Source organism: Mauremys mutica, chromosome 25 (genome assembly GCF_020497125.1).
Source record: "Mauremys mutica isolate MM-2020 ecotype Southern chromosome 25, ASM2049712v1, whole genome shotgun sequence".
NCBI lineage: Eukaryota > Metazoa > Chordata > Testudines > Geoemydidae > Mauremys > Mauremys mutica.
The window spans coordinates 7,543,167-7,648,790 of record NC_059096.1 but is presented as its reverse complement, the minus strand read 5'-3'; the positions used below and the strand labels follow the sequence as shown (position 1 = coordinate 7,648,790).

Genomic DNA, 105,624 nt, shown 5'->3' with positions numbered 1-105,624 from the left:
TGCTGCTAGTTAGGTGTAATAGACGTACAGGCCTTACATGGCTGGGGTGGGGGGAATCGCTGTATGCATAACACATTTAAAAGTGTATTAACTAACAAACTTATTTAATTAAAAACATTTGGTTAGTTATTTTGCTTGAAGGAAGGCTCTATAGAAATTCTTCAGTGCAAGAAACCCAGATCAAATTGTAATTCCACTGGCAATTTCAAGTGTCCAGAAATCTGTCTGTATTCCCATAATTAAAAAAAAAAAAAAATCTTTGCCTGATTGAGACAACTGCAGCATTTCATATCTCTTGCATTTACAAAACTCCTCTTCCAAAGGCTGGTGTGTAGGGTGTTGTCTGGATGCTTCAGAACTGGAAAATAGTGCAAAGTGCTAGTGTCAGAGGAAGGAAATCATGCTGCTAGGGGATGTAGAGAAGACCTTAACTGAGTACAGATTTCATATAGGAAGAGGGGGAATGATGTATGAAGATGGAAATAGAGAGCTGCCATTTAAAACAGCAAAGAAAGTATTAGTCTACGCCAGTCCCAGGTGTGAATGGAAGAATGGGGGACAGGGGAATGGATGTTGGAGTATTCGTTACAGGTGGAAGTCTAAGGCAGCGTGGAGAAGAAATCCTGGATGCAGCACAAATGAAAGAGCTCTGCTCTGGGAAGGGGAGCTGAGGTGAGCAGGCAGGGAAAGTGGAGAAAAAACTTTAGTTTCACAGGAGGGAGCTGTGAATAGGATTGGTAAATGGATATGCTGCTAGAAGGCAGGATGGAGAGAGGGTGATCGCTAGACTTTCACTGCAGGAAGTATAAGCATATGGTATTTGTGATGCCCACGGGACTGGGCTGTAAAAGATTATAAAAGGGAATTGCCAAGAATTAAGATGGGTAGATGATGAGGATGTTTGGTCAAGATGTGGCTGAATGAAGACAATTTTGTGGTTGCAGTGGTGGACAAACCAGGGAGATGTTCTGGAAGGGATCTGACTTGAGGACTCTTCAATCTATGGCCTTGGGAGCAAAGAAGAGGAGTTAGAGAAAGGAGAACTGTGAAACAAAACATTATTACCCTGGGTGCAAATGTCGTCCTTTGACTAATTTAGTGTTAATTTTGCTGGCGTGTTCAAGCCAGGAGCTGGCAGTCCACTTGGGAAGCTGAAGGCTGGAGGAATGAGTTTAAGGAGCTAGAATAACACTTGACGGTAGCCACAAGATGGCATGTGTATGGCTTGGGTGGAGACTTCTTGGATGCAGTGTACACAGTGGTTTGAAGGGAGGCTTTAAAATAGATGGCTTTGGGGCTTTGTTGTTGTGATCCCTGTGTTCAGCCGCATACAACCAGTAAACCTCAGCTGCCTCCTAGAATCCTTTCCCCTGGCTGCACAGCTCTGCAGAGAGGATGCCACAGGGACTGGCGCAGTGGCTCAGCGTGCTCCTGGGGCCGGAGACACGGCTGCAAACAGCGAAGTTCATTCCAGTGAAAGGCTAGCTAGAGATTGGCGTCTGCCTCACCTGTTGTAACGAGACCACTGGTTTATACTGACACCATTACTAATGTGAGCTTGTTCAGCCTGGGCACCGAGAGGTCACTCTGCATCTGTATAGCTCTGAACTGGGAGTGGGCCTCTTGGGATAAGAGGGCAACTGGTCTGTTTGTCTAATTAACTTAGTTACCATTTAGTACTGGGGGGTGGGGGTGGCGGGAGGAGTCTCGGGGGACGACAACTGAGGAATGTGACCAGGCAGCTTATTGGAACTCGATGACTTTCTTCCAGTCTTGCACGTATTCGTATCATTCATACATACGTGAATAGGGAAGGGAAGTGACTCATCCATTCATAGAATTATTGCACAAGGTGTAGAGCTGAATCTGCTTAATAGGCTCATAGTAGCAAGTTCAGATGCTCTTTGGAGATGGGGGGAGCTGGAACAGCAGAGTATATCTGACAGTCAAACTGCTTTGAATGCTTGAATTGGAAACCATGTAAACGAGGCTTTTGCAGATGCAGTTAATTTTTCTCTTCCGTGGCTAGCAGTGCGAAGTAATAAAGCACATCCTAGGAGCTCAGATGCTTGTTCTGTAAGGACCCTTCAGATTAGGAGCTCGATAGGTGGGATTCGCGAACACCAGTAAATGAGTTTGTTGCCCTTAGTTTCATTCTTCAGCGGGTGACTAAGGACGTTGTTCTGGTCAAGCCGAGGGCTGGAATTGTAGGTGTTTCCCCATGATCCCTCCTTATTTGTAGGTGGACTAAAGCGCTGTTGAAATCAGAGGGAAAGAATCCCTAAAGCATTGTTTGGATGTTGTCTGCAAGGCTTAGACGGGCTTTGCTTTACCGTGTTTGCGTTCAAGGCTGGGGGTGAAGACGGCTCCCGGCCAGCAGCGGCGACATTCCCTCAATCAGTCTGGCAGCGCGTGGGACTGGCCACTTGGTACTGACGCTGTGGGCTGCTGTGTAGGTTGCATTGTAGCAGTCCCGTGCCGAGGAGATTTGCTCCCTACGGTGTAATTGTTGCTACCTTTCTCGCAAAGGCTGGGTCCCCGCTAAGACCTGCCTGGTCTCTCCTGCATGTTCTCTTACATGCCAGGCCAGTCAGCTCCCAAATGGACAAAGCCTGTCTGAGCATCCAGCTCTCTCAGTGCTGAGGAGTCTTCTGCTCAACGCTTCGCAGGGTCTTGTCTAACACAAGAAGCCGGGAATAAACTGCTGCTTGTGTGTAATAAGAATGAACTCTTCTCTGGCTGCCCAGTCTCTCAGCTACAGAGGGGGGTGCATTACAGGTCCAGCCTTCACCTGGAGCGAGGCCATGCAAGCGACCATCCTGTTTAAATGAGGCGGTTGAGCGGCTTCTAGAACCATGATCACCAGGAGCGTTCTCTCCGCTGACAACGAGGTGAACCAACCATACTTTGCTCTAGAAACCCATTAAAGCAACGCTTCTCAGGCAAAAAATCCCAGCTCCCACTAGTCAGGGAAACTGCTTTCCAGCAGCAGTATAGAAACATGGTTGTTGCTTAGTGAAAGTTACAAAAACTATGTTGAAATGAGTCTCGTAATCAAGCTACCAAGTGAGACTAGTTCTGAGTGATCTTTAATTAAACCACCAATCAGCAGCCAGAAGGATTGCTAATGAGCAAGAGAAGGATTCCCCCCACCCTCCTTTGGTGTTACAGCTTCACAGTTCTTCAGTAAAAGACATTAGGGGCACATGAGAAGGAATTGGAACAGTGTCCCAATGAGTGTCATTCATCTAAGCACTGAAACAAGACACAACCGGCTACTTTTTGGCTAGCTATTTTCTCCCTCCGTGGGTGGGAGGGGGGATCGATCATCTGCTATTGTTGAGAATTGTAGCAAAGTTCCTCTGCTTTGTGGGGCTTAGGATTTTCATACTGGGAAGAGAGGGGCAGAGAATCTTGATAATGCATCTCATAGCTGTGTGAAATGTGCCATTCCTGGCTAATCAACGGTGACTTTCCTTGGGATAGTTGGGGTGAGCCTTGGGGAAGACTTTGCCCTGGACGGGCCGTTTTGCAAGTTGGCTTTGTATCTATAGAAGATGCTTTCTAGGGGTCAGCTGGCATGAGATGCTTTCTCCTTTATGGCAAAGAAGCATCTCCATTCTGCTGACAGTCTGTTAACTCTACCCCGTTCATCCCTGTTCTATGCGTTGGGAATGGATCCCTCTCATCGGGGTGTTGGCTTGCTTTATCCTTTTGCGGTGTGCTGGAGCACGGGGGTTCTCCACCTTTTTCTTTTGGAACCACCCCCCCCATTAAAAACTCCCATGGCCCACCTGTGCCACAATTAGTTTTCTGCATGTAAAAGCCAGCACTGGCATTAGGGGTAGCAAACAGGGCAGTGGCCTGGAGCCCCATGCCACAGGGGCCCCCCCGGAAAACTAAGTTGCTCAGGCTTCAGCTTCAGTCCTGGGTGGCAGGGCTCAGGACCCTGGGCATCATCCCCATGCGGTAGGGATTCAGCTTTCTGCCCTGGGCCCCAGCGAGTCTAACACTGGCCCTGCTTGGTGGGACCCCCCGAAACCTGCTTGCAGCCCCTCGGGGGCCCCGGACCCCTGGTTGAGAACCACTGCTGTAGCGTGCTTTAGAGATGTCATAAGTATCCTAGTTTACTGGTTTAACTGGACCTGATAAAGGGACTCATTCAAGCCCTAGGATGAGCAGGGGGGCCTGCGTTGTGCTCTGCAGATCTCCTCTGACTCTGAGAACTGAAGTTTGATGTAGAGGGAAGGAAACTTCCTCTTGTAACAGGGATTTTTTTTCCATAACGGATTAAAACTGCATTGCTGGTTGTTTCTTAAAATACACCTCATGACCACATTTTCCATAGAAACATTGAGCAGCTTTTAGGTCACACATCTAACGCTGCAGTGATCTCTGCTAGTCAGAGCTGTTGACTCTGAGTTTTGCAGGGCTTACAGTACGCTGATGCGCTGCCCAGCTGGGTAGTGTAGCAGTGGGTTACTGCTGACTGCAGTTGGCCATTGTAAAAGGCCTTGTAGCAAAGTAACCTCTGATTGGTTTGGGTCCCATGGGTTGGCTATGGGGCTGGAGGTCAGTCTGGCTTTTTTAAAAAAAAAAAAAAGGAATGACCCTGAGCGGAGGGAGGATAGTCCTGCTTTGTGAGCAGAGTGCAGGAAATACTTGATGGTTTCCATCTCTCCACGCACTTCACAAGCATTAAGGCCTTGTCTATATGGGGAAATTGACCAGCATAATTATTGTGGAAAAACTATTCGGCTATAACTATTTTGATGTAATTTAGCTCTTTAGATATTTATCCCTCTGATATATTTATAAGCTTAGTACCAATGTGGACACAAGAACAAATGGATATAAACTGGACACTAGGAAGTTTAGACTTGAAATTAGACGAAGGTTTCTAACCATCGGAGGAGTGAAGTTCTGGACCAGCCTTCCAAGGGGAGCAGTGGGGGCAAAAGACATATCTGGCTTCGAGACTAAGCTTGATAAGTTTATGGAGGGGATGGTATGATGGGGTAGCCTAATTTTGGCACTTAATTCATCTTTGATTATTAGTGGGTAAATATGCCCAATGGTCTGAGTTACTACAGAGAATTCTTTCCTGGGTGCTGGCGGGTGAGTCTTGCCCATATGCTCAGGATTTAACTGATCGCCATATTTGGGGTCGGGAAGGAATTTTCTTCCAGGGCAGATTGGCAGAGGCCCTGGAGGTTTTTCACCTTCCTCTGCAGCATGGGGCACGGGTCACTTGCTGGAGGATTCTCTGCAGTTTGAGGTCTTTAAACCACAATTTGAGGACTTCAATAACTCAGACATAGGTTAGGGGTTTGTTACAGGAGTGGGTGGGGGAGATTCTGTGGCCTGTGTTGTGCAGGAGATCAGGCTAGATGATCATAATGGTCCCTTCAGACCTTAAAGTCTGAGTCTATAAGCTCCTCTGGAGTAACCCCCCCCTACATGGGCACTGTATTCTGCAATAATTACTCTGCTTTGTGAGTAACTATTCCAGAATTAAATTGCTCTTACTCTAGAATAGTGGGGGGTTGTGTGTCCTGAAGTAGCTATGTTGGAATAGTATCAAAGGGGTAGCCGTGTTAGATCTGTAAAAAGCGACAGAGTCCTGTGGCACCTTATAGACTAACAGACGTATTGGAGCATAAGCTTTCGTGGGTGAATACCCACTTCATCGGATGTCAAGTGTATTCACCCATGAGAGCGTATGCGCCAATACGTCTTTTAGTCTATAAGATGCCACAGGACTCTGTCGCTATGTAGGAATAGTTATTCCAAGAACAAATGGATATAAACTGGACACTAGGAAGTTTAGACTTGAAATTAAACTCAGGTTTCTAACCATCGGAGGAGTTATTCCAACATAACTCTGCTGGTCTAGTTCCCTGTGTAGACAACCCCTCATAACCCTAATAACCCACCTGCTGTTGATACCTGAAATGACCAAGATTCTGAGAGTAGGAGACGGGCAGTTCTGCTGCTGTGTATTTGACAGCACATAATCTATTTCTCCTGGGTGTGTGCGCTTTGCACAGAAATGAGGGGCACAAAATAGGAGACTGTGACCGTAAAGCTCCAAAGTTGTCCGGGGACTCCAGGGCAGATGTGGTTACTAAAACCACCTTAAAAAGACTAGACTGGCTGTTTTTTTAACTTAGGTACATGAAGGTCTTTACGATCTTTGGATGAAGCGGGCAAAGGCCTGTGTGCATCCTCTACTTTTCGCTGCCATCAGACTAACTTAACTTGTGAGCTAAACCATGAAGTGTTTAACGTGTGTGAAACATGCATAGCATGAGCATTTAAAGTACCTAACTTCCAGTGTCGTACCCGATGCAAACGGGCATCATACCCTTTTCCCCAGTTGGCTTTCTCTGTGTGATGGAAACGGCTTCTTGCTTGTCTCGCCAGTCCAAATCCAGCCCTGATCAAACAAGCTGCTACTACCTGGCTGGCCTGTGAGCTGGCGGTCTGACCCATACCGAGTTAGTAGGAATCTGTGTCATGGGTTTGGGTGGGGCTTGTTGGCCATCTCCTCTGAGAGGCCAAGCATCGAATGGGCTGGAGACTTGCCCTTGGAGGTTCTCTGTGAGGTGCTGATGGCAGGCAGTGACTGGGAACCTGGAACTCGGGCTTGCAAAATGACCATGAAGATGTTTGTTCCCCCCCCCCCCCAATCACAGAAGCTTCTAGACTGTGAGCACCGTAAGGCAGGGACTCTTACATTAGCTCTGCATAGTGCCCGGCCCAGTGCGGGGGCCCCGATCCTGGCTGCAGCCTCTGGGCACTATGATGATAAAACTCATCTTGCTGTTACCAGGACAACTCCCAGTGAAAATAACTTGTATCTTACTCACCTGGCCCCAAAAAGCCCAGCTTGGCTCAGTGAGCGGGCGAGTGTGTATGATCTGTGTTAGTCACGCCTGGAAGGGACAGTCCTGGATCAGGCCCCCAATGTGCCACGCGGACATGCAACAAAGGATGGGTCTTGCCCCGTAGAGGTGACAATCGAAGGTGCCCAGGGGTCTTGGTTTTTCAGAGATGCCCATGTGACACCGTCTCACAAACCTGACAGGTCCTCAACTAAGCTAAGGTCAGGCAGCATAAAGCTTGTTTATAGCTCCCTGCCTGCCGCTGATTGGATTTACGGCGCCAGTGGCGGAGCGAATAGCGCAGAGCTGTGAAATAGAATGTGAGTGATGAGACTAGGAATACGTCTCCTTTGAATAGTCAGAACTGTTCGTAGTGGGACTGAATCAAGGGAGGAGTGCATGGTCCTTCGGATGCGCCAGCTACATGAGAGGAGACGGTCCCTGCCCCAGAGATCTTACAGTCTCAGTGAGCTTGATACTCGGACCACTCAGGAGCCCAGGGCATCTCTGAACGCTGGGCTAGAGCATTGTTGCTTGCACCAGCATGGTCCTGACGTCTTTCTGCTGAAGTCTGTTGCTCCATTTCATTTCCCGTGTTTACTTCGGTGAGGCATGGACCAGGTTTTATTTCTGTAACTGGCTGCCTTTATGCAGATAGTTTCACCGGCAGGATTTACCTCTGTCAAATGCAGGCTGGCCAGTCTTAATTTCTCTTTGCCTCTCCCGCTCTCCCACCCGGGACTCTGCTGTTTTGTGGTCAAAAATCAATAACTTTCTGGGTCTTTGTTTCCCTCCCTCCAGCTTGCCAACAAAGCACGGACGGAGAAGGAAGAGAAGATGAGCCAGGCGTATGCAATTAGTGCTGGTGTCTCTCTGGAGGGACAGCAGCTTTTCCAGACTATACATAAGACGTAAGTTGGCTGCTGGGGGGTGGCTGGGAGGTCTTTGCTGTTTCCTTCACCCTCGGGTACGTGCGTGTGCCTGTGTTCTCCAGCGGGCGGGGTAACTCTTCCTGGGACGGATTCCGAGAGCCTCCCTCTCGCTGGTGGTCTCCGTCTAGTCGCTCGCAACGGCCAATACGTGTAACAGGACTTCCAGGCTCCTCTGGGCTGGCCCCGCGTCCGCAGGTCTGCCCTCTCCCATTGCCGTGTGTACGGTCGGGCCTTCCATGGACTCTGGTCTGCTGCCGATGGACTGGCCAAGCTGCCACCTGCTCCTCTAGGCTGCACATCCGCTCACCATGTAGTGTAGGTGGAAATGGCCCCATGGGACTGAGAGTCTCAACCCTGCCTAGCCGCCTCAAATTACAGCTGGAGCTGTTAACAGCTTGGAGCTGTGCCATTTCAACCCTCGCCCTGGCCTGTGGCAGCCTGTGGCCTTGTGAGCGATTGGGCTACTGTGCAAGGGGTTTGATTCGCCGATGTGCCAGCCCGAAGCCCGGTCTAGCGTTACAGGTACACGGGACAGCTCCCGCGCTTGGGAACGCAATCAGATCTGCAGTTCCTCAGCGTGCGCTGAACGTGCTCCCTGCCTGGAGGGCTCGCCCCTCAACCCGGCAGACCGACTTGTAACTGAGAGGCGACGTTGTAACTCCGAGCCCGCAACAACGGCTCTGAGTGATGTGCGCCTCTTGCCGCTAGACGGATCTCTCATCAGGACGCCGTTTCCCGTAATCCTTCCCTGGAGGTGCCGGCTGTGCCTCCAGTGATGTACTGGCTGCTGGCCAACCGCGTCCCCAAGGGTGGGTCATTGGGGCGGGGCAGTGGCTGACTCCTGTCTGCAGTGATCTGGTTTGAGCTGCTACAGCCGGTGTTGGGAACTGATAGGGCCCTTGTGAAACCCATGTGAGAGGAGAGGTTGGGGGGCGGGGAGATTTAAGGCTCTGGAGCTGCTGGGCAGTAGTGGATGGGGGTGAGTGAACAGCAGTACGCTTCTACCCTGATAGAACGTGGGTTCGCATACAACGCGGTAAAGCTCTGACACGCTGCCCTCATCAGCATGTTAAGGGGGCCGGGGCAGATGGGTTGGATAAGGGGCAGTCAGTTCTCGGGGGCAGTCAGGGGCTTACCCTCACTCCGGATCTAGGAGGCAGGACCTGTGTGTGTGGGGGGGTTAATTTTGGGGGCCCTGCAGTTCCGGGGTGCCCAGGAGCAGCCTGCTCTGCTTCCCCGGCCCCAGCCGTGTGTCTCGGGGGAGGGAGCTTGGGGGAAGGGATTCCCCCCGCACTCACCAGCAGCGGCGGAAGTGGAGCAGCCTGGCCCCAGCCACGGCACTCCGCTTCCCACCGCAGGTGAGTACGGGGGGCGTCCTTTCCCCAACCTCCCCACGCTCACCGGCGGCGGGAAGCGGAGCGCCACGGCTGGGAGGTGGTGGAGTGGAGCAGCCTGGAGCCATGCTGTGTGCCTGTCAGGGGGCGGGGGGTGTGGATAGGGGTTGGAGCAGTGAGGGGACAGGGAGCAGGGGGGGTTGGGTTGGGTAGGGGGTGGGGTCCTGAGGGTGATTAGGGACAGAGGTCTCTGGAGGCCAACGCAGTCTCAGCTATAACGTGGTGAGATTGTTTTTGTCTCCCGGGGACCGCGTTCTATCGGGGTGGAGGTGTATCAGTAAAATCCTGCCCTGTTTCTGCCTCTCCCAGCATTAAAGACTGTAAATGGCAAGAGAAGAACATAGTGGTGATGGAAGACGTCGTTATCGCTCCTCCGTACCAAGTGGAAAACTGTAAAGGCAAGGAGGGAAGTGCCCTGAGTCACGTACGCAAAATAGTGAGTAGCGGGAGGGTGACTCCCCCGACGTAGGTACCCCTGGGACCCCGTTATGGTCATGTGGAAGGACCCTTCCCCCCTCCGCGCTGTCCGCTCCCAACGAGGAATGGGGCGTTCTGTGACTACTGTTCCCATCAGTGCCTGCTGTGGGGTTTTGAGTCAAGCAGGAAATAGTTTAAAAGGTGTCTCCTAATGGGCCGCTGAAGGGGCCTGGTGTCGCCTGTACCCACTTCCTGTGGAACCCCTCATGATGGAGCCAAGCTGCTTACATGGCTGGACTCTGCTGTCCGGTCCCCGTCCCGGTTTTACTGCCGGAGCAGTCAGGCTGGGGAAGGAGTTACGGGTTTGATATTAAATCTTTATCCACTGGGGAGTTGTGCTCTCCCTGGCACCCATCCCCAGGCCACATAGACCATTCTCTGGGACAAATGCAGCTATTGAGTTCTAGCTGAAACATTGGCGGTCTCCATCTACCAGGCTGAAGGAGGTGGAGCATGTGCCCCTAATCCCCATCCCAGCTGTTGCAGATCCCACAATGCTGGTCCCAACGATTGTTTCTGGTCACCACGGACCACTTTCACGCATGTACCCTGCACCCTCCCCGCCTGGTGGCACCCACTAGACCCGGTCACCCCTGTTTGCACGCCGTGTGAAACTGTACAATGAAAACCCAGCCATGTTGATCCATCTTTTTCCCTTTTTCTCTTCCCCCTTGGCCAGGTTGAGAAACATTTTAGAGATGTGGAAAGCCAAAAGGTAATGCAAGGTTCACAAGCACAGCAAACACAGAAGGAAGCCGCCCTGTCATCCTGAGTCCTGCCCCCTTCCGATCACCAAGGGCACTCTTCCAAGATCCAGCAGAAGCCGACATGATTTCTTCAAAGGAGAACGGGGCGGGGGAGGGCCAGGGTTATATTTTATTTCCCGGGGGCTCTTTAACAGGGAGCTCACCACTTCCAAACTTTAGACTTTAAAACAAAAAAAGAGAATAATTTAAAAGATCATCCATTACTTGACTAACAACCTTTCTTTTTGTCCGCCATGTTTTCTCCTAGGACAGTCAGACTTTGTTAGTTTTATTTTTGACTTCCTCTCTTCTTCCGCCACCCCACACAACACCCCCCCCTTTTATTTTTGTAAAGGGGAGGGGTCCACCATTCTCCCCTCCCTTCTTTGACGTAGGAGAATCTGCTCTTCCCCCAACACCCTGATAAAAATAAAAGTAACAATCTGACTGTGTTAACTGAATCGGGGCCTTTCTGCCACCGGCATGGTCCCGTTTTAATTTTGTTTTGCACAGGGCAAGGCTTGAATTAGTCTTATTTTTCTTATCTTTAAATATATATATGAATATATATATTAAAATGTTCTTTAAATATTTTCTGCTTCTAGCAGTTCTCTTCACCGGGATCATGGCAAAAAAAGAAACCCTCCCCGCCCCTAATTGGCCCTGGCAGGCTTGGTGACTTTGCGTGTGATGCTCCGGAGAGTTCACGCCCGTTAAGACTGGGGATTTGGGGGGCAGGAGAGCCCAGGAGGTGGTGGTGCTCCCGAAATCGTAAACCTCTTCTGACCGCTTTCTTACTGTCCTGTGCCGCTCTGGGAAGACGCAGGCGCTAGGAATAACACAGGGTGGTGCTACTAATTTACCCCTCTCTGCCTCCCCCGGTACGGTACCGCAAAGCCGTCTCTCATCCACAGTGGGCTGGGAGATCCGGCGACACGGTGGCTTTCTCTTGCATTGGCTCACGCCACTGAGTACCGTGCGTGTTAGATCGTGCGTAGGCTTCTGTCTTTTTTTTTTCAAGGTTTAAAATTATCCAAATGATCTTGGATAGCAGCCCGTTTGCGCTGGATCCCCTTTCCGCTCCAGACGTACGTGCGTCTGGGATCCTTACAAGCTGGGACACGGTTTGTATACGTCCGAGTGCCCGGGCAGAGAGCTCTGGGGTCTGTGCTCCATTTGCTAAGAGAGCACGCGAGCTTCTGTCACTGTCGAACCCAACCCTAAAAGTCTTTAGTCACTGGGCTGCCTTCCCTTGTCCTGTACCGTACCCAGCTGGCAGTCACGCGGTGATCCATTTGGCATCTCACGCTGCATGGGTGACTGCAGCCATCGGCTCTGCGGCAAGCCAGCTTATGGAGCCTCTGAAACTGGCTTCCTCCCAAGGTAGGCAGGGGTGCGGCTAAGCTACAGGAGTCTCTCTCTCATATATTTTTTTTGCCATGATCTTCCCCCTTCCCTTTTTTTTTAAATAAATGGATCAAAATTAAATAATTCAAGCCCTGCCTTTAAAAAAAAAAAATGGAAATTTTTTTAGTATTGTTTAGCAAAACAATAAAACCCAAAATTTTTTTAACCATCAAAAGTGTCTGCAGTGATGGGTTTGTTTGGCTGCAGCCTGGTGCCCGGCAGTGAGCCGGAGCAGGGGCTCGAGCAGACAGGACCCTCCTCTGGGGGTTGGCTGCCCTGGCCTTCGATTGCCTGCCTTGCTGTTCTTTCGGAAAGGCAAGCCCCCCGTGGCAGCCTGTGGGGAGGGGGGCCAGGCTTCCCGAGAATGGGGTGCAGGACTGGAACAATGTCCTCAAATGCGGGGGGGCGGCGTTGGTAGTGGCGCGGGGCTCTTGGGTGAAGCACAGAGCAGAGACTGCTTCCAGCCATGCCTTTGGAGCTGCGGTGCATGGTGCCCCCTCCGCTGTGGGGAGGGATGGGGGGTAACGGCTTGGCACTGCGTTGAATGGGCACATTTGTGCAGTCTCGGGCGGGTGACAGAGATGGGCTCTGTCTGCTCTGTGCCCAGCGGGTAGGAGGGTCACACCTCCTCGACCCATAGGGGCCACAGCGTTCTTAACCAACTAATTGTAGTGCTGATGAAAAAACCAGCCCTGGAGGAGAACGGCATCAGGCCGCAAACCACGTACAGCATGTGGGGCCCAATGCGAACCTCGGCCGGGCCCATCCAGCTTAACCAAAGCCCGTCAGCGCAGGGCTGCTGCTACTGGGAAGCAGGCCCCGTGGGTTCTGAACCGAGACCTCCCCTGAGCTCACTCCAGGCCCCTGGCCAGCCATGGCTCGGTGGGAGTTTTGCCAGAACCCATCAGGTTCAACCTAGAGGTGAAGGACTCCAGGATCCTGTTGCGGAACCAATTGATGGCGCTTGACCCCTTCTCCAGCAGGGAGAGGAGAGGGGAATTGTCCTGCGGAGACCTGGCAACGTGTCCCCCCTGGCTGGCTAACTGTGCTTTGAGCCCTCGGGCTCCCCTGCAGCCATGTGGATACTCCCCACTTCTCTGCCGGTCGCTCGAGAGCCGAGGCTGCCGGTGAGGGTGATGCTTGGAAAGCCGTGGTGCTGTTCGGCCCAGAACCTCGCTCAGCTCCATCCCCTGTGGGTCTAGGGATCCGCCCCCTCTTGGCCCAGCCGCTGCCTGGACTAGGCCGTGGTGGGTGGTTTTTCCATTGATCCGGCTCTCTCTGAACAAAGGGGCCTGGGCTTGTTCCTTCACATCGCCTGCATGGAAGGGGGCTGTTACTCTCGGAAGTACAATGTCTTCATGTGCTCGGGGGAGAGGAATACAGGGACTGCTGAGCTCACACCCAGTGCTCCAGCCCTTTCGCTGCTGGTTAATGTTCTCCATCTCCAGGTTACACACTGTCGATCTCTCGCACTCTCTCTCTCTCTGCTGCACAGGGCAAGGGCACAGTCCCGGCTTCCTGGCCCTGCCCCATAACAAGGCTGTCTCCCTTCTCTGGGCCCTCTCTGAGGGTCTCGGGCGTTGGCTGCCACATGAACGTGTGCTAGGGGCGCACGGTGGGGGAGGGTAATGCCTTGTATTGGACCAACTTCCGCGGGTGAGAGACGCTTTCGAGCAGCTCATCAGGTGCAGGAGATGTGGGACCCCCTCCCACGTGTTCTCGGGGGTTCCACCTCCAGCACTGGCTGCTTACGGAAGTCGCCGCTGGGCCTACGTGGCAGCGCTTACGTTACTGTGCCGTGGCGAGCAGGGCAGCACGCTCTCCCGTGGGCTTAAACGCAGCTTTGCTGTCTCGGTTTTCTGTCCAGCAGGGTCACGTGCCTGTTCTGGCTGCTGTGAGCGGTAACGACTTGGATGTGGGGAGTGGGACAAACTCCCCATAGGCCAAAGCACCTGACAAGCTTGTCTCTTGGCAAAGATCAGAGTTGCTTAAAAGGCTCTGCCCTGGTGGCTTGAAGCTGTGGGATGAGGGGGGAGATTTCCCTTGTGCTCTGCGAGGCTCATGGCTGCAGGGTTGGCACTGAAATCAAAACCATTCCTCAAGGGGGGATTTCGCTCATCCGAGCTGCTTAGAGAAATGTTGCTCTCCATAGCTGTGCACGGCTGGCCTCTGCTGGAATACAGGGGAATGATGCTTCCCAAGCCAGACGGAAAACTTCTGAAACTGCAAGAAGGGTGTCAGAGATAAATGGTCTGTAGGGGTGATGTGTAACGGCGGGATCCATTCAGGCCAGAGCATCAACCGGTGGAACTCACTGCCACAAGATATTGAATAGCTCAGTGGTTTGAGCATTGGCCTGCTAAACCCAGGGTTGTGAATTCAATCTGTGAGGGGGCCATTTAGGGATCGGGGGCAAAAATCTGTCTGGGGATTGGTCCTGCTTTGAGCAGGGAGTTGGACTAGATGACCTCCTGAGGTCCCTTCCAATCCCTTCTATGATTCTATATTGAAGCCAAGAGCTTGGTAGGATTCAGAAAAGGATTTAGATGGCTCAGGGCACCCACAGCTGCATTAATGTGGGCTGTAAACTGATGCTTCCAGGCCTCAGCCAATCGCTGATTGATGAGGGGTGGTTGGCAGAAACTTCTGGGGGATAGGCTAGCCCAGAATTTCCTGACCTGGGGGCTCTTGCCCCTTCCTCGGACTGGCTGGAGCCCCACGGTCTTGCGATTTCCTACAGCACGTGCACTGTGGCCAAGCTTCGGAAAGAGACTGTTAAAGTGCAAGAGAAGCGTCTCTTCCGCTCCAGGATCTCCAAGCGCTCTGCAAGCAGCAGTGACTTCAGAGCCCTGTCCTAAGCTTGTCAGCCTCCTTCAGTGCCAACTCGCATGGAGGCAGATGTCCCTGGGGGCGGCGGGGGGGGGGGTGCATGCTTACGGGGGCGGCTGGCACATCTCAAGGAGCACAGAGCAATGCCCCCTCCCCGGCATGCAGTGTGACCAGGGTTACGGTTCCTGCTGCCTCCGTGAATTGTTGGCTGCTTGGCAGGAAGATTCTAATCGTGCTGCACCAAGGATTTGCCTTAGCAAATGGTGCCATCTGCAAGGGCCTATACAAGAACGGCCAGACTGGGTCAGACCAAGGTCCATCTGACCCAGTATCCTGTCTCCCAGCAGTGGCCAGTGCCAGGTGCCCCAGAGGGAGTGAACAGAACAGGTAAGCAGCAAGTGATCCATCCCCTGTCGCCCCTTCCTATCTATTTAGGCCTAGACACTCCCTTTGCTTGGTGGTCCAGGCAGCGTCCTGGCTCTGTGTCCCATGTGGGCCAGCCCCTGCTCTGATCCCATACCTGGGGCTCCAGTACGTCTCCTCTTGCACGTACTAGGCCAGCTCTGGAGCATTGGCCTCTCCATGGGTGTCACTTTGGCTCGGGTGCTCTTCCCCAGCAGCCTGGCGGCCGCAGCCTCACCCAACAGGAGCGACTGGTGGGGAGAGTGCAGAAGATCTCGGGGTCCCAGCCAGGCGGGCCAGCGCTTCGCAAAAGCCACACGGGGCCTCGTTTGTGAAGGGCCTGGGAGCAGTAGGGTCGTGCCCAGCGAGTCCCCCCGGCTTGTCCTGCTCTTGCTGGACCTCCGCTCTTAGCGCTCTGGCGGGCCAGCTGCAGCGTTTTAGGGCAGACCCTCACCATCCTGGGGTTCGGTGGGTGTAACGACCTGGCTCACAGGGGTGGATTTTGCACACACCCCTCAGCGATGTAGCGGGGGCCACTTCACTTTTGGGTGGCAGACCTGCCCTAGTGCTCCTTAGCACAAAGCCTACGGCGCGGTGCGCGGTCTGAGAGCGCCACCTGCTGGGGTTGTGTTGGCATCGCTGCTTGGCAAAAGCTGTGGGGTGCGGGAAGGGGTTGGGGCGTCATTTGCTGCTAGACGGGCTGCTCCTGGTGGCGGAGTCGGCTGAGTGTGTCCCTGCCACAGGCCTTAAAGTGGGCAGGAGCGTGGGCTGTGGGGGGAGCTCCCAGCCACTGCAGTCCCAGCCTCTCCCAGCAGGGGGCGCTGTATGGAATGGGGCAGGAGCATTGGCTGTGGGTGGAGCTCCCAGCTACTCCAGTCCCCGCCTCTCCCAGTAGGGGGCGCTGTATGGAATGGGGCAGGAGGATTGGCTGTGGGGGGAGCTCCCAGCAGGAGGCGCTGTAGGGAGCGGGGCAGGAGCACTGGCTGTGGGGGGAGCTCCCAGCAGGAGGCGCTGTAGGGAGTGGGGCAGGAGCACTGGCTGTGGGGGGAGCTCCCAGCCTCTCCTGTCCCAGCCTCTCCCAGCAGGAGGCGCCGCAGGGGGGAGAGCAGTGCTAGCTTCTCTCCAGGAGGCGTCGGGGGTAGATTAGCTACAGCTGTACGAGCTGTCCGAAGGGACGGGGGGTGGCGGCTGTGTGGAGGGAGCTGGGATACCTGTGGCCATCCCTCCCCAAGGTCTGTGTGCAGCAGATGGAGCATGTCCCACCGTGTCAGGTATCCGGCCAGGCCGGGAGCGCTGGATTTGTACGTGTTTATTGGACACTAGCCTTGATTAGTTGCTGCGGGTGGGGACGGCTGTTGAATTATGGATGAGACGTGAGGGTGATGAATTTTGCATGGCTGGCTCGGGTGCAGAGGGAGTGAAACGGGAGACTCCATACTACCAGGCTCGTGAATTCGAAACCCTGGGGCTTTGCTGGGGATCCTGGCTGGAGACCTGAAATCTCACTGCAGCGGGAGACAGAGAAGTGGGTTGGGGTGGGGGGGAGAAAGGCCTATGCTAAGCTAGGGAAAGTCTCCCAGGACCATGCGAAGGAGCAGCCTGATTGTCCTTGCGTGTCTCGCCCATAACGTTTTTGTGCGGACCTGGAGCGCTCTGCTTGCCACTGAAAGGCGGCCAGCTCTGGGGTGGAGCAGATGTTTCACAGCCTGCAGCAACGTACTGCAGGCGTTTAGGACAAGGGGCAAAGAAGGATCCAACTGCCAGGACAAAGGGGGGAGATGGAGGGAGGTGGGGATGTAAAAATAAACCCTGGGCACCCGGCAGGCCCTGTCACTTGTTCTGAGCGGGGGTGCTGGGTCCCAGTGAGGCTGTCTCCAATCCTGCACCTGCCTTTGGGCTGACCCCCAGGCGCTCCACCGCTGTGGTGCCCCACAGGTCGGGTAGCTCAGTGGCGTTCTCCTCATTCGCCAGCTGGGCTGCGCCGCCGCTCCCCAGAGACGCAGAGGCCACCGTTGTCTAAAAGTGGCTGCTGTCTGGGGTGGGGGATGCCCCGAGGTGGCCCCTGAATGTGCTGGGCGCTGCCAGGTGAAGCCGGCAGGAGCCTGGGTGCCTGGCGTTTTGCATCCGACAATGGAAGCTCCTAAAACCTGGGGCGGCGTTTTGATAATGTCGCTGACTTGTCCCAGCTTGCACAGCAAGTGGGTGGCAGGGCCCCAGGCCCCCTGACTTCCCGTCCACTGCTCCACGGGTCCGTCCCAGAGCCAGGAACGGAATCCAGGCCCCCTGCGCTGTGCTGCTCTAACCACTAGCTCATGCTCCCTCTCGGGTAAGAAGGGCAGACCCTGGGGGCTCCTATAGGCATGGAGACAGGGCCCCTCTTGGGGGTAGAGGGGACTTTGGGGAGGGGCTGAGCCAGCCCCCAACTGAAGAGGCCAGAGTACAGTGGCAGGATGAAACCCCCGTCTTTCCAGCCTGCCCCCTCCCTCTGGGCATAGGCCAGCGGTGCCCCCTCCACACACCTGGCTGGCTCCTGCAGGGTATCACGACGCGCTAGGGGCAGGGTGGCACTGAGCCAGGCAGTGTCAGTAATCCCGAGCCCAGATTAGATTCCGCTCGCTCCTGGGAAGGCAATCCCCTCCCGCCAGCCCCGGCAGCTGCCAGCCAGCGCTCTGCCTGCCCCAGGGACCAGGACGCGGGGGGCTGGGCCCCAGGCTGCGGTCGAGTCCGGCCTGACTTCCGAGGTACGTCCGGGTCCCCGGCCGTCGGGGCGGCTGCGGGCGAGCGTCTCTGGTGTTCGCTCGCTGCCTTTTGAGTCGGCCAGCTGCTCACCCCTTCGCTCTGGCTGCCCTGGCCAGGCCGCAGAGATTGCACAGCCCACCCGGGAAGGGTCAGCGTCCCTTGGCTTCTCCAGACCTGATCAGGAATTTTGTGTGTGTGTGTGTCCGTCCGTCCCCTTCCCCGGGGCTGCCTGACAGACAGATCTTTGCTTCCTCCAGGGAGGGGCTGCCCCTCAGTGTGAACCCCCCAAGGCCACGCTGGGTTAGAGGTGTGGATCTCAATGCCCCACCTTCTTGGGCTGACGCTCAGCGGGTGAACGCCATGGAGCAGGGATCCATGTGATAGGATCAGCCAGGCCTGCCCCTCACCCCACAGACTGCAGGGGGCTGGGGGCTGGGGTCCTTTCTGCGCACATGTGAGCGATGCAGGGGGAGTGCACGCCCAACTGAGGGCAGGCTAGAATTTAGGTTGCTCTGGACCCTCGGGCAGGTGGGTTTTGAGTCGAGCTGGCAAATAAGGGATTTTTCAGTTGCTGGCAGTGCTGAAAAATTGGGGCGGAAACAGAAAACACCCATTTAATTTTTTTCCCAGCCAATCAAAAAGAGTCAGAAAAATGTTGTTTGGTTCGACCCCAGCGAGACGTTTCATGGGGGTGTTTGTAATCAAAGCCAGGGAAGGAAGCGCTAGATTCACACCCGCTGCTCTGCTGCCGCCACCTTCCTTAGCACCAGGCTGGGGAGGGTTTGATTTTCCCTTTTTAACCAGGAACTGTTGATAAATGTCAGTTTCGCTGGGCGCACGCAAGCCGGCGGAAATCAGTTTCTATGGCTAAGAATCAAAACGCACAGAGAGGCAGAGGCAGGAAAAAATGCTTCTTGGGGCCTTCTTAGACTTCGCTTTTCCGGCTCTTCCGCCGGTCTAGGGCGTGTGCTGCTGCCAGTCTGAAGGGTTACAAAGCTCGACCTGCTGGAATCTCAAGGTCTCTTGCCATTACATAACGACTGTCTGACCCCCCTGCCCCCATTATTCCTGGCAACTGTAAATCAAAATAGCGACGGGATGCGACTCTCTAGCCCGGGGCTTGTGGCCTCCCTCTCAGACATGGGTGTCCTCTGAGTTCCAGCCCCAGCTCCACCTTGGGGAATCAAACCTGGGTCTCCTGTGCCTTGGGTGAGTGCCCCAGCTGCTGGGCTAAGGATTGCAATGGGGGCGGTGTCGGGTGACCAGATGTCCCGATTTTATAGGGACAGTCCCGATTTTTGGGTCTTTTTCTTATATAGGCTCCTATTAGCCCCCACCCCCGTCCTGATTTTTCACATTTGCTGTCTGGTCACCCTAGGGTGGTGGCACCGCCTCAGCTCCTGTTTGGCGAATCTAGGCTGACAAACGGAAACATTTCGTTTTGATGGCATCAAAACAAACCCTTTGGACCTGTCTGGAAACAGTTTGAGCACTGGCCTGCTAAACCCAGGGTTGTGAGTTCAATCCTTGAGGGGGGCCACTTAGGGATCTGGGGCAAAAATCAGTACTTGGTCCTGCTAGTGAAGGCAGGGGGCTGGACTCAATGACTTTTCAAGGTCCCTTCCAGTTCTAGGAGATGGGTAGATCTCCAGTGATTAAATATTAATTTTTTTTAAAAATCTGTTTTCGTTTTGGTGGAAACAGTTCCACATTCGTGAAACGTTTGTCGACCTGAATCCCCCTTTCTCGGCAGAAGTCTTGGCCCAAACATCTTGCCCGGCTCTGGTTAGGATACAGGCTCTAGCTCCCGGACCGTGTGGTCACCTTTTCCCCCACCAGACCTCGGGCTGATTTGGTGCATGGGGGGGAAGGTTGCAAGGGGAACCTTAATGCTGCTTTTGCCAAACTGTCCGAGTGCTTGACTTTGCGACCTGAATGACATTCCCATAATGTAGATTTTTTGGGGTATGTAATTTCCTAGGTTTTTTTTTTTTTTTTAAGAAGGAAAAACCAAAGTGTGGGCCTCTGTGTTGCACATTCTCCAGCACTGGCTGCAGGATTTGAACTCAGGACCACAGAACTTGGCCGCTTGAGGTAAGGATTAATGACGCTAGCTGGCAGCAGGAGTAGATGGAAGATGCAATGGGAGGGCAGGAGAGGGTTATTCCATGTGGCTAGAGGGGATGGGGGCAGGGCTCGTTTTTTGTTCCCCCAGGCAGACTGTGTGGGTGTAGGGCTTTGGGCACCCACCTTGCTGGGTGCCAGGGGAGAGCCAGCCACCTCCATCCCCATGAAACACATCTGCTGCTCTGCCTGGAGCATGCCTCTCTAGTCTTGCAGACCTGGAACCCTGGGGGTCTAGAACCCAGCCTGGAGTCGTGCCTGGTCCCTTCCCTTGCACCCCAGCCTGCACGGCACTCGGGGACTAGGACTCCAGCCCCCTGCCTATGGGGGACCAGTCCGTCTTCCCCCAGTCTCTGGGATTAGAGTCCCAAACCGGGTAACGGTTTGAACCGGCAGCTGGCTGGGTGGGTGAAATTGCTGCCGATCTCCTGCTGCTGCGGGTTGCCTAAAAGCAGGAGGCCTGGGGCTGCCCTATGGCCACTGGCCTGGCTGTGAGACCTCCAGGTGGACAGGGGCCAGGGGGAGCCATGGGTGGGGGCGGCGGCATCTGTCAAGAGGAGGACACAGGCCGGATGGGAAGTTGTTTGTGAGCCAGAGCTGGGGTGGGAAGTGCCCCCCCACCCCCGCAGTGCAGATCAGATTTCCATCCCCAGCTCCTGGCATGCTCATCCCCCGCCCCGCTAGGGTGACCAGATGTCCCGTTTTTATAGGGACAGACCCATTTTGGGGGACTTTTTCTTATATAGGCGCCTATTACCCCCCCCCACCCCCTGTCCCGTTATTTCACAGTTGCTGTCTGGTCACCCTGCGACCCCACTGCTGCCAGCACCCAGGGGCATTTCCCCAGGGCCACCAGCCCCAAACTGCCCCCATTGCAAGCCCCAGTGTAGGGGGCATGCCGGGGGAGGGGCATGCTGGGGAGCAGTCTGATTTACACCGGGCTCTGCTTCACCCCTGAATTCAGCCAGGGCCCAGGCGGCCGTCAAGCTCCTGCCCCCTCCCCGCCGCGCCTCCTTGAGGCGCAGCACAAAAACCTCGCCCCCCGCCTGCTGCTGTCCCGAGACAGGAGCATGTCTGACGGGCAGCCCTGGGGGCAGCTTGGGTAACCCCTTAACGGCTGCTCTCACCCCGCCTCTGCCCAGCAGATCTAGCGCAAGGCAAAAGCTGCGGGCGCCGCTGGCGAAGCGAGGGGCTGGCCTGCAGGGCTGGACGGAAGAGCCCGGGAGGTCCTCCCCCCGCCCGAGGACCTGTCCGAGCCGTTCCCTGGATCGTTCAGGTTCCGTCTCCTGCTTTGTCCTGGAAGGAGAGAGACCAAGAAAGCTCTGGGCTCGTCACTCAACAAAGGACTCTTTGTTACAGCCTCCTCCGAGGAAACCTGACCTCCCTCCCCATCCGTGGGGCGGAAGGCGATCTGGACGGGGCTGCTGGCTCGGCTGGGCCCTCTCTCCTTCCGTCGGCCCCGGGGCTCTGCTCTATGTGGGCTCCGCAGCCCGCCTCCGTGATGCCGCCCTTCTTCCTGGCTCTCCTGCTTTGGGTGCCGGCGGCAGGCGCCGCCAAGGCCTGTCCCCACCTGTGCGTCTGCTACGACTCCTCGGATTTCGTGGACTGCCGTGGCCGGCGCCTGGCCCACGTCCCCCGCAGCATCCCGCACAGCACGTGGCTCCTGGATCTGAGGCACAACAACCTGACCAGCCTGGAGGCGGGCTCCTTCGACACCCTGTGGTCGATGAAGATCTTGCTCCTGGCCCACAACTCTGTCGGCCAGCTCTGGCCCAAGGCCTTCACGTGCCTGGGCTTCCTGGAGAAGATAGACCTCAGCCACAACCTCCTGGCCCAGCTGCCTCCTGACTTCTCCGATGAACTGGCCTCCCTGAAGGAGCTCAAGGCGGCCTACAACCGGCTGTCGGCCGTGGGCTACGAGAGCCTGCAGCACCTGGAGAGCCTGGAGAAGCTGGACCTGAGCTACAATCAAGTGGCTTCCATTGAGAAGGGGGCCTTTCGGGGCCTCTCCAGGCTCCGCTACCTCTACCTCCAGTCCAACCGTCTGGGGATTGTCCACGCCGGCTTCTTCTCCATGCTCCAGAACCTGGAAGTCCTCTTCCTTGGCACCAACAACATCAGCGCCATCGAGCTGGAGGCCTTCACCTCCCTGCACAACGTGAACCTCCTGGCCTTGACCGGCAACCAGCTCATCCACCTCAAATTCAAGACCTTCCTGAACATCCAGACGCCGAGCACCCACCTCCAGCTCGCCGGCAACCCCTGGGCCTGCGACTGTGACCTCCAGCGGGTCTTCAGCAAGATCCTGAGCGTCCGCCACCTCCATGTGGAAGACTACGCCAATATCACCTGTGCCAGTCCCTGGCAGCTGGCCGGCTTGCCTCTGGTTTCTGTGGACGCCCAGCTGTGCGTGGCCGAGACGGCCACCGTCCTGGTGATCACGGTCACCGTCCTGGTGACGGTCATCGCCGCCATCGTCATGGCGGAGAGGAACAGGAAGAAGAGCCAGGAGAAGAACTGGAATGAGTCGGAAGGCCCCTTCGACCCGCAGGAGAAGTGAGATGAGGGGTGGGAAAGCCGGCGCCTGGTGCGTGAGAAGCAGCCGCTTCCTTTGCCTCTGCTTTTGAGCTCTCCTGGATCCGCGCTGACTCTTTGGGACTCAAGCCCGGATGCCTGGTGTGGGGACGCTTTATCCAGAGCCGCCCTGCCCGGAGACGTGGCTGCTGCACTGACCCCAGGGGGCTCCCGCTCGGTCCCATCAGAGTTGGGCCGGGTCCCTTCCTTTCACCTGCTCATCACCACCAGGTTCTGTGAGCCAACGGCTGCCCTGCCACGCCCCTGCGCCCACCTGCCCGGCCTTCAAACCCTCCCTTGGGCACCACCCCCCACAAGCACGCTGGCCTTTAACAGCTGCCCCCAGTGATGCCTCTCCTGCCCCCTGCTGGCCTGTGGGGGGATTGCACAGTTGTAGCCAACTGGAATGTGGTGAAGAGGGGGAGGGAGGGAATCTCACAACCCCCCCCTCGACTGCGCTGGCTCCGCAGAGCTGACAGGAGGGAAAGGAGAACAGTGCTCTGGTTTTGCCCTTCAGCTCAGCAGTTCTGGCTCCGTCAGCCCTCGCAGCCCTCCCCTACGAGGCGGGGGTTACCCCTGCCTTGCAGCTGGGGAAACTGAGGCCCAGCGCTTCAGCCAAGGGCAGTGCAGCGCGCTGGGAATAGAACGCGGGGGTCCTGAGGCTCGAGCCCGCCCTTCTCAGCCCCGCCTCTGCTCTGAGCTGGCCCGTTGGAGTCTGGGGGTAGCGTTAAAGCGCTGCCCTGTGGGAGGAGCTGGTTTAGGGGCGGCTGGGGCTTCCCTCTGGAGGCCGGTGCAGTGGGTGAGGAGCTGCTTGGCAGAGCTGGTTGTCTGCTCCGTGTGTGAAACCTCTTGGGCTGGTGGGGGGCCCTTGACTCAGTGGCCAGGAGGAACCACCTGCTCCACGTCAATCCTGAGGCCAGGGCTGCCTGGGGGAAGCTTGCCTAGGAAGCTCTGGCCTGGTTCCGACCCTCCCTTTCCGCCTAAACCAACGCCCTGAAGAGCAAAGAGGCCTCGCAGGCTGCTGGCCGGAGCCTCTGCCTAGCCCTCAGCCCTCCTCCCGCCTGGCCCAGCGGGGCTGTGAGCCACGCTCCAAACCACGAGGCCCTCGCTGTGCATTCGCCCCCTCGGCCCAGTCCCGGACCCAGCCGCGCAGCTCAGAAAAAGGCAGCGGCTCTGGATTAACCAGCGGATTACAAATCCTCCCGCCGGAGGGCGAGCGGCTGGAGAGCGGGGCTGCGGCCAGCCCCGCCAGGAGGCCCAAGCGCCTCTTGGAGGGAGAAGGAGAGTGGGGATTAGGTCAGGTCGTGTGTTTGGTGTCACAGGTGGGCCAGGCAGCTCTCCTGGGGGGGCAGGTCCTTTGGCCACGGGATTTTACAATTTGTGGGGCATGAATGATTTGGCAGGGAATGTGGGCGCAGCAGGACAGCATGGGGGGCCAGGCTGGAGGAGGGATTGTGAGACCCGAGAACGTTCAGAGGTTTATCCCCAGCTAAGGGTCAGATCCGGCGAGGTGCTGCCTGCCTGGGGCTTCCCCCAACGAGGGGGATCTGCCTCTTACAGGATCAGGCCCTGAATCGCCTTCCTGTCAGGCCCCTACTAAGCACAGCCAGAGAGCAGTGCGGTGTTTTGAGCCGGTCCCAAAGCTCTTCGAGCTGGGGCAGGGGCAAATCCCCTGTGGTGTCATCTACTGGGAAACCTTTGTGTCAAGGGGTTCCTGGCTGCTAAGCTCATTAACGCTGCTCTTCCCAATGGCAGCCTTGTGCTGCCGCCAGGCTGCAGAATCCTGTTGTGGAAAAGAGATAAAATCTGGTTTTCCTGGGTGCGTGTGTGTTATTTACTGTGTGTATCGCACTAGTCCCTAACGCTGGAGCAGGGCCCCCTCGTTCTGTGTGTACAGCACCGAGCACGGAGAGACAGCCCCTCCCCCAGGGAGCTTCCAGGCTCAGTGATGTTGGTTGGCAGCATTTTCCACTGGTTTCTCTCCCCTCTTCTAAGGTCTCGGCGCTGATTAAAGGGCCAGGCAGGTCTTGTTTCCTGAATCCAGCGCCAGGATGGGATAGTGAGAGACAGTGAAATGATCACTGGGCCCAGTGTGCCTCTTGGTCCCCCACCAGGGTAGGACCAGAAAGGCAGCATGGCTCAGCGTGCAGGGTGGTGAACTGAGACCTGGGTTCTGTTCCTTGCTCTGCTAGTGGCCTGTTCGGTCACTTTCCCTCTCTTGCTGAGTTTCCCCATCTCTAAAATGGGGGTAATGGGCCTGGCTTCCTTTCTAAAAGGCTGGGAGACCTATTAATAGCAAGGTCTAGGTATTGTTATCTGAGCTCCTCTGAAGCGGTTTTGGATTTCTCGCCGCCGTGGCCAGGTGAAATCTTATTCCCATTTTACAGACAGGAAACTGAAGGCAAGGGCTACATTTTCCCACGCGCTCAACACGATGGGTGTTGGACACACACACGTCCCCCTGCCTCTGTGCTGCTAAAAACCCAACCCCAGTTATGGGTGGTGACCTCTTGAAAGCCTGACCGAGGTCTTGTGGGAAATTTGTGATCCAGCTGGGCTGTGACCCCAGATTTTCCAGCCCTGTGCCGTCTCCACAAGCCTAGCCTTCCTCTAACACAGACATGGGCACACTACGGGCCACATCTGGCAGGTGGGACCATCCTGCCCGGCCCCTGAGCTCCCGGCCAGGGAGCCTAGTTCCCGGCCCCTTCCCCGCAGCCACGCTGCTGCATGGGCCGCGCTCTGGCCCGCTGCTCCCGCTGGGCAGCGTGGGGAGTGCAGCTGGCTCTGGCTGGGGGTCGTGGCTGCGATCTCCTGCTGCTGGTAAGGGGAGGGGAGCAGGGGAGTTAGGTAAGGGAGCAGGGGATCCTGGGGGGCAGTCAGGGAGGAGGGGACGGTTGGATGGGGTGGAGGTTCTGGGGTGGTGGTCAGGGGATGGGGAACAGGGAGCGTTGGGAGTGGGAGTCCCGGGGGGGATGTGGATAGGGGTTGGGAGGGCGGACAGGGAGCAGGGGGGGTTGTATAAGGGGGTGGGATCCTGGGGTGCAGTTAGGGGCAGCGGGGTCTTGGGAGGGGGTGGTCAGGGGATGAGGAGCAGAGGGTGATTGGATAGGGGGTGGGAGTCCCAGGGGGGTTGTCAGGGGTCTGGGGTGTGGATAGGGGTCAGGGGCCAGGGAGCAGGGGCGGTGGGATGGGCTGGGGGCTCTGAGGGAAGCAGTCAGGGGGCAGGAAGTGATAGGGGGCAGGGGCCAGGCTATTTGAGGAGGCGCCCAGCCCCCTCCATACAGTTGCGCAACCCCGATGTGGCCCTCGGGCCAAAAAGTTTGCCCACCGATGCTCTAGCAAGTCCCTCTCTGGTTCGCTCCGGGCTGGGACACCCTTGTCTCTGTGGAGCACAGTGTGAATGCTCTGCACAGGGCGTTATGCACACAGCCAATGGCAACGGGCACTGAGAACTGGCATGACACGCCCAGAATGAGTTCAAGTACAAGTCAAAGCCAGGTAACTCTAATTCTCTAAACCGACCTGGCCGGAGCTTGGGCCGTAAGAACAGGCTCCGTATGGAGCCCATGGGGGACTCCACTTGTTAGCTGGGAGAGTATTGAACTCAGTGGACCTGCTCCTGCGTGTAAAGTTACACGCCTGTGTACGTGCGCTTGTGGTGCAGGCTAAGAGGAGAATTTTGCTCATTGGCTGGAACCCTGTCAACTGGTTTAAGGCACAGAAGGGCTTGGGGCACATTTCACAAGTGCTCAGCCCCCCCCCCCCATTTAAGCAGCAAGGTAAGTAGCTGGGTTTTTCCAAAGAGCCGTAGGTGTTGCATGCTGGGCTGCTTGGAAAACCCAGCTGTATCACTTCTGCAACGCTTGCCCTGTGGTCCAGTACCAGGAGGACTGAACCAGGACCTCCAGAGCTAAAAGTGGGAGCTGGTACAGCTGGAGCTAGGTTTGATCACGTGCCTGTAACAGGCTTGTTCTCTGTGGGTCAGCACAGAGGGGGATCTGTAATATACACACACGGGTGCTGAGGTCTTGGAAATCTGGCTGTTAGTCCAACAGCTGTGACACTGCTGAAGCCAGTCACGAGAGTGGTGGAAATTTGGCTCATCACAAATCCAGGGCCCGGACTGAAATGTCCTTGAACAGAAGATCATTGGTCCCTCTACCCCTTCATTGAGCTCAGATATTATCGGCTGGCATTGCAGCAAACTCTGTGTCCTAAAGCTGGATTTACTGTGTTTGCAGAAACCACACTAAGGGCAGGAAGCCAGCATCCCATAATCCCACATTTTTAATTAATCCCCCCATCACTCGGGAATTCACCAGCTGTAGGAGCAAAATGTAAAGTGTTCTTGGCAGGCCTCAGCCCTCTTTAGGTCCATCTGGGGTCCCCCAGACTGCGAAGGGAGAAAGAGAGGTGAATTCTCCTACGGAACCATCTAAAATGATGGTCAAAGCTGCAGGCACCAGGCTGACACGTGGGAGCCCAGGGCCAGGTTTTATTAACCGATTATCAGCTAGAAATACGGGGAGCACTCCCAGGGCAGCACTGAAGGATGGGGAGAGGAGCAGTACAGCTGGGTGGGGACTGACAGCCGTGACTCCTGGAGTCTGATCCTAGCTCTTGGAAGGGGCTGGGGTCTAGGGGCTGAGGATGAGGGGGTGGTCAGGACCCCTGGGTTCTGTTCCCATGTGTGGCAGGGGAATGGTGGCAGGTGGTTGGGGGAGGGACTAAGTCAGGACTCCTGGATTTTATCCCAGCTCTTAGAAGGGAAGACGGGGGAGAGTGGGAGTCAGGACTCCTGGGTTCTGTTGCCAGCCCTTGGCAGGGAATAGGGAAGGAGGTTAGAACAGGGGGTGCATGCATTGGGGAGTCAGGACTCCTGGGTTCTGTTGCCAGCCCTTGGCAGGGAATACGGAAGGAGGTTAGAACAAGGGGTGCATGCATTGGGGAGAGGGTTGGGGAGTCAGGACTCCTGGGTTCTGTTGCCAGCCCTTGGCAGGGAAAGGGGTACAGGGTTGGGAACCGGGGGGGGGAAGGGGAGGCAGGACTCCTGGGTTATTTTCCCAGCAGGGTGGGGGGGCACAGAGAGAGCAGAGAACTCCTGGGTTCTCTTCCCCCGTCCTGAGGCAGCTGGCTGGTGCAGAGGGGTCAGAACTGGGGGGGGGGCTGCCCTTCCCCTGGCCGGGCTCTGTAGCGAGGACCCCCCCCACCCCAGGACACTGCTGGGCGAGGGGAGGCCCATCGACTCCAGCAGCAGCGGGGTTGGAAGGAGCCTGCGCCCGCGCATCCCCAAGAGGAACCTCCCGTAGGCGGAACCCCCTGCTGGCGGGGCGCGTTTCCGGCCGGGCAGGTGTGGGGACGGACGCGAGCGGAAGCGCGCTGCCGGACCGGCTGGGCTGCCCCGCACTAAGATGGCGGCGGCCGGGGCTCGGCGGCGGCGGTTGCTGCGGCTGCTGATGCAGCTCGGCTCGGTGCTGCTCACGCGCTTCCCCTTCTGGAACTGCCTCAGCGCCCTCATGCTCTTCGCGGAGCGGGCTGACGCCCGCAGGTGGGCGGGGCAGGGGAGGGGCAGTCAGAGGAGTCAGGAGGGATGGGGGAGGGGCAAGGGAGGAGTCGGGGGTGGGGTGGGGCCAGAAGGGATGGGGGAGGGGCAGGGGATGAGATGGGTAGGGACAGGGGAGGAGTCAGGGGTGGGGTGGAGCCAAGAGAGATGGGGGAGGGGCAAAGGAGGAGTGGGGAGGAGCTAGAAGGGATGGGGGAGGAGCAAGGGAGGAATGGGGAGGAGCTGGAAGGGATGGAGGAGGGGCAAGGGAGGAGTCAGGGGTGGGGTGGAGCCAAGAGAGATGGGGGAGGGGCAAGGGAGGAGTGGGGAGGAGCTAGAAGGGATGGGGGAGGGGCAGGGGATGAGATGGGGAGGAGCTGGAAGGGATGGGGAGGGGCAAGGGAGGAGTCGGGGGTGGGGTGGAGCCCAGAGATGGGGGCAGGGCAAGGGAGGAGTGGGGAGGAGCTAGAAGGGATGGGGGAGGGGCAGGGGAGGAGTTGGAGCCAGCCAGCAAGGAAGGGAGAGGCCTGTGTGGCAGGGTGGACCCTTGGGGGAAGAGGCGGAAAAGGGAGTGGAGCATAGGGAAGAGGTGGAGAAGGGGGCGGGAACCCAAGGGAGGAGGTGGAGCAGGGGTGGGGCCTTAGGGCAAAAGGTGGGGCCGGGCCCATTACCAGCAATTAGAAAGGTGGCAACCCTGTTTGGCTTGCAATACCCAGCTGCAGCTAATACTGGAGTGGAAACCCTGTAGCACTGCATGTGCCTCTGGTCGTCAGAGGATGGAGATGGATGGCAGGAGAGAGATCACTTGATCATTGCCTGTTAGGTTCACTCCCTCATTGGCAGATACTGGGCTAGATGGACCTTTGGTTTGACCCGGTACGGCCTTTCTTATGTCACGGAGAGAGGCACTGTGAATGGCTTTGAGCTTATTTTCATAAAGTGGAACAGCAAGCTTGGATAATTTGTGTGGCCTCCCCCTCCATTCATGGTAGGCATTAGGGGAGACAGTGTTGCCTAGTGGATAGATCACTGGACTAGGGCTCAGGAGATGTGAGTTCTATTCCTGCCTTTGCCACTGGCCTGCTGGGTGACCTGGGGTATTTTGCTTATTATTATTACTCATGTTTATTATGGTAGTGCCGACAGGCCAACCAAGATGGGCCTCTGTTGTGCTAGGCGCTGTACAAATACAATAATAGACGTTCTTTGCCCTGGAGAACTTACTGTATTTTATTTTTTGAGTGGATTTGCTTCCTCGCTCCGTGCCTCAGTTTCCCCCTCTGTAATATGGGGATAATGACAAGTGCTTGCTTGTCTGTCTAACTTTCTTTGGAAAGTGCTTTGAGATCTGTGGGAGAAAAGAGCTGTATAAAAGCTCAGGATTATTGTTAGAGAAGGCTGCAGCTGAGGCATGCTGATGGGATGACGTGAGGAAACTTCCCTTGCCATTCGTTGTCCCTTACATTCTCCAGGATAAATACAGGACCTCCGTGTCCAGGGCTGTCCCTTGGACACTTATTCACAGGCTAATGTGGGAGAGAGAGCTCAGGTTTCTAATATCTCCAGCCTGAAAGCAGAGTTCTTCCCAAGGCGGTGCCTGAACACAGCTGGGCACCCTGGGCTCACATGCGCATGGAGGGTTGTGGCTGCTTTGTCCTGCTTATGTGGTATGACTTGATTCCTCAAATGTCCAACTGGATTGAAACTCCTTCCTTGTCTCCCCCTAGGAAACCTGACATCCCCGTCCCATATCTGTACTTGGACATGGGGGCAGCGGTGTTGTGTGCCAGCTTCATGTCCTTTGGGGTGAAGCGCAGGTGGTTTGCACTGGGAGCTGCTCTTCAGCTGGCAGTCAGCACGTACGCGGCGTATATCGGGGGCTACGTGCACTACGGTGACTGGCTGAAGGTGAGGTGTTTGTCGGAATTTCCTGGGGGGCTGATCGGCTAGGGGGCGTCTGCCTCATCTGTTCCCATGCCAGCCTCGCTTAATAATCCTGTGCTGTTTGGCCTGTCTGAAATGAGTGTAGATCTTAGTCCAGGCTCCCAGGCACGAACATCCGAGTGAAGCTAGTATCCTCATTGGGCCTCCTTGTTGGCTCTTTCAGCAGGGAGGGCGAGGAATTAAGAGGCCATAGAGACTGAATCGCTCCCTTGCTCCTTGAGATCAAGACGGTATAAGGGGAAACTTGCCCTGCCAATGCCTGGGTTGCATCTGCTTTGTGAATAGAAGAAGGCTTCAGTCTCCATGTTAGTATTTCAGTGAGAGCAAGAATTATCCCCATCGCCCTGTCCTTCCCCTTCTCTTCCCCCTTCACCTCCGCCCCCGTTTTGATCCTGCTAGTCCGCTATCTCATGGCCAAAGCAGCTGCTTCAGCGAGATTGCATTGCACACCTAGCTACAAGCACACACACTTTCTTCCTGACCTCAGCTGATGATCAGCTTGTGCCCTGAAATGTGAAGATGAGAGGTCTGTATCCAATGTAATGCCCCTGCAGATGTTGTTTTCATGTATCTAAATGCCTCGTTCTTTTATTTATTTTAAGTTTATGGGGCTCCTTTTTATTTCCCAGTCACTAACAGATGTACGCGCTGTGTGATTTTCCCCCTGCAGGTGAGGATGTACTCACGAACCATAGCTATCATTGGTGGGTTCCTGATCTTGGCGAGTGGGGCTGGTGAGATCTATCGTCAGAAGCCACGGAGCAGGTCCCTGCAGTCCACCGGGCAGGTCTTCCTCGGCATCTACCTCATCTGCGTGGTATGTACCCAGCGGGGCAGGAGCTGGCTGGTGCCATGGTGGGCTTTCATGCACAGCTTTGCCACTGCTAGCCAGCGTGCGTTGGCTTGCAGTGAAATCACCAGAGCACGGGGACGAAGCGGGGTGATCGGAAAGAAACTGGGATTCGTGTGGCTGTGGCTGCAGTTGGGAAAGTGTGGGTGTTGGAGCAGCTTGTATCACAGCTGGGGGAGATCAGACAAGGCCTCCGGCCTCTTTGCTTGTTAGCAGAGGCAGTGTGGATATTTACAGTGTGCACATCCGTTGCTGTTCTTTCTTGTCGGCAGGCCCTTCAGAGCTGGGGGGATTCTCTGTGGGGCACAGGTGGCCACTTAGGGTGCCCCTTGGATTAAAAGGGGCTGTTGCCAGAGGAACACCCCAGCTGCCATGGGTACTGGCCAGCCCTGACCTGCTTACTCTGCCTGTGGACTTTTTGCTGCTCCCTATTTTTGTTTATTCGGGTGCAGTAAGGTGCCTTTGGGTGTCACTTCGGTTCTAGAATTCTTTGCACCTCCTTTGGACAGCCCTGCAGCCCTACTGCAAAGGATTCTGGGATGTTTAGAAAGCCATAGCACTATTTGCATATGACTGGACAGAAACAGAGGCAGTGGATTGGATCGGTGGGAGGAGCATCAGCTTCCATGATCCCCTAAGAACAGCCCTGCAGGTGGACGAGGCAGAGAAATGGAGATAGTATTTTGGCACCAGTTGTGCCCTTAGTCTTTGTGGTTATTGTTTGATTGAGTAGCAGGCACTGTTCCTTCCTGCTGAGGCTGTATTAAATCAGAACCCCCAGCATGACAGCAGGAGGCACTGTGCCACGGGTGGCACTGCCTTTCAGAGGGGATGTAAAACTGGCATCCTGATCCCATGGTGCTTTGGGCAAAAGTCAGCTATTAACCTTGGTCTCCTGGCCAAATTCCAGCCTGATGATGAAACTATAATGAGATCCAACGGCTAGAAGTTGACACTAGATACATTCAGACTAGTAATAAACTGGCAAATCTCGGGGAGAAGCAGGGAGGTTATTTTACCTTGGAATTCGGCACTGCTGCGACCGCTGCTGGAATCCTGTGTCCAGTTCTGGTGCCCACAATTCAAGAAGGATGTTGATAAATTGGAGAGGGGTCAGAGAAGAGCCATGAGAAGGATTAAAGGGTTAGAAAACCTGCCTTATGCTGAGAGACTCAAGGAGCTCAGTCTATTTAGCTTAACAAAGAGAAGATTAAGGGGGTACCTGACCACAGGCTGGAAGTACCTACAAGGGGAACAAACACTTGATAATGGGCTCTTCAGTCTAGCAGACAAAGATCTGAAAGATCCAGTGTCTGGAAGCTGAAGCTGGAAATAAGCCATGAATTTTTAACAGCGAGGGTAATTAACCACTGGAACAATTTGCTGAAGGTTGTGGCGGATTCTCCATCGCTAGAAAATTTTTAAATCAAGATTGGCTGTTTTTCTAAAAAGATCTACACTCTAGTTCAACCACAAGCAGACTTGAAGCAGGAATTAATTCCAGGAAGTCCTGATGGGCTGTGCCAAAGGTTGGACTAGATGAATATAATGGTCCCTTTTGGCCTATACTCTGTGAATTGCATTGGGCCTCCTTCAGTTTCAGTTGGTCTCCTGCACCCCTAAGCTGCTGTGTAGTGATTGGGTGCATGCAGTGAAGCAGCTGCCATAGCGCACACAATCCCCAATGCCTTTTGGGATGAAAGGCTGTGGATACGTCTACACTGCATTTGGGGGATGTGATTGCACGACATGTAGACATACCTGAGCTAGCTTCAGTAATGGTAGCAGTGAAGCTGCAGCAACATAGAATCATAGAACTGGAAGGGACCTCAAGAGGTCATCTAGTCCAGTCCCCTGCACTCATGGCAGGACTAAGAATTATCTAGACCGTCCCTGACAGGTGTTTGTCTAACCTGCTCTTAAAAATCTCCAATGATGGAGATTCCACAACTGCCCTAGGCAGTTTATTCCAGTGCTAAACCACCCTGACAGTTAGGAAGTTTTTCCTAATGTCCATCCTAAACCTCCCTTGCTGCAATTTAAGCCCATTGCTTCTTGTCCTGTCCTCAGATGTTAAGAAGAACAATTTTTCTCCCTCTTCCTTTGTACCAACCTTTTGTCCTTGAAAACTGTTCTCATGTCCCCTCTCAGTCTTCTCTTCTCCAGACTAAACAAACCCAATTTTTTTCAATCTTCCCTCATAGCTCATGTTTTCTAGACCTTTAATCCTTTTTGTTGCTCTTCTCTGGACTTTCTCCAATTTGTCCACATCTTTCATGCAATGTGGCGCCCAGAACTGGACTCAATCCTCCGGCTGAAGCCTGAGTAGAGCGGAAGAATTACTTCTCGTGTCTTGCTTACAACGCTCCTGCTAATACATCCCAGAACGGTGTTTGCTTTCTTCGCAACAGCGCTACACTGTTGACTCATATTTAGCTTGTGATCCACTCTGACCCCCCAGATTCCTTTCCGCAGTGCTCCTTCCTAGGCAGTCATTGCCCATTTTGTATGTATGCAACTGGGTGGGGGGCCCCTGGTGTATGTACCCAGGGTCCTGGCTGGGCAGGGCTAAATCAAAGCTAGCGTGGGTATGTCTAGCCGTGCTGTCGTCACACATCCTGATCGCAGTACAGACCTATTCAGTGTGTATGAATTTGCTCCTACCTCTTGGTTTACTGTTCCACTGCGCCCTACAGGCCTATTCCCTCCAGCACAGCAAAGAGGATCGTCTGGCTTACCTCAACCACATCCTGGGTGGCGAGATCACCCTGCAGCTACTCTTCATCCTCTATGGGGTGCTGGCCCTGTCGTTCCTGTCCGGTTATTACGTCAGCACGGCCGCCCAGATCCTCTCGGTGATCCTGCCCCTGGTCATCCTGTTCATTGATGGGAACCTCGGCTACTGGCATGACTCCCGGCGCGTCGAGTTCTGGAACCAGATGAAACTCATCGGGCAGAACGTTGGTATCTTCGGGGCTGTCATCATCTTGGCCACGGATGGTTGAGATGGGATAAGTGGGGGCGGATAGGACAGGCCTCGGGGAGGCTCTGCAGTTTGGGGGAGGGGATGGGATGGGATTCGGTTTTTTTAAAATCACCATTATTTATTCTTTTTTTTACTATTTTTAAAAAATTCCTAGTTGATTTTTCCCATTGACAGGCTAGGGGGCTCAGCAGCTGCCTCCTTTTCGAGCATGCTAGTCCTTCATCGCACTTTCAGATGTTTTAAGCACAGCCCTATAGAACCTCACTCTTCTGGCTCTGTGTAGCAGCAGAGGGGAGGGGTCTTCCTGGACATTGTAGAACAGGGTCAGACTAGCTCAGTGGGTGTGTGAGCAGCGTAATTCCTCCGCTGAAAGGAGGAGTGGATCCTGGAAGCTTGGGAGTCCCCCTGGGGAGCCAGATGATTGGTTACTGGAAAGATGCCGACAATGAACTGAATGGGGGACTTCAAAGCTGCCCCTTCATCATCTGTGGTGAACTCTGCACATTGGTTGCAATGTGTGTGGGGGGTGTGTGTGTGTGTGTGTGTGGTGGGTGGGGACGGACAACGGTAATAATAAGCTAGCTCTTATTTAGTGCTTTGCATCAGTAGATCTCAAAGCTCTTTACAAAGGAGGTCAGGGTCATCATCCCCATTGTACAGATGGGGAAACCGAGGCACGGAGCGGGGACGTGACTTGCCCAAGATCACCCAGCAGGCCAATGTCCAAGCCAGAGTAACCGTCCTCCATTCGTTACTTAAGCTGGTTCTCACTGTGCTTCTAACTACTGCCTGTGGAATTTCATGGGGTTACAAAGAAACCCCGCTCCCCGAAAGGATGCAGTGCTGCGGAGAGGAGCGATTTCAAAGGGGAACAGCCCTCAGTGCTCTTGAGAGGGAGAAGGAAGCTGCTCCGGAGATGAGAAGGGAATAATTTTGCCTCTTGCCCTGCTCCCGCTCTGTGTGCATCCGTCCATGCTGCCTCCAGTCCATCACTGGAGCACGCGTGTGACTCAGTTGTGTATTGGCTTGTCTCCTGGCACAGCCCCATGGAGGGAGCAGATGGACACTGCTTTACACCGGGACAGTCCTGCCTGCCAAAGCCTGGGGGAATGAACAGCTTCACAGAGGGGAGCTGCTACCCATCCCCCTAAGAGAGGGGGAATTTCCAGAGTGCTGGGGTGGGGTGACTGAGTGAGGAAGGGAAGCTTGAAAGGGGGGAAAAGTCCAGTTCCCAACCCTCTGAGGATCCCATGTCTTACAACCCTGGCCAGTGATGGTCAGCGTCAGGGACTGGGTGGGAGGCTGCGCTCCATGTTCTAAGGTGACATGCTGCCCAGAGACAACTTGCCTTTGCCCCATAAGGGCCTCCTGCCACCAGGTTGGGTTTGTCTTTGGTTGCGAGGCCAGCTGGCATGCAGGATCTCTCTAGCGCTAGTGCCCTGCCCGCCGAAGGAGAGCTCTCAACCACGGTCACTCTCTCAACTGCCTAGATCAAGCCTTCCACTCTGACCTGCTGTTGCGTCTTCCCTATTTTCTAAACCACTTTCCCCATCATGTACTTCTGATGATTAAATGAGAAAAGGCTTTTAACTCCACCCCTTGTTTTATTTCTTACCGGACATTGTCTGGCTTTAATCAAGCCAGGCAAAACCCCGCCTATGGTACTTCTCCGTATCTGAGCACCTCACAAGCTTTACTATGTTCATCCCACACACATTTCTTCCCCCCAGACTCCCCAATGTCTATTAACCCCATGTTACAGATGGAGAACTGAGACTCAGAGGCCCAGAGTAACCCAGGGTGTCCATGGCTGTGCAGGGAACAGACCCTGTGTCTTCCGAATCCAGGCTTGTGCCCTAACTGCTGGGCCATCCTTCCTGTCTTCCCTCTAATCAAAGGCACTTGAACAGAGGAAACTTCAGCTGCTTTTCTGCTCCAGAGCCAGGTGGTCAGATCTTACTTAAGCCACCAACAGAGATGCTGGCAGGAGAGACGTATAAGCCAGTATTTCTTAACCTAACGTTAAATAAGCAGGCCAACTGTGAGAGGTGTCGGGTGTCATTGGAGTACCTAGTACCTCCCAGATACTTAGGGATTTGTCCTCCACCACCCCTCTGAGGCACAGCAGTGTTGTTATCCCCATTGTACAGATGGGGAACTGAGGCTGAACTGCCTTACCCAAGGTCATGCAAGAAATCTGTGGCAGAGCTGGGAACAGAGCCCAGGTCTTGCGTCCTGCTGCCCAGTTCCTCGTACCTGAATAATGTCTCCCATCTTCTGCTTCATATGCACACTGCTTTTAGCTTGTGCCTAACCAGTTGAAGCTATGGTACCTGTACATTTCCTCTCGGGCTTACTGGGGCTCAGCGTGGGTAGTGCTGGCATTTTAAGAGTTTATTGCAGGATCATGGCACTTAACCAGACAGGCTCTCCTTTAACCCTGCCACTGGGGATGCTAGTGCTTAAACAGATCATCTCAGACTTACTGCTGCTTTACTGGCTGACTAGCAAGAGTTCACGGTAGATTCATGGCAGATATCTAGCAATTTGACATTGAAATGTTTCACTGGCAGGGATGCTGGGGATGGACGACGAGTAGGTTTGTGATCAGGGTAAAATGTTCAAAAGTGCTCAGGGGACTTAGGAACCTGGCTTGTTTTCAAAAGTTGCTCAGGTGCCTAAGTCCCAATTACAATAAGACTTCGATTTCTAAGTCACTTTTGAAAATGGGCCATAGGCTGCCAAGTTACTTAGGCCCAGATTTGGAGAAGTATTTAGGCATTGCCATGCTCAGTGAAACCGAATTGATTTAGGAACCTACATCTCATTTTCAAAAGGGATTTAGGTGCCAAAATCCCATTGAGAGTCAGTAGGATTTAGGCTCTTAAAATGAGCTTTAGGTTCCTAAATCAGTTAGGTGTCGCAATGCCAAGTGCATCAACGCCTAAAGACTTTTACAAATGTGGGACTTTGTCACTTCTGACAACTTTACCCCGTTTACGTGTGGGGTTTTCAAAGGCACTAGCTGGAATTTCACTGGCGGTTTGGTGTCTGTGTCCCTTTGGCCGCTCTGAAGTTCCCAGCTGACATTTGTCGATCAGTTCTGGTGCACAGTAGCCTTATGCACTGGTTAAGGAGAAAGCAGTAAGATCCTAATGTCACACTGTTGGGATAGCTAAAGAAAGGCGAGACACCTTGAAAAAGCCAAAACCACATTGAAAGTTGACGTTTTCCAGCTACTCTTGTCTGTTTTCTGCTGTACACATTGTGAGTAGAACTCCACTGCCAGGCTGTTGGCTCCTATAAATACAAGCTTGTGTGTGACTCTCCTACTTGCTGTTCCACAGGATTGTAAGGAAAGATGTCGCTGCTCTTTTTACACGCTCATTAATGGTCCCATTTTATAGGTCGGGAAAGTGAGGCACAGAGAGGGAAAGTGACTTTGCCGAGGTCCCACAGTGAGTCAGTGGCAGAGGTGAGACTTGAACCCAAGAGTCCTGACCCCCTCGGGCAAGAGTCTGCACAACACAGGCTTCAGTAGCACTTTATTAGGGAAAAGCTGGGTGCTGAATTGGCGAAGGGGGTTCTTTGTGCCAATCATTCCTCTGGGTGCAGGAAACAACCCTGGGGCTCTGTGCATGGCTGGCTGTTCTGAGCTGTTTCTTCTTCTCCGGTCTTGATGTACGAAGGCCTGACTCCTCCCAAGCCCAACCTGCTCTGCTCTCGCTCTGCCTCACTCTAGAAAGATCGCCCTACGGTTTGCAGAACGAGTCTGGAATGGATTTTGCATGGTTCACCAGCTCATAGGAATCCCGGATGTCGGACAGTCCAAACCAGAAGAAGATCCATTGGTGGTTGGTGAAGCTTCCATCACTGTGCTTGAAATACCTGACGGGAACAAAACAAACGCTTAGTCCCAGAGCAGTATCTGTATCCCATAGAGCAACAAGAGCGTCTGTTGAGACAGCTACAGGGATAATACTGGCTCAGACTTGCCGCCCACTGTATCTAGCTGGGCACTAAGAGTGTCTGGGTCCCTCCTAGACATCAGTGACTGTATCCTTGCAGCACCTCTGTAAGTAGCATAGTAGTGGTAATTCTGTTTGACTGATGGGGAGGTCCAGAGTGAGTGAGAGGGGGTTACAGGTCAGAGTTAAGGGGCATTGGCAAGGAGGGAAACCTAGGCCTGGCATAGTATGGGGTGCTGTGCATCAGAGTATAGCTGCACCGGCAGAGCAGTGGAGGGGCCCAGCCCTGGTGTAGCAGGGGTGTTGCAGTCAGGATTGAGATGCACTGCCAGAGCTGGGTGTGTATGGTAAGGGTAAGAGGCATTGGCAGAGCTGTGTGTGGGGAGCCCAGGGCTGGAATAGCTGGGGGGCTGCAGGGCAGGGTTGTGGGGCATTGGCAGAGCTGTGTGTGGGGAGCCCAGGGCTGGAATAGCCAGGAGGCTGCAGGGCAGGGTTGTGGGGCATTAGCAGAGCTGTGTGTGGAGAGCCCTGGGCTGGAATAGCCGGGGGGCTGCAGGGCAGGGTTGTGGGGCATTGGCAGAGCTGCGTGTGGGAAGCCCCAGGCTGGAATAGCCGGGGGGCTGCAGGGCCGGGTTGTGGGGCCTTGGCAGAGCTGGGTGGGGGGAGCCCTGGGCTGGAATAGCCGGGGGGCTGCAGGGCTGGGTTGTGGGGTATTGGCAGAGCTGGGTGGGGGGAGCCCAGGGCTGGAATAGCCTGGGGGCTGCAGGGCCGGGTTGTGGGGCATTGGCAGAGCTGGGTGGGGGGAGCCCCAGGCTGGAATAGCAGGAGAACCGTTAGCGTGTCTAAAACTTGAGCCCAGAACAGATGTGCATCTGTGTCAGCGTCCACCAGGAGGGTGGCATTCCCAGTGGAAATGCTGCTCTGCTCCAGCCTCCTTTCCACCTACCAGGGGTTAATGGGGTTGGTGACGCGAGACCTCCAGAAGAGGGTCCTGAGGTCCTGCCGTATGCACTCCCACAGCATCTGGCCGGAGCCTTGGCTTTTCTTGGTGGAGCTGACCACGAACTTGTCCAAGTACGGCATCCCGCCCAGGACCGGCTCCTTCGTGATGATGGCTGCTGCGTTGTAGCTGGGTGACAAAGGGCAGGGTGAGCGGGCCTGGGGGCGGCACGAGCACACTCTGCTTGGCAGGGAAGGCTTCCAAGAGGAAGGTAGGAGATTTTGCACCTTCTGTTCTCCCTGCCTCGCTCCCCTGGGCCCATGCAGCTGCCACGAGGGTTACCCCAGCTGTCCGCTTGTGGGAGCCCTCGGGGACTACAGGAAATAACCACGTTGTGCCTGGCTTTTGCATGGCCCCACGGTTCAGAGGCTCTGGGGTTTGGATCCATACTCTACAACAGGAGCCAGTTGGGAAGGCTGGAGCTTGTCTTTTGCAGGCTGCGTGTGAGGCTAGAGGCCCTTGCTGTGAGGTGCTGCACGTAAGGAGAGACAATCCCTGCCCCCAAGAGTTTCCTCTCTAAACAGATCAGGCAGAGAAAGGGGGGCAGGGAAGGTTTTCAGATCTCTGGGATACAAGACAATCCCCAGAACTAACGGCCTTCAGTGGCTGAATAGGGATCTCTCCCCTTCTTAAATATCCCGCTGCCTGCCTGCTCCTAGAGCTCCTGGGCCCAGCAGAGACGGGCAGGGGGCCTCCTTACCCCTCTGAGAAGTAGATCGAGTGCAGCCTGGGCCGTATGGAAGCCAGGTAGTCCCCTCGGAGGGTCTTCCCGAAGGACGTGTTGATCAAGGAGACCAGGCGCTGCTGGTCCAGCTCCTCCAGCCTCTCGGTGCGCAGCATGCGCTCAGCGTTCCTGAACAGGGTCCCCGAGCCTGGAGCCAAAGGGAAAAGCAAGGGCTTTGCTCGCTCAGATGGTCTCCCGCAGAGCAGCGGCGCTGTGAGTCCTGCTCCGTTCGCCGGCCACCTGGGGCGCCGGTGCGAATTCTCCAGCCGAACTCCGCTCCGCTCCCCCATCCTCACTCCGAGAGCATGAGGCAGCGGCTGAGCCCGTCGAGGCAGGCCCAGGCCCCAGCCCCGGGGACCACACTCACCTTTGTTGCTGAAGATCTCGGCGAGCAGCGCGCCCGCAGAGACGATGACGGCGGAGGCCTCGTAGGGCAAGCGGCTTAGCAGGTCGACGATCAGCCTGACCTGCTGCTGCTCCTTGTGGCCCATCCACTGGGCTTTGGTCACTAGGTCCAGGTCGGCGGGCAGGTTCACGTTCCCCAGCACCTGCAAGGCCGCGGGGGGCTCAGCAAGGGGATGGGCGATGTCTCCATGGGTTAGGCCCTTCTGCCCATCCCCTGCTCCAGGCCGGCTGCTGAATCCAGCCCGAGGCGTGGTGGGGAAGGTTGGCTCTTGCTCCTGCTGCGGTCGGCCGCAGGGGCAGAGGGGTGCAGTGCAGGGGGCTGCTCTGACCTTCTCCCAGCTGATGCGGCCCCTCCCCACGTGTACGTACCTGCTCTCCAGCCTCTCCCCACTCGCGTACAACGCTCCTCAGCTCCGTCCGCTGGCTCCCTGGTCCATGCACGGGAGGGGGTTACCATGGAGGGGTGAAGGGAAAGGTGGGGGGCCCCAGGAGGCAGGCGGGGTGTGGGAGTGTCTCTTGGAAGCAGGGCACTGGAAGGGGCACTGGGAGCCCATGCCCCGGCACTCGGAGCGGGAGGCATGTCTCTAGCCCAGCAGAGGGTGCGCGAGTTGGCGTCTCCTGTGCCAGACCCTGCGCTGCCCTTACCCACCTTCTGCCCGGAGTTCCTGATCCCCCCGGTCATGTTCAGGAAGATGATCTTGGTGGGCAGCAGCGCCCTGGAGACGGCGGCGGTGACCTCGACGGAGTCCAGCAGCAGGGACTGGCGGCCGCGGGTCTCCCCGACGGGGCAGATGATGGGGATGTTCCCGGACTCCAGGCACCACCGCAGCAGGTCGCTATCCACGGAGATCCCGCTGGGAGCAGAGAGAGGGGTGTTAACGGGGAGCCGTCGGCAGGGTAAGGCGAGCCGGGCCTGCAGGCTCAGCGGCTGACCTGGAGCTGGCGGCCAACTGCTCCGCTCCTAGCACGGCGCCGGCCCCGAAGAAGGGCATGGTGGCCGCGGAGTTCTGGCGCAGGGCGTCCGTCAGGGCCTTGCAGTTCTGGGTCAGCAGCGCCTTGGTATCCCGGAAGGTGAGGGTGTCGCTCAGGGAGCTCCGGGACGGCAGCCCCAGCACCAGCAGGGGCTTCATGTCCATGCGCTGCAGGAAGGCCAGGCTGAAGGCCAGGCTGGTCACGGTCTCCTTGCAGCGGGAGACGGCCTCGTCCACCTGCCCAGGGGAGAACAAGGGAGCCGCCGGTCAGGGCCCCGGGGGAGGCTGGGCGGGCGCCGCCCTGGGCACCGAGCGCCTGGGGGGTGGGCAGCCCTGGCTCCGCGTTAGCCCGTGGCAGAGCCGCTCCTAGTGCACTGCGGGCACCTGCGGGCACTGGGTGGCTGTGAGCTCGGGGCCTGGCAGGGCCGTGCAGAGCCCTGGAATGTGGCCGGGAGACTGGGGCCCTGCTGCAGCCAAAAAATCCCCTCCCTGCCTCCCCTAATAGACTGTTCTCTCCCCTCCCCCACTACAGCTATCGCCCTCCCCTCCCGGCCCCTCCCCACTACAACTATCACTCCTCACCCCTCCCCTCCCCAGCACACTACAGCTATCCCCCCTCCCCTCCTCCCAGCCCCTCCTCACTACAGCTATCTCCCCTCCCCACTACAGCGATCGCCCCTCCCCTCCCAGCCCCTCCTCACTACAGCTATCCCCCCTCCCCTCCTCATGCCACCCAGCCCCTCCCCACTACAACTATCGCTCCTCACCCCTCCCCTCCCCGCCACACTACAGCTATCCCTCCTCCCCGCCCCTCCTCACTACAGCTATCCCCCCTCCCTTCCTCCTGCCACCCAGCCCCTCCCCACCACACTACAGCTATCGCCCCTCCCCTCCCGGCCCCTCCCCACTACAACTATCGCTCCTCACCCCTCCCCTCCCCACTACAGCTATCCCCCCTCCCCTCCGCCCCGCCCCTCCCCACTACAACTATCACTCCTCACCCCTCCCCTCCCCAGCACACTACAGCTATCCCCCCTCCCCTCCTCACTACAGCTATCCCCCCTCCACTCCTCATTCCACCCAGCCCCTCCCCACTACAACTATCGCTCCTCTCCCCTCCCCTCCCTGCCACACTACAGCTATCGCCCCTCCCCTCCTCCCAGCCCCTCCCCACTACAACTATCACTCCTCACTCCTCACCCCTCCCCTCCCCACTACAGCTATCGCCCCTCCCCTCCTCCCAACCCCTCCCCTCCTCATGCCATCCAGCCCCTCCCTGCCACACTACAGCTATTGCCCCTTCCCTCCTAGCCCCTCCCCACTACAACTATCACTCCTCACCCCTCCCCTCCCCACCACACTACAGCTATCGCCCAGCCCCTCCCCATTACAACTATCACTTCTCACTCCTCCCCTCCCCACTACAGCGATCCCCCCTCCCCTCCCAGCCCCTCCTCACTACAGCTATCACCTCTCACTCCTCACCCCTCCCCTCCCCACTACAGCTATCGCCCCTCCCCTCCTCCCAGCCCCTCCCCTCCTCATGCCACCCAGCCCCTCCCTGCCACACTACAGCTATCGCCCCTCCCCTCCTGGCCCCTCCCCACTACAGCTATCCCCCCTCTCCTCTCTTATCAGCCCATCCCCACCCCAATCCCTGTAACGCGGTGCCCTTTGTCCCTAGCAAAGGCTGTTATCAGCGGCCCTTATCTGGACCCTTGCTATCAGGCACAGCTGGGCTGATCCAGCCCTATTCTTCACTGGAGGAATGTTTCCGAGGACTTGTGGCCAATGCTTGGCTAAAAACAGCTCCCCCCCACCCCCCAGGTGTGTGTGGGGCGGGAAGGGAGGAAGTGGTGGGAGAACCAGTAGAGGTGGCGCTCTGGGCACTGCTGTACTGGCTGGGCCAGGAGCCCCTCTGACCCCGCATGCCAGTCCCTACAGCCCAATCTGCTCCCCCTGTGAGACCGGAGCGGAGAAATGGGCCCGCCAGGCTATTGGGTCCCTCTAATCCAGTGTCACAGAGGAGACCCAGGGGGTCATCCGGACCCAGGCTCCTGACTCCCATAGATGTCAGTGGAAGTTAGGAGCCTTAAATGGGCCCTAGCCATGTGACCCAGTGAAATCTATCCCCAGGACTGCTCTGGCCCCCTCCCAGCGCCTGTGAGGCAGGGCTGTGATCCCACAGCACAGGCGGGGAATAGGGTGACCAGATGGCCTGATTTTATAGGGACAGTCCCAATTTTTGGGTCTTTTTCTTCTATCAGCTCCTATTACCCCCCACCCCCTGTCCTGATTTTTCACACTTGCTGTCTGGTCACCCTAGCAAGGAGCCAAGGCCCAGTGGGGCTAAATCCGGCTTCTCAAAGGTTTTTCAGGACCTATCTCCCATTGAAAGCAGCAGGAGTTAAGCGCAGATCCTCAAAGCTATTTAGTATCAGAGGGGTAGCCGTGTTAGTCTGGATCTGTAAAAGCAGCAAAGAATCCTGTGGCACCTTATAGACTAACAGACGTTTTGCAGCATGAGCTTTTACAAAGCTATTTAGGTGTCTAAGTGACATGCCCCAGGTCACACAGGAAGTCTGTGGCAGAGCAGATAATTGACTGTAGATCTCCCAAGTCCTAGGCTACAGCCCTAGGCAGGGGTCACCCATCCCCAGCCCCCTAGTCTATCTAGGGTGGTAGCCTGCCTGTACCAGGACAACCTAGTTCAATACCCCCATCTTGTGGTGTTTGCCTCTGTAACAGGGGTGAGCAAACTTTTTGGAAATTGTATGATGGGCCATGAATGCTCATGGAATTGGGGGTAGGGGTGTGGGAGGGGGTGAGGGCTCTGGGGTGGGGCTAGAAATGAGTTCAGGGGGGTGGGGTGTGTGTGTGTGAGGGCTCTGGGGTGGGGCTGGGGATGAGGGGTTTGAGGTGCAGGAGGGGGGTGCAGGCCGGGACCGAGGGGTTCAGAGGGCGGGAGGAGAATCAGGATGGGGCAGGGGTGTGAGGGCTCCGGCTGGGGATGCAGGCTCTGGGCTGGGGCTGGGGATGAGGGGTTCGAAGGGCAGGAGGGGGATCAGGACCATGACAGGGCATTGGGGTGCAGGGGGGCTCAGGGGTGCAGGCTCTGGGTGGCACTTACTGCAAGCAGCTCCCGGAAGCATGTCCCCCCTCCAGCTGCAAGGCGCAGCCAGGCGGCTCTGCGTGCTGCCCCATCCACAGGCACCACCCCTGCAGCCCCCACTGGCCGGGAACCACAGCTAATGGAAGCTGCGGGGGTGGCACCTGCAGACGGGGCAGCACGCAGAACTGCCTGGCCGTGCCTCCATGTACTACGTAGGAGCCGGAGACTTCCTGGGAGCCGTGCGGAGTGGGGAAAACCCCCAACCCCGCTTCCCAGTGGAAGCTAAGGGCCTGATTAAATGGTCTGATGGGCCGGATGTGGCCCGCGGGCCATAGTTTGCCCACCCCTGCTCGATAACATCCTGAGGCAGTGAGTTCCACAGGTTAATCCCACATTGCTTCCAATTCTATTTCCTTTCCTCTTGTTTGACTTGGCTGCCTTTTTAATTCTGGTTCCTCTTTTAGTTATTAACTGGTTTATAACCTGCTCTGCCAGCCGGCTACTTGTGAAGCACATTTTTTTTTCATCCTCAAGTATCATATTCATTTTGCGGGGATGCAGGGCAGGGGAGAGAACCTTAATCCTGATCTGTCTTGTAAAACACTGTGTGTAGACGTGCTTGGATGGTTCAGAAATGTGATGGAGAGACAGCCCCGATTCACAGATTTTTGCAGTCTCCGCAGCGCCATCCCCAGCATCTCCCAGCCTTCCACCCCACCCACAAACCCCCTGGCTGTCTCCACCCCACCCAGCTGTGGGTTCAGTGGCCCCAGCTGCGCCTGCCCCCCCCAATGGCTGCCCCATCGCAGCTGTGGGTCCGGTGCCCCCCGGGGTCGTGACCCCCCAGCTGTGGGTCTGGTGCCCCCTGGGGCCGTGACCCCCCCCCGCCGTGGGTCCGGCGCCCCCTCACCTCGATGACAGCGAAGGGGCGGCCGCCGGCGTGGCCGAGCGCCTGGAACTGCGTCAGCCAGTGCCGCGCCTCGCCGGGGCTGCCGCCGCACTCCCGGAGAAAGGCCTGGATGTCCCGGCGCACCACGGGCGCGGGCACCGCCCCGGCCCCGGCCCCCGCCAGCTCCAGCCGGGCGCCCGCCAGCCCGCCGGGGCCCTCCCGCCGCCGGCCGCCCCTGCGGGGCTCGGCGGCGCCGGGGCGCGGGGGGCCGCGGCCGCTCAGCACCCGCGGGACGGGCGCGCAGAGCAGGCGGCCGGCCGAGGCCGCCGCGGAGCCGGCGCTGAGCGAGCCCATGGCGATGCTGCGGGCGCTGCCGTGGGGCGAGCGCGACACCCTGGGGCCGGGCCCCGCCCCCTCCCTCCGGGCCCCTCCCCCTCCCTCCGGGCCCCTCCGAGCAAATCAGCGGCCGGCTCCCGCGGTGCCGCCCCGCCTGGGCGCTGGCCCCCGCCTGGCCCGGGGCTGTGCAAACAGCGGCTTGAGCAAGCCCAGCGCGTGCTGCGGTGCCGGGCCAGGGGCCGGAGCCAGGTGCTCCGGGGGGTTGGGACATCCCGCTCCCTGCACAGATCAGAGCCGGGCCCGCCCCCCCTGGGGCTGCGGGGGGCTTGTGCCAGCTCCCACCTGCTGAGGCTGGTAGGGGGGTTCCCTTTCCACTGCCCCCCGGCTGGGCTGCTGGGCCATCCTCTCCCAGGCCTGAATCCTGGGGCCAGCTTGGCAGAGGGGGCCTGCCCTGCTGGCTGCAATGAGAGCTATTGAGAGCAGTGGCTGCTGGTGAAAATTACAGTTTAAGGCCATAATTGGGTGGGAGTTCGGCACCGAAATACCATTGTGGATCTGGGCTGGAATCGCTAACCTGCTCAAGGTTGTACAGGGAGTCAGTAGCAGAAGAGGGAATGGAACCCAGGAGTCCTGCTCCCAGTCCGCCTGCTCTAACCACTAGACCCTGTTCTCTTCCACTGCTAGGAACAGAACCCAGGAGTCCTGCTCCCAGTTCGCCTGCTCTAACCACTAGACCCTGTTCTCTCCCACTTAACAGTTCTGATTCCCAGTCTTGCTCTAAATAATGGATCTTCTCTTTCCCCAGACCTTGGAATAGGGTCCAGTGGTTAGAGCGTGACTGGGAGTCAGGACCAGCCCTTTGCTGTGACCAGACTGGTGAATAGGTCAGGAACACGAGCAGCAGCAAAGACCGTTGTAGGGGGGGTGCGGGTTATAAATGGTAGCGCTTTGTCCTAGAGACAGCAGTAGACATGGATGCATGAGACTGATTCTCATGCACGTGTTTCTGGAAGCTTTGATAAATGGTCTTATAACAATCATGGCTAGTAATTAGTGATAATTGGAGTCTGTCCAGGCGAACCTGGGTAAGTGAAGCCGTTAGTTATATACATTGAAAAGGATCGAAATCACTTCCATCTCTGCTGCCTTTCTGCAGTTGTTCCATGGTGAAGTGTAGTCGCGAGAAAGCGAACGTGCTGTATTGCTGAGAGACGAGCGGGCTGGAGTTTTGGGTCTGTCCGTCTGTCTTCCACCCCAAAAGAGCTAGGGCTGTAGGAATGTGCAGCAAACCATTAAAGGAAAAAATAAAAGGTCACAGCTGTTTTACAGAGCTTTGCCGACTGCCCATGTTGTAAGAGAGAGATTCCACCCTGCCAGTACTCTGGACACTTTTCAGCAGAGCTCATCTACTTCACTCATTATGGGAAAGTGAGGTACAGAGCAGTGTTCTCAGGGCGTCCTGGTAGCAGAGTCAGGAACAGAACCCAGGAGTCCTGAAGCCAAGTCCTGTGTTGTCTCCTTGAATCCGTTTCCCCGCCCAACTTCTCTAATCCCCGACCTGTTAGGTCTCTTGCCAATCTCCATGCAGTAGCCCAGCCAGAGGTTCTGGGCTGAATGCAGGGACTTCTGGGTGAGGAGGGTCTCTGACCTGGTATTCAGGAGTACCATCCAGCCTAGGAGTCTATGCCTGTATTTCACTCTCCGGAGCACCCAAAGAGGCTCACCAGACCGTCGATGGGCCCATAGGGTGAGAAGCCGTGGACTAAGCCAGAAGCCCTGTGTGGGACGCAGCTCCTGATACGTTCTCACTTTGTGTCTTATCAGAATGACCTGCCAAGGCCTTTTAGCCACGTGATGATGTCGTCGTTCCCGAAAGCCGTGAGTTGGGGTCAGCTTTGTGTACCTGGAACAGCATGCCGGAGCCCGGGCCAGCTTTCTGTTGACCTCCCAGGGTTGGCACTTGCGTGGCTGGGAGAGGGAGGTGGTGGGTGCGTTCTACTGTCATTTCTCAAGAGCTGATAAAAACATATGAGCAACAAAGCAGCGGCTTGTGCCCCGGAGTGAGTGGAGAGCTTCAAAGAGAGCTGCTCCGTATAGAGAGGGGCTGTCGATAGATAGGAGAAAGCAAGCGGTCAAGGCCATCGGAGGGTGGGGGGAAATGGATCAGTGCTATAACATCCCATTCCCCTAGCAGCCACCTTCCTGCAGAGATTCAGGCCTGCTCTGTGCCTTTTCTATAGGGGCGTAACTAGGTCGGTCGGGGAGGTGACTTTTTTACCCCATCGTGTTTTTTTCCCGATGGCCAGGAGCCCCGTCCTGGATCCAGGACCCGCTGGCGCTAGGAGCTGTACAAACAGAACGAAAAGATGGTGCCTGTCCCAGGGGGGTTGCAATTGAAGTGTAACACTGCACCCCCAGGTGGGTTGTCAGCCGTGGGGATTGAGATACGGCTGTAGCAGGCACCTCAATAATCTGGCAGGGGCCCAGCCACTGCCAGAGAGGGACCGAGGGACACACCGCGCTGACAAGAGATGAGGATTCAGACGGGGGACACAAGGAATCAATGAGCCGGGCTAGTTCTCTAATAACAGGAGGCCCAGCTGTCAGGCTGAGAGGTCTGTGTCGAGGGTGGAAGATCAGCTGATGGGGATCCCTTAGCTATCTGGCGGTTTATGGGGTCCCTAGAGAAGAACCTCTCTTTTTTTTTTTCTGGAAACCATTTTCAGAAATAAAACGAGTCAGTTTTCAGCAACAATTGTTCAGCATCTGGGGGTTTTTCCCGCTGTTGAAGAGCTGACAACATTGATTGACAATGCAAGTTCCCTGGGGCAAGGTTTGGTTCTGATGTTTTGCATCGAAACGATGTTCGGGTGGAAGCGTCCTGCCCAGCTCTAATCGCCAGGGTCACTTTTGGCCTGTGTGCGGCCTCTGCCCCCTTTTATCTCCAGCCGCCATCACGTGCAGGGGGATCACCTCCAGGAGAGGAAGCCAGAGTGCAGCCAGTGAGTGGAGGGATTATAATCAAATGATCACAGAATCATAGACATGTGGGGCTGGAATGGACCTTGAGGGGTCATCTAGTCCGGCCGCTGTGCAGGACCAAATAAACCCAGACCATCCCTGACAGGGGTTTGTCCAACCTGTTCTTCCAGACCTCCAGAAATGGGGATTCCACAACCTCCCTTGGAAGCCTATTTCGGAGCTTCACTACCCTGAGAGTTAGAAAGTTTTCCCTAACAGCGAACCAAAATCTCCCTGGCTGCAGTCAGGCCCATTTCCTCTTGTCCTACCTTCAGTGGACACGGAGAACAATCGATCGTTGGCCTCTTTGTCACAGCCCTTAACATATTTGCAGATTATTTGCAGTCTTTTTTTCTGGGTATGAACTGAGTGTTCAAAAAAAAACCATGCCCATTTTTTTTTACCCTTTCCTTATTTCAGGTATTCAAACCCTTTTATCGCTTTTGTGGCTCTCTTCTGGACTCTCTCTAGTTTGTTCACAGCTTCCGCAAAGAGTGGTGCCCATCTGAGGCCTTGCTAGCGCTGAGCAGAGCGGGACAGGTACCTCCCCTGGCTTACACACCACACTGCAGCCCGGAACGATATTTGCCTTTTTCGCAACTGCAGCACATTGTTGCTTCATATTCAGGTTGTGATCCACTATCAGCCCTGATCCTGTTCAGCGGTATTGCCACCTCGCCGGTTATTCCCCATCTTGTAGTTGCGCGTCTGGTTTTGTCCTTCCTAAGTGAAATACTTTGCACTTGTCTTTATTACATTGCGTCTTGCTGGAATTCAGACCGATTCTCCAATTTGTCCAGATGGTTTTGCATTCGAATCTTGTCCTCCAAAGTGCTGGGAACCCCTCCCGGCTTGCAGTCATCTGCAAATTCTGTAAGCATCCTCTCCACTCCCTTATCCATGTCATTAATGAAAATATTGAATAGTACCGGACCCAGGACCCCACTGATTAGCTTTAAAGCTGTTCTCCTCCCTTCACCCCCTGTGGAGCTGGATGAGCTGTGTCAGGGCTCTGCTGTCCCCCATGAGATTTATACCAGGCCAGAAAAAAAAAATAAAATAAATGACATTAAAACATTGGCGCTACAATGATTCTTTATGGCAAATTGCCTGTGTCGTCCTGCGCTGGTTTCCTGTTCTGTCCCGCACAGAGGAGAAGCTGCTTGTCTTTATAACCTCCGCTCCTTCCTGGACTTCGGTTCCTGACGTGAACTGTGCCCCTGGTACTCCCGCTGCTCCACCAATGATCCATCTTCTCTCATGCCAGGCCCTTCACCTTCCTGGTCCCTCTTGGCCAGCTCCCCCGTTCTCTGCTGGCAAGTCTCCCCGTAGCACTGACCTCTGTGATGCTCGCAAGGTGTGAACTGAGTGTTCGGAACCGAGCCGGCTCTTCCGAGCAACCCCCCCTCGCCCCCTCCTGGTTAAGGCTGGGTTATGGTAGCAAGAGGTGTGTGTGTGTGTGTGGGGGGGAGCCTCTGCCTTCATTAGGCAGCTAAAGGAGGACTTGAGCCTTCAGGGTGCTCAGCCAGGTGCCCTGATCTTCAAAAAACACAGAACTCCTCCAAAGAGACCAAGGGCGAAGCTGATCATAGAACCATAGAATATCAAGGTTGGAAGGGACCTCAGGAGGTCGTCTAGTCTGACCCCCTGCTCAAAGCAGGACCAAACCCAACTAAATCATCCCAGCCAGGGCTTTGTCAAGCTGGGCCTTATAAACCTCTAAGGAAGGAGATTCCACCACCTCCCTAGGTGACGATGCTCTTCCTTGGTGAGGCGAAGGCACTGTAGGCACTGCCAGCAGGTGGTGCTAGAACACTGATCTCCAGGAAGAAGTGTGGCTGTAGCGCAGCTCGAGGGGAGAATGGCGCTCGCAGGCAATCGGGTGCGTGGGGTGCACTGTACTGCAGCTCCCAGTGTCGCTCCATTGACGGGCTGGGGGCCAGGCCTCTGCCTGAAAGGGACCAAAGTTCGGATCTTGGCCCGTCGCCAGGGCAGTGGGGGAAGCTCTCCTGGCCCTCTACGCCAATGTTCAGAGGTCTCCAGAGTGCTCAGTCTACTGATGGTTTCTCTGTTACTGAAGTGCTGCGCTTCAGCACTGTATTGTGCCCGGTGCTGTACAGACCCTGTGCCAAAGAGCTTCCAGGTTCATCAGCCCAAGGCAGGATTGTTATCCCCATGTACCAGACGCAGAACTGAAAGGTCACACGGGGGAGTCTGTGGTGGAGCTGAACCAACATCTTTGCAATCCCAGTCCAGCGTCTTCACCACCACCTCATCCGTCCTGGCCGCAGCCTTCATTAGGCTGGAACATTTGCAAGGGAAAAATGAAACACCAGGCCAGGCAAAACTGCAGGCGGGTTGCCTCCCTGCTGCAGAGCCAAGGGGCTATTAGAGTGTCTGGGTGAGCCAGGACCCCACTGGGCTGGGTTCAGGATCTTGGAGTCATTGTGGGTAGTTCATCCACTCAATGTGCAGCGGCCGTCAGAAAAAGCGAACAGAAGGTTAGGAACCACTAGGAAAGGGGATAGATAGATAAATAGATCTATCAATCCATGGTACACCCACACCTGGAATCCTGCGTGCAGATCTGGTCGCCCCGTCTCAAAAAGGATCTATTGGAATTGGAAAAGGTACAGAGACGGGCAACAAAAATGATCAAGGTGATGGAACAGCTTCCGTCCGAGGAGAGATTAAAAAGACTGGGACTGTTCAGCTTGGAAAAGTGACGACGAAGGGGGGATAGGATGGAGGTCTATAAAATCACGACTGGTGTGGAGAAAGTAAATAAGGACGTGTTATTTACCCCTTCACATAACACACAAACTGCGGCTCACCCAATGAAGTGAACAGGCAGCAGGTTTAAAACAAACACACCGCGCACGGTCAACCTGGGGAACTCGTTGCCAGGGGATGTTGTGAAGGCCACGACTATAACCAGGTTCAAAAAAGAAACTAGATAAATTCATGGCTATTAACCAAGATGGTCAGGGGTGCAGCCCCATGCTCTGCGCGTCTCTAGCCTCTGTTTGCCAGAAGCTGGGGATGGATCGCTCCATGGTTGCCTGTTCTGGTCATTCCCTCTGGGGCACCTGGCATTGGCCGCTGTTGGAAGACCGGATACTGGGCTAGATGGACCTTGGGTCTGACCTAGTAGGGTTGTTCTTACATTCTAGGCTCCCAGATACTGAACGCCTTGATGGATGGAGCTGGTGTCTGCGACCTAGCTCAGAGCTGCGCTTCCCGGTACCCTGGGGTGATTGTCCCAGGTGCTGAGCACCCCTCCCAGGGGCTGAGCGCCTTCCAGGCATTGGATTGATCCCCACATTAGCAGTGAATGCGACTCCAGCTGCCACGCGCCAGGGCTGTGGTTCTGTTCTTGGTCCAGCCGGGTGTACACCAGCGCTTCCCTTCGAGGGCTCTTAATGGATGCATCTGGGCTGACTGCTGCTTGGGCATAGCCGGGATCGGATTCTTGCTTGACCTGGCAGCCAGGAGCTGTGCTGCCCGGCAGAGGGGTGGCACATCCCAAGGCTCTGTGGCATCAGGTCATGGATCTTGGCACTAGAGGGCACCATTACCACGTCGCTCGCAGCCCGCCGCACGTTCTGCGCAGCGGGTTAGCTGGCGTCCCTTGAACTGATGCCATGAGTTTAGCTGGGTAAACCTCCATTGGCTACAAAGCAAGAGAGATGGAAAAGGGACCTCGCCCTTCCCCCAAGCTGGTTGTTCGATACGGAGGAATAAAAAGCCGCTGGCAAACAGTTAATGGGAAGCGGACACAGAAATCATTTAAGGGCTAGGTTGGTGGCCTCAGGGGGGCGCTGTGCATTGCCATGCAGGGATTTGCTCCCAGCCTGGCCTAGTGGTTATCTCAGAACCGTCCGAGTGCCCGACTCATGCTCTGCAGAACGGCCTGGGCACAGGAAGCTCATTCCTGGCCTGCCTGACGCCCAGGTTGGATCTTGAGCCAGGAGCCCTTGGAGATGAAGTGGCTGGAGGCAGATGTTGCTGGGACGGTGCCTATTGGGGGTCTCGCTTCCCGGCCCTGCCTTCCGGGGCCGTGTCCTCCTCCACCTGGCCTGTTTGGTGCCACCCCACCAGGCCCTTTGGATTCAGTTGCTACGGCTGGTTGACTGACTTTATGGGGAGGAGGCAGCCAGGTTCTTAGCCAGAGGAGTGAACAGTGGAACTCCAGCCGGAGAGAGCCCCTGCTGCGTCCTTCGCCAACTCACTCCCCCCGCAGGCACATCCCCATTGGCGTGTCTCAAGGGGGATCTGGGCACAGGATGGGAGGCAGTATTGCCTAGCGGACAGAACACTGGACTGGGACTCAGGAGACCTGGGTTGTGTTCCTGCTGGGTGGCCTTGGGCAAGTCACTTCCTCTCTCTGTGCCTCAGTTTCCCCATCTGTGAAATGGGGATAATGACACTGCCCTCCTTGGTAAAGCGCGTCGAGCGTTAGGGGTGGAAGCACTACAGAAGAGCTAGGGAGGATTATTATTATTTGACCCTGTCATTCTCCAGCGGTAGCCGCCCAAGGCTCTGCAATAGAATGGACTCAGCCGTTTTTTACCACTATGTTAGCTAGTCCGGCTCTGAGCAGGATCAGCCAGCCCAGAGCCACGTCCCTGATGCTGCTACCACCAAGGGAGAATGAAGGCCCCTAGTTTTCCTAGCCGGCCAAGGCCACAGAGTCTGGAACTTCTCCCCAGTAGTGTCCCATGCAGGTGAGAGCAGAGGCTGCGGGGGCCGGGGGTTGGGGTCCGCGTGTGTCTACAGTGGCTCACGCCATCCCTGCTCTGTGGCTAACCAGGGGGCTTGGCAACGCACTTGATTCCCAAATCTCCCAGCTCTGGCAGTAAGGGGGCTGCTGGGAATAAACACGTCAGTCTCGCCAGGGCTGTCAGTTTATTTATAACCAGTCTCAGGCGTCAGCTTCTCTTCCCCAGAAATCAAGGGGGGGCTTAGCTGTCTCGTCACGAGCAGTCCTGAGACATCGGCGTGTCTCACTGAACTTCCCAGCCAGGGCGAGTGGACCGGGGGCCAAGAGGGAACCTTTGATTCACACTCAGCATGTTCTCTTCGGCGCTGGACCTGTCCCCGGCGCCAGTGGCCTTCCACCAGGCCACTGAGTAACTTGAGTTTTACGGTTCGGTTCATTTCTTCTCTGTCCATCCCACAACGAGCAGCTCCTCCATAGCTCGCGCGTCAGGTCGATGGTCCGTGAGCACTGGCGATGAACGGCTCATGGCTGCAGCACCTTCTACCCGGGATCGCACAGCTCCTTACAGACATTGAGGAATGACTGAACAGGGATTGATGCATTGTTGAGCCTCGTGGCTGGGGGCCTATGGGACTTGCCAGAGTGGCTCAGATCCCCAGGTCCATCAGCTCAGGTTCCTGTCTCTGACTCCTCAGCACCAGGTTCTGACCCCAGATCTGCCACTGGCCTGCTGGGTGACCTTGGGTAAAGTCACCACCTCTGTGGGCCTCAGTTTCCCCTCCGTTCAGGGGGATGATGAGCACAGGCCCTCTGGTTTTAAACCCCCAAACCAAAAGGCTTGGCTCCGATTTAAAGGGGTCGGGCGGGTGGATGCCACTTCCCCCCCCAAGGCACCTCAGCTGGAAGCGTGAGACGCTCGCGGTCTCTGCCTGGCGAGTCCCGGGGCTGCGCCCTGCAGCCACTTCAAATCCAATTTCCATCTCCGCCGCGGTGCCAGGTGCGCTGCCGGCCCGTTGCCCCAGAAACGGGCTCGCCTCGGCGGCTGGCGAACGGCACGTTTCTGAGGGGAACAAGGGGCCCTTCCTGGCCCAGCGAACGGCCCGTTGGAAAGCAGCAGGAGCACAGGTGGCCTTGCTCTGCTGCTAATTAGATGCTGTGGCTGAATGGGGGCTGGGGGAGGGGAGGAAGGGATCTGGGCTCAGGGCTGGAGGAAAGGAGGGATCGGTGTGGGGGGCAGGGCTGGGGGAGGGGAGGAAGGGATCTGGGCTCAGGGCTGGAGGAAAGGAGGGATCGGTGTGGGGGGCAGGGATGGGGGAGGGGAGGAAGGGATCTGGGCTCAGGGCTGGAGGAAAGGAGGGATCGGTGGGGGGCAGGGCTGGGGGAGGGGAGGAAGGGATCTGGGCTCAGGGCTGGAGGAAAGGAGGGATCGGTGGGGGGGCAGGGCTGGGGGAGGGGAGGAAGGGATCTGGGCTCAGGGCTGGAGGAAAGGAGGGATCGGTGTGGGGGGGCAGGGCTGGGGGAGGGGAGGAAGGGAACTGGGCTCAGGGCTGGAGGAAAGGAGGGATCGGTGTGGGGGGCAGGGCTGGGGGAGGGGAGGAAGGGATCTGGGCTCAGGGCTGGAGGAAAGGAGGGATCGGTGGGGGGGGCAGGGCTGGGGCAGGGGAGGAAGGGATCTGGGCTCAGGGCTGGAGGAAAGGAGGGATCGGTGTGGGGGGCAGGGCTGGGGGAGGGGAGGAAGGGATCTGGGCTCAGGGCTGGAGGAAAGGAGGGATCGGTGGGGGGGGCAGGGCTGGGGGAGGGGAGGAAGGGATCTGGGCTCAGGGCTGGAGGAAAGGAGGGATCGGTGGGGGGGCCGGGCGGGGGGGGGGGAGGAAGGGATCTGGGCTCAGGGCTGGAGGAAAGGAGGGATCGGTGGGGGGGCAGGGCTGGGGGAGGGGAGGAAGGGATCTGGGCTCAGGGCTGGAGGAAAGGAGGGATCGGTGGGGGGGCAGGGCTGGGGGAGGGGAGGAAGGGATCTGGGCTCAGGGCTGGAGGAAAGGAGGGATCGGTGTGGGGGGCAGGGCTGGGGGAGGGGAGGAAGGGATCTGGGCTCAGGGCTGGAGGAAAGGAGGGATCGGTGGGGGGGGCAGGGCTGGGGGAGGGGAGGAAGGGATCTGGGCTCAGGGCTGGAGGAAAGGAGGGATCGGTGTGGGGGGCAGGGCTGGGGGAGGGGAGGAAGGGATCTGGGCTCAGGGCTGGAGGAAAGGAGGGATCGGTGTGGGGGGCAGGGCTGGGGGAGGGGAGGAAGGGATCTGGGATCCATGCTGGGGTGTCCTGAGAAGGTTAATTGTCCACCTGCAGCTCAGCTGATGGCGAGCAACAGCTGAGGGGCCTGATAGGCCTTGCTGCTCTGTAATTAACATGATCAGTGGGCTCCCATCACCCCCTTGCTGCTGGCTTCAGACTGCCCCTCGGCCCTGCGGCTGCAGCCTGCCCGAGGGATACGTGCCCTTGAACCTCCCCCCGGCAGGAGAGCTGAGATTTGGGGTCGGAACTGGTGAGGAACGGTATCTTTTCCCTTGCAGAAGGCGCCTTGCTGGCTGGCCAGGAACCCAAGCGCTGGGGGATGAAGGGACTTGCCCAAGGTCAGACAAAGAATCTGGGGCAGAGGCGGCCGTATGTCCCCTAGGTCCCAGCTCGGTGTGTTAACCACAAGCCAGCGGAGCAGGGCTGGAGACCTCGGTTCAGTTCCTGCTTTGGACAGCCCGGTGAGAGCGAGGGACGGAAACCACTAGGTAAGAGCGAGGCGTGATTAGGAATTGAAACCACGCGTGGCGCCGGGGCCAGTAAATGAACCACCAGGACTGGACTTAGCCCCTGATCTCAGAGCGAGGAGCCTGGCTCCTGGGGGAAGCCCCCCGAGATCTTCCAGGGTCAGGAGCTCGTGTTTCAGGGTGTCTCTGAAGGATGGCACCTCTAGCCCGCACGTGGGACTGGACGTGTTAGCTACCAACCCCTCCACCCCCTTTCTAAGCGCTCTGTAGCCGCGTCTACACACAGGCCGCGGGTGGATGGGGAGCCGCTGAGGCCCCTTACGCCAGTCGGGCGTGTTCACTCCGGCCTGGGGCCCAGCTGCCCTGCATGGGGCACATGGCAAGAGTCTGGGATACCTCCCCCAGGCTGTCTTGGGTTCCTACCCCACACGTGGCATCCTGGGTCATTTCCCACCCAGGAGGCCCCTAGAAGATCAGAGGACAAAGGGCCATCCGCCCTTTCCCCCGATCCCTGCTGGGGCGAGTCCCGTGTCCAGCCAGCTCTGTCCCGGCGGATGAGGCCCGTCGCTCGAAGTCTCCCCTCCCAGGGCTGGCTCTGGGGACCCTGCTTAGCCGAGGAGACATGGCACAAGCCCGGTTGTCCATTCGCAGAACCAGGCCGGCATGTCGCTTGCTTCCTTCCGGGCCCCGGTGCGCCTGGCTCCGAACGCTCTCCGTGCTCCCCGGGCTCCCTCTCCGGCCAGGCTCCCCCCCCGCAAGGAAGCTGCGATGCATCTGAGGCCATTACAGCGGGGGAACAAACACCAGGATGGCGCACGGCCGCTAAGTGGCTGCGCGTCGCCCCGCGGCGCTGATAAGGGGGCTGGGGAGAAGGGTTTTAGCGCCGCGCTCTCGGAAGCGTCGGGCCATAAAACTCAGTGGCTCCTTGTTTGCACAGAGGCTCCACGTCGATCTCCCCGGGGCGGCGGGAAGGGCTGGCTGGGAGCAGCCGAGTGGCCCAGAGCCACCCTTGCCGGCAAGTGTAGGGGAGGCACAAGCCACCCTCTGGCTTTCAGCACCAACAGAGATGCAGCTGGTCCATGGCTGGGCAAGGCTCTCTTCCTGCCCCCTTCGCACCTGAGAGCACGGTGCTGGGATTCAGGTAGAGGGTGGTTGCCTCCTCCTCCAATCCCGGCTGTCCTGTACACCTGGCAGCTGTCCCGGGCGAGCGCCGCCTTCCCAAGAATCTCCATGCACTTTGCACAGTCTCCCAATGCCCCTATCTGCATTGTACAGATGGGGAAACTGAGGCACCCCACGGGGAAGTGACTCGCCTGGGGTTGCACAGCAGGCTAGTGGCAGAGCAGGAGTAACGGAGTGACCTGCAATGGCCTGTTCTGTGCAGGACGAGCTAACGGTCCCTTCTAGCCTGAAACTCTGTTAGGGTGACCAGACAGCAAATGTGAAAAATTGGGACGGGGGGGGGGTAATAGGAGCCTATATAAGAAAAAGACCCCAAAATCGGGACTGTCCCTAAAAATCGGGACATCTGGTCACCCTAAACTCTGTGCAGCTGTGAAAACATCTGTGGCCGCAGCAAAGAGAAATGGGTCTCGGTGGTGACAGAGCCTTGACCGGCGCCGGCTCAGAGAGCAGCGGCCGGGGGAGGTCGGGAGCTCAACCTTGTCAACTTGCTTCGCAGCTGCTGCCCGTGGGGCTGGGATTAGAGATGGGACCTGAGCCCAACCTTGGATTCAGAACCTGGGGCGGTTCAGACCTTCCTGGTCCAGGTCAGAGCTTCCTGCCTGGCCCTCCTCTCCGCAAGGGACTGAACCGAAACCCTCCTCTTGACCAGGGGGCTGCCGAGGCCCAGTGTCGTGCCCAGAGTGGGTGGCAGAGGATGGTGGGGCACGGGGGTGTAGCCAGAGCAGCGCCAGCTGATTCAGGGTGTCCCCTTCCGCCTCTGTTCCTATGGGATTATCAGTGACTCTCCCTGCATGCCGTGGCTAGCTGGGCCAATGTTCTGTGTGGGGCCGGAGAGAAGGAAGGACGGGGATAGAGGGGTGTGTGTGTGTATACACAAGCTGGCTTGTATTCTTCAAGTGCTGTTTGGGCCCCAGGCTGGAAATCAGAGCCTGTGTCGAGTTCCCCAGCCGCAGGTGCTGCAAACCATCCCCCCGCTCAGGGCGATGACCTGGCGAGAGCGAGGGACGTGGTTCTGGGGACGTGGTCAACTTGACATTCAGCCATGTGCTCAGCAGAGCTGTCAATCCCCCTGCTTCAGGGCACGAGCCAGCCGCTCCCCGGCAGGGGTCAGGAAGGGACTTTCCCGGGGCAGGCTACGCCATCCCTGAGCAGTAGGGGAGACAGGCCGGTGAACCCTGTTACGCCCGGTGCCAAGGCTGCCCAGCTCCAGGATAGCACCTCCGCCCTGCCCCCTGTGCCCTCCTTGGGCCCCATCCAGAGAAGCTTTTCCATCCCGCTCGGCGACCTTTGGAAAATTGCTTTTTACAGCCTCTCAGGTAAATGGCGCGGAAGCCGCCTTTGCCCGGTCCCATCACCGCAGCGCCAGCTCGTGTCAACAGCGCTGGCTCCGGAGCCGAGCGCGTGAGCTGGGGCGGCTGAGTGCTCTGCCTCTGGTTAGGCAGCTTCCCCCCCCCCCCCATCGCCCGGCACGCATTAAGACGGCTTGTCTGACATTTGTAAGTCATTCGAGAGGATTAGGCCCGTCTCTGTGTCAACACGGCCCAGGGGCAGGGCCACGGGCCGTGCTATTTACACTGCTGGGGCTCTCAGGAAAGACGCGGCCGGGATGGGATCGAAAAATCAATCCCGCCTCGGTTTTGCAGCCAGCTGTTAGCTTAGCCAAGCGGCAGGACGTTCGCTTTCCCATCGCTGGGGGCCGGCCTGTCCCCTCGCCACCGATCTGGCTAAGCCGGCGCTTTCCTCCCATCCGGAGCAGGGCCGAGCTGCGAACCAACCTTGTGTCCCTCTGCCCGGCCACACTGCTGTCTCGGGGCCGAGTCCGGCAGGCAGGGAGAGGGGCCGGGAGCCGGGTGTCACTCAGATGAGGTCTTAGTGTGGTTTGATTTGGGCAGGTGGCTATGGGCCCCTCATCATCTTTCTGTCTCTCCATCCCCAACTCGTTCGTCAGGTCTCAAGGGCCCTCCAGGCAGGTCAGCCTAGGGTTAGAGCCCTCTGTGGGCGCTGGCCGGGCCCACACAGGTGGGAAGGCAGGAAAGCTGTGTGTCCCCTCGAGCCCTGGACTCGCCCGGCACTGTGACAGCTTGTGACGAAGTGGGACCGTTCTTAATGTTTCCTCTGAATACTGTGTGGGTGCCTCAGTTTCCCCTATGCATTTCTTAAGTCTTTAGGGGGTGAGATTGTTGCAGAGCAAAGGGCCAGTGTCCGGCACTCTGTCTCCTGGCAGCTGATGGCCGGGGCCCTTCCCCTCTGCAAGGGGATGCTAAAGGTGGGGGAGAACAAAGAGGTCAGGCGACCTCCTGGCCCGGGAAAGGAACAAAGCCCAGCGAGGAGGGGCTGGAGGGGTTGTCAGTCTGGAGCTGGCTGGGGACGGGAAGTGAGGTGCAGACGTGGGTGTCTGGATCACGGCCCCCCAAAATGGACCCAGCTGAGGGGTCCTGTTCTGTGTACCTACAAGCTCTGTTTTAGACTGTGTTCCCGTCATCTAATAAACCTCTGTGTTACTGGCTGGCTGAGAGTCACATCTGACTGCGAAGTGGGGGTGCAGGACCCTGTGGCTTCCCCAGGACCCCGCCTGGGCGGACTCGCTGTGGGAAGCGCACGGAGGGGCACATGCTGAATGCTCCAAGGTCAGACCCAGGAAGGTGAAGCCGTGTGAGCTTCTTGCCTTGGAGCCAGTCTGCTCACAGAGAGGAGACTTCAGCAGAGTCCTGCCTGGCTTCGTAGGGGGCAGTTCGAGCATCGCCCGGGGACTCCGTGACACAGCTCACCTGCCCGAGGGGGTTACCGCACGGGTTAGGGTGAGAGGGTTAGCGCTCCCTCTGGGTTAGGCTTTAATGGCCCCGTCTGATTGCCATGGAGTTCAGTGGGAGCTACGGGCACCCGGCGCCTCTCTGGATCTGGCCTGTTGGCTTTGACGGCTCAGGATTGGGGCCCCAGGAGGAGGTGAGGGCACGGGGATGGGCTGATGCTCAGGGCGCGGTACCCAGGTGGTGACACTCTGTCTTTGTTAACCCCACCTGGGTTTGGATCTGCTTCCAAGCACCCAGCCCGGCGGGGCCAGCGGCTGCCTGATTTACCCGTTCCCCGGCGCGCCGTCTCCTTCGCCTCCTTCAGCGCCTGAGTCACCGTCGGCTAATCCCATCAGGGGCTTGTTAAGCAGCGAGCCTGTCCCGCTGTGAAATTACCTCCTTCTGGAAATGTGCCGGCGGCTCCGGAGATGCGGGGGACACAAGCGTGAGCCTCCCTCCGGCGCCCGGGGCAGGGATGGGAAATCTCCCCAGAGCCCCGGGTGGGGCCGGGCGCCAGACGCGCACCTTGCAGATCCCAGCTCAGGGCTGCATGGACCTGGGGCTCTGGTGCCGGCCTGTCTCTCGTATCATGCTGGGATCTGGGAGGGAGCGTGGCCCTGGCGCCGGAGACGTGGGTTCGATCCCAGCTCGGCCCCAGGCTCTGTGTGAATGTTACAGCCCATGTGTTTGCCACGCCGGGCAGATTAGTGTTGGGGGCGGGGGGGGGGACTCCAGGTACTCCCACATGGCTCCATTCCCTCTGCACTCGGGCTCCCCTCTCTGTCCCCCGAGCCGCTGGGGGTGAGACACACGCTTGGCAGCGGGAGCCCCCTCCCAGCCAGCCCGGGGCCCTGGAAGCGAAGCGCACCCCGGGGAGGCCGTCCTGAGTCACGGGGCGAAGGGGGAGGGGCTCGCCCCGGGCTGGCAGCGCTCAGTGGGCGTGCGAAGCCAGCGGGTGGGGGGGGGACGGCGTGAGTGGCTGAACGGTTGCCATCAGTTCGGATTAAGGAGGTCAGGCTGAGACAGGGCCAAGGCCGCCGGAACGTGAGAGCTCCCGTCTCTCTCCGTCACGGAAAGCCCCGGCGGAGTTTGATCTGGGGGAGGAAAGTGCCTGCTTTAATGGAGACGCTGGTGAAGATCACGCCGCGTCAGGAAGCACCGCGGGGAGGGCGGGTGGCGGGAGCCGGATCTCTCCGTTGTCTTCTCGTGTTAGCCTGGGAAGTGGTGGCTTGCTAATCTCTTCCCAGCAGGGGGCGCTGTAGGGGTGGGGTAGGAATGCTGGTTGTAGGGGGACTCCGGGCGACTCCAGCCTCTCCCAGCAGGGGGCGCTATAGGGGTGGGGTAGGAATGCTGGTTGTAGGGGGGCTCCGGGCGACTCCACCCTCTCCCAGCAGGGGGCGCTGTTGGGGTGGGGTAGGAATGCTGGTTGTAGGGGGGCTCCGGGTGACTCCAGCCTCTCCCAGCAGGGGGCGCTGTTGGGGTGAGGTAGGAATGCTGGTTGTAGGGGGGCTCCGGGCGACTCCAGCCTCTCCCAGCAGGGGGCGCTGTTGGGGTGGGGTAGGAATGCTGGTTGTAGGGGGGCTCCGGGCGACTCCAGCCTCTCCCAGCAGGGGGCGCTGTTGGGGTGGGGTAGGAATGCTGGTTGTAGGGGGGCTCCGGGCAACTCCAGCCTCTCCCAGCAGGGGGCGCTGTAGGGGTGGGGCAGGCTGGGGGGTCTCCCCAAGGTGCAGTCGCTGGGGCTCATCACATGCCGTGAACAAATAGGGCTAATTGCAAAGCCCCATGCTGGGGCGTGGGGGGTGGGGGGGGCACTGCAGTCGGGGAACACAATCCTTTTCCGCTGCCTTTGCGTCTCTCTCTCATTCGCTCTCCTGATGGTCCCGTCCGCAGTTATCAGCACGACACAGACCGTTGGCTGGCGCTGCCCCGCCGGCGTGTACATGTCCGGAGTGGCATTAGGGGGCCCAAGAGACCCCCCTTACCAAGGGGTGGCTGAGGCTCGGAGGGCCGCGTGGGTGCTGCGAGCATCGGCAGTGTCACTGGGGACAATGATTTGAACCTGCCGTTCAGGGGCAGCTGTTTAATGAGGCCATAAAGCCTAATGGACTGGCTGTTAACGAAAGGCTGCTAATAGCTTCATTTCACGGGTTCTGGATCCGGGGAAGCCCTTACAAGGCTGAGCAGCTCCCCGCCAGCACTCCCCTTCCAGAGCGCTGTGCGTCCCACAGCGCCGCATGGCCTCGCCCGCTGCTGGAATGCAGCTGCTGCTGGGGTGGAGCAGAGTGGCTTTTTTTAACAGCCGGGCAGCAGCCCGCTTAGGACAGGAAGTGACGGGTGTCATAAGCAGCTGACTGCAGGAGGACAGCGAGGGATCCTGGGTCATTGCTGACGCGGAGGGAAGAGCGCCACCCGCTGAAGCACCATCTTCCTGCAGTCGGGGAGGGGACGGTGCCCTAGGTCCAGGGCTGGGGTCCTGGATGGAGCAGCTTGTGCCGCGGCCTCTGGCCCGCGGCCTTTCTCTTCCACCGCGGCCTCCCTCTGGTAGCCAGGAGCTCCCTCCATCCCAGCTCCTCGGTGCAGCCCCTCAGTGGGAGAGATTTGGGGTCGGGAAGGTCCCACCTCCTGGTGCTCGGCGGTGTGCCTGGGGGGGGGGGGCCGCCCTGCTGGCTGAGCCCCGTCTCTTGCCACCCGGTGTCCCAGGGTTGTGGTGACGCTTCACAGGCGTAGGTTGGAATGGGGACCCTCCCTTGTCCCCTGCCTCCAGATTCACATGGCAGTGGGGGCAGTAGCCCAGCCCACTTACTCCCTGTCCCGGACCGGGGCATGGGTGGTCAGGCCTAGTGGTCGGAGCAGTGGTGGTCAGAGGCCAGGAACATGCCAAAGGTCAGAGCAGGAGTCAGGCTGGGCTGAAGCAAGGCTGGGAACCAGGCGGGCCCAGGAACAATCAGCCGGCCCAGGCTCTGCCACAGGCCCTGATTCCTGGCATCCCTGGACGTTTCACACTGGTGCAGAGGGGCTGGTGGGACCCTGCCATCGCTGGCTCTGGAGAAGCTGCTGCAGGGAACGGCCCTGTTGGAGACAAGTGACCTCGCTGGTCTTTCCCAGCCGCGGATTCTTCTTGCTCAATTCTTAATCAAGCCAAACTTCTATGGGAGTCACTGGCACAGCAAGATTCACCTAATGTGTATGGCCTGGAGATTCCCCAGGGGTTTGCTTCAGGGTCTGACGGCTCCTCTGGACGTTTGTTGGGACTGTGCCTTGAGCAGGTCTCCAAAGCCGGGCCCAAGGTTGGTCGGAAAATGTTCATCTCCGCAGTTTTGCCCTGGAAAACGCTCGTTTGATTAAACTGGATTTTCTGGTTTGTTTTGCGGCATCGCGTCGGTTCTGATGTCAGTTCATGGGGGTGTAAGTTTAGAGAATGTCAGAAGGTTTGTGGAATGAGAAAAGTTCGGCCTTTTCATTTTGAAACGTATTTGCCGCGCGGGCGCCCCTAGGAGTCGAAATCCGAACGAAACATTTCAATTGCCCGGAAACAAGCTTGGCTTCGGTTTGGAATTTTGTTTCATGAAAAGTGCGGGAATTTTGGCTTTTTTTGGCCCAATACCAGGCGAACCCCCCCCTCTCCCAGGTCATCAAATCTTTCCCAGGATGTCAAATCTTTTCTGACCAGCTCCCATCATGAGAACAGGGATCGGATCCACCGCAGGTGTAAGCGAGAGTGGATCCATTGACTGTTTTGTAGCTTCCACCCCATTGGAAACCAGATTCACTTGGGAACCCAGTGATCGGGGAGCGCGTGATGGGGAAGGCATCAGGCACCCTCAGGAGGCCAAGTGTCTTTCTGGGCCAGTAGGTTTTGGGTGTCTGAGAATGGCAGGTCTGAGCTTCCTCCTTGATGTTCCAAATACTTCTCCCTGTTTCATTCACCCCATCCTGGCTGTTCTGCAGGACAGATTTCCAAGCACTCGGCCCCCGGCTCCCCCGACTGGAGCTCGAATTACGCCAAGGCTCGTCTCCCACTGGAATAAGGGATCAGGTTTTGTGAAAGAGGCCGGCCCGGTTCTTTTCCAGCTACGTTTTTGTTTCCTTCTAAATGTTTCCAGCTACGTTTTTGTTTCCTTCTAAATGTTCTGATTTCCCCCACCTCCCCAGTAAAACCGGCACAGACTGAAATTTTTTTACCAAATATCTTTGACCCAAAACCGAGTCACCCTCCCGCAGTGGCTGCCTTTTCGTGCCAAACTGAACAATGTTCTCCGGCGATTTCAAGGAGAAAGAAAAGGCCGCTTTCCCAAAGCTCTGCAGTAACCGATGGGTGTTTTCTGAGCAGCCCCCGTGCGGTCCCCAACGTGCTGAGCGATTTAAAGCATCCTTAGGAACCGAGTGCTTCGGAAAATAGGGTCCTCCGCTGTGGTGCGGTGAACCCTTCAAAATGCTGCTCCACCTGCCTGGGGGTGTGACCCCCACCCTGACTCTGATGCAGTGATAAGATAAACCCCCCCGGGGAAGACGGTTCTCTGCGGCTGACGGACATCAATAGCAATCAGTTTAATCTGTGTAAAAAATACCCTTGTCCCGGAACCTCCTTAACCGATCAATTTGGGGCCAGGCGCGTGTTTAAACAAGATAAGGGAGTGAATTAGCCAGACCCCCCTGCCGCTGTGTACACTGCAGCCCAAATTCAGTTTAAACAGATGCCGCTTCATAGGGCACAAACCTTTTTATTGGTCTCGCAAGGTGCATTAGCCCTTCCGCTGGGCGTGGGGGGATGGTAGCAGGGGACATGCGCCAGGAAATGGATTTATGTCTCTGTCGCACACCGAGCTGCTCTGCCTGCTTGGGATGGAAATTGCCGGGGTAACATCTTATGGCTCTCACTGAACCCGCGCTGGCAGTGATGCCTGGTGGTTAGGGCACTTGCCTATGGCTTGAGAGGCCGGGCTTCAATTCCCAGCTCCACCGCGAACTTCATGTGTGACCGGAGGCAAGTGGCTTAGCCTTTCTGTGCCTCAGTTTCCCCTCGGTCTCCTGTCCCTTGCGGGGTTCTGAGGCTAGATGCATTAAAGATTGTGAGGGGCTCGGATGCTGTGGTGTTGGTCAGATGCACTGGATTTCAGGCTTTAGTGGGGGTTTTTTAATAGGTAGCCATTGAAAGTGACCCACTGGCAGCTCGGTATAAGCCAGTGCACCAGCCTGTCCTGTCCAGAGACCTTGGTTGTTTTGAGTCCTGGGAGGCCAGAGGAGTTTTGACAGTCCCGCCCTGCCACTCCCCGGTTTGGCATTGCTGGTGGCTTTCCAGGCTGGCTCGGCCTGAGACGTCAGGGCTGGGGGGCTGGGGGTGGGGGGGTGTCAGGACTTAGATGTGTTGCTAGAGCTCCAGGGCTGCCCGGGGGCGGGGGCAAGTGGGGCAATTTGCCCCGGGCCCCACAGGGGCCCCCACAAGAATACAGTATTCTGTAGTATTGCAATTTTTTAATGGAAGGGCCCCCGAAATTGCTTTGCCCCAGGTCCTCTGAATCCCCTGGGCAGCCCTGTAGAGCTCTGTGAGTGTGTGATGGGGAGTGAGCGGAGCTAGAGGAGCAGGGGGCCTGCCCGGAGTGGGACGGAGGTGCAGTGTGGGGCTCAGGGCTCGGTGGGGGGGGCTGCAGGGCAGGACGGAGGTGCAGTGTGGGGCTCAGGGCGGAGGGGGGGAGGGGCTGCAGGGCAGGACGGAGGTGCAGTGTGGGGCTCAGGGCTCGGAGGGGGGGCTGCAGGGCAGGACGGAGGTGCAGTGTGGGGCTCAGGGCGGAGGGGGTGTGGGGCTCAGGGCTCGGTGGGGGGGGCTGCAGGGCAGGACGGAGGTGCAGTGTGGGGCTCAGGGCGGAGGGGGGAGGGGCTGCAGGGCAGGACGGAGGTGCAGTGTGGGGCTCAGAGCTCGGTGGGGGGGGCTGCAGGGCAGGACGGAGGTGCAGTGTGGGGCTCAGAGCTCGGTGGGGGGGCTGCAGGGCAGGACGGAGGTGCAGTGTGGGGCTCAGGGCGGAGGGGGGGCGGGGCTGCAGGGCAGGACGGAGGTGCAGTGTGGGGCTCAGAGGTCGGTGGGGGGGCTGCAGGGCAGGACGGAGGTGCAGTGTGGGGCTCAGGAGGGGGGGCTGCAGGGCAGGACGGAGGTGCAGTGTGGGGCTCAGGAGGGGGGGCTGCAGGGCAGGACGGAGGTGCAGTGTGGGGCTCAGGAGGGGGGGCTGCAGGGCAGGACGGAGGTGCAGTGTGGGGCTCAGTTCAGGGGGGATTGCAGGGCAGGACGGAGGTGCAGTGTGGGGCTCAGGGCGGAGGGGGGGAGGGGCTGCAGGGCAGGACGGAGGTGCAGTGTGGGGCTCAGGGCGGAGGGGGGGAGGGGCTGCAGGGCAGGACGGAGGTGCAGTCTGGGGCTCAGTTCAGGGGGGATTGCAGGGCAGGACGGAGGTGCAGTGTGGGGCTCAGGGCTCGGTGGGGGGGGCTGCAGGGCAGGACGGAGGTGCAGTGTGCGGGTCAGGGTGGGAGGGGAGAGGGAGCAGAGACAGAAGAGCAGGAGGGTTGCCTGGAGTGGGACGGAGGTGCAGTGTGGGGCTCAGGGCAGGGGGGGGCTGCAGGGCAGGACGGAGGTCGCAGTGTGGGGCTCAGGCCTGGCAGAGCGGGGGGAAGGGCGAAGCAGGGGCGTCAGCAGAGCTGTGATGCCGTTTGCAGAGCACACCCTGCACTGCCTGCCTCCCCCCGCCGCTCCGTTACCAGCCTTTCACTTTCAATGTCCCCCCCGACTATTCCCAACCGCTCCGATCGGGAAGTGAAAGGAGAGAGGCCAGCCAAGGCAATGACCTCGTGAGGCACCACAGCGACATTTCCAGATCGAAATCTTAATTTAATTTTATTTTTTTAGCTCAAATTTCTTGGGTTTTCCATTTTTCACTCCAGCGTCAAAATTTGCTGGCGAGAATTTTGAAGGAATGTGTTTGTTTGATGAAAAAGCTTGTCGGTCAACTTCCCCCCCCCAACCAGCTCTCCCTGTGACCTCGGGCAAGTAATGCCTGCTTGCTTTGTGCCTCAGTTTCCCCATCAGTCCAATGGGGTCAGCGGTAGTGAGCTTCCTTTCTAAAGAGCGTTGAGATCTATGGCTGAAAAGCCCAGTGGACGAGCGAAGGGCCTCGGTACATGGCAGCTGCAGTAGCGCCGTAGGGTAGATGCTTCCTACATCTATGGAAGGTTTTTCCATTATAAGAACATGAGAACGGCCACACTGGGTCAGGCCCAAGGTCCATCTGGCCCAGTGTCCTGTCTTCTGACATTGGCCAATGCCAGGTGCCGCAGAGGGAATGAACAGAACAGGCAACCATGGAGTGATCCATCCCCTGTCACTCATGCCCAGCTTCTGGCAAACAGAGGTTAGGGACACTGTCCCTGCCCGCCCTGGCTAATAGCCATTGATGGACCTGTCCTCCAGGAACTGATCTAGTTCTTTTCTGAACCCTGTTATGGCCTTGGCCTTCACAACATCCGTGCAATTAATTCACCTCTCCGAGAGGCGGTAGCTGGTTGACGGAAGAATTATTCCATCAACCCGGCTGCATCTAACCCTTGCGCTCAGGGCGGGGATTTGGTCACAGCCCGGTGCGACGTGGCTAGGTCGATCGAATTTTTAAGTGTAGACCAGGCTTACGTATCACAGCATGAATCTGCCCCCGTCCTGTCGGTGCTGCCTCACAGCTCCTGCTTCACTCGGACTCACGCTCCCCTCCCCTGGGGCGCGTTTTCTTCTTCCTATTGATTGAGCTGCTGCCTCAGATTAGTACTTAACGACTTAGCAGAAGGGGAGAAAAGATCATTGATTTGTTCTGGCCGCGGAAATAACTTTGCCTCGTTTCTCGGCGCGCCTCTGGAAGGTCCCTGGGTGAAAAGTGGGGGCTCGGGTGGGCCCGGGGAGCCTTCAGCGCTAGTCCCCCAGCTCAGGTGCGCTCTGGGGCGATTGGTGGGCTCCGGGTGCAATGACCTGGGTAGGGAATAGTGTCTGTCTGGGGTGCAGGGAGCCCGATGGCGGAACGGACCGAGGACTCCCGGGTGGCACGTAGCAGCGCTTGCTGTTTCTTACCTTGTTTCTGGTTAGAGCGGCTCATTTCCAGGGTTGGGGTGTCAGGGCCTGCTTTGGTTGGGGCCTGGATCCTTAGGAGGCTGCAGGTTCGGAGGGAGGGGCCCTGGCAGAGCTGGGGAGGTGGGAGTCGGGATAGGGGGCAGAGCTGGGAGTCGGGATAGAGGGGTCCTGGCAGAGCTGGGGGGCTGGCAGAGCTGGGGGGGGGGTGGGAGTCGGGATAGGGGGGCCCTGGCAGAGCTGGGGGGGCTGGGAGTCGGGATAGGGGGGCCCTGGCAGAGCTCGGGGGGTGGGAGTCGGGATAGGGGGGCCCTGGCAGAGCTGGGAGTCGGGATAGAGGGGTCCTGGCAGAGTTGGGGGGCTGGCAGAGCTGGGGGGGTGGGAGTCGGGATAGGGGGGCCCTGGCAGAGCTGGGGGGGCTGGGAGGTGGGATAGGGGGGCCCTGGCAGAGCTCGGGGGGTGGGAGTTGGGATAGGGGGCCCTGGCAGAGCTGGGAGTCGGGATAGGGGGGCCCTGGCAGAGCTGGGGGGGGTGGGAGTCGGGATAGGGGGGCCCTGGCAGAGCTGGGGGGCTGGGAGTCGGGATAGGGGGTCCCTGGCAGAGCTCGGGGGGTGGGAGTCGGGATAGGGGGGCCCTGGCAGAGCTGGGAGTCGGGATAGAGGGGCCCTGGCAGGTCCCAGGACAGGAATGGGGGCGGGGAAGGGCGGCTGCAGCTCAGGGTGGGGGTGCATCACCGAATCTGCAGGGGGCGATTGTCAGACTGGGACAGCAGCTGGTCAGGCCTCGGGTGCAGCCGCAGAGCGGAACGACCTGAGACTCTGTGGAAAGAACATGCAGGTCCTGGCATCGCCAATCGCCTCCTCGTTAAAACCCCCCCCGGGTCCCACCCTGCTGTGCGCTGCATCCTGTGCGAGGCCTGGTGTGGGGGGGAGCGTGTGGGGGGGAGCGTGGGGCTTCCTTTGGCTTTCCCGCGTCCTGGCCAGGGTGAATCGTTGGGGGACATTTCCCGGGAGCTGAAAGTGACCCAAAGAAGCAGGTGATTTCACATAAACTCCAAGACTCGGAGCCAGGTCCCTAGGGCGGGAGGCAGGCGGGCGTGCGGAGAGGCAGGGCCCTCGCCAAGGGCACGGGAAGCTGGTCCGTGCCAGCAGATCAATCCCCTGCTTGGCAGGCGGCAGGTGAGGAGCCCGTCGGCTTCTCAGAGCAGCGTGACGCCGTGTGCAGTGATCCGACCGCACACCCGCCTCTCCCTCCTACGTCCGACCCCGGCCTGGCCCCCCTGCCGCTCTCGAGCCAGCGGCCCTGATGGATTGGAAATATTCGAGGTGGCATCCAGTGCCAGACCTTCCTCAAATGGAGAGAGCTCTGCCCGTGGGCCGGGGCTCCCATCCCTGCCTCCGCATGGGGTGGAAAGAGGTGCCCACCCCCCCGCCTCTGGGTTGAGTTCTCTCTCGCTAAGCCAATGGGGGGTGAGGGGGGGTCCAGTGGCGGGAGGTGTTTCCCATGAAGTGCCCTGCAGAGAGGATGTGGGGTGGCCCCCCCAGAAAAGGGAGGGTCCGTCCAGTGCCCGGAGGCCCTGCTGCTCCTGCCGACGCCAGGTCAGCCCAGCTGGGGAGGGACAGACTGTCCTTGGGGTGGGTTTAAAGGGCGTTTTGACTTATGGGCTGGGGGATCCCTGGGGGGCTGTTCCCTTCTCGACCTGTGAACGGCTAATTGCTCGTGGGCGGAGCCAGCTGGTGTCAATCAGCAGAGAAGGAGCCTCGCCCTGTGGGGAGGGGGAGGGGCGCTAGCCGGACACCTGGGTTCAATTCCACTGCAGGGTTCCTGGGTGATTTTGGACAGGTCCCACAGGACCAGATGTTCCAAGGTATTTAGGCACCTAGTGGATTTTCCAGGCACCTAAGGAGGTCAGGCACCAAACTCCCATCGGTCTCAATGGAACGGAGGTAACTGACCTGCTTAGGGAGTTTGGAAAGTCCCACTAGGCACTGGGCCCTTTGGAAATCTGGCCCTTCACCTCTCTGGACGAACAGCCCTGCCCTGCCCTCCACGGGACCTGGAAGAGGAGTACAGTAACGACTGGGAGGTGCTCGAATCCTATGGCAGCTGGGGGCCAGGTCTGCCCCTACGCTAGCTTGCGTGGCACCACTGGCTGTGGGAGACATCATGGGCTAGTGCACTGGGCGTGTTCTAGTCCCATCTCTGCCACTGACCTACTGGGTGACCTTGGTCACGTCGCTTTCCTCTGCTTCTCCTTTCGTCTTGTCTCTTTGTCGGGGGCCAGCACCTGGCCTCAGTGAATAATAATGGACTCAGTGGAGCTCTGTGGATTTGTAGCAGCTGCGGTTCTTCTTCGAGTGATTGCTCCAATGCATTCCAGTTAGGTGTGCGCGCCGCGCGTGCACAGCATCTCGGAACTTTTTTCCCTAGCAACCCCGGCGGGCCGGCTGGGCGCCCCCTAGAGTGGCGCCGCTATGGCGCTAAATATATACCCCAGCCGGCCCGTCCGCTCCTCAGTTCCTTCTTACCGCCCGTGACGGCCAGTTGGAACTGTGGAGGGCTCTTCGTTCTCCACAATCCCTAGCGTTCACATCTCTCTTGTATATAGTTAGTTTAGTAGTTACAGTTTTGGATAGTTAGTTAGTGTAGATAAGGTGAAAGGGGGGGGTTTCCCCTTTTACCTGACCCGGTGCGGGCTCATGCCCAAGGCACCGGGCTTTAAGCCCTGCGCGGCGTGCCAGAAGCCGATGCCCATCGGAGACCCGCACGACGCCTGTCTCCGTTGCTTGGGCGAAGGGCATAGAACGGACAAGTGTTCGATCTGCTTAACTTTTAAACCGCGGACCCGGAAGGAGCGGGACATCCGCCTGAAGCAGATCCTAATGGAAGCCTCGCTTCGACCACCGGCACCGTCCGCGCCAGCACCGCGAACTGACTCGGTGCAAAGCGCACCGGCGGCACCGAGCCGCTCCACCTCTGCGGCGCCGCCGACGCAGAAAGCAGCTAAGAAGTCGCGGCACCACTCGCTTTCGCCTACAGGAAAGCAGAGACTGGTGAAGGCAATAGCGCAGGCTAGCGCGGAGGCCTCGGCGCAAGCGGCTGCGCGCCTGGCAGCTCCTGCGGTGCCCGCACACAAGTCGCGCACAGGACCCTTGACTCCGGCGCCGCAAGGGCCGTCGAGTCCGGCGCCGCCACGCTCCCCGGTACCGTCCGAGGTCGAGCCCCGGCTGCCGTCAACGCCGGAGACATTCGCCTCCGCGCGAGAGCTCATCAAGCTCATAGAGGCACCAGGCCTCCGGCCCCCGGCACCGCCGGTGCGGGCTGTCGTGTCGGCGGGGAAGCCGGCGAGAATGACCCGGCCACCGTCCCTGGACAGGCCGCATGGACGACGCTCCCGGTCCCGGTCCCGGTCCCGGTCCCGCGGCAGATCTCCATCCAGACGCTCGCGATCTCGGCACCGCTCGACTTCGCGGTACCGGTCGCCATCAAAACGCCGGTCGCAGTCCCGGTACCGCTCGTCATCGCGGTACCGGTCGTACTCCCGACGCCGCACGAGATCCAGGTCGCCATCGCGTCGGCGCCATCAAAGATCGCCGTCCCGGCACCGTTCCCGGCACCGTGACTCGCGCGGACGTTCGTGGCACCGTCGTTCTCAAACAAGGTCAAGCTCCCGGCACCGGTCGAGCTCCCGGCACCGGTCGAGCTCCCGGCACCGCGGCGGACGTCACTCCCGGTCGCCGTCCCGGTACCGCCCGGAGCAACCTCGCACTTCTTTGCCTCCCGGGGAAGGTCGGCCCCTTTCGGCACCACACTCTGCGAGCGCTTCGGCACCGCCATGGCCTTCTCGACCCGAGTCGGTCGCTTCTGGCGCTGACGGATACGGACTCTTGCCGCCCACCCCACGGCACCATCCTCAAGGTGCACAACCATGGGGCTTTTGGGTTCCGTGGGCCCAGTACGAGGCCCAGGGGGTGCCTTTTCCACCAAGGCCCCCCGCGTCAGAGCGCAGAGTCCCAGAGGCGACGGTATCCAGACCGGCCCCTTCGCCACCGGCGGCGGATGCTGTAGCGTCCGAATCCCAAGGCCATGTGCAGCCCGTACCCTCCGACGGACAGGTGGCAGGCCCCTCTTCGGAGACGGTCGTCCAAGGGTTGTCCTCCTCGTCCTCGCCTGATGAGGCGGTGGCCGGTGCAGCAACTAAGGAACCTCCACCCATTGACGTGAGAGCTCACCAGGACCTCCTTCGTCGTGTGGCGACGGCAATGGCCTTGCCCATAGAGGAGGTACACGAGGACGAGGACCCTATCACGAACGTGGTCGAGGCTGACACGCCGGTGCGAGTTGCACTTCCGTTTGTCCGGACGGTGCAGAAGAACGCCACTACTATCTGGCAAACGCCGGCGTCCGTGCCCCCTACAGCCCGTGGGGTTGAGCGAAAGTACTCTGTCCCTCCCACGGGGTATGAATACCTGTATATGCATCCGACCCCGGACTCCTTGGTAGTCCAGTCGGTTAATGACAGGGAGCGACACGGTCAACCGGCTTCGGCGCCCAAATCGAAGGACGCGAAACGTATGGACCTCCTAGGCCGGAAGATCTATTCTGCAGGAGGCCTGCAAATGAGGATTGCCAACCAGATGGTCCTCCTCGCCAGGTACGTCTTCGACATCCTGACGTCCCTGGCGAAGTTTACCGAGCTCCTGCCGTCAGCCTCCCGACAGGAGTTCACGGCCATGCTGGAGGAGGGAAGGAGGTCATCTAGATCCTCCATCTCAGCCGCCCTCGACGCTGCGGACTCGGGGGCGAGGACCTTGGCCTCAGGAGTCACGATGCGGCGTATCGCCTGGCTGCAGTCTTCTACCCTGCCGCCGGAGGTCCAATATACGTTGCAGGACCTTCCCTTTGACACTAAAGGGCTGTTCTCTGAGAAGACGGATTCTAGGATCCAGTCTTTAAAGGACGGTCGTATCGCGATACGGACATTAGGCATGCATACGCCAGCGACGCAACGTAGGCCATTCTGTCCGCAGCCCTCCAGACCGGCCTTCCAGTCCCGGTATCGCCCTTACAACAGCCGACGTCCGGCCCAAAATCGCCGTCGTCCATCCGGCAACCGCCGCAACCAGGGCCAGGCCGCTTCGAAGACCCCTCAGGGGGCCAAACAGGCCTTTTGATGGGACGCTCGAGGACGGCCCATCACTCTCCCTACCGGATCCTTCCCCTCTGTTTTGCAACCGCCTTTCCCATTTCTTTTCGGCGTGGTCCCGCTTAACATCAGACAACTGGGTGCTTCACACAGTCCAGTCGGGATACCGCCTGCAATTTGCTTCGCCCCCGCCTTCCCACCCACCCTCCCTGTCCCTCTTCAGGGACCCCTCTCACGAGCAAGTCCTCTTACGGGAGGTCCAGACTCTGTTGAGCGTGGGTGCCATAGAAGCAGTGCCTCAGGACAGACGGGGCAGGGGATTCTACTCCCGTTATTTTCTCATCCCCAAGGCGAAAGGCGGGCTACGTCCTATTCTGGACCTTCGCGAGCTAAACAAGTACCTGCTCAAGCCCAAGTTTCGCATGGTCACTCTGGGGACCATCATTCCCTCTCTGGATCCGGGAGACTGGTTTGCCGCCCTTGACATGAAGGATGCCTACTTCCATGTCACGATCTATCCTCCACATCGTCGTTACCTTCGGTTTGTGCTCAACGACACCCACTACCAGTTCACGGTGTTACCGTTCGGACTGTCCACCGCCCCGAGGGTGTTTACCAAATGCATGGCGGTGGTCGCCGCAGCCCTCCGACGTCGTCAGATGCACGTTTATCCGTATCTCGACGACTGGCTGGTTCGAGGCCAGTCCCGGCAACTTGTGATGGGCAACATGGCAGAGATCCTGTCTCTCTTTCAGCGGCTAGGTCTTCTCATCAACACAGAGAAGTCCACTTTGATTCCGACGCAGCGGGTGGAGTTCATCGGAGCGGTCCTCGATTCCACGACGGCCAGAGCCTGCCTCCCTCGAGCTCGGCACCAGACGATGGTCTCCATCATCCGGGACCTCGTCGCCTTCCCTACCACGACGGTACGCTCCTGCCTCCGCCTCCTGGGCCACATGGCTTCCTGCACGTATGTCACAGCATACGCGCGGCTACACCTCCGCCCGTTCCAGTCTTGGCTCGCGTCGGTGTACCGCCCACATCGAGACCCCATCGACATGGTGGTCACGGTCACCAGGGCGACCCTCGAGTCCCTCCGCTGGTGGCTCGACCCGGACGTCGTGTGTGCGGGAGTCCCGTTCCACCCTCCTCGGCCGTCCGCTACTTTGACCACGGACGCCTCAGCGCTCGGTTGGGGGGCCCACCTGGGCAATCTCCACACGCAGGGCCTGTGGTCGGTCCAGGAGCTCACACTGCACATCAACGTTCGCGAGCTACGCGCCATCCGCCTGGCCTGTCACACCTTCTGCGCCCGCCTCCAAGGTCGTTGTGTGACAGTATTCACGGACAACACCACCGCGATGTTCTACGTGAACAAGCAAGGCGGAGCCCGCTCCTCCCCCCTCTGCAAGGAAGCGATGCTCCTGTGGGACTTCTGCGTGACCCACTCAATTCACCTGGAAGCATCCTTTCTTCCGGGAGTGCAGAACACGCTGGCCGACCGTCTCAGCAGGTCGTTCCTCTCCCACGAGTGGTCTCTCCGTCCAGATGTCGTCCACACTATCTTCCGGAGGTGGGGGTTTCCCCAAGTAGATCTCTTCGCCTCCAAAGAGAACAGGAAGTGCCACCGCTTTTGCTCATTCCAAGGTCGCTCGCCAGGCTCCCTGACGGACGCCTTCCTTTATCATTGGACGGATCGCCTCCTCTACACCTTCCCTCCGTTCCCGCTCGTGCACCGAGTGCTCCTGAAGCTTCGGAGGGACAGAGCCCACATCATTCTAGTGGCGCCAGCCTGGCCGAGGCAGCACTGGTACACCCTGCTGCTCGAGCTCTCCGTTCGGGAGCCCATCCCCCTGCCGTTGTGGCCGGACCTCATCACCCAGGACTTCGGCAGACTCCGCCATCCGAACCTGCAATCCCTCCATCTTACAGCTTGGTACCTGAGTGGCTGACCCACGCGGAGAGGGGCTGTTCTGCAGCGGTTCAACAGGTCCTGCTCGAGAGCAGAAAACCTTCCACTCGCTCCACTTACCTGGCAAAGTGGAAGAGGTTTGCACTCTGGTGTGATCACCAAGGTCTTAATCCATTCCTGGTACCGGTCCCTACCATCCTGGACTACCTCTGGCACCTTAAAGAGCAAGGTCTGGCGGTCTCTTCCTTGAGGGTTCATCTAGCAGCGGTATCCGCCTTTCGTCCCTCCGTGGAAGGTCGGTCCATCTTCTCGAACCAGATGGTTTCCCGTTTCCTCAGGGGCCTGGACCGCTTGTACCCGCCAGTGCGGCGCCCTGCCCCGACCTGGGACTTGAACCTCGTGTTGGCCAAACTAATGGGTCCTCCGTTCGAGCCTCTGGCCACGTGCTCCCTGCTCTACCTCTCGTGGAAGACGGCCTTCCTTGTAGCCATTACTTCAGCGAGGCGAGTTTCTGAGCTTCGCGCTCTAACGGTTGCTCCGCCATACACGATCTTCCATGGGGACAAGGTACAGCTGCGCCCTCATCCGGCCTTCCTCCCGAAGGTGGTGTCAGCATTCCATCTCAATCAGGAGATCTTCCTTCCGGTGTTCTTCCCGAAGCCGCATGCCTCGCCTCGGGAACAGCAGCTACATACGCTCGACGTCCGTAGGGCGCTCGCCTTCTACATTGAGCGGACTAAGTCCTTCCGGCGTTCGCCCCAGCTGTTCGTCGCGGTGGCTGACCGCATGAAGGGAGATGCGATATCCTCCCAGCGGATTTCCTCCTGGGTCACTGCGTGTATCCGGACCTGCTACGAGCTGGCTCGGGTACCACCAGGCCGTGTCACTGCACACTCGACGAGGGCACACGCCTCATCTCTGGCCTTCCTGGCCAACGTCCCAATCCAGGACATCTGTCGAGCGGCCACCTGGTCTTCGGTGCACACCTTCGCCTCCCACTACGCGTTGGTGCAGCAGTCTCGAGACGACGCAGCCTTCGGCTCTGCGGTATTACACTCCGCCACGTCTCACTCCGACCCCACCGCCTAGGTAAGGCTTGGGAATCACCTAACTGGAATGCATTGGAGCAATCACTCGAAGAAGAAAAGACGGTTACTCACCTGTAGTAACTGTTGTTCTTCGAGATGTGTTGCTCCAATCCATTCCAGACCCGCCCTCCTTCCCCACTGTCGGAGTAGCCGGCAAGAAGGAACTGAGGAGCGGACGGGCCGGCTGGGGTATATATTTAGCGCCATAGCGGCGCCACTCTAGGGGGCGCCCAGCCGGCCCGCCGGGGTTGCTAGGGAAAAAAGTTCCGAGATGCTGTGCACGCGCGGCGCGCACACCTAACTGGAATGGATTGGAGCAACACATCTCGAAGAACAACAGTTACTACAGGTGAGTAACCGTCTTATCTGGGCCCCTGGGTTCCTTTTCACCCCTGGACAGAGCGGGAAGCCCCCGGAACACACCCTGCCTATCTTCTCAGCACCGCCTGCTGGGACGTCTCCCGCGGTCCCTGCCGCCGTCCTCATCTCTGCTCTGGGGACGCCGCGTCCTTCCCGCTTCTGAGAGGCTCTTCCGAAAAACCAACCGACCCCAGCGCGCATGAGAAACCAGCCGGGGATTGTCCCCGCTTCCCAGAGCTGGCAGCGCCCAGGCAGTCACCAGCGCCAGCTGGCTGCAGCGCGCCAGCTCGGTCCCCTGGCACCAGGCGAGGGAGGTGGAAGAGAGCTTGCGGGGGGAACTGGAAGTCCTTTCTCTGCCTCCCAGCAAAGGACACAGCGGATGCCCGGAGAGACTCTGGAGAACAGCCTGGCGTGTGCTGCAGTGGAAAGGCACCAGCGCTTCTCCCAGGCAGGCGATCGCATCACGGCTTTGGGGGCTGAACCGAACCTGTGGTATCATTGCGGCCTGATGATTATTTATTACTGCAGGACCCCCAGCTGCGGACCAGGCCCCACGTGTTGCCATTGCCCCACTGGGGCTAGTTCCCCTGGCGGGGGGCTTGCTGGGTAACTGGGGGGAGCCGTTGGCTCAGGCGTGCGGCTAATCACAACAGTGCACTGAACAAAGAGAGGAAATGAGGCATGTTCCCTGGCAGGGGCTGCGTGAAGGGCACTCCAGGCACTTGTCCTGACACCCCTGTGTATCCCCCCTCCGGCCCCATCTCTCCGCCTGTGTGGGCCGTCCTCTCTCCTTCCTCCCTGTCTGTCTCCATCCCCATCTTGGGCTGGCAGCCGGGAGCTCTGCTCCCCCACACCGACAGAGAACGGGGAGCTCTCCGGCCTGCTCCCCACCGACCATATCCTCCAGTCTGGGCTGGTGGGGAGAAGGTCCCTCGTCCGGGGAAGCCCCATTCTGAGAGCCCTGAGCCTGGGGACCCTTTAATCTGAGAGGCCCCATCCAGGAGACCCCTCAAACCGAAGCCTCCAACTCCAGACCCTGCTGCTAGAGACCCCCCAGCCCCAAGGGGCCCTGCTGAAGGAGACCCTCCTGTCTCCGTGTCCCTTCGGCCGAAGAGGCCACAGGGCCCAAGCGGGGCCATGATCCAGCAAAGGATCCCAGGTTCTAGGCGTGGGATCCAGGTTTCCAGCCGGTCCCACGGCAGCCGTGCCAAGGCGAGCCGGCCTGTGGCTCCGTCCTAGCCGTGATGGCAGTGAGAGCTGGTACCTCTCCACGCTCCCTTTCCCTTGCCACGGGAGCGCACCGTCTCCTCTTGACTCCTAGTCCCGTCCTGGCTCCGTCAGCCCGGGAGTTCGATGCTTCGCCTGCGACGTGGGTGTCTGGCGAGGCCGAGGGCAGGAGGGGAGCGGCTCAGGGTGGGTAATAAGCTCTGATTGCGGCCGGCAGGGCACCAGCCTTCCCTGGGCCGTGGGCAGGGGAAGGGCAGGTCCTGGCTGGAGATCAGGGAGGCGCCGGGGAGGGAGCAGATGCTCTGCCTTTCCAGGGAGCTGGGAGTGGCCGCTCTGATCCAAGCTGGCCTGGGGCAGTGGGGATCCAGCATCGGCCCCGTCCGGAGCTGGGCTCCCCAGACAGCTTGGGGCCGGCTCAGCTGGCTGAGGCAGGCGGGAGAACAGGGCCCCTTTGGCTGAGCCGGCAACTGCCTCTCTCAGGGGCTTGGGCCAAGACGTTGAACAGGGACTTTGGGGGCCTGGTGGTGCTCAGCACCTCCTGGAATCCAGATCTCTGTCAGGGGTCTCAGGCTGGGCTCCGACACCTTGGCCTTGGTGTTAGAGACCCTTGGCTGCGGGGGCCTGATTCCCCCCCAGGCGTAAAGCCTCCCCTTCCACCCCGGCTGTGAGGCGGAGAGCCCGAGTTCCCTGCCTGGCACCCGCCTGAGCGGGGTGGGTGGGGGGGATTTGACTTTCCCGGCTGCCGTGCCTGCTCACCGGGCTGCAGGCGCCTGCATCACACAGCGAAATCCTGCAGCGGGCACCCAGCTCCGCTCTCCGACGCACAGACCCTACGGCCAGTCCGAGCCTCCGGGGGCAGGGGTGTGACCGAGGCCGCCTGTGCAGTGTGCGCGTGTGGGCACGGCTGTTGGTGCACTAAGGGGTGTGTGAGATTCTACAGGGGGTGCGTCCGTCTGTCTTGATTTGTGGGTGACAGATACACCACACTCTGCACTGCAGTGGGGTGTATGGGGCTGTGTGTCTGGGTGTGTGAAGGCAGCAGAAATGTGTGTGTATCTGAGAGCAGGTGTGTGTGAATATGTGTGTGTGTGGGAGACTGTGTTGGTGCAGGGTGGTGGGAAAGTGCAGGCGACCGCCAGTGTGTGACGGTGAGCACAGGTGTGTGTATGAATGAATATGCGTGAGCCTAGCTGTGTGGGTGAGTGTGCCGGGGGGTGCCGGGAGCTCTGGGTTCCCAGGGCCGGCCAGGTTTCAGCCCCATCTCGGCAGCCCCGGGCTGTAGGTCGGTGCGAGGTCCTGCCGTGCACCGGAGCTCCTCCGGGGTGAGGGGAGGGTCATTCCCCACCAGGCAGCCGGCCGCTCTGCTCCTGACCTTTCCGAGGTGCACGATTCTGGCTCGGAGTCAGAGGAGCGTAAATACCAGGGCTGGGAAATGCGAGGGCTGGCAGGGGCCGCGCTGGCACCAGATGACAGGCGTGTGATGTCGAGTGTGGGAAAGGCCGACGGTGCACCGGTGGGAGCAGCCCTGCCCCCTGCCGATTAGCCCCAGTGGCCAAGCTGGGGTGGCTTGGTGGTGATCCCACCTAAGCACCCACTGAGGGACTGGGGGGGCTGTGCCAGCCAGATGGCCCAGGCAGCTACCTCTGGGTGGGACTAGGCAGCTGTTTAAAAGCTTACAGGAACACTGCGCGCTAGGTTAGGACAGGGAGCAGAGAATTCAGGAGAGTTGAAATCAGAGATTAGGAAGGGGTCCTGGCAGGCTGAGTGGACGTGACCAGGACCCCAGCATTAATCTCTCTGCACTGGAGATCGGCGGGACTTTGGGCTTTACACAGGCGTGTGCTGTATGATTCCCAGCCCTGTGCTGAGCATCAGGGCAGGTTCTCCGGCTGACCCACTGCTCCTGCTCTGACTCCTTGGCTCTCGCCAAGCAGCCTTTACGTCCCTCCCCAAATACCTCCTCTGCCGTCCACACGTCCCTTCACCCCCCGCACTGAGTCTGCCACATGCCCCCCGCCCCCCACTGGCTGCTCCCTTCTCCACGTCGCTCTGACAGCCCAGCTCCGGGCCCGCAAATCCTTCCTGACAGAGGGTCGGGGGGCAGCGACGGCCTGTCAGCCGAGGCGAAGGGCGGCTGACATGTAGCGGGACTGTGCCTCCGAGGGACAGCCCGGCGTGGGCAAGGAATGACGCCCTGTCCCCCCGAGCGGCAGAGGCAGGCGGAGGGGTGCTGGGACGCTAAGCAGTGTGGATGGGCAGCGGAGGTCTGGTGGGGGAAGCGAGGCACCAGCCGCCCCACTTGGAAATGGCGCATCGGAACCGGAGACCCGATTCTGACCTGGACGGGCCCTGAACTTACTTATCGCCTGCTCCTGGGGCCGGGCCCAATCCCTTTGCCGCTTCCCTGATGAGTTGGTCAGGGCTCAATCACCTTCCAGGTGAGTGTTGTGGATGCCATTGGCTGGCTCAGGCATCTAAGCAAGGATGCATCGCTGACCCCTCCTGAGTCTGTGGCCCTGTTTCCTCTGAGCCGGAGAACAGCTCCGAGGCCAGGCCCCGACCGACCCAGTACTTCCGGTCTCTTCGATATCTCGGCTCCCCCAGGCCTTCTTGCTGAGTGTGATGGAGGAAGAGGCGCGTGCAAAGCGGTTTCACCCCCGACGGCGTGCGAGAGCGCGTGTGCGAGACGGTGCCTGAGCGGGTGGAATGGTGAGAGTGAGATTGTGAGCGTCCGAGGGAGCACGTTGGGACGTGTGCGAGGTCAGAGATCGGGAGCTGAGTGTGTTAGTGTCAAAGCTTGGGAGAGTGCGTGTCAGCATGCCTGGCCGTGAGCGGGTGTGAGCGGACGGGTACGAATGACTGAGGGCGGAGGGCGAGGATGCATAAGGGAGTGTATAAATGTGTCACAGCACAGGCGTACCTGAGGGCATTTGAGCGGATGGGCCCGGGAGAATGGATGTGTGTGTCCGTGTTCAGGTGTGTATGGGAGAGATTCGCAATTGTTCACACACACACACCCCCTTCGCACCCACATGTGCACAGACACTGCTCCCACGTGCGCTCACACCAACACACCCGGCTATCGCTATGTGTGTGTGGGGGAGAGCGGCGATATCTGTTGAACCCCCCTCCACAGGGCCTCTGCCTCTCAGTCTATTTCCAGCTGCGCTCCGCATAGCCCCAGCTCCCAATCGCTCGTTGATTTCAAGAGGAGATATAATGTCTTAAATCTCCGCTCGCTGACTGGGGCCATTAGAGCAAATGGGGAAAGCGTTCACCTCTGGGTTACCGCTGTGGCAAAGCGGCTGCGTTATTTATTTGGTGGGGGCTTTAACGTCTCTTTGTCAGAGCTGCTGGCTGGTAATTGATATCTATGATGCGATTTGTCAGGCGCCCGCATCAGCTCTCGGTATCATGTGTCTTGCGTCCTGATCTGGGTCCTGATGTATCGGCCTGGCTCAGGCTGCCTTGACCCTGAGAAACCCCCTCAGGGCCTTTGAAGAGGGCAATGAGTATTTGCTTCTGTCTACTTAAAATGATGGGATAGGAAATAAAGAAAGAACTTGCGTAATAATTCTCTGCCCACCTGTCCAGGGGTCTCAAAGCTTCTTACTAACATTAATTCATTAAACCTCACAACCCCACTTGGGGGGCAGGTGGGTATCATTACCTCTCTTTCATAGAAGGGGAAACTGAGGCACAGAAAGGGCTGAGCTGGGACTAGACCTCAGGAATCCGGACCCTGCTCTAACCACTAGACATCACTCCCATGTGGAGCTGGGGTTCTAACCCAGGTGTCCCGCCGTAACCACTAGACCACGCTGTGCTGGGAATAGACCTCAGCAGTCCTGGCTTCTGTTTGCCTGCTCTGAACACTGGTCCTCACTCCCACCCAGAGCTGGTCGGAGAACCCAGGAGCCCTTTGCTTTTACCACCGCTCGCCCTGGTGATTGCATGGGCTCAGGTTTGAGCCTGGAGTTTGCCAGGGGCTGGGTACATAACCCACCACGGGCAGAGAAGGGGCATCTGCCACGCTGCTAGGAGGCCCGCCTCAGATGATGGGCTCTCGCTGGAGCTCAGACAGAAGGCCAGGAGCAGCTTGACGCGTAATCCGCGCGGTGTGGCTCAAACAATGGTAACTGAGCTCCGCTGGGTACGCCAGCAAACTGATACATCTTTATACACCTCAGGAGTCCCACTGGAATAGTTCCTGCCCTTGTTTCTCTCTGTCTCTCTCCCCCTTTTCTTTATTTTTCTTTTCTCTGGTCTGTCTAGCTCTTTTCCCACTTCCAACTCAGCCCGGAGGGAGTCATTTGGATTGACACAAAATCAACAAACATTATCAGAGGGTTAGCAAACGGGACCTGTGAAGAAAGGTTGAAAGGAAGGGGAACATTTAGTCTAGAGAGGAGAAGGCCGAGGGGGGACAGGATAACAGTCTTCAAATAGGTAAGATGGTGTGATAAAGAGGACGATGATCGATTGCTCTCCGTGGCCACCCAGGATAGGACAAGAATCAATTGACTTTTTGCAGCAAGAGAGATCTAGGTTAGATATTGGGGAAAACTTCCTGAGGATAAGGCCAGGCAAGCACTGGACCAGGCAGCCTAGGGGGGTCAGGGAGTCCCCATCATTGGCAGGGCTGTAAGAACATGATGGGGTGTGGGTTTTTGGGTGGAAACTGCAACTTTTAACACATGCAACTTCTTAGCGCCGCCGCAGATTTGAGTGGTGTTGCAACCTGGCGCCCGGGGTCGCGATGCCGCTCAGCTGCGGCCCGGCCTCCCCTGGGTTGTGCTTGCCTTTGGCGCATGGTGTCTCCTCTGGGCTGCTGCCCTGTCTTGGAAGGTAGCCGGCGTACCTAGAAAGAAGGTGCTGGGGCTTGTGTGGGGGTGTGCACCCGGGGGTGGCGCTCCCGGTGGGGGCTGGCATTCCTCGGGAAACAGGGTGAAGGGGAACCGGAGACTACGCCCCGCAGGGGAGCATCTGTCGAGTGCGACATTGACATGCTGGTGTCTGACCGCACCAAAGCCACAGCTTTCAACGGTGGCTGCAGCCACTGACTCAAAACCTCTCGACTTTCTTGCAGCCTGACTCGGGTCTGCGCAGAAGGCAAAGGCTGGACTCCATCAGCTGGCCAGCGAGGCACGACTCTGGTGGGAGCGGGGGGTGCCTCACCTGCCTTGGGTTAAACGATGTAGTGGTAGAGAGCTTGGCCAATGCTCCGACTGTTGCTACAGCCAGGGTGCGTTGTTGCTCCAGGCAGCCCGGACGATCAGCCCCGGGGTCTGAACACCCAGGGGAGCCTTGCCCGGGGGTGTAACCGACCACACTGCAAAGCCCTGCCTGAGGGCGTGCGTCCTCGCCCATGTGTGCTGCTAGAAGTTCGGGGGAGGATGTATCCCATGGTGCTTTGTGCCCCTCTCCATTGATTAAACACAGAAAACTGCCCAGAGTAATACAGATCAACATAACTATAAACTGGATTTTCAAGAGGATACAGTTTCTGCTGTTCTTCCCTTGCTTTTTTGACTTGGAGCCAGAGTCTAGCCGTCTCCTTCTCAGCAGCCAGAAGCTCCAGATGCCCTTCACGAGCTCTTTCTTCTCTCTCAGCAGCCTCTTTCTCCAGCTGGGCCAAGGCTTGCTTCTCTTCCATTCGAATTTCTGCCAGTTTTTGCTTATGTTCAAACTGCAGGCTGTCTCTCAAGGCTTGCAGTTTCCTTGCTTTTCCTGATGCTTTCTGGCTCATGGTCACTGATCTTTAACCCGCCAAACTCTCAATCCCAAATTTCAAATTTGGATAGCGTGGGGTTCTGGCCCAAAGCTTAATTGACCTGGTTCTGTGGATCCAAGCACGACTACGCCACTGTGACGAGGCGGTTCTGGCGGGACCCAACTGAGAGTGCCAATTCAGGACAAATCGCTTAAACAGGGCAGTCACAGCCCTAGGCTGGGGTTTTTCCACCTCTAAGGCAAACCAAACCAGCCAGACAAAGAGGACTTCGGTTTCACACCACGGGCTAACCACAAGTCACACAAGCAATTTCCTTAGACACTCCAGTCTCCCAGTATCACCACCAGTGCCACTCGTCCTGGGGATGAATGGTTATGAAAACCAACACCCCAATAAAAGAAAACGGTTCTCTCGATCCCAAAGAATCAAGCCCCAGACCCAGGTCAATATACACGTCAGATCTTACCCACAAATCACGCTGTTGCCAATCCTTTAGAATCTAAAATCTAAAGGTTTATTCTTAAAGGGAAAAGGTAGAGATGAGAGCTAGAATTGGTTAAATGGAATCAATTACGTGCAGTAATGGCAAAGTTCTTAGTTCAGGCTTGTAGCAGTGATGGAGTAAACTACAGGTTCAAATCAAGTCTCTGGAACATCCCCTGCTGGGATGGGTCAGTCAGTCCTTTGTTCAGAGCTTCAGTTTGTAGCAAAGTCCCTCCAGAGGTAAGAAGCAGGATTGAAGACAAAATGGAGATGAGGCATCAGCCTTATATAGGCTCTTCCAGGTGTAAGAGCATCCACAGCTTCCTCCTGGACTTGTGGGTACTCAGCACCCTCTGAAAATCAGGGCCCAGCCAGCTCCAACTGGCTCCCCAAACCAGGGGCTACATCTGAAAAATGCCCAGCTTAGCCTCTCCGTGCCTCGGTTTACCCATCTGCAGCCAGGCGGGGGGAATGATATTGACCAGTCTCAAGGGGATGGAGAGGAGCTGCCTTGATGCTGTCTGTCTGGGGCAGCCAGATCCTTGATGGGGGCTCCTTGGAATTCATAAAATACAAATAAATCATAACAAGGGAATGATTGTAAGTCGCCTTGAGATTCTGTTATGAAAGTGCCAGTGTATTAGCTGGTCCATATTCAGGGAAAACGCCCCTGGGACTTCAATGAGAATTTTGCCTGAGAGGGACGGAGGCAAATCTCTTGGGATCCAGCCCCTTGCTCTTAATGCCAAATCCATAAAGAATTAGTTCCCCCCACGCCGAGTTGGGGTTTAATGAAACTGAGCTGCAAAGGGCAACTCATCAGTCCCTAAAGGGGCTTTGATGACTATTGATCGGACCAGGAAACTTTCCTGGAGAATAATCAGAGTCTTAATGAGAGATCCGATCGTGGAACGGTGATTAATTAACTAATTACTCACCTTTCTAATTATGGGGCTGAGCTGGTTGGCCATGTGTGCGATTGCACGTGTGTGTGTGTGTGTGTAAATCATTTGGAGCTTGTTTTATGTCGGTTCTTTTTTTTAAAAATGAACTTTTATTAAACGCTTGGAAGGAGTGGGAGTGCCAGGCCCAGAGCGGGGTGCCAGCACACGTGGTGCTAGGGCAAGGTCCCACCCCATGGGAACTGAGTCTCAGAAGACCTGCGTTCTATTCCTGGCTCTGCTACTGGCCTCGTGGGTGGCCTTGGGCAAGTCATGGCGTCCTCCTGCCTCAGTTTCCCCATCTGTAAAAACAGGAATAATGACACTGGTCTCCTTTGTAAAGTGCTTTGAGAGCTACTGCTGGGAAGAGCTATGGAAGAGCTTCGGGGTTCTTGTTCTGTCCCTCTCCTCTGCCCCAGTTGTTAGCTGTGCTGGGCAGGGACTCTGTGTTTGTACAGGCCCTGGCACAAGGCGGTCCCAGCTGGTCTGGTCTCCAGGCACTGCTGTAATAACAATTGCTAATAATGGGCTGGGGTTATCCTGAGCTGGCAGCCAGGGCAGGGGGAGATGTTCGGCTATCACCAGTTGTGGTGATAGCAGCTCCCCAAGGGGGTGAGACATTTGAACTGTAACGGAGCAGCCTTCCGGATACCGAGGGCCAGCTCCTCGCCGCCAGTTATAATCACCCCACACAGCCCTTTCCATCCCTAGAGCCCACAGCACTTTACAAAGGAGGACAGGATCGTGATTCCCCATTTCACAGATGGGGAAACTGAGGCACGGCGTGGGGCAGTTACTCAGCCAAGCTCACTGAGCAGCTGAGACAGGACTAGAATCCACCTCTCCTGAGTCCCAGTCCAGAGCCCATAAAGCTGCCCCCAGCTGGATAGCTGGGGGCAGGGATTTCTCTGGTGTGTGAGACGGTGCAGGGTCTGTGGCAAGAGGAATGGTCTGTATGGGGTCATTGGAAGCTGGCATAGGCTAGAGCAGCCCGGAGGTGGCTCTAACTAAAGCAGCCCTGAGGATCAGGGGAGCAGCCCTGTCTTCCCTTGCGTTGCACAGAGCTCTGGCACCGGGGGATCTGGGTGCTGGGGTTCCTTGGCTAAGCCCCCTGCAGTACAGGCTGGCCCGGGGGATGCTGCAGGGTGTCTGGGCCGGGAGGCAGATTGCGCAGTCCCTGGCTCTCCTTGGCTTCCTGCTCTGTGTAAGCCATGCCAAGGGGACGGGGAGAGCGGCTCTGCTAGCAGATTGAGGGCGCGGAGCCTGCTGGAAGGTGCAGCTTGTACCGGGCCAGCACCAGGACTCGCGGAATGAGTCCATCAAGGGACGTGGCCTTTGCCTGCAGAGCGCGTCCCCTGCTGTCCCGGTAACCCCCTGAGGCCTCTTCCTCCAGGGCACAGCTGGCTTTGCCGAACTGGCCATCCTGAGACGACTGTCCCGGTGCTGGGTTACTGGAGGGGTCACTCAGCCAGGCTCTAGGGCTAGGGAGGTGACCCACGCTCCAGGCGCTGCAGCCCTTCCGTGGCTGGGATTTGGGAAAGCTCACGGAGCCACTGCCCGTTCTCTTCCACCCAAGGATGGAGGGCTCATGCCCCCGACCGTGTGCTCCCCTGACGGCAGACGCCAGCTCTCCGGCCGCAGGAGTCAGGCAGCTGCGCCGTGTGCCTTGGACATATTTCCTGGGGCTGGCTAGGTGAGCGGGACAGCTCGGTTCCCGTGTTGTGGCCGGTTGGGTCAATACCCAGGGCAGATCCCCAGTGAATTTCCCAAGCGGCAGTGTGGTCCAGTGGCTCGGGCAGTATAGTGAGACCTGGGTTCTCATCTCACCTCTGCCACTCATTGAACGCGTGGCCTTGGGCAAGTCCCTTATTCCGTGACTCAGTTTCCCTGTCTGAGCTTGTGCCTGGCTCATCTATTTCAGCTGGCAGCTGTTTGGGGGCAGGGGCTGTCTCTTGCTAGGTGTTTGAATAGCGTACAGCACGGCCGAGCCCAGAGGCTGCTCACTCTGTCTAATGTCTCCACCCCAGACCCTTTCTTCCATATTGATGACATGACTCCAAGCGTATCCCTCAGCATCAATGGATTTATCCTGACCCCCCCCAAAAGAAAGGCAATGGTTTTAGCCCCATTGTACAGATAGGCAAAGAGAGAGACTGAGGCCCAGATTCTCAAAGGTGTCTAGGCACCTAAATCCCTTTGCGGCTCTGGGTCTAAGTGATTCACTCAAGGTCACCCAGGGAGTCAGCAGCAAAGCTGGAAATTGACTTCAGTGTCATAACCATTTGCATTACGCAAGCCGCTGACGAGAGTTTGCCTTTTATGTTCCTGTCCTCCTTTGCTGAGTCATTACGGCCGCACAGCTGTTTATTTATAGCCGTCCCTGCCTCCCCCCTGCCCCCCCTCCGCTGGCACTGTCCCCCGAACAGCCTTGTGCGGAGTGAGACGGGATCAGCTCCTGACCTGTGTGGATCGGGGTGGGGACAAACGACCGAGCCACGTGGTGCTCGGCATTCACCTCTGCCCGTGTCACCTGCACTCTGCCCACTGCTGCAGCCCGGTCTGGGCTATAGGCTGACCAGAGGTCCCGATTTTATAGGGACAGTCCCGATTTTTGGGGCTTTTTCTTAGATAGGCTCCTATTCCCCCCCCCCCGTCCCCATTTTTCACCCTTGCTGTCTGGTCACCCTAGCTCCGGCACAGGGGTGTCTGTACTGCCACGAGGAGGCGCGATTGCAGCCGGTGTAGACGTACCCGGCTGTCCAACCGCACTGCGGGCCTAGGCTGACACTGCGAGTCCCAAGCAGCTGCAAACCGCTCCCCTTCCCCCAAATCTTCCCCTTTGGCCCTGAAATGTCGAATCCGCCCGTCCTGCAGGGGACGCTGCTCCGACAGGCAGGCCCGGGCAACGGGCAGGCTGGGCTCATGAACAAGCTCAAGGGGCCATATCTCATGAGCCAAACTGATGCCTCATCCCAGCGGGGAGGGGGAATTTCCCCTTGGGAGCAGCACGCGGCCGGGCAGGAGGAATAAGATTTTTCCAGCCATGGAAGGGTTTGATGTAGAAAAGGGGAATTCATTTTTTTCCCCCCTCCCTCCAGGCCAGGCCGGCTGGATTCGGGTTATTGTGGCAGCCTTGGCTTGCCAGGCGAAGGGACTGGAAAACGGCACCGGTCACATGCCTTGAAGACAGTCCCAGAATACGTGGCCCATACAGAATACGCGCTGGTGCGGCGCAGGGCCGAGGGGCTAGCGGCGTTCGCCTGGGACCCCGGCGTAGCTCCCCCGCGGCTTCACGCCAGGCGAATAAAGTGCCCACCGGGTGTCATTATATATTATTCTAGCACCGCGAAATCCCCAAATAGGGATCGGGCCCTGTGGTGCTAGGTGCTGCAGAGACCCACAACGAAAAGCCCCTGCTGGAAAGAGCTTGCAGGCGAAACACCTAGCAACAAAACCTTTGTCCTACCCGCCTCCATGCGCTGGAGCTCTCCTAAGCTTGTAGGGTCACATGGAAACACCCTCCAGTCCAGGCATTCTGGGAACACAAGGGTTGAGTTTCTGGCTGGTCCTGCCGAAGGGGGGTAAGGATGAATGTTGGAGGCGCTGGTGGAGCAGCTGTCTGTCTGTCCGTCTGTCTATGGCAGGAAGAAGAAGAAAGATTGAGATGGACTGCCAGGCAAATCGGAGTTGATTATTGGAAAGAAAGAAAGAGAAAGGGGTGGGCTGCATCCGGCCCTCCAGATGTTTTAATTCGGCCCTTGGTGGGGGCCGGAGGGGGGGACACGCCGCTGCTTCTGGGAGCTGCGTGAGGTAAGCGCCGCCTGGAGCCTGCACCCCTGACACCCTCCCGTGCCCCAACCCCCTGCCCCAGCCCTGATCCCCCTCCCGCCCTCCGAACCCCTTGGTCCCAGCACGGAGCCCCTTCCTGCACCCTGAACTCCTCATTTCTGGCCCCACCCCGGAGTCCTCACCCCTGCCCACCGCACCCCAACCCCCAATTTTGTGAGCATTCATGGCCCGCCATACAGTTTCCATATCCAGATGTGGCCCTCGGGCCAAAAGTTTGCCCACCCCCGAGCTATATATTGGTCAACAGAGAATCTGCTTTGACTGCTGTCTGTCTCTGTTCATTTATCTTCCTGTCCCTCTGTCATCCCAACTCCTTCCTTCCATTGTCTCCTATCTCTCTCTACAGATGTTGTCGCGTGGTCGGACCCCCTTACAGATCGGGCCTTTCACACTCTGCCCATGCCATCGCCCGACCAGAATCGCTTCACCCACCACTGAAGTGCAGCCACCTCTGGGCTGGAACACGGCGGCTGTTTATCAGCGCTACATAACAGTTTGGGACAGGGTGTGAGGATCCAGCTGGGATGACGGTGGGAATCTGATGCAGAGAAGATGTGGGGGTTTTGGCCAGGACTCTGGGGCTAGCCCCCCGACTCTGCCAGGGGACCCCGAATGAATCTCGGTGCTACACCCCCCCTGGATTCCTGAGTCCAAACACTGCAGCACCCCCACCCTCTCCTGTTCTGATCCGTGCCCACCCGCAGCACCCAGCCGTCCCACCGCAGGCTCCAACCATCTCTCTTCCCCCACCCCGTGTCCTTTACAAAGGGAAGCTTATCAGCCGGTCTCCCTGGGACTCATCCCAGTGCCCCCTCTCTTGGCACGGACCCGGCTCTCCTTGGGGAGGCACGAGGAGTGGCTGATGGCAGCACATTGATCAGCGAATGCAGGTGGGGGGGGGAGAGGGTGAGGGAGGAGCCTTCCTCCTTCCTTACTTCCCCAAGCCAGCAGGGCTATAAAGCCCCTGGGTGGTGAGCAGCCGGCACAGGCTGAACCGTAAGAGCAGCAAGAGGGACTGGAAGCTCCCGGTTCTCCCATCGCATCCAGCTGACGCCCGCAGCTCTCGCTACCTCCTGCACCCCCACACCTGCCCACGGTGAGTAGCTCGGCCAGGGGCTTCGCTTGAGGCCAGGCGCTGGCCCTGGAGGTGGGAAGCCGGGCGGGAGGGGGCAGGTTGCCCCCTGTCAGGGCTAAGCTGAGCAAAGAGGGAGGTTGTGGGTGGTGGCATGGCCTCCCCAAGGGAAGCAGAGAGACCCCCATTGTTTGGGGGCATCCCAATTTGACTGGGCAACAGGGGGCGGGGGTCAGCCCCATGTCTCTCACTCCCATCAGCTTCCGGGGCGGGGACGGCTATGGGAGTTACTGGCCAAGCAGCATGGGAATGTGCAGCACCTGGCACTCTGGGGTCCTGGGCCGTCTAGGTGCTACCGTAATACACCTAATAATGTGCAGCGCCTGGCACTCTGGCGTCCTGGGCCGGCTAGGTGCTACCATAATACACCTAATAATGTGCAGCGCCTGGCACTCTGGGGTCCTGGGCCGTCTAGGTGCTACCATAATACACCTAATAATGTGCAGCACCTGGCACTCTGGGGTCCTGGGCCAGCTAGGTGCTACCATAATACACCTAATAATGTGCAGTGCCTGGCACTCTGGGGTCCTGGGCCGTCTAGGTGCTACCATAATACACCTAATAATGTGCAGCGCCTGGCACTCTGGGGTCCTGGGCCGTCTAGGTGCTACCGTAATACACCTAATTGGGCCGTCTAGGTGCTACCATAATACACCTAATAATGTGCAGCGCCTGGCACTCTGGGGTCCTGGGCCGTCTAGGTGCTACCGTAATACACCTAATAATGTGCAGCACCTGGCACTCTGGGGTCCTGGGCCATCTAGGTGCTACCGTAATACACCTAATAATGTGCAGCACCTGGCACTCTGGGGTCTTGGGCCTCCTAGGTGCTACGGTAATTAACATCATAATGTGCAGCACCTGGCACTCTGAGTCCTGGGCCATGCCTAGGGCTCCAAATGCTACCGTAATACACCTAATACTGTACACCACTTGGCACAACAGGGGTGTTGGGCTGTGCTCAGGGCTAGCAGAATATAAATCATAATAATCAGGAAATCCTGGGGTGGAGGGAATGGGGGTGACTCCTAAAGAGGAGGGTTTGAGGGGCATCTTGCTTTCCCTCCCCCTCCCCACCCCGAAATCTCTCCTGCTTTGCGTCTCAGTTCATTATTCCCCGGGGAGTGGTGTCTGATGAGCGAGGGGGGCTGTCAGCGGAGGGTGATACAGCCTCTCGGGTAGCGGGCGTGAGTATCCGTCTCTTCACGTTTCCAGGAACGTGGGTCAGGGGAACATCTAGAGGGATCTCGTGCTTACTAAAGGGAAACAAGTGTGCCAGGGCCAACCTCAGCCCTGGCGTAAGGCCCTTAGAATCAGTGGGGGGGAAGCCTGTCTCTGTCGAGTTTCTTTTAAACACTTGATTTCAGTACATCATCTAGAACCACGCGGGGGCTTGGAAACAGCCCTCGTAGCACAGCGCCCGGCCGATGTAGCATAATGGGCGAGTGGTTCCATAGGACATTGTCACAGCAGGTGCATTCTAGTGCAGCGTCTGACTAGGATGCAAAGCAATTCTGGTTATGGACATGCAGAGGCTGCCTCTGACCGAGCACGGAGCGGACCCCCACCCCGGCCCCTTTTACAGCATGTACGCAGCTGAGAACCACAACACAGAGAGACCCACTCGAATGTACATCACGCACATCCAATAGCACTGCACAGCTAGAAAAGAGCCCGCACACCCGGATACGTGTGTAACAGGCACAGACCCAAAAGGGCCCCATCTCTTTTATCTGTACCGTGCCAGGCGTGCAAAGAGCGTGACAGAAATAACACAGAATAATAGGGGTGTATTTATGCCAGTGTAACTCATTCTCTTCTGTGGCTGATTTGCAGCGGCGGCCCTGAGCTCAGAGGCTGGTCCTCAATGCGGCGTTTGTCTCTATAAGCCTGGGTGCACAAATGAAGGCGTACGGTGCTCTGGAGTCTAGCTTCAAAGCGCTATGCCAAAGAGCAGTGTATTGGTATTCATCCCCCTGTAATCCAGATGGGAAATTGAGGCTGATCTTCCCTGGCGTAAGTCAGCAGTAATGCCACGGAAGTTAATGCTGTGACAGCGGCATAGGTGACAGCAGAATCAGGCTGTTAGTGTTGAACAGCTGCTGTGTTCCACCCCAGAGCTGGCTGCTTTGGGGTGGTGGAGAAGTGACTTGTTTACGGGATACCAGAGGGAGCCGGGCACTTCATTCAGGCTCCTTTGAAAGCCTGAGCTTTCCGTGCGGTGATACAGCAGGCCAAATTCACCTCTTGGTTACAACCACGTGGCCCTGGAGGGGCTGCCCCAGCATGAACGAGAGGAGACTTCCGCCAGGAGTGCAAACCCGTGGGGATGAACCTCAGGCCCCGTGGGTCAGGAATCGGAAGGGGGAACAGAACCGGGGACCAGGATGCTCAGTAACTCACGGCCTGGTGCATTTTCAGAAGAACAGGACCGATGGGTTGTCCCCTTTCTTGGTACATGGAAACGTCCCCTGGGCTGGAAGTCTCGGAGGACGAGTGTCACGGAGTGTGGGGGAGTCAGGGCCCTGCACCCCCCACCCCCCGCGATCCACCGTGACTCCCAGCCAGATAGTAAAACAGAAGGTTTATTAGACGACAGGAACACGGTCCCAAGCAGGGCCCACAGGCGCAGCCAGGCCCCCCAGCTGGGGGGCAAGGATCCCAGACCTCAGACTTGGGGCTCCCTGCCTCCTCCCAGCCAGCCCCAAAAACTGAAACCAACCCCCCCGCTCCAGCAGGCTCTCTCCCCCTCCTTCTCTCCCCCTCCTCCCTTTGACCAGGTTCCCGGGCAAAGGTGTCGACTCCCCCCACCCCCCTTCCTAGCTCAGCTTACAGGCTCAGGTACCGTCTCTCACCTAAAGTCACCCCCTGCTCTCCCATCAGACATTCCCAGGTCAACCCGCCCCGCAGGCCTGTAAGGAACTGGGAAGGATCAGCATCCCGTTAGGGGACGGGGTGTGATTGAAGCTGGGCAGCGATTCCTATTGTTATTTGTCTGATAGCAACCAAGGGCAGGTTCCCGAGAGGCAGGACTTCCAATTAAAGTAGCCACCCAAAGGGTGGGAGGGGAAAGAGGCACCCAGAAGGAAAGTGACTGGCCCAAGGCCACCCAGCAGATCGGTGGCAGAGCCAGGGCCAGCACCCAGCTCTCTGCCCCGTGCCCTGCACCACGCGGGCAGGAGTTGACCGATTGCCCCTTGTGCCCCTGGAGTCTCCGCCAAGGCAACGGGGCGTGTTGGCCTTAGGGTGGGGGGGCAGATCTGGTTCCGGTCCAAGGTGACCCTTTGCCCCCAGCCAGAACCTTGGAGATTCGGGAAGTTCAGGAGCATGTTTCTTGCATCCTCGCACCGGCAGCAACCCCTTCCCCGTCGAAACGCAGCTGCCGTGGTGTCCCCCCCGTTGCACAGCTGGGGGGGGCAGTGGAGAGGGTGGAAGGGGTGATGTCTATATTCGCGTGGCGTGTTCACCCCCTTTTTTGCCCCGCTCTCAGATGGTCGCCTCTGCGAAGCTCTGGCCCGTGCTGGTTGCCGTGACCCTCTGTGTGCTGTTCTGCTTGGGGGCGCTGGTGGAAGCCTACCCCCCGAAACCAGAGAACCCCGGAGACGACGCCTCCCCGGAGGAAATGGCCAAATACTTCTCTGCCCTGCGGCATTACATCAACCTAGTGACGAGGCAGCGGTGCGTGTGTGCGGGTTGGGCCGTGAGCGCATTTGTGTGTTGTCCACGTGCTAGTGCACGCCCTGGGCGTGCGTGTCTGGACACCAGTGCCCGGGTTTGTGCCCGAGTCTGTGCGTTTGGGCCGGTGCGGGTGTCTGTACGTGTGTGTGTGTTTGGGCACGTGGGTGTGTTTGTGCTCTGCACATGGGTGTGTTTGTGCTGGGCAGGAATCTCCCTGGGTTTTGTGCAGGAGAGTCTGTGTTTGTGCCCAGGGGTTGCTGTGTCGGGTGCCCGGGGGGAGGGAGGCATGTTTGTGCACAAGCATGGGTGTCTCTGCACTTATCTGTGCACAAGGCTGCGCTCTGGGGGTGATTGTGCGTGTGTGTGTCTTTTTGAGCACGGGCAGTTATGCACAAATGTGGGAATTTGTGCACGACTTTGCCTGGTTTTTTTCCCCCTGTGTGGGGGTGTGTCTGAATGGGGCAGGCGTTTATTCCCCGAGGCCCCCGGTCCCAGCCAGATTTGCACCAGATCTGGGTCTGCGGCGTCATTCCCGGCTCCGTGTTCTCCCTCTGGCGAGAATCGTGAGTTTCATTCTCCCTCTGCCCTGGATAATCTCCCAGCGTAGCCCGTGGAAGAGGCAGGCTGCCGGGTCCCCCGGCCCCTGGGGGGTCCTTGGGGGAGCACAGCGAAGACGGCAGCCATGAAACGGCACATTAGGCACCAGCTCCATCAACACAGCTTGCCGCGTGGGAGCCCATTAGCCAGGGGCTAATACACGCTAATTGCAAACGAGAGGGGGCTGCTTGCAACCCTCCTCTGCCAGGCCTCTCACTTACACATCCCCCCACCCAGCCCCTTCCACACACTGACACTCCCGCACTGCCCTCTCCACACACTCACACCCCCCTCGCACACTCAGACCCCCCCCCATGCCCTGCGCCCGCCCTCCCTGCGTCCTGGCACACTCCACTCTCATTGATGCCGTCTGCCCCCCATCTGTGCCCCTTCCTGCCTCCAGCAGGCAGCGTCCGTGAACCCGGTGCTCTGTTTAACTGCCCCCCAGGTACGGGAAGAGATCCAGCCCAGAGGCCTTGATGTCCGAGCTGCTCTTCGGGGACAGCAGCGACCACACCGGCAGATCGCGGTGAGCGCGTCCCCGGCCTCAGGGGTTCTCTTCGCTCCAGAGTCGGCACTCCCCCACCCCCCGCACCCACACACTCCAGGGTGGCAGGGGATGCACTGGGGCCCTGTCCACGCTGTCGTCCGAGTGTCCCCCATTGTCCTACACCACCCCTGGGAGCCGGCCGCTTGTGGGACCCTAGATCTGAGGAGAGATCCAGAGCCGATGGCCCTTGGGGGCTGGATCAACCCCCGCCCAGTGAGGGGACTTGGAATCCGGATCCAAACTCCATGGCTCGGGCCCTACATGGGTGGGACAGGTTTGGGGGGGAGGCTAGGCTGCGGTACAGGGAGGGGTGGTCCCCATATGCCCCAACCGCCAGGCCGGCCCTGCCCTCCCCGTAGGCTGGGGGAAGGGGAAAGTGTATCCCAGTGGCGGAACTGGGGCGGGGGGCTGCCGGGAGCAGGGGGCTGCCTCCTCCCTGCTCGTGGGGGTCAGCGACTGGCTGCTCTGTGGGGCGGAGGGAGAGACGGGGATAAGCCTGAGGGGGCCGAGCTTGAGGAGGGGGCTGGTGGGGAGGGAGGTGGGGGCTCTGCCTGACGTTGCCCCAGTGTCTAACTCCCCACTCTCTCCGGCAGGTACGAGGACTCCTACCTATGGTGATGGGCTCCCCCCCTCCCCACCCCCCACGGCCTCTTTTTAAATGTTCCGAGTCTTTTGGTGTCATTTGCGTTTTTAATTGAGTCCTGAGGAGCTGGAAACCTCTCTGCGAAGAAGGTCTTCCCTCCTCCCCCCCACCCCCCTTTCCTGGCCCCCTCCCCAGCCCCCTCCGAGGCACCGAGACCTCCCCCGCCCCCCCCGGACAGCACCTGGCGAGGCCGCACCACAGTGCCCGAGGACAGCCCGGTGCTGAGGACCGCCCCCCCACGGCGGGGGTCACAGGGACGGATGTGGGCCCTGGGGGGTGGGGCGGGGTGGGGCAGGGGGGGCCTCTCCGGGTTGTCGTTGTAATGATGTCTGTGTGCCGTGGCCAGTCTGAGCGGCTGGATCCCGACCCCTCGCTGTCCCCCCGAATCGGGTTGATTTCATTTTGTACATCATTTATATACATATATTTCCAGTGGAGTCTCTGGTCTCTGCCTCCATAATAAAGAGCAAGTTGAACGGAAACCACCGACGCCTGGAGTGTTTCTGTCCCTCCCCAGCAAAGGCCGCAGGGCCGGGAACCCGGGGGCAGGAGAAAGGTCAGACGGGTGGAAGGGCTGGACGGAGGCTGTCACGTCCCACAGCACCAACCTATTAACAGAGAGAGAGAGAGATGGGTGTATGGAAAGGGACGGGTAGACAGAGAGATTAGATAGGTGCTTACAGAGATGGATGGATGCGGATAGACAGACAAATGTGGGGATGGCCAGATAGATTAGATGGGCTCAGGGGCGGCTCCAGGCACCAGCACGCCAAGCGCGTACCTGGGGCGGCAAGCCGCGGGGGGCGCTCTGCCGGTCGCCGCGAGGGTGGCAGGCAGGTTGCCTTCGGTAGCTTGCCTGTGGGGGGTCCGCTGGTCCCGCGGCTTCGGTGGACCTCCCGCAGGTGTGCCGCCGAATCCGCGGGACCGGGGACCTCCCGCAGGCGTGCCGCCGAATCCGCGGGACCGGGGACCTCCCGCAGGCGTGCCACCGAAGGCAGCCTGCCTGCCGTGCTTGGGGTGGCAAAATACCTAGAGCCGCCCCTGTATGGCATCGATGGATCTGGGGCTGGGTGGATAGGTGGGTGTGTAGGGGGATCGATGGATCTGGGGCTGGGTAGATAGGTGGGTGTGTAGGGGGATCGATGGATCTGGGGCTGGGTAGATAGGTGGCTGTGTAGGGGGATCGATGGATCTGGGGCTGGGTAGATAGGTGGGTGAGTAGGGGGATCGATGGATCTGGGGCTGGGTAGATAGGTGGGTGTGTAGGGGGATCGATGGATCTGGGGCTGGGTAGGTAGATGGCGTATGGGGGGATCGATGGATCTGGGGCTGGGTAGGTAGATGGCGTATGGGGGGATCGATGGATCTGGGGCTGGACAGGGGGATATCTAGATAGATGCGATGGGCGTGTGGGGAATGTGTGGCAGGGGGTGCTGCTCCTCTAAGGGACAATTTGGAGCTAGTGGCCAGAAGCAGCTGGGTGCACTCAGGGAGCCCTTGCCCTGCCCGGGTGCGGGTGCTGGATATAAACAGGAGGGCGGCTGGGGAAGGGACGGGGCCTGGGCTCTGTTGGCCGCAGGGGGCCTGGCGGGGGTTGTTTTTGGGTTGTATGGTTGGCTGCTCTCACTCCAGGCTCTGAGATCGGGGCCTTGGGAATGGGACGAAGCTGCTTCTGTCTAGCTGCCGAAGGGAAAGGAGCCGGCCGGCCTGCCTGCCTCCTCCAGCAATACATGAGCTAGGGCAGAGCTCTGACTGGGGGCGGGGAGTGGAGGGGCATTTAACTCTTGGTCTCCTTCTCTTTGGCCTGTGCTGAGGCAGGCTGGGGGGCTGGGCCGGCATCGGGCTGGGGGGCTAGCGTGGAGCTGGCCGCCCAGATAGGGGTGAGCATGGGGCTGGCTGGAGCTGGAGTCTCGGCTCTGGGGAGGGAGGTCGCTTGGTTAAGTCTGAAGCCCCTCGGTCGTGGGGGGGCCACTGGGGCCATGGCTGGAGCTGGCTAGCGATAGCAATGGCTGATTCGTTGCCGGGCAGAGCCTGTCTTTCGTCCCGTTTGTTCCAGCTGTCCTGGCCTCCGGTCCCATGTCCTCGGCCCCCTACCCTGAGCAGCAGCAGGCTCCGTGCTGCACCCTGCCCTGGTGTCCCGGCAAGGCCCAGCCCTGGCAGGAGAAGTGAACTCGGTTGCGGGTGCGAGTCGCTCTCTGTGCTGAGCCCTCCCTGAGCCTCATCCCCCTGCAGTGCCAAGGGGGAAGGGATGCTCCACCCCTGGGCCATATGGCTGCAGCTCCTGTTGTTCCAGCCCCTTAAACGGAGGTGGCCTCCCACACCCCTGAGCGCCTCGTAGCCGCTGGACAACGGAGTGTCCTCCCCAGGCGTCACTGGGACACGGCCTCCGTCCTGGAGAGGGGCTTGAGCCAGGACTGCTCCAGTTAGTTATTGGGCCAGGTCTCAGGTGGTGTATTCTGGGGAGCTGGGCTGACCCCCAGCGCTGGACACGGCTTGGGCAGGACTGGGCCCTCGATTGGCACTGGGACTGCCTCCTGGATGGGCTGCCCCACCATAAGCCCCCAGTAAACGGTGTGTTCTCTGTACGTGCCCCTCTGAGTTCTGAGCCCTGCGGTTGAGCTCGTGTCACGTGTTCATGTTTTTCTCTGCAATCACAAGCACTAGAAACCTACTTAATGTTAACAATAGCTGCGTTTCATCACATGACTCCAGCAGCTGGGGCTTTAAGAGAGGCACCAGCGCTTGTGAGATCTGCAGTGACAGTGTGAGAGTTGGAGATGCTGATCTGACCACCTGCCCTCCATGTCCCCAACTTTGCCATTGTCAGCTGTGACCCAGGCGCTGTCTGCCAGCGTCCCCGACTCTGAGCGCTCAACAATCAACAGGCAGGCCCCTGAAATCCCAGGACTGTCTCGAAAAATCACAAGAATTTTAACAAAAACACGAGCTGTGGGCTCGGTTGGTTCGCTTGCTGAGCGAACTTGTGTCACGTTTTCGTGGCTTTCTCTTAATCGTAAGGTCTAAAACCTGCCTTTTTTGGTACTGTGAAAGCGGAGAGGGCAGTGGGCCAGGAGCAGGCAGGATCCCTCTGGCTGAGGAGGGAGATGGACCCAGCTGCCTGCAGAAAGGGTACTGGAGCGAAGCAGAGCTGGGGATAGGCCAGAGGAGCTGAGGAGCTCTGGGCCAGCGACTCCCCAGGCTGCAGGGCCTGGTACAAGGCCCCTGGGGGTCCTGGGTTGCAGGGAAAGGCAGCAGGTCAAAACCTCCCTTGCCTATGATGACTGGCTTATACAGATGCAGTCAGCCCCAGTGAAAGGGGGCTGGATGGTGACTGGCAGTAGCCCATAGGCTGAGGCAGGGTGGGGGTTCCCTGGGGAGGGGAGACCCAGCTCTGTGGAGTTGCCTGGAGGGGCAGCACCCTTGGTAAAAGGGCATCAGAGTCCTGGGAGGGGGCCCAGCGGCAAGCGGGACATTGGCCTGCAGAGGGCGCTCCGGAGCTGGAACCAGAGCTAATTCCCAGGAACCAGCAGGAGGCGCCGCACCGTCACAGGCACCGACCCCACTTTTCATAGCTTGGAGGGACCACGCTGTGATGGAGCGGGACCTCCTGCATCGTACAGGCCCCAGAGCGGCCCTGGATTAATTCCCGGCTGGACCAGAGCAGATCTTCCAGAACAACGTCCACGCGGGACTCGGAAACTGCCAGCGATGGAGAATCCACCACAGCCCCGGGGACGTGGTTCCAATGGTCAGTTCCCCTCGCTGGTAACAACTTATTGCCAGGCTGAATTGGTCCAGTTTTGACTTCGTCTTTTCTTTAATCTCGCCCCCCCCAGTTTGCCAGCATCTTTGAATTGTGGGCCCAGCGCTGCAAACAGGATCCCAGCATCCGCGGTTGCACCAGCTCCAAATCCAGCGTTTCCACAGCCCTTGGCCTCCAACACCCCAGTGTGGGCCTGCCGGGTCTGACTCTGCCAGGGCCGGGTTTCTGGGACCGGTTACCACGACCCTGGCCTGGCTGCGGGCTCCCAGGACTGCCTGGGCTGTGATGAGCCTGGGGTGCCACCTGCTGGAGGAAAGTGCCCACTGACGGATGCCAGGTTTCTTCTGCAACTGCTGGCTCTTGAATACTGATGTGGTCGCTCCATTTCCAACAAAGATCTGTTGGACGTGGAAAAGGTTCAGAAAAGGGCAACAAAAATGATGAGGGGTTCGGAACGGCTTCTGTCTGAGGAGAGATGAATGAGACTGGGACTTTTCAGCTTGGAAAAGAGACAACTGTGATTGAGGTCTATAAAATCATGACTGGTGTGGAGAAGATAAACAAGGACGTGTTCTTTACTCCTTCTCCTAATGGAAGAACCAGGGGGCACCAAATGAAATTAATGGGCAGCAGGTTGAAAACAAACGAAAGGAAGTATTTCTTCACACAACGTACAGTCAACCTGTGGAACTCCTCGCCAGAGGATGTTGTGAAGGCCAAGACTATAACAGGGTTCAGAAAAGAACTAGATAAGTTCCTGGAGAACAGGTCCATCAGTGGCTATTAGCCAGGGTGGGCAGGGATGGTGTCTCTAGCCTCTGTTTGCCAGAAACTGGGAATGAGCGACAGGGGATGGATCACTCGTGATTCTCTGTTCTGTTCATTCCCTCTGGGGCACCCGGCATTGGCCACTGTCGGTGACAGGACACTGGCCTAGATGGACCTTTGGTCTGACCCAGTGTGTCCGTTCTTACTTTCTTCTCTCCTCCTGTACTGGGGATGGCTGCAGAGTCCCATCTGCCAGGCTGTCTCTGACGGAGACCAGGGGGCTTCCCCTGGGGCTTTTGTTTTATTCTAAGGTAACGTAATCTATGGCCCCACTACCCCCTGCCCCTCTACCACCCTGAGCCTTAATTGACTGGTCTCTCCATGCACATGCAGGGAAGCTCCCGTGTGGGGCTGAGAGCGCTGGGGGGAGAGACCCCTCTGCAAACACGAGGCCCTTTGGGTCAATGAAGCAGCTGAATGAGGGGGTGGTGGTGGGAACAGGGGATGGGACATTAGGACTTCCAGATTCGAGGCTGGGATCCGCCACTGACTCACCGGGTGGTCTTGGGCCAGACACCTTCTGGCCCATCCTGGGCATCTTGTCAGTCCCCTTCTCCCCGGTGAAAGGTCTGGACCCCTCGTCCCCCTTGGCTCTCGGAGGTCGGTGGGAGGGGGCCGCTCTCTGCAGGGGGCTCGGAGGGGCTCAGCGGTCGACTGACCTGGTGAAATATTAACCCCACCTCCCCTGGCGCTGAACAATGGGCACCTGTTCCCACACAGGAGGCTGTCATGGGGGCCTCCCAGCCTCTGCATGGGAGCTCACCCTTCCCAGGTGAGTGGGGTTCCAGAGCTGGGCTGGGGGAGGAGAGGGGGCACATTGGGTTGTCTCCAGTGGCCTCTCCCCCAGGGAGATGTCAGGCCAAGTCCACCCTTAGCACATCATCCCAATGGGCATCTCCTGGAGAGCTGAGATCCTCTCCCAGATGGAGACCCCCGCAGAGCCCAGGCCTCACCCCTTGGGGGCAAGGGCACGGGGATCCTGGCTCACCCTGTGTCTGTCTTTGGGGCGCCCTCTTCATAGCTCCTGGTTCCTCCCCAGAGTTAAGCAAAGGGAAGAGACAGCCTTTGTGCTAGGGAGACTGCTTGGGGAGGGGGGACCTCGACCCACTGCCCGGCAGGGGTGGGCGGCGCGAGCGCAGGGTGACATCAGAGCATCTGCCCAGAGCGGGGAAGTGATGACGCAGGGACAGGCGGGAGGTGGGGGCTTGGGAGGGGGTGTAAGGGGAGATATAAACCTCCGGAGCCGGCTCCTGCAGCACAGAGCACGGAGGGACTCAGCCAGGCCACCAGCACCCCTGTGTCGCACTGTGCCTCTGCACTGCACCCGACTGGATCAGGGTAAGCACACGGGGCTGGGACTTGGGGTGCAGGGGGATTCAGTGGGAGGGGGGAATGGGTCCCTGCCCCCTCCTTCCCGACATGCAGCAGGCAAGCCTGCCGGCACCCAGCATTGGTGCCCTCTGCCTAGGGCAGGGGGGTGTATCTGCATTCATGCTGTACAGCACCATGCACATCTGCGGCACAGACGCCCCATAGTTCTGGAGAGTGCCCTGGGATTCCCGGGGCTGGGAGGTGGAGGGCTGGCTCAGGGGGGCTCCCACACCCTCTCTCAGTACCAATGCAGGAAGAGCAGAGGGTGGATCTGGGGCAGCAGGGATGGGAGCATTGCTTGGCAGAGTGGCCAGTAGCTGGTGGGTCCTGGCGGGAGGGTTGGCTGCCTTCGGACACAAAACGTAACGTTTCCCTCTGGACAGATGGAGGGAGCGTCAGGGGCTCGGGATCTGGAGCTGGGGGGATGGAAACGTCTGTGCATGTGGTGCTGGGTGTCTGGCCAGGTCTGTGTGAATGGGCGAGTGTGTCTGTGTGCGTGTGAGCACGCGTGTGTCGGCATGTCTGAAGTACGCGTGTATGGATGTCGGTGTGCGCATCCCAGCGTGCGAGCACGAGGGGAGGCACGTCTGTGAGTGGGGGTGCGAGCACAGATGTGAGCAGGGGCAGATAGCTCTTTGTATGCCAGCGACTGCAAGTATTCCTGTGTGTACGTGCAAGTGTCCGTGTGTGTGCATGCACATACACGGACGGCTGGGCGTGTGCGTGCATGTGTAGTGGTGAGCACAGGGCAAGTGAGTGCAGTCACAAGCACTGGGTGCACGTAAAGGTTTCTGCGTGTGCTCACGAGTACAGGGCATGCGTGTGCAATTCCCACACAAGCCAGCACCATCTCCTTACAATTCAGGCACCCTCTGGTGCTCTCCTCCTCCAGGGCTGGCTGGCACGTCCTCCAGCCCCACCACCTCCCAGTGGACAGATGGGCCGTGCGCTCCCTGAGCCCTGCTGCTTCCCCTGGGGCCGGCCGCCACCCCTGGAGTAGTCGAGAAACCCAAGAGCCCCCTCCTCAGTGGCTCCCCCACCTCCCACCCCCTGTTTGTCCGGGGGTCCTACTGGCTTCTCTCCTTGGGCCTGCCCTCTCCTCCCTGCACCCATGGCATCCGCCACAACCGTTTCTATGGCAACGCGGCTGGATCCCCCTCTCCCCCGTCGCCAAGGACCCCTCGAGCACCCACCCGTCCAGCTCACGCTCAGCATGGCACGAGCTCCCCCCGCTCCTCTCCACCTGCCTTCGCCCGTCCCCACGCTGGCACTGCCAGCCCGGCACTCTCCACGCTGGTGCCCCATTCGGCCTGTCTCTCTCCTCCCCCAGATGGTCGCCCCCTGCAGGCGTTGGGCTTCCCTCTTCTCCCTCACCTGCTGCGTGGCCCTGCTCCTGGGGCCCCTGGGCAGCGCTGCCCCCGTGCACCCCAAGTACCCCGGGGACGATGCCCCCGCGGAGGACCTGGCCCAGTTCTACAACGAGCTGCAGCAGTATCTCAACATGGTCACGCGGCCCAGGTAGGTGGCTCGGCTAAGCCGGGGGTAGTCGGCTGCGCACCTCTGGCCTGGTCTCCCGGACGGACGGGTTTCCCAGTCCCGTCCCATGGCCCTGTCTCCCCTGGGGCCTGGCTTATCCGTCTCCGAAGCAATGACTGTTTTTCTCTCCCGCCCTGCTAGATACGGCAAGAGATCCAGCAGCCGGACGCTCTGCGGAGACCCCTATGACCCCTCTGGATGCTAAACCCGACAGGTAAGATCTGTTCTGGGAAGGAGCTCAGGAATGGGACGTGCGTCCTACTTGTTCATCTGTTACCGTCCGGTTACTGGCAGACCAGTAAGAGATGCCCTTCCCGCCAGCCCCATCCCACAGCAGGGAGTCAGCCAGAGCCGCGTTCTGTGGTGTTTTTTGAGACACTGCAATACCAGGTCAATGCACGGGGTGGACAGAGCAAGCTCCTATTCCATCCCCTTGTTTCAAACATCAATTTAATAATATACAATCCTCAAATTAAGGACATATCAGATATTTGATGTTGGCGAGTCAGAGGGATTCACTACCCACTGCGCACCAGATGCCTGCAGGAAAAGGTGCAACGGGGGCAGCAGATGCACAGGAGAGGTTGGTGTGTGTGTGTGTGTGTTTGTGTGTGTGTGTGTGTGTGTGAGAGCTCTGCAGTTGCAGGAAATATCATGGAGAGGTTTGGGGTGTGTTAGAATGGGCGGCAGCGTGGTGAGAGCAGGGGGCTGGGAGTCTCAGGACACCTGGGTTCTATTTCCCAGCTCTGGAAGGAGAGCGGGCTCTTGGCTGTAGCAGGAGCCTGGGTTCTCTCCTCAGATGTCTCTAAAGGAGCGATCTTGGCGCCAGGAATCCCAGTTTGGCTCTGGGAAGAGAGTATTTTTAGGAGGTAGAAGAGGGGAGTGGGCGTCAGGACTCCTGGGTTCTATTCCCAGCCATACCACTGGGCTGCTGTGTGACCTTGGGCGAGTCACTTCCCTTCTCGGGGCCTCAGTTTCCCCGTCTCTACAGTGGGGATATCAATACCGTTGAGCCTCCAGGATCGTTGTGAGGCTGCGTCGATGCCTGTTTGCGAAGCGCCCGGAGAGCCCCCGGAAAAAGTGCTGCATAAAGACAGAGTTGTTATGCCCAAGGGCAGAGGAACATGGATGGGGCGGGGTCCTTCGCATTCAGCGCTCCCACTGTGCCCGCTAGATGGCACTGACAGACCATGTCGCCAGGGGTGGCATCAAGCTCTCTGTGTGAGGAGGGAGCTGAAGGGGCTGCAGAGGACGGAGACCAGGCCCCAGCCGCTGAACAAACCCTGCTCCCTGTTCAGCCTTACGGGCCCAGGTGTGGGGCTTTCCCCCGGGAATGAACCGTGAAGCGAAAGGGAGCCTGTTCCCTCTCCCCGGTACTTCTCCCAGCTGCCTGGGTGGTCGGTGTCAGGCTGTCTAGTCAGTGTCATTGTCTGAGTCTCATAAACTAGCACAAGCGTGTCCTGTTTGGGTTGCATCAGCTGCAGGGGAACATCCTCTCTCTGTCCTATATCCACCCACCCCTCCCTCCCTCTCCCAACTGCCCCGTGCTGCTGAGCTGGGTGTTGACTCTGCCCCTGGGAGGATCCTTTCCGTGGCAGCTTGAGCTGTTTCAGCCCTGACGCTGCTGCTTTACTGTTCGTTTTATGGCCGTGCCTAGATGCTTCCACCCAGGCCTGTGTTCTGGGGTGCAAGGCTCTGTACAGACCCAGCTAGAGACAGCTGATCGGCTCAGCAGACCCGTCAAGCGGATGGGTTTCCCCATCGCGGTTGGCTGCGGCGGTGGATGTTGGAAGCGGCAGGGCAGAGAGGTCGTAGGGCATGAGGAATCCAAATCCCACTCCCTAAAATGTATGATTTGTATCCCCAGGCTTGGACCAAGTGCTGGACTCACCCCCCACAAAACCGTGGTCCTCTAGACCAGTGGTTCTCAACCAGGGGCACGTGTACCCCTGGGGTACGCACAGGTCTTCCGGGGGTACATCAGCTCAGCTAGATACTTGCCTAGTTTTACAACAGGCTACATAAAAAGCACCAGCGAAGTCAGTGCAAACTACAATTTCATACAGTGACTTGTTTATACGGCTCTCTAGCCTCTACACTGAAACATAAGGACAAGATTTATATTCCAGTGGATTTATCTGATAATTACTTGGTAAACACGAGACAGGCAGGAATTTCCCAGTACTAGTGGGGCTGTGACATTTTTGTAGTTTGAGGTCTGATTTTTGTAAGTGAGTAGTTTTTAAGTGAGGTGAAACTTGGGGTACGCAAGACCAATCAGCCTCCTGCAAGGGGGATGGCAGCCTGGAAAGACATTTACACAAGCAGGGTGGGGGGACCCCCTGCCCCGCATGAATCAGGAGACCTGCCGGCTCTGCAGGGTCCTGGATACAGCTGGGCACCGTCCTCCGAGAGCTGCTCCGGGGGTGCTGGGACATGAGTGGGGGGAGGAGCAGAGGAGAGAGAAGCAGGCGTGGGAGCAAGGCTGCGAGGAGACGGTTTGGGGGCAGGGGAAGTATCGATCTCTAACCCAGGCTAGCGCCGTGGGGCTCTTGGCTGGAGAGTTATGGGGCTGTGACTGCCCCTAAGCTAACAGGCAGCTCTTTACCCTGGACAGTGGAAGCTGCTGCTTTTAGCTCCAAACCCCTCTGGTTCAGCCCCACAGAGAGGGACTCGGCCCAGGATACCCTTGCAAAGTTTGGGGGCAGCAGGCTTGGAGGACAGGACAGATGTGAGGGATGGGGGGAGACCAGGGGGCAGGAGATGCGGACATGGGGCTCACAGCATCCCTAGGCTGCAGCGCCGACTGGGTCCCTTGGATCCTAACTGAGTCTTTTTGGTCATTTTAGGGTGTGATCCTGAGCGGAAGCCACCTTGGGGCGAACAGGAAAAGGCCTCGGGGTGGAAAAACCCCGCCCCGGCGCTGATCCCTCTGTGATTCTCCTCTCTTCCCCGCTCCTGTGCCCCCCCGGGGCCGCCTGC

At 58.3% G+C, this 105,624-nt stretch overlaps 5 protein-coding genes across 7 annotated transcripts in view; 4 read left to right on the top strand and 1 right to left on the bottom strand.

The window, feature by feature from the left end:
- LSM12 (LSM12 homolog) overlaps positions 1-12,009 on the top strand; it is a 17,949-nt gene extending 5,940 nt beyond the window's left edge. The window contains exons 3-5 of the mRNA XM_044999847.1: positions 7,689-7,798; positions 9,523-9,649; positions 10,370-12,009. Of these exons, the coding sequence (XP_044855782.1) occupies positions 7,689-7,798; positions 9,523-9,649; positions 10,370-10,462 (330 nt within the window). The 3' untranslated portion in view covers positions 10,463-12,009. The remainder of the gene's footprint in view (positions 1-7,688; positions 7,799-9,522; positions 9,650-10,369) is intronic.
- A 9,429-nt stretch (positions 12,010-21,438) lies between these two features.
- LOC123356574 (slit homolog 2 protein-like) lies at positions 21,439-22,497 on the top strand. The gene has a single exon (XM_044999941.1). The coding sequence runs from the start codon at positions 21,439-21,441 to the stop codon at positions 22,495-22,497; it is 1,059 nt and encodes a 352-aa protein (XP_044855876.1).
- Positions 22,498-27,891: 5,394 nt separating this feature from the next.
- On the top strand, positions 27,892-89,634 carry TMEM101 (transmembrane protein 101). Of its 3 annotated transcripts, XR_006575335.1 has the most exons (7): positions 27,892-28,062; positions 29,784-29,964; positions 30,671-30,817; positions 33,547-33,810; positions 55,550-55,759; positions 88,340-88,505; positions 88,891-89,634. XR_006575335.1 is itself a non-coding variant. In XM_044999540.1 (5 exons), the coding sequence occupies exons 1-5, from the start codon at positions 27,926-27,928 to the stop codon at positions 55,592-55,594; spliced, it is 774 nt and encodes a 257-aa protein (XP_044855475.1). In that variant the 5' UTR covers positions 27,892-27,925; the 3' UTR covers positions 55,595-55,894. The 3 variants fall into 3 exon arrangements, 2 of the variants coding, with proteins under 2 accessions (XP_044855475.1, XP_044855474.1); XM_044999540.1 differs by lacking the exons at positions 88,340-88,505; positions 88,891-89,634 and having other exon boundaries at positions 55,550-55,894; XM_044999539.1 differs by lacking the exons at positions 55,550-55,759; positions 88,340-88,505; positions 88,891-89,634 and having other exon boundaries at positions 33,547-37,450.
- On the bottom strand, positions 37,365-45,274 carry NAGS (N-acetylglutamate synthase). Its single transcript, XM_044999538.1, has 7 exons — positions 44,927-45,274; positions 40,867-41,141; positions 40,583-40,787; positions 39,896-40,076; positions 39,505-39,676; positions 38,751-38,933; positions 37,365-37,724 (listed from the first exon to the last, which is right to left on the bottom strand). Exons 1-7 carry the CDS (start codon positions 45,257-45,259, stop codon positions 37,589-37,591), a joined length of 1,485 nt encoding a protein of 494 aa, XP_044855473.1. The 5' UTR covers positions 45,260-45,274; the 3' UTR covers positions 37,365-37,588.
- A 2,490-nt stretch (positions 89,635-92,124) lies between the features above and the next one.
- On the top strand, positions 92,125-95,207 carry LOC123356348 (peptide YY-like). The gene is made up of 3 exons (XM_044999542.1): positions 92,125-93,354; positions 94,400-94,480; positions 95,095-95,207. The coding sequence occupies exons 1-3, from the start codon at positions 93,167-93,169 to the stop codon at positions 95,117-95,119; spliced, it is 294 nt and encodes a 97-aa protein (XP_044855477.1). The 5' UTR covers positions 92,125-93,166; the 3' UTR covers positions 95,120-95,207.
- The last annotated feature ends 10,417 nt before the right edge of the window (positions 95,208-105,624 follow it).

Coding starts and splice junctions, on each gene's coding strand:
- LOC123356348 (XM_044999542.1), top strand. CDS start 93,167: ATGGTCGCCTCTGCGAAGCTCTGGCCCGTGCTGGTTGCCGTGACCCTC. Junction 93,355..94,399: donor AACCTAGTGACGAGGCAGCG/GTGCGTGTGTGC, acceptor ACTGCCCCCCAG/GTACGGGAAGAGATCCAGCC. Junction 94,481..95,094: donor GACCACACCGGCAGATCGCG/GTGAGCGCGTCC, acceptor TCTCTCCGGCAG/GTACGAGGACTCCTACCTAT.
- LOC123356574 (XM_044999941.1), top strand. CDS start 21,439: ATGCCGCCCTTCTTCCTGGCTCTCCTGCTTTGGGTGCCGGCGGCAGGC.
- TMEM101 (XM_044999540.1), top strand. CDS start 27,926: ATGGCGGCGGCCGGGGCTCGGCGGCGGCGGTTGCTGCGGCTGCTGATG. Junction 29,965..30,670: donor ACTACGGTGACTGGCTGAAG/GTGAGGTGTTTG, acceptor TTCCCCCTGCAG/GTGAGGATGTACTCACGAAC. Junction 33,811..55,549: donor TGAAACTCATCGGGCAGAAC/GTTGGTATCTTC, acceptor TTTCCCTTGCAG/AAGGCGCCTTGCTGGCTGGC.
- NAGS (XM_044999538.1), bottom strand. CDS start 45,259: ATGGGCTCGCTCAGCGCCGGCTCCGCGGCGGCCTCGGCCGGCCGCCTG. Junction 41,142..44,926: donor GCCCCTTCGCTGTCATCGAG/GTGAGGGGGCGC, acceptor TCCCCTGGGCAG/GTGGACGAGGCCGTCTCCCG. Junction 38,934..39,504: donor TCGATCTACTTCTCAGAGGG/GTAAGGAGGCCC, acceptor TTTGTCACCCAG/CTACAACGCAGCAGCCATCA.